Below are 144,179 nucleotides of genomic sequence, written 5' to 3'. Positions count from 1 at the left end.
AAAACCCACCTGGTCCGGGTATCGAACCTGGGACCTCTGCTTTTCCACTGGAGCGCTCTACCAACTGAGCCAACCAGGGGTCAGACGTCAGTAGAGCAAACAGGTTTCGGTCTCTCTTTAGTCACCTAGCTGTGTTTGGAGATTTGTGTTTGTCTATTGTCCCTCTTGTTCCCCTTCTCCAGGGATTATTTTCCTCATGCTTTATTTCTTCTCGCTCTCGTTTCAAAAGCTGGTTAACTCGGTGAGAGGATTGATTAGATTGTCTGCGTGTGAAGCTCCCATCACCCAAAGTCGTACAAATTAAACACTCGCATTCTAATTTTTTTTTTTTTTTTTTTTTTATATAGAGAGGTTTATAGTAAAATTAGTTTCTGCCTACAGTTGAAATGTGGCGCTTGCCTTCGATTTTCGACTTGCTTGGTGTGATCGGCTGGGTGGCATGACATCCGACTTCTTAGATTATTGCAAAGGGATGCCTTTCTTGTTGTCTTCTCGCTAGAAACGAAGGCTGCAAACTGGTTCGGTTGTTGTAACCCATGGGCAATGTCTGTTGTTGCTGAGCCTAGCAAGTACCTTTCTGGAAGAAGGCAGTAACAGCATGTAACCAAAATACTAAGAATATAAATACTACCACACATGCTCTTGTTTATTATTATTATTAGTTTGAGCATGTGAACGACTTGCATTGACGTCGCAGCTGCCATTGTGGCGGCCTTGCCGCTGATATGCATGCCCTCTATGGTATTTATTTCGCACAGCAAATTTCTTTTCTGTTATAACAATTAAGTAGGGGTGACCACCGACAATGATGTCATGCGCGGAGTGTCGAACTGGAACCATCCTGTTATTTTTAGCCAAACGAGCTGAACCAAAATCATTGCCATCATCTCGGAACTGAACCGGAAAAAAGATATAATGGTAACCAGATCTGAAAATATAAAATTGCCAGCTCTATTTCCATGTGTTTTTCAAATTGTCATATAGAGAATTGCAATGTATGAGAAATATTGGGTTTTTTGGCACTTTTGTATTGGCACTATGATTAATCATGTGTCATTTGACATTATGGTGTCAAGACATGCTGTCATGTAATGTCACATCATGTGGCCCCGTGACGTCACTTGACATAGTAAAGTAACTCGCTTTGTCCAATTAATTTAAATTCAAACTGTCTCTAGATATGTCAGCGTTGTTCGCACCGTGACTCCACGTGACATCACGACTTTGTGCTGCGAGTCACACGATACCGTGGCATACTCGATCGTCATAAGCCTAAGTCAAGTGCTCGAGTTCATGCACCATTGTTAAACATTCGGGTAATTGCTCGAGTTCAATTCAAGATGAGAATAGCCCAACTCAAACAGTGTCTGACGCTCAGCCTGTGCTCTATGCTTTTCAAACCCCAGTGCATGACTATGATGATCACTGACGGTATATAATTAGCGTCAGATCACGTGGACCCTTCTTTTAGTTGCGAGTTGAGGAGGGAAAAACTGTTTATGTCCTTTATGTTTTCTGCATCTGCCATTGCGCAGAAAAGAAAACAAATTTCTGTTTTTGCAAGTTATCAACATCAGGGACTAGTTCTTTATGATATTTACTGAAAGTAAAGTAAGGGCCCAAAACAGGTACACGTAAAACCGAGTATAACATCAACCTCCTGAAGCAGTATTTCTCAATGTTTCGGGTTCGTGGAAGCTGATGCCCAAGTGTAATTAAGGTTAGGATTATAAGAATCTCCATCTGTCCTTTGCACTATATATATGTAATTAGGAATATCATATTATGTATCTATGTATTTCTTTTTACAGAAAAATATTGTGTATTGAATTCTTTTGAAAAACATAATTTTTATCTTTTTCTCTTTCTGCACATGTCGTGTATTTGCCTTCAGATCTATCATGCGAGTGCAAAATCCTTTTTGGCACACCCCGTGACCACTGTTTCACACTGCCAAACAGCGCACAAAAAAGCATGTTTCTGCAGACTCAACAGCTGGTGTATTTTCGAGTATTGTCCTCCCGTGTCGGTCTCAAGCGGTTATGTGAACCTCATACAGTTGAATTTATTGCTAATAATAAAAATATGTTGAATTATTTGTTGTGTTCCAAGACACAACAAACTAGAGTTTGCCACAATTGACAATAAGACGGCCAGCCACCAAGGCATTTTGAAGACCATTGCATATCTAAATAGTGATGGCCAACTAGAGTTTGCCACAATTGGCAATATTTTTACTTCATCATCCCAGTGTGAATACCCCATTATGGGGTATTCACACGAGGGAGAAGTCCCGGGGATTTCTCTCTGGCACCTGCACATCACGAGATGAAAACGCGAGGCTTTTGCACATCGCAAAGCTTGACATTTTCGTCGTGGGATGCGCGTGCCGGGGAGAAATCCCCGGGATTTCTTCCTCGTGTGAGTGCCCCTCCAGTGGCGTCTTTAACGTGCACCACGCAGTAGTAATTACACGAACACGTGCCGGTACCACGACCTACGCCGGTACGAAACTCATCCAGGTCGAAATGGGCAGCGGGTGGGGGTAACTTCATTTTTTATTTCAAGGTCCGTCGAATGTAACTTTAATTTTCACATTGGGTTCCGTCGGGCGTAACTCGAAACCTTGGGGTAAAGGTACGTCGGATGTAACTTTAATTTTTATTTGGAGTTCCGTCGAAAGTAACTTTAATTTACATATGAAGTTCCGTTGGACATAACTCGAAACCTTGGGGTAAAGGTACGTCGGATGTAACTTTAATCTTTATTTGGAGTTTCGTCAAAAGTAACTTTAATTTACATATTAAGTTCCGTCGGACGTAACTCGAATCCTTGAGGTAAAATTACGTCGGACGTAACTTTAATTTTTATTTCAGGTTCCGTCGGACGTAATGCTAGACACTGCGTATAAAAAAAGAAAAATTTCCTTTGGTTCGCGATAGATTTTTATCTTATGGACACCGGGAATAGGTGCGTAGAACACCCGTCGACCACCTTTCTCTCAGCCAGTTTGCTGATTCGGGTATCCTTTGTTTGTGTGATTAGGATCTATGATCTGCTAAATGATCAGCATGGGTTCTGACGTGGATACTCAACAGTGACACAACGTTTTCACATGATTCATGAATTCGCTTCTATAGTGAACAAGGATATCCAGGAGGATGCTATTTTTTTTAGATTTCTTTAAGGATTTTTAGGAGTCAAAAGTCTCACACCGGAAATTACTACACTGAGCTAAACAGGTACTAAAACATGATTGTCTGTTACAATGGATGGACGCTTACAGTATGTTATTGTTCATATTGTGAAATCTGTAGAATTATCCATTCTTTCAGGACTACCCAAAGCTTGGTACTCGGTCCTTGGCTTTTCTTGTGTTTATTAATTATCTGAAGGATGACAAGCCCACAGACAGTGTGGGTTTTTTTTTTTTTTTTGCAGACGATTGTGTTTTGTTTATTAAAGTGTCCTTTTGTGCCTATCAGAAATGTTTTGGTGGTAACCTTTATGTAGTATTTTCCTGTTGTCAACTGCAGCAAATGAATTTAAATGTGAAGAAATGTGCACAAATGATATTAACACTGGAAAGGTGTGCACTTTTGTTTGTTTATGCTACCAACTTTGTGCCTTTAGAAATCGTCACTTAATGCAAGTGTCTAGGTGTGATCATTATGCCTAATTTAAGTTGGTCTGTGCATATTTTAAACTTAGCTATTGCGTCTTGAAAACTATGGTATTTACGCAGGACAGTGAGTCGTCATGCTTCTGTAACGAAGCTCGTGGCATACACGTCTTTGATGTATTCTTTACTTGAATATGCAAACGTTCTATGGGATATCCACATTCCCAATAATTTATTGACCCATTAAAAGGCATTCATAAAATGCCACTACAATTTATAACGTTAACAACACGGACACATCCGTGTCATCCTAAACCATATCTGTGTTCCAGTTATCGACTCGCAGAAATGTAAATCGTTTGAATTTTTCGTACTACATAGTACACAATAAGATTGGCTCGAAGTTCGAGGACTATCTGAGGTGCACAGTAAAGGCCGTGACACAAGGCAAAAAAAACAAAACAGGATGAACTAATCCTTGAGTTTCAACGCCGAAATTACATTTCTAAATATTGGTTTTTTCCAAGGTCCGTCCACGACTGGAATGGTTTGCCTTCTATACTTCGTTTGACCTTAACTGGAGACGCAGCCAATGCTACCAGCTGGTCGTACCAATCAGACAATGTCAAAAGTGCACTGTCATGGTGTCCATAAAGTTTCGGTATGTTTTCTGTCATCACACAACGATCCTACACAGAAACGGCCTAGTGACTTGCGCTTTTGACGCTGTTTGATCGTTCCATTAGTATGGGCTGCGTCTGGACTTAAGCTGAAACGAAGCATTGCGAGCATTGCTACCTTTGAATCTTTTGCTCAAGATTGAAGAAAGAATAGACGTGTAAGACAAAGACGACACAACCACATCTTTCAAGGATGTGGAAAATGGGGTTGCGTCATCCTCGCCTTACGTGTTTATCCTTTCTTCAAACTTGACCCGCACCAACACGCTCTTTGTAAATTAATCTTTTGCTATTGCTCTAGATTGAATGGTTCAATTGTGAGTGAATAAGAATTGTGACAATTACTACATCTTGCAAGATAGAATGTCAGTTTATGTGTTTTTGTATCATTTTCTGCCCTCCTATTGTGTACTTCTCCGTGCCTTGGCCGGCAGTATTCTTCAAATAGATAAATATTCACAAGGTGTTTCTCACACATTTGAGAAAATGCGCTTCTTTTTCATATTTGTATTCTTACATTTGAACACACAAAAAAAAATGTCCACAAGTATAACATCAGGATGAATAATGTAAATTCTCGCGCATATATATAACCTTCCACCCGTTCTCCACATTTGTTTTTCTTATTTCTTTTGTTATGTTTTGTTTCTTTCAGGGGCCCCGTGTCACCTAGTTCCGGCCCTGGATCTTGGTGTGCAGTCCCACACTGGTAAGTCCATTCAAATGGTATTTCTTTCTTGGTGAGTTCTGTGAGGCATTTAGTTTTTCTGGAGTAGTCCTTTATGAATGCTTGAAAATGACCGGCCAACTGGAGGAAAACTCGCAGAGAATGAGTGTCATACGGTCTCATCAACTTGGATACGCGATCGACAAATACCTGCTTCATTGTCTTTGCAGAGCCATCAAAAACTTGACCCAGTTAGACGGCCCTGGGCTGAAAAAACTCGCCTTTCTTAGCATTAATCTTTAAATGCACAGCGCTCAAAACTTCAAGGACCTTTGCGAGGTGTTCTATGTGTTCTACGGCAGTCCTCGGAGTAGATGACAACGTCATTAATGTAGAGATTGCAAAACTGGCTTATAAAGGGCTTCCAAGACCCGATTCATTACTTATTGAAACCAGGCTGGAGAGTTTTCACCCGAACAACAGCCAGCTGTACTCGTATATGTCAAATGGAATCTTAAAGCTGTGTACTTTGTGTATTCTTCCTGTTATGGGACTTGCCAGAAGCTTTTGCACAAGTCGATGCATGAAACCATCTCGCAGCTGCCAGTCTCATCGGTGATGGCTTCGATTCGCGGCATAACAAATGGAAATAGATGGGTTTGTTGGTTAATCATCCTGTAATCCATGCACAGACGACACGACCCATCCTTTTTCAGAACAATGCAGTGGTAGAACTTCTGCACCATTGGCGCCAAACTGTGTGAGAACAAAAACCCTGCTACATGCTGCTTCAAAGGTTGTATTTGTGCACTATTTGCACCATGTCTGTGCCAAAAGGGAGTGTTCTAAGAAAGGAAACAAAGTTTATGGCTCGTGGCATTCTTCAAGATGCCACTAAAAATGATGAAAGTACAGTCGTTGTTTCTTCAGATCCCTAAGTACTATGTGCAAAGAATAGGGCTGCGCGAACATTTGGATTCTGAAATACTAGTTTCAAATTATACGCTTTGGCTCGTGACATTCTTCGCGATGCCACTGAAAATGATGAAAGTACAGTTGTTGTTTTTCGGATGCCTAAGTACCATGTGCGAAGAATAGGGCTGCGTGAACATTTGGATTTTCAAATACTAGTTTCAAATTATACGCTCTGGCTCGTGGCATTCTTCGCGATGCCACTGAAAATGGTGAAAGTACAGTTTTTTTTTTCTTCAGATGCCTAAGTACTATGTGCAAAGAATAGGGCTGCACAGACATTCGGATTATCAAATACTAGTTTCAAATTATACACTATTTGACATTCGCTTCAAAATTAACTGCGATATTCATACTTTTCAAAGCGTTGATTGCGGTGGGTTAGCCCCCTTCAGTGTACTTCTCCTTAAACACCGATGCATTGCAGAGAAGCACTACCCGCAGAGCTGACACCGCGATCTAGCGACTCGCTTCACCGCAGCGCTAAGAACAGTAGCAGTTTGAATACGAGCAAGGGCAGCGTGAGACACTTCAATGCAAAAGTGTCCGTTTGATGTCAAACTCGCGACAATTACCTCACCATGATGCAAACCGCACAAAGTAGCCAAAACCTCTTTTTTACGTCAAACACAAACTGAAGATACTGTCAGCACTCCGAATAGGTTAATTGAGACGTCTAAAAAATTACCGGCGTATGATTGTTTAATAAATATCTGTAGTGGCCAGGTCGCGTATTAGCAAACTATATCCCGTACAGTGCCTGGCCACGCCCCCTTCGGCGCGACACAAGAGCGGCAATTCAAAATGTCACGTGACATGACGTCACTTCCGCGCCGTTTGAACTCATTTAAGCGCGTTTTCGTCTCGTCAAGATGGCGTCCGCCGCTACGCTGGTGGGTGAGACGCGCGTTACGCTGCGCCGCTGTAAACACTTCGTTTCACGCGCGTGCCTAGATGACTCGAATGCTTTCAACTTAGCGATGTGAACTCGTTTTTCGGTAAGATGAACGCCCAGGACTGCACGCCGAGATGATGCCACCGCATACGCGCCGCTGCCGAAGTCGCCCCTACGAGTACGACCACTACGATCGTCGAAGTTCGCCCGCTGCACCGTGGCACCAAATCCTAGCAACTAATGCTTTCACCTCGGCAATGTGAACTCGTTTTTCGGTAAGATGAACGCCCAGGACTGCATGCCGACATAATGCTACAGCGTACGCTGTAGCATTATGTCGTGAGATGCGCAACTCCAACCTACTGCGGTACATTTACTGAAGGTGTCAGTCATTCTGAGGGGCCCGAGTACTTTGATGGTGATAGAACGACACCTCCATCGCTTTCCGAATTCGCACTGGAAAGCGCGTAGACATCAGGCGCACAGCGCGCCCGTGTCACGATTAGGCGCAAATTCGCGTAACGAGAACATATTCACGTATAAAAAGCATTGCGTCCGCGTCGAGCCGTCCTCCTGTTAGCATTTGGTGCTACGGTGCAGCGGGCGAACTTCGACGATCGTAGTGGTCGTAGTCGTAGGGGCGACTTCGGCAGCGGCGCGTATGCGGTGGCATCATCTCGGCGTGCAGTCCTGGGCGTTCATCTTACCGAAAAAACGAGTTCACATTGCTAAGTTGAAAGCACTCGAGTCATCTAGGCACGCGCGTGAAACGAAGTGTTTACAGCGGCGCAGCGTAACGCGCGTCTCACCCACCAGCGTAAACCGGCGGACGCCATCTTGACGAGACGAAAACGCGCTCAAATGAGTTCAAACGGCGCGGAAGTGACGTCATGTCACGTGACATTTTGAAAACCAATGAAATGACCACTTTTGCGTCACGCCGAAGGGGGCGTGGCCAGGCACTGTACGGGATATGGTTTGCTAATACGCGGCCAGGTCCCCTGTAGGCATGATACCTTAAATAGTCTCCCAACACTCCAACAACCAATTTTTTTCCACAGGCTAACTTTTAAAGAGATTGTATAAAATTTTTGACATGAAAGCTCAAAATTGTCTGCTCCAAAGTGGGGTCTCTGCCCCAAAACTTGTTGTTCCCTGCTACAAAAGCTGCTCCAAATCACCATTTGTCAGTTCCACCACTGACAATGGTAACTGGTGACTGCGAAACTTCAAGGAGATGGGTGTATTGTTTTCGCGTCTAGGCATCTTCCGCAGCTCCGACTTTAGCCATGCCTTCTTCTCTCTCAACATGTTGCAGGGTTTCCCCTTGACAACCGTTGTGTCCCTTAGTTTAAAGGGTACCTCGATTGCTGTAGTCGCTCCTTGAAAATCTCCGAGACATTGGAGTTCCGTGTACACCTGTGTAACCTTTTCTGCTGATTTGGGTTTGTGGAGAGCTCTTTCTGGAGTCGGCTGTGCGTCTTTAAAGACTTACGCTTTGTCTATGCTGACCTCTCCAGTCCAGTCAGGGACTGGTCGAGACAACAGGAGTTGATAGGCAACATTTTGTATTACCACTGCCTTGACTTTGGCATGGTTTCCTTGATAGGAGATAATTTGTCCATTTGCTGTACACTTGCTTTTCACTGTTGTAGCCCTGCACCTCAATGGGTTCATCAGAAAATGTCTCGGCGTCCTTGACGTGCTCTTTGATAATTACAGCGACAATTGCTCCTCTGTCGACTGAAGCTTCAAGCTTGTTTTCATTTACGTCGACCGAGATGTAAAGAAGGTTAGCGTTGTTCAAGAAAACAGTTTCTTTTGACATCATTGGCTAGAAACTGGAGCCCTCTTTTATCAGTATTTTGCATCGCAATCTTCTTCCCTGGCCTCTCCGACGTCGTCCTTTTGGGACATGTTGACGGTGTTGGGGGTTGGCTTTTTTGTCTCCAGTTATTGAGGGGAGTACTTCGTCCAAATGGTCTCAGTTGACCAAGTGCCAGAGCTTCCAGCGCTTTTGTGTGATGACACGCTGGGCTTTGGTGGAACCAAGCAGTCAAATAACTTTCTGCCACTTCTGCGTGTTGGTGAATCCAGACACAGTTGTTGCATATATCTTAGCCGTTCCACAACGTTCATGGGAGTTTTAACCTGGACTTACTTTTATAGGTCCCTCGTCAGCCCATGAATAATTAAAGGAACCAGTGAAGAGTCTGCTAGCTACACAAGCATCCTCTTCTGAAAAAAGTATGGTAGCGCAGGTCCCTCCTTGTACTTGTAGGCTATCGCGTGATCCCACGCTTGTACCTTGTTCTCACCAAAAGAGGAAAGAAAATTGTCTCGCCATTCCTGCTCTGACTCATGCTCGTGCGAAAGCATGCAAAGCTCATAGCACTTTTTCGCCATGCCGTCGAAAAAGAGACGCAAGTTCCTTTGTCTCCATCTGTCTTCCAGTTTTGCCCACATGCATACTTGTAGAAATTAATCCAGCATTCCGGGCTGCTAGAAGCTCCCTCAAAGGTGCCTGGCTTCACCAGCTTAAAACGTGGCTCATTCGCCACCTGCATTGTTGAAGCAGTCTGAATTGCTAGATCATGTGTTGTTATTGCAAACCAAGCAGCCTCGCAAGTAGAGGGTCTGTGTCTTCAGACTGCACATTTGTTGGCGTTAACCGAGTGGGTTTCAAAACTAACTTCTGATGATCTGACAGTTTTATGTTTATCTTGACCTCGCCTTTTTCTGAAACGTCCTCCAGGCTTTAGCCTGACTTTTCAAGTAGATATTGAAGGAAGGCACTGGTGCTTACCATCGGCAGTAACGTGACGAGCTCTTCATCTTGCGGCTGAACTTTCATGGAGCGTATGCCTCCCCTGTTATCACTTTAGCTTCGAAGGCCATGCACATCTTCAGGTAACTTCCACTTACTGCGATCCTGTCAACTGTGCCATATTGTAGTGTTCCAAGACATAAAACTCAGAACCCACATTAAAAAAAGAACGGTCACCATCTTTTCGTTTTATTTTATATCCATTTCCTTCTCTTCTTTTCCTACTCTAGTCCTCGTCTTCTTCGGTCTTCTTACATTATTGATTGGAGATTTGACAACATAAATAAAAGGCTCATCACTTTAAAATATACATCATAAGTAAATGCATCCCCAAACTATCTGAAACATATTCTGCAAATCTTTTTCGGCGTTTTCGGCGTTTTTAACTTTAATAGGCATGTCTATGAGTGATTTGGGAGAGCCTTCAACAAATTTTTGAATTTGAAGCTGATTTAAATAACTAAATGGTTTTGACACATACCACCTCTCAAACATATAGAAGTATGCTATTGCCTCTTTTATGGGATGAATAGCAATTTTATGTGTGTGGGCTGGACAAAATAAAAGTGCACAGGGGCGCATGCCGTCAGAAAGTGACCAATTAAGCAGCTGTCGTGTCGAGTAGAGCTGGAAATACTACTTTGTTCTATTTAGCAAAAAATCACCAATTAGCAAGGGTGATGCCTATTTGAAGATAGAATTGACCGACACATTGTCAAGAACAAACCTCAACAGGAGCCAGGCTATGCTGTTCATCTTGTATAAGAAAATGTTTGCTTGGGCACGCGCTATTTTGCTTCAGATTAGATCTGAGGGCGAAGGTGCGTATAGATTTGACTAAACAATTTCAATCACTCCTTTCTGCACGATTCTTTGAGTGCATTACATTGCTGAGTGTAAACAATTTTGGCTAGGAAAACGAGCGTCGTGATTGCCAGTCAGTGTTTCTATAAAAAGGCTTTTCTTTTAAAGCTTTTGTGACATTTAAAAAGATATTATTGCTTTTAGCTCAGTTGCATCGTCACCATACCTACATAGTGTTAAACTTATTCGTAAACTGTATTTCACGACGTGTGGCGATGCAGTGCCAATTCTGTAATTTTATGTGCTGTAATTAATTGCTTAGTTTAAGAGCACAACTATGATTCAACTTTGAATATTATGACGCAAAGTTGTACCAATTGCATGTATTTTAGGCAACCAACCACACTTCAGGACAAGCTTTCGACTCTGACAAATTATATGCGACTGAGGTTAAGAAATTGATGTTGAGTCATATAAAAACAATGTTTTAAATGTTAATGTGGAGATTAGAAACAATGAAAATAAAACTATATAGTTACTCTTTTCACGGCAAAACTAGTGCCTGTTGCCAAAACAATGCAGAAAATATATTCTCGGTTTAGCGGTTTGAAATGGTTTAAACTGTTACCTTTGCTCCTCGGAGCTGAACCGAAACTGAACCGAAAGTCGTCAACCCTAACCCGAAGCACCAGGGAGCATGCTACGAGTGTAGTTGCACGTGCTGCATGTGCTGGAGTTTGCAGCAATAGCTGTTTTAATGCAAAAACCTAAAACAAATGTGCCATCTTGGACGCTCATTTGTGAACGCCTTTTTTTGGTTATTTACTTCAAATTGTTTATACCGGGAAGGCGAGCGCGTGCGGCACATTAACCTACATTCCCAGCACTCTCGCTGATGCTCAGGTAATTTAGCAATAGTTCTATTACTATACCTGGTGTCATCTATTTTGTGCGACATTGTCGAGGCTAGCGTAGCTTCCACAGCATTCTTATTATTTCGAAGCTGGTTGCGCATGCGAGAGGATGCCACGAGCCCTGGCTGCAGCGCATGCCTGCTGCACTGTGGAAGCTACGCTAGGCTCCACAATGTAGCATGAAATAGTTGACGCCAAGTGTAGCTGCAACGATTAGGTCTCGTAAATATTGGGCACTCGACCATCAAAGTATATGTCACTCTAATGTAAACTACTTGCCTGTACCATGGAAAGTTTTTAGCGGCACTTGAAACATTTGCAAGGAGGACAAACCAACAGCTAGCAAACCTAATTTGATAGCGGACACTGCGTTAAATTGGAAGTGGCCGACAACATTACTCCGAAGGATATTTCTTAATGCGTTAGCATTAGTGCCCTGGTACATGCGCCAACCTTGAACTCGTTGGAGGGCATGTATTCAAAGTTCACAACATCGCCACAAGATGGCGCCACAGCCCCACGTAACACCTAGCAACCGAGGATTGCTGGTGACGTCCCCCTTCTCCGATTCCGGCGCCGTGTAGCGAGGGACGTCAGGTGCATCACTGAGGCATGTGTCGATCCCCCCCTGTCGTTCTCGCCGCTTAGCGGCGACAGTCCGCGCATGTCTCCTTAGAAAATGTCTACCCACCTTGGGCCACCCGCACATTCTGCCTTGCTGCACCCCGCCGGCGGCCCAACTACACCCTAGCTCCGCACCCAGCACCGAACCTCGCTTGCTAGGCGTTGTGTCAAGCGGCGGGTGTGTGGGTGCGTGCTTTCGATGCCCTTGGCAGCTCCTGCTGTTGGTTTTGGAGACCCTTGTACGCACGTGGGCTGAGGTTTTGTTCTTCGGCCTGCCACGCCATTCTTGACGCGCAGTTGTCGTACGATGTCACCGGGCCGTAGGCGCACGGTGTCGTCGGCCCTCTATGCACAACAACAAAACGAATAATGAAAAAACAGTTAGGGCGTAGGCGAGCTGGTGTAAGTTCCACCCAGTCTCAGGTGGTCTAAAAAAATGGTAAACAAAACGAATCTGTCATTATTTGCGCATCGAGCGCAGGCCCTTCGTGCACACGCTAAGTGGCCTGATCCGCTTGCACCTGGGAGAAGAGGGATTTCGGGAATGTTCACCCTGCAGAAAAGAACTGAGAGGCTGCATTCGCCTTGCTTTCTTATATATAACCGCTATGCGAAATGCTTACTCATTTATTTGAGAATTGGCGTGGCAGCAGGGCAATTTCGGCCCATCTTTGTTTACTTTCCAGCGAATTCCAGATCTGCTTTTTTTTTTTTGTGTGTGTTTGCAGTTTACCTTTAGCTTGGCGAGAAATGCTTTTCGTCCACCGGTTCTGAATTCGCTTACAAAAGGGGAGGGGGTTCAGTGGGCGGATGCGTTAATGCACCGCAGCTCGCATGACGTGGATGAAACCTCGTGCTGCGGAGCCCAGGGATCCAAGGTTTCATTCCCGCCGCTGCCGGTTTCGGTCTTTATGATCTTTGTACTGGCGTGTGGCCGTATGTCGCTATTGCATTATGCACTTTACATATCCACGGTTAGCGGTCATACTGCATTGGCAGAATTTCCGATTTACGGTGGAGACGACAGACGCCCATTGGGGTTCACTAACCTCTTGCTGTCTAAATGTGCATCACGATTACGGTTGCAGGAGCCTCGTGGAAAGCGACTTGGCTTCAATGAGACGGCGTTTGGGGAGTCTTTGGAGCCTGACCACATCTAGCTGCTCGTATGGAACCGAATCAGTCAACAAGTAACGGTAAGCTCATGGTTTCCGCCTCATTAGTGAACATAGATCAGTGGTAGTTCCTAGACTACAACCGACCATAGTCTAGAACAACTCTTGTACAGCGATTTGCGGACCCCTAGGTGTCCGTGCTGATTTGGGGATCCTCCATAAGGAAGGCATCTTCAGTAGAGTTCAAATCTCAGAAAAAGGTGTGCACGGTGATAAGGGTTGGGCTTGGGGTGGAGGAAAGTAGCAAACTAGGAATTTTAAGAGCGGCCTGTGCCAGTCATGAGCGAAGCTTGGGCAAGCTAAATGTTAAATTCTTATACGTGATATTCCGGGCACTTCAAAACACCAATTGGATTACAAAAAAAAAAAAAAATTAAGAACATTAGAACCGGAAAGAATTTTCAGCCGTCTTGACAGGCGGATGAAAATTCTTTCCGGTTCTGGTGTTCTTAATTTTTTTTTGTAATTCAATTGGTGTTTTGTGTTCTGTGTACCCAGTGGGCTGTCCCTATTCGCACTCCGAGTGCGGATAGTGGTTGATTCTAATCCACACTCCGAATGCAGATAATTTTGAATTCTTATCTGCACTCCGAGTGCGGATTGTGTTGGATTCTTATCCGCTTCCAAGTGCGTGCGGCGGAGAACTTGGCGTGTGGCATGGCGCGACTTGGTTGCAGGAAACTTTAAATATAGTGACTTGCAATGTTGTGGTGTGACATTGGCTTGTTGGCAGCGCCGATTCCATAGAAATATTAGTAGTTGTGCGATGTTTAATTGGGGGAAGACCTATGTTTCGGAAAATGCATAATCGTAAACATATAATTAAAACAGCGCAAACGAGTACAACGGCAAGTAGAAGAAGGTACACAGACACAGCGCTGACTCACGACTTACTATCTTTTTCGTCTTCTTAAAACGCATCGACATAAGAAGACGTGGGTCAGCGCTGTGTCCCTTCTTCTACCTGTCCTTGCGTTCGTTTGCACTGTTTTAATTATATGTTCTTTATGCACCACCGACTAGCTCACCTCCAAACATTACTGCAAATGCATAATCGCATCTTTTTTTTTCTTTTTTTTTTTTCGAAATTGATTAGCGCTAATGGCGCATTTGGGTAAAGAATGAACTGTACTCACACCTCGGAGACTTGAAAAAAGGCATGAAAGCAGGAAATAAAGAATCCTATTTTTCCTTCAGTATCTTTTTTTTCTTTTGTTAAACAAATTATTATTTAAAAAAAAAAAATGGAAGCTTTGCCACAGTTAGCACATAAACATTGCATGGTGCTTAGCTGGTGGGGGCAGTAATGTAGGAACGGTGGGCGGCGAGCAAACAATTTTCAAGACACAATTGCCCCCCCCCCCCCCCCCATGCACACACACACACAGATGTTCCAAACTTCCGCTGCCGCCGCGCCCAAAACCCGCAACTTTTAACAGCCATCACATCTATAATTGTCTACTTATAAACGAACAAATCATTCTATTAAAAAAAAAAAAAGCTACAGAAACAAATGGTTGGGGACTTTTTAGGCATTCCCCCATCTAGTAGCGTTGAAAGTGTTCAGAAGACGTGTATTGTCTTGTGCTGAGATGACGGGGGCAGTGGCATAGGAAGGGGGGGGGGGGGTTCTTTTTTAAATATTATTGTTTATTGGAAATGACTAATTTTCCTGCTGCCCGCCCCGCCCCGCCCCGTCCCCCCCCCCCCCCCGTTTTTCTATGCCACTGCCCCCATCACCTAAGCACAAGACAATAAGGGAAAAAAATTGTGCACTGCTCTATAGTCCGTTGCAACCTAAGAACGAAGGGCGAGGGTAAGTTGGGCCGGGGAGCAGGAAGCGGACGGAACGCTGGAGAAGAGAGGGGGAAACCTCCTTCTCTCTTAGCCTTCTGTGTGCTTCCTTCTCCTCGGCCCGTCTTACCCTCACCCTTCGTTCTTAGGTTGCAACGGACTATAGTTTCTTTTTTTCTTTCGTCAATAAAAATGTTTAACCCTACAAAAAAAAAGTATCGCTAAAACTTTTTTTTTTGGGGGGGGGGGGGGGGGGGGGGGAGGCTGATGTGTTTGGGATGTGCCTGAGTCTTGGAGTGGGTAAAATATTAATAAAAGGGTTCACCCCCCTCCCCCTCCCTCCCCCCGCCACAAACATACACACACATGGATCGCCTGCGTTCGATCCCCAAGGCGTGAGTACTTATTTGTCTTTCAATAAAAGCAAAAACATTTGCTTAAAATTATTCTAATTCTGAAGCCAGCACCACCAATATTTCCATAGACTTGTCGAGGCTGCATAAAAGCCAGTGTCATTCACAACACAAAGTTGAGAACTTCTAAACCACTGTGTTCATAGTTTCCCGCGCCAAAATCGCGCCACACACGGGGTGCAGGTAAATAAGATCCAACACATTCGACGGCTTCGTGCTGACGTCTTCATACCCCAGTCGCCCCAGTACCCCCGCCCGCACCTCCGCACGCAATCCGCACTCACGCACTCGGAGTGCGGATTAGAATCCACCACTATCCGCACTCGGAGTGCGAATAGGGACAGCCTACCTAGTGCCTACGATGATGCCATAGTGTTGTGCGGTTGACTGCACAACTTTGATTTGAGAGATCTCCGTGAAATAAAAAAGGCTGTGGACCGTGGCCTGTGGGGCATAGACTGGGGCTCTATTGTGGCCAGTCACTTCAAATATGCGTCTATTTCACGCAAGCACTAGGAATCCTCGCTGTAATTTCATATCAAGGTTGCACACATCTCACTGTTCCACGGGGTGAAAAGACTCGCATATAAAGATTGAATGTCTGCCACATTCAAACATTGAGACGACGAAAAACATAAATAAATTTGTTTTAGTCTGAGGCATATGCTGCCATAAGTGTCATACACCAAAACTATTTTTAGATACCAGGTTTTCATAATGCAGACCAACTTGGTGCTGCGTGAAATACTTAATAGTACAATAATAATAATAATAAACATTTTTGTTTTGTTAAAGCAAAAAGCTTTAAACTCACGCTCACAGAAAATGAAGATTGAATTTTGGGAACATGCAGGGACGGCGCCAGGATCTTCATAATGGGGGGGGCAGTGGGGAGGGGAACCAAATTGGGGGGGTTGCTCTGAGGTGCTGTCGCCCACGGGCTTATCGAAGATAGCTTACGCGGTGTGCTCATTGAAAAGGGAAATGGGGAGGCACGAGAAGGAAGAGGGGGGGGGGCGGTATATCAGTCGGGACCTCTGCCCCCTGTGCTCAGACTCACAACCAAGGTTTGCTTCCCTTTCTGAGACTGTCCGGAATTCCCCATGGCCTCGACTTTAACTAAGCTCCCCTTCGTTCACGTCTCCGGTCTCCGCTAAAGATAAGCACCACAGAGCAGAATACGGAGAGAAAAGCCAGCAGGCGTCACAAAGGGAAGCTGCTTTTTCTAAAGTGCTTGATAGCTTACTCGCCCGCAATACGACTTCCAGTGGCTGGAAGTTAATAGAAAAAAAAAAAAAGGCATGAATGGGTCTAAAGTCTGGACACTCGTTACACTGGGTTTTCAAGCCGACGTCGTGGGCAATTATTTGTGTACAAAGCTGCTTCATCTTGGGGTGGCAGAAGAAATTTGAGGGGAGGCACCTGCCACCCCTCGCCTCCCCTTGGCGCCGTCCCTGGGAACATGCCAGGAGAGGACTGAGGATTCGGATCTTTTGACGTAGAACTGAACATGGGAATCCGCAAGCAGGCACTTTGCCCAAGATAGCCTGAAAGCCACGAAAGCTTTCTCTTCTTTGAGCGCATGCAATTAAATGTTTCTAGAGGCAAAAAATGAGACATAGCATGAAATTATTGGTACCATCCTCCCAATTCTATTACCGCATTTGCATGAATATAACGCGAGGGCAAGTTTTGATTATAATGGGTATTAGCTTGTGCCACCTAGACTAAGAACATAAAAAATGTGATTCTGCCCCTTTTAGGCCAATGCATTTCTGTAAATATCAACGGGCCGTGGGGGTGATTGCTGGGATGAGCCTTAAGGGATAGGGCAAAGAAACCTAAAAAAACATGCACCCCCCCTGCTCATCCCCTATCGAGGGAGTCGCCAATTTTCTGTTGGCGTTGCCCCAACACCAGACCCACTAGGGCACAGGGTTGAGACCTTGGGCCAGAGCCACGAAGGAGGGAGTCCCAATTTTCCTCCTGTCCCCCAGCTGTGCTATTTACCGTATTTACTCGCATTATGAACGCACCATTTTTACCGAAAAATTGACACATATCTGGGGGGGTGTTCATTACACGGGGTAAAATTTTTCCATTTACACACTTCGTGCAAATGTCATATTAGGGGGGCTTCCTCGAACCGATCCGAACCGCGCGTCCGCCCGTCGTAACTGCTGTGGTCGTGGTTGTGGTGGCCGGGGACCCCCGAGAACCATTCTGGGTGTCTTGTTCCCGCAGAAGACGCCGCAAGGCGTGTTTGAGATCCCGTGGCACTTACGTGCCCCAACTTTTGCTTTGCTTTTTTTTAGCTGCGTTAGATGACAGGCGAAAAGGTTGTACTCCGTCTTCTAACGGCTTCGCCCTCCCCTCCCTTTTGGTCAATGTACCTACCCCTATTTTTTGGGACATGTCCGACCCCTGCCTGTTTCTTGCCGTCTTTCGCGTCTATTACCTGAAGAACGTTGTGTATACCTCCTTGTCCGCATAATTTTTCGAGAAGCGCAACCTTATTACTTGAGATTACGTGATTTGGCGCCAATATGACACGCCAAGGTACTGTGGCACATCTTCAGTGATGGAGGCGCACCCACGGCTGGTTGGGGGCGCGCCACAATAACCATGCTCTATAAAACGCAAACCTTTTTAGGGCGCTTTCGGGGTGCCTTTTGCCGAAGGAAAAGCGTCCTATGAAGCTCTTAGGTGATATATATTGCTAGTATCCGGCAGGCACGCTCAGGCATATCCGCGACTATGCGTATAAGCACTCGTATGAAGTCCAATTCCCGACTGCCAAAGCCCGCTCGCATGGATCAAGTTTCGTTCACGGAGACAAGAACTCGTACGAAGTCCAACCGCCGAAGCCCGCTCGCACGGATCAAGTTTCATTCACGGAGAGGCTACCAGACGCTCTCAGCCTACAGTGCATCGTGCACTGCGCTGTGCAGCTTGTTACGGATTAAATAGACGCATTCACCTGGAGCATGTGAAGTTAGGCCTAACCACTTTCACGATTTCACTGTCTGAAAGCAGACCACAGACGACGGCTTGTTTGTTGACATCAATGCATCCGATAGGCAAAGAATGTCCGGGCTCGGCAATTCCTCAAACCAAGCTTCGTCTAGTGTGCACGACACTCGGTTTCACGGTTGATCACTTCCGTAACTACCGCAACTACGCACTCGCGGCCGTTACGAGAGTATGAGAGCGGCTTGGCATGGCTTGGCCTGACTGTTTGGCGGCAAAAGAAAACTGGCTTGGTGGCTTGCTAAATTGGATGCAATTCGAGACTTGCGGATCCGAAAATTGGAGGTGCGTTGATTACGGGAGGGAAAAAGAAAGTCAAAATATTGATGCCCATTGTGGGGGGTGCGTTTATTATGTGAGTTAATGCGGTAGTTGTTCTTTGTTCAGTTTTCTTAGATACTTTCTATTGGCACCCAAACCTCCCATTGCATCTATTTAATGTAAACCACACCTTAATCTTCCCCAGTGAAACTCGGGGCACCTGGTATGTCTGTCACCCTTTTGGAAAGGGCAGCACTGAGCTTCTTCATTTTAGAATCACAAGCTCAAATGTCTCCTTCTTTACTTATTACACACATTTTATCTGTATCTTCAAATCTAGCCCTGTATGTGTTTTTGCAGCCCTGTATCTGTTTCTTCTTAAGGCTCCTGTCCTAGCCTGAGTCAGCAGAGCGGCTCTGAAATTATTGCCTTGCCAAGGCATGCCCACGCTTACCAGACTGATTTTTGACCAAAACGTGGCTGCCTGTAAATGTGCATAGACGTAAGAGGCCAGACAAGCTAGAAAAGCGGCCACAGATGACAAACTTGAAGAGCATTATAACATAAGAGAAGGGAACGTAACGCATTTGTCTGGAAAGCCCCGCTAAATTGTACCATTGTTTGGTGCCAAGGTCATGCCTTTCGAAGGAAGCAAAACCCACAGCAGACAGTGGTGAAACTTTTGGTGAACTCTGTAACCCAAGGGCTTAACTAAGCTCTTTTCTTTTTGGTAGTGGACCCTTTTGTGTCCGTAATAATGAGACAAACCTGCATGTATTTACCCAGTTTGTTCCCAAAACTAGCTGCCCACAGCCTGCACTGCGGCTTTTAATATTCACGAGGCAGGCTTGCAAGGGGGCAGATTGGTTCCCCAAAATTGTGTCTCTATACATGGACTGGACTGATGTCGCATCGCATACTTTTGGCCGCCACGTAAGAGAAGGAGAGTGAAGCTGCTGTTGTAAGAATTTTGGGTGACGGGTTAATCTTCTATAATCTTCTGAGAGGAGAATAGCGACGTCTGTGCAAATCGGGGAGGCACAAAAAAGGATCCTGATAAGAGAAGAGCTTCGTCTTCCCCTCTTTGCTGGTGGTCATCGGAGCGCTCTTTCAATGACGTCACGCGCAACCTGTGTATAGTGGAGCATCCATATAAGTGGGAAATGACATCGCCCTATGTTGGAATTCTTTTACTGATAATTTCAAAGAAGACTTTCGATCTGACCTGCCATAATCAAACTCATTGCCAATTAGAAAACGTCCTAAGTCTCCAGGAATATTGTTTTTGTTCCACTTTCTGAATAATAAAGTATCCAGCCCCCCAAAAGTATTCAGATCCAGATTCTAAATCCAAAGGTACTGTGATGAAAACATTTTCTTCTCTCAAAAAAAAAGAAAATCCTTAGACAACAGGAAATCTCTCGAAAATGATAAGATATGTAACATTTGATTTAGATCAAATAAAACAATGTAGAAAACATTTTTTTTTTTGGATTTTCACTTTTCAAGGCTAGGGACTCCCCTTAATGGTGCCAGTTGCATTTAAAGTGCTCCCGTGAACCGAATTCCAAAGTGCATCACAATATTAATTGGTACAGCTGTGGCAAAACTGCATTAATGACTACTCTTTTTCAAACTAAGTGCCTGTCTTGGTTGGGCTTTCCTTGTGTGTCAATACATATTGTCTTTTCTTCTAGGTGACGGAGCCACATTGTCGGAGAACAGCTGCCCACGAAAAGTCATAGATTACAGTTGGTTCGGATGCTGTTCCTGCACCTTTGTCACCAGAGATCAGCGTGAAATTGTGAGCCATCTGACTGCCCATGGTGATGAACAATCCAAGTGCCACCATCCTTCCATGTCTGGCTCCAAGTCCCAAGTGCTCAGCAACACTCAAACGTACATGACTGATAAGGTTTTCAGGTGCAAGCTGTGTCCTCTAGCCTTTGCTCAGAGTTGCCATCTCACCAACCATAAAAGAACACACACTGGTGAAAAACCTTATAAATGCAAGCTGTGTCCTCTAGCCTTTGCTCAGAGCTGTCATTTGACCAACCATAATAGAACACACACGGGTGAAAAACCTTATAAATGCAAGCTGTGCCCTCAAGCATTTGCTCAGGCTTCCGTTCTGGCCATTCATAATCGAAGACACACTGGTGAAAAACCATTTAAGTGCAAGCTGTGCCCCAAAGCCTTTGCTCAAAATTCCCGCCTGCAAGTCCATAAGCGAACACACACTGGAGAAAAGCCATTTAAGTGCAAGCACTGCCCCCAAGCCTTTGCTCAAAATTCCCATCTGCGAAGCCATTATCGAACGCACAGTGATGAAAAGCCATTTAAGTGCAAGCAGTGCCCCCAAGCCTTTGCTCTAAATTCCTATCTGACAAAGCATAATCGAACACACACTGGTGAAAAACCATTTAAATGCAAGCACTGTCCCAAAGCCTTTGCCCAAAGTTCCAATCTGCAAAGTCATAATCGAACACACACAGGTGAAAAGCCATTTAAGTGCAAGCAGTGCCCCCAAGCCTTTTCTCATAATAGCAGTCTGATCCGCCATTATCAATCACACGGTGTTTAAAAACCTTACAAGTGCTAAAAATGCCCCAAAAAGCTTTGCTCAGAATAGGAGTTCATCTGCCAGAACCAGACGCACACATGCGGAATGCTTTGCCGTTGACCCGTAAGTCGAGTCTGCCCCGTGTGCAGTCATTTAAGTTGTGCAGAACATTATGCCATTTCAATTGCAGTATACATGTACCTGAGTGCAAGAAAGGTCCCAAAGCCTTCACTACGAATAATGGTTCAGCTAGCCACCCTGAAGTGCTTATGCGCAATAAGTTTTAGAAATTCCAGCAGCGTCCCAGGCCATTTTCTAAATGGTCTCTAACACATGAGGTTGACAAACCCTGAGGGCATAAATGGTGTAAGGACAAACACTGAGGGCATTTGTGTAAAGGCTGGTGGCAAGTAATCCTTTCAAATGCCAGCAATATCCTAGAAGCTTCAATTGAAATTCTAGTTTGTTTGGCCACATGGACTGTGCACACAGAGCCAGACTATTTGACCTTGCCCTTGTGCCTCGTCCATATGCCACCAATTGTCATCACACAAATGAATTGGGGTGTGGGAATTGATTCTTCTCTAGGTGTGATGTAGAGGCTGGGTCAATGAATACAAGAGTGTTTTCCAGAGCACTGTCTGTGTTCTGCACCTGAATGGACATTGGGTCATGCTACAGCCTTTGTTCCAAGCTCCCTTGAACCTTAAAAGTACTTTTTGGGCTAGTTGGTGATGAATGTTTTGAACCATGGTTAAAAGTGCTAAAAAAGACGAACACAAGAGAGAAAACAGACACTGGCGCTACTCACAACTGTATTTGAAAGAAGATAGAAGTACATGTGTATATGTTGATACACCTATCGTTACCTAGGCTAAGGATGTCCTTCAACCCATTTGCATAGATTTAAAAAAGAAACATATCCTGGCATTATACAATGCAGTCGACGTGTCGTTGACGCGTTGGGGACCCCTCTTCCTCATGAAGTACTGTACTTGCACGAATATAATGCGACCACGAATATAACGTGAGGGCAGGTTTTGATGCCCTCAAAAAGAAAGAAAATATATTATTACTATTATAACGCGAGCCGAGGCCGCATACACTTACCGCACTCGGGGGCATAGCAGAAGTGAAAAGGCAATGAAAATCGAAGGAATATCAGTTTATGTTTTGACTGCACTCGTCCTCACTGCTCAGGTCCTTCAGTTTACGATCCACTTGACCACTAAGTAACAGCAATACGCAGGAGCACAGCACCGCTTGTCTGGTAGTTCCTTTTATTTAGCGTGAGCTCCTCGGAAGCCCACAAGCAAAGCAAGGTACCAAGCAGAAGCACCAACACATAAACACCAGACCACTCTGGAGCGGAAACTAAAAAATGTACAGGCAGGGAAACAACTTCTGAACCGGTCACACTCATTCTTGTTCTTGTCCCTCCGCATAAACAAACACCTCGTGTTGCAAAATTGCGTAAACATGGTCAGTGGTCTTGGCTTGGCTTTGACGCCCTGCATTTCTGCGGTGTGCTTTTCGGCGTGCGTCGTACAAACACAAACGCAATAAAAATGCTCTTTGTTTTCTATTTCCCTCATTCACGGGGTCCAGTGGCTAATAAATTCCCTCCCACACCCCCACTTCTTTTCCCACCCGATCTCCTGCACTTTGCCGGAGGGATGGCTTTCTCCAGACTCGCGCGCCTCGTGGATGAACTTTATTCTAAATATAACGCGAGGTGCGTTTTGGATCACGTAACTTCGAGAAAAAAAAAAAAAAAAAACTCGTTATATTTGTGCAAATACAATATGCCTCTTGCAGTTTGTGTGTTTTTTTATTCTTACTTTTACCTAGAATCTTGGCGTCACTGAAGCGGGGCTCACATTTGCAAGCCCTAAAGTGCATGGGCAAATGTGCCCCATCATTTGTCTTTAAATTTTCTGTGTGCTCCCTCAAACGGTCATTGGTGCAGCTTCCTGTTTAGCCAACGCAAAATTTTCCACTCGCTAATTAACTCAAGCAACTTTGCCCTCGAATTACTAGTGTAAGCAAAATAGAGCGAGGATGTTGAATGAAGCACGCCAGGCCGTTTATTGAATGAGTCGCGGGGGTCGTGTATGAAATCCCCCTAACGTATGGAAAATCTTATTTTGGGCAAACAGGAAGCTGCACCAATGACCGTTTGATGGAGCATACACAAAATTTAAAGACAAATGATGGAGCACATTTGTTTGCCCACGCACTGTAGGGCCTGCAAATGTGAGCTACACTTCGGTGACACCAAGATTTTAGGTAAAAGTAAGAATCAAAGAGCATGCGAACTGCAAGAGGCATACTTTATCCGGAAGAGGGGGTCCCAATGCATCAGCGACATGTTGATTGCATTGTACGATGCCGAGATACTTTTTTTTATATATATATTATGTAAACGGGTTGAAGGGCATGTACCCCAGCGCATGCATAGCCTAGGTGACGATAGGCGGTTCAATATATATGTATATACTGTAGAATACTGCATATCCGCCCATTCCGCATTAAGCGCCCATTACCAAATTTGTGAGATCTGAGAAAATACGCACAGTACATTTATATGTAAAATTGATGACCGGATAAGCGCCCATCCCCCATTTTTTTTGCAAATATCTCCAAAGGTTGAGTGGGTGCTTGCCCGGTATTTTATGGTATGTGTGTACTTTGATCTTTTTTTTTTTTGTCAAATACAGTTGTGGACTAGTGCCCCTGTTTGTTTTCTCTCTTGTGTTTGCCCTTTTTAGCGCTTTTCACCATGGTAAAAAAAAAATTCCTTGAACTTGCTCGAGGTGTGCTCTTTTAGCCGAGGTCTAATATGTTTGTAAAAATGTCTATTGTTTTCTCTCGATATTACTTCTATCTATGTAAAAGATACAATTGTGCCAAAAGTTGTGTGACCACAATTCAATCTGCCTTAATAAATAAAGAAAGGTTGGCAGTTTCAACTTCTACACTGTTGCTTCTTTCGGCTGCTGCGGATTTTGAAGTGAAGCAACGGCTGGTTCACACACTTGCGACCCCTTACGACAGGAGGCTAAAAACCTGTTTTTAAGCCTCTTGTGAGGGCTTATGACTTTCCGCATTGCTGTGCAGCCGGTCGTAAGCAGTCACTAGAGGCGTGAAAACCCGTCTTTTCTCCGTCGGTCGTAGCCAAACGCAAGTGTGTGAGGAAGATGCTAGGGTAAATGGGTAATCTTCGTTTTCATTTTGTATCTGAAAAACTATTGCATGTTTTGTGAAATTTTATGTACGCAACGGTGGCACCCTTGGGATTAACTTTGTGTTAATTTTTTACCAAGGCATTCTTTTATATTTTTAGTAATGGAGTGTCAAATCTCAGGCAGAGTTCCAGTTTTTAATGTACGTTTTCTCAGCAACGCAATTTTTTGTCTCCACTCAAAACAAAATGGCCAGGGGGCATGGATTTGGCGCCATATTTAAGTGGCTTTGAGCGCTCAATTGCGCTCGCCGCTTCCTGGTTTGTTTCTCGGACTGCATGTTTTGTTCACACTAGAACTGCAAATATTGATTTTTTAGTTCATTTACCTCACCACCCCCCCTCCCCCCCCTCCCCTTAAAGGGGCACTGACAACCCGAAGATCCTCCTTTTTGTCTAAAAATCATGCAAACTGCTGTCATAAATTCACAAAAAAAAAACAATGCAAAAAAATTTTTTTCCTTGTGCACATTTTTTTTTCCTTTGTCTTTTGACATCCTCACTTTTCATTTGTGACATAATCGATTATGAGATTTAGAAGCTTTGTAATCTACATTTCGATAATAGTTGATAACGGAATTCGTAAAACATGTTTTTTTAACGCAATTGCGTATAGATTAGAATGGAATTGAAAATCGGATTTTGGAAGTGATGTCACCTCCCGACTTTTCATCCTTCCTCGGAAAACGTGGCACCGCACGGCACCTGTAGCAGCGAGGTTGATTGAAGAGTCGGGGAATCGGACAAAGATATCTGTGTTTGGTAGATTTACCTCTAGCCTTGGATGTTTTGCTTAGTGTGATGTGACCTGCAGCGGAAACTTTGTAGGAACAACACCGCGCCTCAACCGAGGCACTGTTTGAACCCCCAAAGGCTCTCGAGACGCTTGGGCTGACATCATAATCCTCGTCGACAAAGTACCTAGGAAAAATAAAAAACTTCGAACCGAAACCTTCCAGTAGTCCTTCAGGAATTGCAGCTAGCCAGGCCGCCTTCTCCGACGCATTCTTCGGGAACCTGTGCAGCATATTTTCGGTTGTAACTCTGCTGAGGCAGCCTTTCACATAGAGCCGGCGCGACATGTCCCCTCACGTCGCTCACAAAAGTCCACTGCGCGTCCTCTGCGACCTCACGCCGTTTGAAAGAATTTGAGATCGCTGAAAGGGTCCTAAAAGAACTTTAGTCTCGAAAGTGAAGAGTCGTCTGCTCGGAGCGATGGGCGTCACATAGGTAAAAGTGTAATTGATTGTGGGACTTGGGAAAACACGACACTTTCGGTGGTTTGGAGGAGAGAGAGAAACTCGAGTAACAGGACGACTCAATCCTCGACGTCGTTGCACTGGCACCGGTCGCACGGGGACTTCAAATTCGGCTTTTGGAAATTGTTTTTTACTTCATGAATACCGAGTTGCCGAACTTCAAATTTTGAGGATAATGGCCAGACTGATTGCTGTATGTGTGTGTGTGTGTGCACCGCAGCACTTCCTGCTGCCAATTGGGACATCGCTAGTTGAATCCCTGCACTGCTCAGCAGGTTTTGCTTTAAATGGGCACCCATTTTGAATTCTGTGCAATTTCCCTTTGGGATTGCATTGAGGAAAGGTGTGGAAAATGTGGAACTAACATGCTCGTACGTGAAAGTGTTTTCGCCTTCCTTCTTTGCACTGGCATCGTCACAATCATGCATTTATACAACACCTGCTTTGAGTTGTCACTTTGTTCTGTGTTAGGTGTTCCCAATGTTCTCTTGCTCCGTGTTCATGTTCCTGACAGTTGTTTCCATGTTGCCTGGCCGTCTGCATCTGGCTTCCCAGACCATAGGTGTCATTACATGCTGGGAAATTCCTTTTGCTTGTTTTTGTGTAAGACAGGAAAGCAGTTCGGTTCTCTTCTTCTCTCATGGCTAACATTCTTATATTTTTCAATAGAACGAGAGGGGTCAGTGAAGCCAAGTCTCAATCAATACCAGCTCGGGCATGAATTTGGTTTGGTTAGGTTAGGCTTCGGAATCATTGCTATATGCGTGCTTATTTTGGCATTGTGTAATTAACTTGCAAATGCATCTTTATTGCATTTTTCTTTCTTCTTACTTTTATGTCGTTTGCCTTGAATGAAATCTGCAAATGATAAGTATGTAATCAGACTTCTGTTTCACTGTTCCTCAGAAATAAATGCTGGCAGTCAAGCTCCCCAGTGTTGTCTTTTTTTTCTTGTGTCACGGGCAGAGTAGCTCTTTGGAACACTCCCACTCTGCCATCCTGAACGAGGCTGGGATCTTAAAGTAGCAGTTTTGTCGCCAAGAAATTGACTGCCAAGTGAAAATATCCGTACAGAGGCACATAAGTAGAGTGGCAGTTTGTGGTGGCAGTTCCGACAGTAGCCCAGTTCCTGCCCTCCGGCAGGTTTATTTATGTAGGAGGCAACATGTTTTGAGCACAGTTGTTTAATGCTTGTGAAGGCATTGCACTGCACTCTGGACTGGTACGAAAAAGAGACATGGGAGACGTGAGGAACTTTGAAACCGACTTTATTGGGCCGATATTCCTCGGAACGAGCACCTTCGTAATTGCATGTTGTTAAAAGACAGTTGCTTGTTTTGAACCATCGCAACATAGCACTTACGTGACCGCGATATTTGTTCTGTACCAGGCACTTGTTCCTCAGGGCTGTAGTTGTGGCTCTTGGCTCTTTTCACCAGAATTTACAGATTGAATGTCGTCGTACAAGTTGCAGTGTTTCTTGTTCATTTTCTTATAGCTTAAGAAACACTGCAGCTAGTATGTGGTTATGGAGCATGTGGGAAATGACTATTGCGTGCACAAAGTCTGACGGCAGAGCCTCAGTTGTTTGCAGTTTGTGCAGAGTTGAGAGGTGTTGGGACCACCCTGGATGTTCTGAAGGAGAGAAAGACATGCCGTAAAACACCGGGGAAGTCCCCACTATTAACATTTCCAGAACTTCGGAATTCTCATCATACGTCAAGCACCCACCCCCTCCACAGCGCCGCAAATATTCAGCACACTATGGCAGCTACGAGAACACCAGCGGGGATGACGGGGATATCCGCTTCCTTGCAGAGGAAAGGGAACTTGTTTGGGTAGGGGAAACCATTAACTGTATGTTATCTCGGTCACTTGGGTAGTGAGAGGTCCCTCGAATGCTGGAGGTCAGCAACCCAGTCGTAGCCATGTCGGGACCGATGGGGGTGAAGGTAATGTGGTGTGACAATGAACAGTTCTTGGAACCAAAACCAGTGGTCCCAGGGCTTTTGTGAAACACATCTTGATAAAATGTGCACGTTGCCGCGGTTCCCTCACCTCTCGTGCAGCTACTGCCATCTTGGTTTTTACAGCTTCAACCGAACAAGTGCCCATGTCTGGACTAACTAATCTTTTAGTGAGAGTGGGGTAGGCCCTTCCCCAGTATTTTACGGTATAGTAGGATTAATGCCAGAACGAGAGCGTCGGCAAATGTCTTTCGAACGCCCACCACCCAGCACATGCTCCATGTCTTCCGGCGTGCCTCGGCAATGTGTGCGCACTCGAGAAGCACGAGACGCCCAAGCGTTCTCGAACGTTCGTTTTAGCTTAAAGGGACACTGACGGTGTCCTCGTTGAGGTTTTCATTGGAACATGATCAGTAAGAGCCCAACTACCCAGAACCAAAATTTGCAGATCAAAATTAATTCCTTCGCTCAAAAACAGCGCTTTTCAGGTGGAAAGAAAACAAATTTCGTGCCATGTATTGTGTTCTGGGTAGTTGGGCTCTCATATGTCAGTGTACCTTTAACGCCTTCCGATTTAACGACTGTTTTTACTGACAAATGTGATGTCGCCATGGGCACTAAGGTGGGTCCCTCTTTTGCTAAACCCTTTGTGGGCTTCGTTGACGAGTCCATCTTTGACAAACTCCCCCATCTAAACTTTTACAGACGCTATAACGATGACATCCTCGGATTCGGCCCACCTCTTTCCTTCCAAAACTTGAAGACGCCCACACCTCCATGAAATTCACCTTCTCAGTTTCCACCTCTGCTACCTTTCTTGACCTCACCATTTCTATTGGCAAAAACCGCTTTAAAATGTCTGTTCATTACAGGCCTACCGACCCACAGAGCTCTTCACTACTCTTCTTGCCACCCAAAACAAGGAATCGACTTCATCCTGTTTTCACTATTTCTCCGCATCCGATGATGCCTTTGCAGCGACGATAATTTCCATGATCGGGCCCTCTCTGTGCCCTCGCCCCATTCTTGTAGAGGCATTAGACTGAGTCTCACATCTCCCATTCCGACGCCCGTTTCTCTCCCCCCCACCAGACCCAAAATACTCATCAACCCTCTTGCCTCGCAGTTCTCTCTCTCTTGGACCTCGCAGTTGGATGTGAGATCCCTTTTAGCCTCTGTCGGGAAACGTTAAATCGTTGTGGAATTAACTTTTAACAGTGAAATGCGCAAAAATCAGATGGTGCCAGTGTCATGAGTCGTAACTCAAGGGGAGTCCAGGCACTGCTCAGCGAAGTTTACATACAATGAATGAATTATCGCCTAAACCATTGTGGATGTGTGCAAAGTGGTCCAACCAGCAAGGGATTTTTTCACTCTCTTGAAATGTATTTATGTTTTCATGAGCGACTCCTTGTTTGTAGACGTACGTCGAAAAAAAGGTTTGTGTATTGTTGAACTGCAGTATCTCATTGACACGATGGACTTGTCAAGTCGCAGTATGCGCAGCAGTAATGAAAAGCTTTCCTGCTATTCTCTGATCTCTCGCTGAAATCATTGCGACAGGCGGGCAACTGAAGCTCTCCTTGAGCAGCTAAACGTTCCTCTTTCACTTATGTCATCAGAGTCCTTAGCCGCCTAAAGATTCTTTTGAAAAGCAAAGACTGTGATTTCGCTCGAGCATGCATCATGGTGCGTGCTGCCATTGATGAGTTTTTTTGAAATAAGAAGTTTGAGAAGACTTATTTGACTTTGCGTGGACAGAGGGCTGGAAGATCGCTGAAGAAAACAGCGTGCCATCAAAACAAGCACAAACAACGACATGTCTACCTTCCCACTTACAGCAGTATGTACTGACTGAAGGAAGCCTGATTGAAGATGGCACTTGCTATACAAAGGAGGCATTTAGAATAAATGTGTTTCTTCCCAATTTAGATCACATTGTCGCCGAGCTAACTAGGAGGTTAACTGGAAACCATGATGTCTTCGGCGGAGTGAGTGCCCCTCACCCTTGAAGCAAGAAGTTTCTGGGTATATCCTTACTCGAGGCTTTTGCAGATCACTATCTGTGCGCCACTGGGTGTGTTGAAATAGTATGCAAGCTGATTGCAAAGGTTCCTGTAATAATAATGATAATAATAATCCTTTATTTGTAACATGCCCTAGAGCAACCTATTGGTCACAGTGTAATGGCACATAACAAGTAAAAAAAAACACAGGAAACAGTATACAATATCAAACGACACATACTCTCGAAATTAAAACATTTCACAAATCAGAAACCAAAAATATGCATATCAAGTAGTCGTATGAATGCAGCAAAATTTAAAAATAAGTCTACATGAGTCGAGAATTCATTTAAACAAATATGCGTTCAAGCCGAAGGGGACGGTCTCGTTTGAATAGATGCATAAAACACACTTGAGCTTCTAACGACACAGGCCGGTACTTGAAAGTTTAAAGACGACACAAGATTGTTATCTATTTGGCCATGAACCACTTTGTGTAAAAATATATAGTGTCACGAGCAATTCTTCTTTTCAACAGGTACTGTAGTGAAAGTTCTGTAAGAATGTATTCATAATCAGAATAACATTTCCTATCAAAATATCTATTGTAAACAAAGCACATAAATCGCTTCTGATCTTTTTCTATCCGTGCAGCGTCGGTTATTGTTAACAAATTCCAGACGGAACTACAAAACTCGAGTTTAACTTGTACTAGGGATCAAAACAATCGAACTACGCACATTATATTTGAAAAATTCATCCCCATTGCTCTAAAGCCAGAAGCAGCAATTTATGTAACATGATATGAAAAGGTAAGATAACTATCGAAATAAACACCAAGGGTCACAAACTTGTTCCACACATTCAATAGCAGAATTGCCGATAAAATACTGATGTGAAATTCTTTCACATTTCCTACACAAAGCACTTTTGTTTTATCTGGACTAACCAGCAAAAACTTACGTGAGCACCAGTTTGAGATATGTGATACATCTTCTTGCAAAAGAGCACAATCATCTTCCTACTGGGCTCTCGGATAAAGCTTAATATCGTCCGCAAATAAAAGCAGTTTCGCATTTTGGATGCACAATTCTAAATCACTGATGAATATAAAAAAAAGTAGCGGCCCCAGGTTTGATCCCTGAGGGACTCCCGAAGTTGGAGTAAACACATCTGATAAGCCATTCAAGATTTGTAGTCTACCCTTCCTATCAAACAGATAACTATGAACCAAGTTTAAAAGAGACGACGAAACGCCGTATAAAGAGAGCTTATAGAAGAGTAAGTCGTGATTTACCTCATCAGATGCCTTTGATGAGTCAAAATACACAATATCAACTTGCCCACATATAGGAACAAATGGGACAGTATAATCAAGGAGAGAACAAAGGTTGGTTTTACTGAAAATGTAGCTAATATATTCCGAATGTAGCTAATATATTCCAAAATTACTTTCGGAAATGCTATTCCAAGCATTCACGAAAGGGAATGCTTGAGCATTGAAGCCTAAAGGAAATGCCAGGTGAAGACTCTGCAGCGATTTGTCACAGTTCTCGAAGAGTTCAAGATCGACTTCCACCGAGATCTACTAGCCATCTGTTATCACTGTCATAATACCAGCATCGTCAACTACCTGCGAACACAATTTTTCCTGTCTGCGAAGACTGAAAACATACCTTCGAAACACGATGACAAATAGCCGTCCAAGTAATTTAGCCGTGCTTGCTGTTGAGCGATCTCTTGCTACAATGATAGGCCTTCAGCGTGTCGTCGACATGTTAGACGCTGCGCACGATAATCAATGTATACGTCTAGTGATATGCATGTACTAGCAAATTCACCAATCATCTCTGCTATCTAGAACAGTGGTGCGGACGGAGATGCGGGGGATCTTGCCTTTGAGACACTTGGTTCATATCGCGTGTGTGTTTTTTATGTTTTATGGTTTGCATATTGTTAATTCTGGTCATGATTAACTTGAATCCTTGTACCTACATGACTGTCTGCTTCGCATTTTGTATGTGCGTGTGCTACATAATCCTGAATCTACCGGAATGTTCAGTGTTCACTTATTCAGTATGTTGGTTTTAAATAAATGGTAATGGCTTCAAACTTTTTCTTGAAAGCCATCTCTTCAACCAAAAATTATCTTTATTGAAAATGACATAGAGAGCCAAAACTTTTGATGAGTGACATTTTCAGCATAAAGAACTTGTCCAGCCAAAAGTTCTGAGGAGTGACGTTTTCAGCATAAAGAATTTCTCCACAAAGCGGCAAAGCTTAAGTCGTCAATTCTTCGGCTTTCTTTTAATCGCGTTCTTTTCTACGACCACATATTCTCAAAAATAATATATTCAAGTATCAATGAGTTTCATAGTGAATAACAAAGGTCATGATTATTCCCAAATAAAAGTTAAAAATTCCACAAAAAACTAGCTTCTTTCTAGCTGTCAAAAGTTTATTGCCAATGCCCTTACTGTGATTTCTATGAAAAAGTTGTTTTTAGTTTGCAGATGGCTATATTGTCGGCGCTTGGAGTACACAAGTTTGTAAAACGCAGTGCGATCCTCCTAATGTTTTTGCTGATGAACCTGCGAGTGTCCGAGATAGCATTATATATTCATTTTTCTTAAAGGGACCATGAAGGCAATTTAATTTTTTTTTTAAAAAGAAGGTCTTTCCGCAAGCATTGGGGTCCTGGCATGCCACACAACTTTTTCTAGAACATTGCGACTTATTTCTGTACCTGCAAATAAATTTGCGAAACCGAAACAAACATTCAGATTTCTTCCCTTTTTCGCCTCTGGAAAGAGAAGTGACGTCAGGGAGCACTGTCGGCATCGGTAGGATTTAGTGCACACTCAGTGTGGTTCCCGTGGTTCGCTCTAGTGTACGGCGGTCTGTGAAGAAAACCTGGAAGAAATGGACGACAACGCCACGCTCACAAACGAGTTTGAGCTACCGTTCAGCGACCTCACGCCGACTGAACGGGAGATGCTGCTAAGGACGCAGAACTCTGGATTGACGACCGATCGGTCGGCAGTCTATGCAAACTAACGTCGCCCGATCGACCGCACGTCTTTAGCCGACCTTTCACACAACCTACTACTCCACATAATGCGGCATGATTGGTGAGACACCAGTTCGCAAAGCGAACACGAGACAACGCACGAAACCAAAGCCAAAAGTCCGCCGCCCCCGGTGCTCGTACCTCGTTTTCTTTTTTTTGTCCATGGTTGCTTGATGCTTGTTACGCGCCCGAGGTAGCAGTGCGGGATGCGTTCAACCAGTGACAAATGGAGGGATCGCTTCAGATTATGCTTTAATACACGGTATGAAACTTATTAATTCACAACTACAACTTCAAAATATTATCCAACGTTCAAATACACTTTTTTCATCACATCTCACCACCAAAATCGAAACCAAGAGCGCGTCTATCGTTTGAACCAATCGCCAGGCGAGGTGCCCGTTGTCGTCACGCTTCGGCGCACTTTAGTCCACCTTTCTGCCGCCGCCTCGGTGGGGTCTCGGGCATCATTCCCGGCGCTATTATTACCGCGCCTGTTTGCTCGATTGGTGCGGCACCCAAACTTCTGTTCGGGATAGAACTTGGTCAACAGTATCTGAGACGTGCCTGACATCCATTTCAATCGTCGAATAAAACTTCAAAACTGCCTCCATGGTCCCTTTAAACGACACATTCGTTTAAAGCTTTCAATGTTTTACAAATGAATTTGAGTTAATGCAACAAACAAAACTTCATAAAAATGATGAGGGTCCTATCATACTTTATGAGATTAATCACCAAACAAACAAAAAAAGAACATTGTAAGTACACAAGAGAAGGAATGTGGATTAATTGATATCCAATAAAAATGTGTACCTAAATTATGATTGGATGTTCATATTAAGCGTTAAGCCATCCTCAATTGCGTACACCTTAGGCAAGGTTTCATCAGCAAAAAGCGTTCCGCCTATTGCCACAACCTACTATGAAGGTAAGCATAAACAAAGAAAACAAGACCCCCCTCCAAATTCAGTAATCATGATGTGCCCCCCCAGGAAAAAAATTCTGGCGCCGCCCCTGCTGCCAAGTCCTACTCCCCAATACATTTGTGTGATGACAAACAGTGGTGTTTGGACGAGAGGCTCAAAAGCAAGGCCACATAGTACGGCTCTGTGTGCAGTGTATGCGGCCAACGAAACTGGGATTACGATCAAAGCTTCTCGGATATTTCTGGCCTTTGCAAGGCCTCCTTGCTCCCAATCATGCAACCGCCCACAGGGTTTGTCAACTTCATGTGTCAGCATGAAGTTGAGTTTAATGGTTAATCCGAGCAAGGGCTTTGAGATCTATCTTGCCCTCAGGTATATGAATAGCTTGATTTAAATGGCATAAAATTCTGCACAAGTAAAATTATTAGACACAGCTAGGGCAGGCTCCACTTGTGGGTTAACCCCAAAGCATTCAGCATGTTTGCATCCAGTTCTGGCGGATAAACTCCTATTCTGAGCATTTGGAACATTGACTGCACTTGTATGGTTTTTAAACACTGTGTGTTCGATAATGGCGGATCAGACCCTTATTTTGAGAAAACGCTAGGGGGCACTGCTTGCACTTAAATGGCTTTTCACCTGTGTGCGTTCGACTATGGCTTCGCAGGTGGTGACCTTGGACAAAGGCTTTGGGACAGTGCTTGCACTTAAATGGCTTTTCACCAGTGTGTGTTCGATTATGCTTTCTCAGACTGGAATCATGGGCAAAGGCTTTGGCACATTGCTTGCACTTAAATGGCTTTTCACCAGTGTGCGTTCGATTATGCTTTCTCAGATAGGATTTTTGAGCAAAGACTTGGGGGCATTGCTTGCACTTAAATGGCTTTTCACCAGTGTGCATTTGATTATGGATTCTAAGATTATATTTCCGAAAAAAGGATTGGGGGCACAGCATGCACTTAAATGGCTTTTCACCACTGTGTGTCCTAATATGGCGAGTCAGGGTGTAATTATAAAAAAAGGCTTGGGGGCACAGCATGCATTTGTATGGCTTTTCACCTGCATGTATTTGTCTATGGTGGATCAGACTATTACTGTGAGCAAAGGCTTTGGGGCACAGTTTGCACTCAAATAACTTATCACTTTTCCACTTTTGAGTGTTGCTGAGCACCTGGGACCTAGAGCCAGATATGGGAGCAAGCTGGCGCTTGAATTGTTCATCTCCATGGGCAACCAGGTGGCTTAAAATTGCATGCTGATCTCTGGTGACATAGGTGCAGGAGCAGCATCCAAACCAGATGTCCTCAGTGGTTCTCAGAGTGAAGCTGGTCTCTCCCAACAATGTGGCTCTATCACCTAGAAGAATAGACCATATGTATTGACATACACGGAGACCCAACCATGGTAGCCACTTAGTTTGGAAAAGAGTAGTCATTAAGGCAGTTTTGCCGCAACTGATTGGTTTAATATGTTGCTGCACTTTGGAATACGATTCCCGGAAGCACTCAAATGCAACTGACACATAGGCAGAAAATTTTCAATTTCCCGGGGGGCCAGGACCTGATAAACTTGCCTTAATATTTCTTCTACACACATACACACACACACACACACACACACATATATATATTGACATTTCAAATATGCAGATGATAGAACCATACTGGTCAAATGAAAATAGAAAATAAGAAAGTGCAAAATGGAAAATAAAATTTTGAAAAAATGTTTAAAAACATTTGTAAAAAATGTATTTGCTCTTATTAGCGGAAAACAAACAGCGCAAGGACAAGGACAGAGTAGAAGGTGGTAGACACACACAGCGCTGACTTACAACTGAGCTTTATTGGCACTGACAACCTGTATAAATACACAATTTGCCCGGCCCAAAAGCCAAGGAAAGAAACACAAGAGGAGGACTACACGAATTCCTAGAGTCATCTGCAGGCGCCGTTGCTCTCCGATCTGAGTAGAAAAATACACTCCTTTTCCGTCAAGGCAAGTGACGGGGCACTAACACACTCAGAGCCTGATTGTCCAATGGCGCGGGATTCTATAATCTCACGTGTCAGTTTATCTTTTTGTTTTCTGATGACCGTGCATCGTTCAAAAAACGGAGTACATCCGCAATCGCGGCAATGCACCCCAAGGTGCCCCGACACAACCTGAGACACATTATAACGATGCTTTCTTAAACGCTCATTAAGACAACGTCCTGTCTGCCCTATGCATCTCCGGCCACAGGACAGGGGAATAGAGTAGACAACACCCGCAACGCATGTAACAAACTGGCTTTGGTGTTTCTTGGCGCACACCTGTCTCTCTATTACATGAGAGTTCACTTTTTTGCACATCATAGATAGCTTGTCTGGAGTCGAAAAGACCACGTGAACACCAGCTCGACGTCCCACTTTTTTCAGATTATGGGATATTTTGTGTAGGTACGGTAGTACTGTGATGTTTCTGTTTTTCCTGTTAACTTGTTCAGCATTCTCAATCCGTCTTCTCTTTAGTAGAGTTTCTGCGACTGCCGTTAAGAGGCGCAACGGGTAGCCTGCGGCCGTGAGCCTCGCTACTTGATTCTTAAAGCTATCCTTGACTAAGTGAAAGCATGATTTATTAAGGGCGTTCTTAAAGCAAATGTTGACGATTCCCCTTTTTACCAGTTTAGAGTGGGCAGACGAAAACGACAGGAGGGGTTTATTACTCCTTGGTTCATAAAGCCACCAGGTGTATGTGGGGAGACACTGCAGCCTAAGGTCTAAAAATCTTATGGAACCGTTTACTGGTAATTCATGCGTGATAACCAGTGGTTCCAAGCATTTACTAAAAGTGGCCAAAACCTCAGAAATTTCGCCAGCAAAGTGGTCTGAGTCACAGTCAACAAGCACTAAGTAGTCATCTACGAACCTAAAAACCTTTTTTACCCTAGAGCCTTCAAGTCTATTAGATAAAATTCTGTCATAAAATGCAAGATAAATGTTGCTCAACACGGGAGCTAAACAGGAACCGATGCATATGCCGTTTTTCTGAATGAAAGTCTCTCCATTCCAAGTTGTAAACGTCGACTTTAGATAAAAGGTTAAAAGCTCTAAGAAGTCTCTTACCCCCAGACCACATTCATTTTGAAACGCTACACACCCGTGGTTGTCAATACACTCTTCGACGCACATTAAAAGCTCCGTGTGTGGAATCGAGTAGTATAAGTCCTTAATGTCTACGGAACATGCTGAGAGGCATTGGTCAGGGCATTGTTTAAGGAAGTCTATTATCTGCTCCGAGTTTTTTACCTGAAAGGGGTCGTCAATAACTAAAATGTTCAATTTCGTTTGTAAAAACATGGCCACCAACTTCTGCCACGTTCCAAATTCCGATACTATAACGCGTAGCGGACAGTTGGCTTTGTGCGTTTTAGCTGAAAAAAACAGATCCAGATTCAGGCCTCTGCCCTTATCGACCGCTAGGGCTAGTTTATCTAAACTCAGCCGTTTGCAAAGTTTACGTGCTTGAGCAACATTTATCTTGCATTTTATGTTGAGCAACATTTATCTTGCATTTTATGACAGAATTTTATCTAATAGACTTGAAGGCTCTAGGGTAAAAAAGGTTTTTAGGTTTGTAGATGACTACTTAGTGCTTGTTGACTGTGACTCAGACCACTTTGCTGGCGAAATTTCTGAGGTTTTGGCCACTTTTAGTAAATGCTTGGAACCACTGGTTATCACGCATGAATTACCAGTAAACGGTTCCATAAGATTTTTAGACCTTAGGCTGCAGTGTCTCCCCACATACACCTGCTGGCTTTATGAACCAAGGAGTAATAAACCCCTCCTGTCGTTTTCGTCTGCCCACTCTAAACTGGTGAAAAGGGGAATCATCAACATTTGCTTTAAGAACGCCCTTAATAAATCATGCTTTCACTTAGTCAAGGATAGCTTTAAGAATCAAGTAGCGAGGCTCACGGCCGCAGGCTACCCGCTGCGCCTCTTAACGGCAGTCGCAGAAACTCTACTAAAGAGAAGACGGGTTGAGAATGCTGAACAAGTTAACAGGAAAAACAGAAACATCACAGTACTACCGTACTTACACAAAATATCCCATAATCTGAAAAAAGTGGGACGCCGAGCTGGTGTTCACGTGGTCTTTTCGCCTCCAGACAAGCTATCTATGATGTGCAAAAAAGTGAACTCTCATGTAATAGAGAGACAGGTGTGCGCCAAGAAACACCAAAGCCAGTTTGTTACATGCGTTGCGGGTGTTGTCTACTCTATTCCCCTGTCCTGTGGCCGGAGATACATAGGGCAGACAGGACGTTGTCTTAATGAGCGTTTAAGAGAGCATCGTTATAATGTGTCTCAGGTTGTGTCGGGGCACCTTGGGGTGCATTGCCGCGATTGCGGATGTACTCCGTTTTTTTAACGATGCACGGTCATCAGAAAACAAAAAGATAAACTGACACGTGAGATTATAGAAGCCCGCGCCATTGGACAATCAGGCTCTGAGTGTGTTAGTGCCCCGTCACTTGCCTTGACGGAAAAGGAGTGTATTTTTCTACTCAAATCGGAGAGCAACGGCGCCTGCAGATGACTCTAGGAACTCGTGTAGTCCTCCTCTTGTGTTTCTTTCCTTGGCTTTTGGGCCGGGCAAATTGTGTATTTATACAGGTTGTCAGTGCCAATAAAGCTCAGTTGTAAGTCAGTGCTGTGTGTGTCTACCACCTTCTACTCTGTCCTTGTCCTTGCGCTGTTTGTTTTCCGCTAATATGAATGACCAACTAGCCCAATCGTCAACACTATTTGCCCTTCTGCACTTTCTTATTTCTCATTTTCATTTGACCAATATGGTTCTATCTTCTGAATATTTGAAATATTACTCGTCAGAGCCCCAAAAATGACGAAGAAGCATCCTTGTGATATATATATATACTATAAATGACTTAATTTTCGCGAGGACCTAATTTTGCCTAATTTTCGCGAATATCGCGAATCTCCTTCAATTCGCAAAAATAGGTCCCGCAAACAATTCCAGTAAAATGTAAACACATTGGAATCTATATTGAGATCCCACTGCATCGCAAAAATTAGAACCCACAAACTATTCCAAAACTTCAGCTTTGTCCTAAATCACGAAACATTGAGCCGACGAAAAATAAGTTGTTTACAGTATATATATATAGTTATCTTATTTGATTCGTTTGTACATACATATGGTTCATGAAGCATTGTTGACTCCGGCTACCGCAGGGGTATGTTAAGGAAGTTGTATACACTATGTAGGATATGAAGACTTCAACGAACATCAAGGAAGCTCAAAGTGCCTGCTCAAGAGTTTGTTCACGTGTGCATATCGGAGCTTGAGATAACAAAAGAAAGCGATTTTAGGCACTGCACCTATGGGAGCTGTAGCCACCTGCCCTAGTAGCCGAGTTAGGCCTTTTGATGGTGACGCACAGTTCAACCAAGCCCCATCATTGAACATGTGCTTTCTAAGATAGTCATCGCATTTGATTTGTGGCAATTGTAATTAGCGCATCTGCTCAACTGAACTGATGCATCTTTCAAAAACAAAACTAAACTAGGAAACACTACGTGAGCACGCAAAATACCACATTTCGTGTATTAGGACGATCTTAAATCACCATGTAATTAATGCCAACAATTGTTTTCCAAGAAAAATAAAACGAGGAATGAAAGTGTTAATTTATATTGTGCGTTACTGCTTACTGTAAAATCGCTTATTTTTGTGGCGGCCCCAATTTTTAGCTGATCATGCAAAGGAACATATTTGCAATCACTAAATTTCGATAATTCTGGAGGCCGCAATGCAGGTCCTCTAGAGACCGATATTTTCACGTGGACCTGAATTTTGAGAAGTTTTCAATTCGCAAAATTCATGAAAATAAGGGGTTTCAGTATGAGTCCAGTTTGGCCTAGAGGGCAGCGCAGCGGTTGCTTTGCGTGTGACTGCCATGCATTGGGCTCATAGACTAGTCATGAAAGGAGTTTTCAATCTGCTGGCGGGGCCGGTGAGAAGGAGAGAGGACTGAGAAATCCACCAAACCGACTGAACCCCACCCCTTAGTGACGAGGGCGCACAGATGAGATTAATGAGGTACACCCGGAGGTTCCGCAGGCGATGGTACTTGTTTTTCCGAAGAGCTCAAGAGACGGGGGGAAAGGGACCGAGCTCCCTCGTGGTAAACACCTATGAACTGACACTATTAAAGGACACATGCAAAAAAAAAAAAAAATCTTTTAAACAGCTTAGATGGAAAAAAGATGTCATAAAATGATTTTACAACGACGAAAAAAAAACTGTTAGAGCTATATTTACGGCGCTATAAGAATTTTTAGTTGGCACCCACGGGTGCTGCGGAAAAGTGGCCCTTATTTGTCACGTGGTGCTTGCACTTTTTCGGAAGCTTCCTTTGACCTCCAAAAGTAACTTATTCATCTTTGTTTGAAGTATAAAAAAAAAAAAAAGCTAGGATTAATAAGTAAATTTTAGAGCCCAAAGGAAACTGCTGAAAAAGCGCAAGCAGACGTGATAGACCTGTGGGCCGGTCAGATGACGGCGGCGGCGCCCCGAAGCAGACGAACTTGTGCGGCGGCGGCGAAGGCGGCATGGACGAACACGTTGAAGTGGTGTTGCACAACGCTCTGCGTGCGGCGGCGGCGTAAATTTGCGGTGGCGGCAACGCAGCGCGGCGGCGCACGGACTTACCACGTGACCAGCGGCGGCTCCCGCGGGCGCCAACTACAAATTCGTTTTGCGTCGTCAATATAGCTCTAAATTTTTTCTTTCTTCGTTGTAAATTTGTTTTATAATGTTCTTTTTCCATCTAGCCTGTTTAAAAAAAAAGTTTTTTTTTTTTTTTCTTTGCACGTGTCCTTTAACGGAGCTGTGCAACAATTTCAGGGCTTTGCTTAAATAATTGTGGAAGTTGATGCCCGACACTTCTGAAGAGAACCACAGAAAACAGATTTTGCCTGGATACCCTAGTTTTTATTTAGAAAAATGAAAAAGATCCGCCAGGTTTTCGCCACCTCTCAACTCGTACATCGTCTTCCGGCTCACGTGCGCAGTGACGTCGATGGGGTAGGCGCAGGGTTCCGTTAAAGTTCTCTCTCTAGAGCCATCAGTGAGCAGCGAGAACTCATCTGCTCGCGACCGCGTGACCACGTGCTGGCGGGCGCAGCGCGAACAATATGGTGAAAGGAGGAAAGTCACATCAGGGTCCGGCCATACCCATCCGGCCCTGTCTCCCTCCACCTCCGGCCTCTGGCGGTTGTTTGCGGTAGCAGATAGAGCTGACGGTTTTGTGGACCTAGGATAGATAGCGCCACTAAAAATCCGTATAATAAATGTTTTGTTGATGATACCAGGTTTTTGACGTATTTATACACAAACTCAACTCTGTGATGTCACGGCGCGGTGGTGGCGCGTCGGTCGCACTTGCGGTCCGGGGCTGTGGGCAGAAGTCCCCATGTCAGACGTGTATTCCTGCATTGTTTTGAAAGGAGCTAGACAAAAACCTGCCTTCTCGTCAAAACGCTGCGACTGGGGCCGTACCAAAAGTGTCTAGAAAGGTTTGAAGGTCATTTTTTACGTGCTCGGTTCGTCCGAGAATCTGGATCTGTGCTGTGAAAAGGGAAAAGCAAATGCTGTCGGACAACGATTGCTTGGGCGGGAAGCACTTTGGGTTCAGTTCACAGATACTTGTGGTCATCAGATTTATTTGTTTTGTTCCAACATGAACGCCAGAAAACCGTCAAGTTGTGCGGACCACCTGCGGACTATGTTCAGTGCGTCTTCAAGTTCAAACGGCCGCCTGATCGTTCGAACTGTCGTCTGCTCTTTCAAATGTTTCTGCTTGTCGTCTGCTCTCTTAGACGACGCCGGCCCGTAGACCAAATGTTGGCCCGGTACTTGCGATAAGAAGTAAGTGCAGGCCTCAAAAGACTTAAATTTGAAGGTTGGTAAGCAGGCTCGATGTAAACAGTAGATACAAGAAGATGTTGATCATTGTTACCCGTGGCCATCACCGACATGTTATGCCTAATTCACTTGGTCTTATTCTGCTTGCGATTTTCAGTATCGACGTCGACCATCTCAGCTACGGCTCACGCTTTTGCAGCACGAGCGGCGTCGCAACTGAAAATTGCGAGCGAAATCTCATCATGCGAATCAGGCTTTAGCGTACATGCTGTGGCGTCCACGCGGAATGAATCGCCACATGTCACATTATTCACGCAAAGTTTTGTGGTGTAACGAGCCTCGGTAATTTCGCTGACGCCGCTCAAGATAGTCAGACATCGCCAGGAAAACGTAGAATCATCAATTCGAATGCGAAAAGGGGCAGGGGGACTCACACCGACGTCGACAACATTGTATTTCAATGGTTTGTTTATGGGCGACGGTGAGCTTCTTGCCCACACCCCCATCGTGCATGCGCGGCGCCGGTGGCGTCTGCTAGGGGCACTCCGGTTTGTTTGTAAACATGAGTTGGTGTATATTTATGTTCGAACGACAAGATTTAGAGAAGTTACTTTTATCGAGCAGGTATTCGCACAACTTGCTATCTTTCTACAAGAACCCCACTGACGTAATGCCATGTGTTTCTCATGGCCGCTGCTCGCGGCTGCAGGTCGGGGAATATTCCAATTTTTGCCTCGCTATTACGCGGCGGAATCACAACATTTCAATGAAAGGAGGTGTGTTTTCTGTCATTTGTGACAAGGTGGACAATGTCAAAAGTAGAAGATGCCAATTATCTCAACGTTAAAATCGTTGCACAGCTCCTTTAAGGGAAGTCCCTAGTCTTGAAAAGTGAAAATCATAGAAAAATCTAAATTTATACATTCTCTTATCTTAATCTCTAAATCACAGTTTACATAACTTTCCACTTTGAAAAGCTTTCCTGGATTTGTCAGAATTTTCTTCTTTTTTGTCACATGAAAATGTTTTTACTAGACTACCTTTGGATTTAGAATCTGGATCTGAATACTTTCTGAGGGTTGGATACCTCATTATTCAGAGAGTACAACAAAAACAATATTTCTTGAAATTCTTAGATATGACATTCTCTAATTGGCAATGACTGTTCGACTATGGCGGGTCAGGTTGAAAGCTTTCAAGTAATTAGTAAAAGAATTTCCAGATATCACGCAGTCATGACTCGCTAATATGGATGCACCGCTATATAGACACAATTTTGGGGGACCAATATCTCCCTATGCAATCTGCCTCAAGAATATTAAAAGCAGCAGTCCAGACTATGGACAGCTAGTTTTGGTAACGAACTGGGTAAATTCATGCAGGTTTGTCTCATTATTATGGACACAAGAGGGTCCACTAATAAAAAAACAAGATTAGTAGGGGCCTCAGGTTACAGCGTTCAAGGAGAGTTTCATTACTGTCTGCAGTTGGTTGCACTTCCTTCGAAAGGCACAGGACCTACACACCGAACAATGGTTCAATTTATCGGGGCTTTCCAGTCAAATGCATAACCTGTCCTTCTCTACTTATGTAATGTCACATTCAATTGGGGCGCACCACACCGCACCGCACTGCACCGACGGACGCGTCGCGTTCAGATGGCCGTGTCGGTGCGGTTGCACTACGTTCATTTGGGATTTGGTGCGGCGCACGACACCGGCGCATTGCTGCACCAGCTGCACCGTCGAAAGGAGACCGTGCAGCTTCGCGCACTGCGGGCCGGTGCGGCCTTAAGCTACCGCTCTCCGCCTCCTTCGGCCCCTTCTTTCCCTCGTTTCGTCTTCCTCGTCTCGGTAAACATGGCGGCTCGGGAGACTCTCGCTAGGTGGCGCGCGCCGCCGCCCCACTCGTGGCGGATTTTGTTCAATGGTCCACCCGTTTATGTTTTGCCCTTGAAGTGACCGCGCCAAGCGCGTTGCATGGCGGAATGCTTCGTGTTCACTTGGTAGTGCATCATACGCTGCACCCGCGCGGTGGCGCGGCCTTGGGGGCAGCATTTTCTCGGTGCTGCGTGCGCCCCAATTGAATGTGACATTAAGATGCTCTTCAGGTTTGTCATGTGTGGCCGCTTTTCTAGCTTGTCTGGTCTCTCCCGTCTATGCATTTACAGGCAGCCACGTTTGGGTTAAAAATCAGGCTCCAAAAACTTAGGACACATGAAAAAAAAAAATTTTAAGCAGCTTGGACGGGAAAAGGATGTCATAAAACGAATTTACAACGTAAAATAATTTTTAGAAGTATATTCACAGCGCGTTTGGTTTTGCATCCGTGGCCACCGGATAGACTGATAGTAAAAATCACGACGCTGCCGTGAACGGTACCTATCGCCCTCTTGTGGCGGTGCAAGATACCGCCAGCAACGGTTTTACAAAAAAAACAAAGATATAAAAACTAATTTTTTATATAACTTTTTTTTTCGTAAAATTTGAAGCAAGATTTGTAAAATCGTAAAATTAGTCCCAATTCATACATTTTATGAAAAATTCGGAAGAGTTTGCAGGTATGAAAGAAGCACTGCTCTGGAGTATGACTGCCTTTAGTGTAGACACTGTCACTTTCCTGTTTATAAAAAAAGGTACCACCAAACAAAAAAACTCACCACAACTTGTGGACTGATTTGGTTCCATTCAAACCGCTGCCCAAGGTCAGGTTCATAAGGAGTCTTGTAAGACCAAGAGGGAAGCAAGGGACCACTCGAGATCCTAGGAACCAAATGCAATGAGCAATGACAGTAATTAAGAACAAAGTGAGCACACCCTCCAAGAGCATCAAGCTAGTTAGACACCTATGAGAATACCACACAAAAGAAACACCGAGGATTTGGCCATTTCAAATTAACAATGACAAATGGATGAGGAAATAAAATGCCTCTGTGCCTAGTAATGGGTGGTAGTCTGTGCCACCTGAGTTAAGCATGAAATCCGTGCAAGCGATTTGGCAAAAGACGAGACAAGCGGCGGCAACCCGCTTCACTGTTGCCTGGTCAGTCGCGTGACGAGGCAGACCGCATGAAAACGATGGGAGCAAGCGACTAAGGCGATGAGCGACGTTTTCTAGAAATCCAAAAACCAAGCGACGCAACGAGCTACAGTCAGAAATTTCCGTCGCTGCCGCTTGTCTCGTTGCTCGCTAAATCGCTTACATGCAGTTCAGCCTCTAGAGTTTGAAGGTATCTCAAAACGATTTGCTCATTTTTGCATTGCCAGTAGAGTAAAAATACTAAAACTAACAGTTAAAGGAGTAAGGACTTGCACGATACAAAATCTGAGGTAATCTATGGCTGGACCCCATTAGGTGTCCCTCCCTATATTAATGCTAAATTTGTTTTGTAAATTCGTTCAACTGCGGAACCCTCAGGTGCACTGATTTAGGAAAGCTGCCATGTTCCTCTTTCCACAAAAAGTTTAGAGTGTTGCTAAATGCGGGACATGCACCAGGGAAAACTATTTTTTAGAGTGCAGTTCTTAGGCGCCCGATTCCGGGTTGAGCAGCGTCGTTGTCGGCACGCTGGCGTAGCCATAACTGCGCATTGCATTATGGAACGTTTCATAACCGATCACTCGGACAACTAAAATGTCCTCAAATTCACACCATTAAATTTAAGACTTGCCGTCTATAAAGCACTAAATCCACCCAAAGCTAGAGTATGCTGCCGCTATATGGGACCCATTCCAAAATTACCTGCCATTAATCAGAAGCAATTCAAAATCATGCAGTCAGGCTCATTTTTTCTAGCAATTCATATGAAGTAAGTGGGCTTTGATGTCGCTGGTCGGTAATAAAGAGGAGCCTCTTGAGGGGGCGGTTAACAGAATTGATGCGCCCCTTCGAGAGTTTGACCAATGGGTGTGGTGACGAAGGTGCCGGAGAGAAGTGAAGGCAAGGGAGGAGAGCCCCGAAGAAGCGAGAGAGAAAGAGAGCAAAGCGGAGGCGACCGCCATTTTGATGCAACGCTGTCGGTGCCGAGCACTGTTGAAGCTACGCGTCGTCTGCTATGGGCTTATTTCTTTTTCGCCTGAATAAAAGTTTGCGTTCAAACGTGGAGAAACTTAACTCGTTAGTTTTTTAAGCCACCAGAGAATTACACCATATCATTTTCTTGCCAGAGCCTGCCAAATAAAAGTAAAGAACTGAAATTGGGGTGTCGATCCCATGCATTCCGCCGGGCGAATGAATGAAAATGGCGGCCCTCTCTGCTCAGCTGGGAGCAGCCGAGAGTTCATGCGCATGCGCTCAGACCTCTCGCTCTCCGTCGCAGGCTGGTTGGCTCACTCGTGAGGGGGGCGTTACGGCAGCAAGATCACAGATTGGCTAAACTCACCCCATGTACGGCTCTGGCATTTACGGGTGGGCCAAGTGGGTTCACACCGAGCGAACAGATAAAGTCGAGTGCCTTTTCACTTGCGGACTTTAGAAGGAGATTGACTTGAAAACCGTTTAGACTGGCAACGGTACAATGTTTTCTTCGGGGGTCAAACCAAAAGTGGAGCATCATTGTGTATTGTGCGTTCGCTGGTTCATTTTGTCGCATGATTCTCGGTTCCACGCGGAAAAGAAACAGCAGAAACTTTGTCCGGCTGACGCGACGCAGGTTAAGGTACTCCTCTGGGTCCGTGTCAAGGAGCTTCCGACGAAACTCGTCTAGTTGCATTAGCCTTTCACCGAGCCATAGAGTTATTACAATAAACGCTAGAGGTTCAGGTGGCGCTAGTGTGCTGTTGCATTTTGAAGCAGACAGCAAGCAGTCAGAAATTGACTTTCGGTAATGCATTTCTATGGGAAAAAGCGAGTGCATTTTCTCTCTGCGCTCGATTATAAAAGCAAATATCACGAATAATTTTACGAAAAATAAATAAGACGAAATAATTGGTCAGTTACAGCATTTTTATTTGAAATTCGTGGCATGAAAAACGGTGTTAAAACCGCTTCATACATGCATTTATGTGCACTGTCGGACACTGTTAGCGCGAACACGGCGCCGACGCTTTCCAGCATGGGGGATATACGTGCCAAACGAACGAAGGACATGTGGAAAACCAAGAGAGACAGCAAGAACTACGCAGTAAGACTAGATAAGTAACTCCTTGCGCATGCAGACAATCGAAATAAATTGAAAGCCACGTAATATAGTCCGATTTGCAATAAATAAGTACTGCTTTATTCTTTCTGCTCATGAATATGTGCAAAGATGCTTGTTCTGGATTCAAATCATCACCCGCACGCTCCAAATCTTTGCAAATAGGGGGAGCCAGAGAGCAGGTGCCCGATAAAAACTGCCCGCCATAGGAAATAATAAAAAGATGCACGTTTCGTAGCTCAGATGCTTTATTTTTTGAGTTCAAATGTTTCTTTAACCGATCGTAAAGATGCACGACAGAGTCATTATCATCCAATGACAGGACGGGCATATTAGCAATATATAAGCACCACCGAAATGCTAGCAAACCTTGAACACACTCTACATTACTTTCGATCATTAGTTTGCTTAGAATCGTTGCTCGTTTTTACACCTTCCTTGCAACAGAGGTTTGGGCCTGAAATAGAGCGAGGTTTAACATCGTTCAGTGGTAAAGAAAAATGCTGTAACTAAAACAATTACACTTTTAAAATGTTAATAAAGGTACATACTATCCGGTACAACCGAAATGACAAAAGTTATTCATGTTATTTTCTGGCGAAGAGACGAAATTCACGCGTGTTTTCCCATAAAAAATACACAAGGAGGCTGGAAATGTAGACTGCATGCTGTCTGCTTCAATTTGCAACCGGAAGTCCCGTAGACACTAGCGCCAGCTGAGCTTCTAGCGTTTATTGTAATAACTCTATGCACCGCGAGGAGGTTATAAGGACTAGGAGAGGGCACATTGCAATATTGGTGAAGCCTAGTCATAAAAAGCTTAAACGATGTTGTGGCCAACATGACCGCAGATCTATTTGGCGATTGGTGCACGTGACATGTCACGTGTGAGATGTTGATGGTTGATTGTAAGATTCATTGCAGGCTTGCGCGCACTCCGTCTGGTAGATTTCATCAGATCGAAGGCTAGACGAAGTCTAGCTACGGTCTCGTGATGTGGTCGCGTTGGCCTGATAAGTGAGGAGGGTAAGGAGAAAAATGCGAAAGCGGCGAGGCGTCAAGAAAGCAAGGCTTGTGGAGGCTGCGCGGCTGTCGTCATGCCCTCCCCTACCCTTCTATCCTCCTTGATCCACCGAGCAAGACCATTCTTGTGGCTGTAATGCAAATACAAAGTGTCACAAAAAAAAAAAAGTACAGGTTTTTTTTACTGCAAAAATAAACTAGGCATCGCCGAACGCTCATTCTCTGCCCAAAGGTAGCGCTAGAGGTCACAACCAGATGCCAAAGTTTCAGCCCGATCCGATACCTTATTCAAAAGTTATAACTGGTTTTCTGAAAATTTCAATGGGAAACCCAGGCGAAAATTTCTAACTGGGACCAGTTGGCACCTCAACTGGTTTCAACTGGGACTAACTGGTCCCAACTGGGAATCAACTGGGACTAACTGGTCCCAACTGGGAATCAACTGGGACTAACTGGTCCCAACTGGGAATCAACTGGGACCAATAGGAGTCCAACTGGGGCCAGCTGAGGGGTCAACTGGTTTGAACCATTCCCACTTGGGAGTCAACTGGTTTGACTCCCAGTTGGGAATGGAGTGCACTGGAACCAGTTAGGAAAGTAACTGGTTGGAGAGATTCCCTGTCGGACTTCAAATGCCTTTCCCGTTCCCAGTTCACACTGGGCAACAATTTGGACAAGTTGGGGGTGTCTTGACCTTTGCTAATGAAGAAAACTAAAAACACTAACATTTTTAGATTTATACAAATAGGGAATTTTTAATTACTGGGGTACATTTATATATTTATAAAAATAATTAAAAATTTTAATTAACTAAATAATATTTTAATTGGAAAATATAATTAGGGACAAAATGTGTTCACCTAAATAAACATTTAGTGCATTATTAAAATATATTAAAACATTTATTTAAATACCTACATTATTTTTTTTTCTTTTAATAAATAAATTTATCTTTTGACTAATCAGAGCTAGCCGGCCGCCGTGGCACGCGGGTGCGGATTAGTGGTACGCGCTGTTGACAGATGACGCTGCCTATGCTGACGCCGGAGTCGGACGGACGCGGTAGAGAAGGGTCGCCATCGCCCAAGTTGGCGTCGTTATGAAAACGTCAAAACTACAGCTGCGCTTCTTTGGACCTAACTGTACACACACCAAGGTGGCGGCGGTGAACTTCGAGGGTGGAAAGATGCAGTTCAGCGATCGGAGGGCACCCAGGAAAGACCGGACGCACATGGACCGGACGGAAGAGAACACGCCGCGGAGAGCACAATGGCGAAAATGGCGGGAGGTCTACCTCGAAAATGTTCGACTGTTGTGACAGAGATTGCAAGGTGGGAGCGCTACCGCATCTTATCAGGACTTCACCTGCGCAACGCAGGATCACGGGTGAGCACCTTTCTTCACGCGATGGGAAGAGAAGCTGAGGACGTCTTCACTAACAGATGCCAGCGGCCGATCTTCCTTCATCTCATGAATACCACCTCTGAAAAAGTGATTCAACCGTCGCAAGCAAGTGGCTAAACCCGGAGCGTGTACGTCACCGAACCTATTTAGTTTCATTCTCCAAGTTTTTGACAATAAAGTCTTGTCAACCTTCCATTTTGTGCCGTGTTTCATTGTTGCTGGAGTTGGTACCAACTCCAACTGGGACCAGTTATAACTGGGACCAATTCCAGCTGGGACCAACTCCAACTGGGAATTGTACCATAAACCAGTTGCAACTGGGACCAACTGGTCCCAGTTGGACGACTCCAACTGGGACCAGTTGCAACTGGGAATTGTTCCATAAATCAGTTGCAACTGGGACCAACTGGTCCCAGTTGAAAATTTTCGCCTGGGAAATGGAGCCCATTTTTGCTCGTTTTCGGTTTCTGGTGCCCATAGAGCGCCATGTATTCGAAAACTCCGTCGGCAGCCATTTTCCCATTGAAATTTTCAGAAAATCACTTCTAACTTTTGAATAAGGTATCGGATCGGGTTGAAACCTTGGCATCTGGTACGTTGTAGGGTGCCTACATGTCTGTCGTGTGCATGAAGGCACTCTAGTACGCTGTGATCTCTAGCGCTACCTTTGGGCGGAGAATGAGCGTTCTGCGATGCCCTGTCCCTGTCGTTCTGTGTTTTGTCCCTTGTCCGTATCCCCAGTCTCGGGTTACAACTATGCTCAATTTACACCAGCTAGCCTGCACCCTCACCATTGCTTCATGCCTAGTTTATTTTTGCAGTAAAAAACTACAGTAAATTTTTTTTTCTTTGTGACACCCTGTATTTGTGTGTTTTGTAGGAGCGCGGAGTGCGGGAAAGTATCTCCAAACGTCCCTCCGCCGAGCCCAGAACTTCCTCTATTCTTCGCCGAAGCCTTCTCGAGCAGGTCATGCCTTGGTGTAGTTAAGATAGCGGCGCTTCGCGCGAAGCCTATCACGGTGTTTTGTCTCGATCTGTACGTAACAACGGCGTACGATTCTTTATCGGGGTGGCAAACGTCGATTTCTCTCGTGGACAACGGTGCCACGGTGCGATGTTGGAGTTTCGCGGCACTGTGGGATGGCGGACAGGTTCGGTCCGTCCTCGCTGGCGTCTGCTCGTCATCTCCGTCGTGTGGACGCGCTTGGGAGACGGACGAACCGCGGACATGTCGTCACGTGATCAATCTGTCCGCGGATCAGTCAATTGGCCATTACCTGCGAGTCTCCTTTTAATTTTAATTGGTCCGTTTATTGCTGAAACGATCAAGCGAGCGCGCTGTTTACACGGCTTCAGAAGAGGCTACCCGTGCGCAAAAGCGCGAAAAGTCGACGTTGAAGCCGTCCTAAATAAAGCCACGGCCGTGAGCACGGCCTTGTGAAGTTTATTTCAAAGCTATCGCCTCGCACCAAATCATTCAGTCTTGGGAACAGTACCTGTTTCTTGAGTAGGGCAGTCGTTCAACGTGAAATCAACTTCTCTTCCATGCGATGCGGTCGTTGCAGTTGTTGATCAAAAAGATGCTAAACGAACAGTGGATCAATGAACGCGATAGAAGCCGAAGCCTTTGAATCGGGCGGCAGCTCGCGTCATCTAGTCAGTAAGAGTGAATGGCTAAATGGCTAAATCTCTATGGGCTAAATAGATAAAAAAAACTGTGTACGCTAGAACCCCATTGGTACGCTGCGAGTTCCAATAAACCCACCAACCAAAGCTAAAATAAAACTGATATATACTAGAGGCTTTCGAATGCATGCGATTACATTTTTAGCGGGCAGAGCAGCGATGGCACGAAATGAGTTCTGGCAACGTTTGTTCTGCGTACCAGATGGCCACTTAGTTTTGGTTTCAGTTTTGGATTTGTCATGATCATCGTGTCGTGACGGAACACGCTCCTGTTTACATTGCGGCGACTTTCTATAAGTGCACAACACTGTAGGCGTTTGGGCAGAGGTAGGCGAATGTAGAACGATGGACTGCTACGTCCCTGCTGGTGTCCCTGTCGAGCAAGCACGTTCGCATACGCGTGAAGCAAAGTTATGCAGATTTAGAAGTTCACGTGCTTGGCTGCAGGAGAGCAGGCAGCGGCTGTCTGATCGAAACCGAAGCTATGCCAGTCTGCTCCGTGGCCAACTGGTTCACAGCGTGGGCGAAATGAATTCAACGCACTTTAAACTGACCGCATAAATCGTACGTCATGACTGAAACCTGAGACTGTGGGTTGAAAAATGGAACACTCGTGAAGGAAGAAAAAATCATTTTCTTAACTTACCACGCTGGGATTTACTACAGAAGCGCCTGAAGTTGCCGGAAGCTTTTACTAAAATTGTGGAAAGGTGGGCTCACCTGAGTAAATCAAGCATGTGCACTAACAAAAATATTGTTACTGTGGCGCTTATTTGGGCCAAATGAAGTGAATAGGTAAGCCAATTTTATTTTCTTTCCCCCAGACATGTACAAATTACTCAAAAAAGGTAGTTAAGTTAAGTTACTGAGTATCGACGTCAAAAGTAATTGGAGTAGAGTAGAAATTACGCATTAGTAATAGTAATTGAGTAAACTACTAACTACTATAAAAAGTAGCGAGTTACCTTCAACTTACTTTCGAAGTTACTTTTTTTATATTTTTGTGGTAGCAAAATGAACAGCAGTTTTGATCAATGAAAAACCCTGCGAGCCTATAATAAATGCAGTCTATTTATAGCTTGCGTTTTCGCCAAAATAGTTTATTCGCTCGCAGAAGCAATTGACTTTCAAAGTTCTTGATAGCAGAGTTTTCCCCTTTTCCTTTTAAAGACGTCCCCAGCCAAGCTAAATAGACGTTCCACCGTGGCACTGAATGGAACGGCAGCGTTGAATTTGAGAAACAGGCTGTGCAGGGTCGAGTAAGCGAGTGTCGGCATCTTAGGTGTCCATGACGAAACATGTGAGGTTTGCCTCGGGTAAAAGGGTCTTTTATAACAAACTTTCCCCCTTCTTTCCTTTTTTCTTCGTCAAGTTGAGATTGCTATGACTGGCCCCTCTTTATTCCGACGTCGTTCTGAGAGTACGCCGAGCGAGTGCACCAGACCGTCAAGGGTTCAAGTCTCGCGCCACGACGATGAGATCATCCGGACGACTGCGCGTCCCGTTGTAGTGCTAGTGCTACGCTACTGAAAAAAGAAATGTTTTGGTCTAACAGAAGATGAACCGAAGTATACTTCGCCGCTGACGCCGGGTCCAACAAAAGGATCTCCCAAGGGTAACTCGCAATCCTCGCCGGCGACTACAATATTCTGACGCGCCTGACACGCCTGAGAAGTAAATCGTTTTTAACAAAGAGGAGGTCTCTTTGGCGTGGATGGTCGGAAGGACACGAAGGATTACGTGAACAAGCATCGTCGCTCGTATACAGTTGCAGCTGGAAGCGGGAACGTGCTTCCATGAACGGATTATCCGTGCCAGTGTTTGTGCGCGAGGGAGTCCGGCTTTGCAAAGGCGTATGCACTGACGACAAGGCGACCATGGGAACAGGCGCCCAGCTGCGAGGTCATTCCAGTGGCGCCTCCCGTGGAACCTACCGCTTGAGTCAGAACTTTCTAAAGACAGACAACAACTCTCGGAGTGTCCCCGTCTTTCACGGTTGCAGCTGGAAACGCGGCGCCTGCTTGCATTACCAGATTAGGTCAATACCCGACCAAGGCTTGTTAAGCATCTCTTCCTGCATTCGTGGGTGCCGGCGTTATGTTTTGGCTGCTCGTCGCCACCTTGACCCAAGGACACCTTCCCGAACAAGGGGGCCCCATGTTAGGGAATGCCTCTTCATCTGCCGGCGTCTTATTAATTTCTGCGCTCAAACTTTCGTGATGGGCAAAATTAGCACTATATAATTTCGAAAGTAGTTAGTAATTTGAGTAGAAGTTACCTGAAAAAAGTAGTTACATTAAACTACTAATTACCCAAATCAAATTGTAATTGAAAGTTACCAAGTTACTAAAAAAAGTAGTTAAACTACAGTAGTTTGAGTAGAGTAGTTGAACTACGTCCAAGTCTGCTTTCCCCTCACAATTTTTTTAATCGTAGTACACGCCAGAATAGCCTACAATTTATGATGATTTTGAGATAAGGCTTAGGCGCTGATCTCTATGACAATGGACCATTTCGGAGAAGCGTTCTGCGCACGCGCGAGCGCCCGATGCCAAGCGGCGGAAGTGGGAACGAAAAATCGAGGAAATTCGGAAGGAGGCTGTATATCAGCGAGTAGAACACATAACTGCAGCATATATATAATTCTGTTACACAAAAAAAGAACGTCGACGGAAAGGAAAACCCGACGTTTGGGTGGACGCTACGGATGCCCCTCTTTAAAGTTGGGCAGGCGCCGCTGCTCAGAGAGCGAAGAAACTGGTAGTCTAGCTCCCTATATCGATTGGTAGCGCAGGTAGGTCACTTCCTCGATTTTTAGTTTGTGCAGCCACCGCCTGGTGCCGTCGGTACGTGGAAAAGGTCCATTGCTGGATAGCATATCCCCGCTCGGTCGCTGCAGCGCGAGTGGCAGCGTGTTGAAGACACGTTTTCTACTTGTTCGTCGTCATTCGCCGAAGAAGTTCTTTAAAACCATATGTCAGCCGTAAGACTTGCCGTTGTTGGTACGCCTCAACGGGTGACAGGTCGCTTAGCTGTAGATGAGACATTTAGCCAGTGCAGTACAACCGTTAACCTGGGGTTTTTAACGTGCATCACGCAGTAGTAATTACACAAACACTCGCCAGTACATAACTCATCCAGATCGAAACGGGCGGGGGCGGTGGGGATCGAACCCTGGAGGTTCCCAGCGCAAGCATTTGCTCCATGCTCCGAGCCGAGACGAGTGCACTCCACCACAGCTCGGGACAGCGATTTGCTGCCATTTCGTTTTTGCTGTCTCACGACACATGCATTGTCGTTGCCATTCCACATCACATGTGTGAATGACGTCTTATCGAACAGTGCCATTGGAAACTTGATGCATGCCAGCATGGCTTCGGCAGTAAGCGGCTAGACTTCGCACGACGGTTCTTATACGTGTAGTCACGGTATATACCTGAGCGCGCCGCCAGATACTACCAATATGTATTAGTAACTGTCGTTTAACAATATGCTGTTACGAAGATGCCTGTGCTGAGGTGTAACAGCTCAATAAAATCTGGTTCAAAGTTCCTCTAGACTCCCAAGTCGCTTTCTCATGCCATTCGAGGATGCAGCACAATGTCCTAACACAACCGTACTGAAAACATGATGTCACCTCATACGTAAACCTGCTGGAGAGCAAAAATTGGGCAATTGTCAATTGACACGGTAGACTTTCACTTGTTAGTCAATTTCTTGGCGATAAAACTGCTATACATGAGATCCCAGCCTCGTGCAGGATGGCAAAGTGGGAATTTTCTAAAGAGCTGCTCTGCCCGTGGCACATGTGATCCGCAACGGCAGAAAAAAAGATAACACTGCAGAAGCTTGACCATCCATCTTTATTTGAGAAACAATGAAACAGTTGTCTGATGACATATTTAGCATCCGCAGATATTGTTAAAGACAAACGACAGAAAAGTAAAAGAAACAATCACCGCAATGAAAATATGCTTCCAAACTAATTACAAATGCAGAAATAAACACATAGCACATTGATTCAAAGGACCTTGTAACCAAATGAAAATCATGGCCAAATTAACATTCATTGAGACTTGACTTCACCGAACCCCGATTCTATTATATATGAATTTTAGCAATGAGAGAAGCAGAAAAACAAACTACTCTCCTGTCTTACACAAAAACAAGCAAAAGGAATTTTCTGCATGCAATGACACCTACGGTCTAAAAATTCTCATGCAGGCTGCCAGGCAATATGGAAACAACTGTCAAGAACATGAACACGGAGCAAGGGAACATCGGGAACACCTAAACACAAAAGAGAGTGACATTTCAAAGCAGGAGTCATAAAAATACATGACTGCAAAGATGCAATGAAGGTGAAAACACTTCGAGTAGGAGCATGTTACTCAGTTCCAAATTTTCCACATCTTTTACCAATGCAGTCCCAAAGGGACATTACAGTATTCAAAATGGGTACAATGTAAATTGATAGTAAAACCTGCTGGGCAGTGTGAGAGATTCGACTAGCGATGTCCTAACCGGCAGCAGGGAGCGTTGCGATGCACACACACTTGGCAATCAGTCCCCCCCCCGAGGAAACTGCTAGATGAGGTCTTAGAACGGTACAGGACGTAAAAAAAAAATGTAGAAAAAAGTTAACACATACTACTTACTGGGGGACACTACCCAGAAAAAGAAATTTCTGGAAAAAAAGTAATTTTGAAAAATTCCATGTTTACATCCACCAACACCTAGAGATTATTCCCAGAATATTTTATTTGTTTGCACTGCATAGTTATCTTTTTATAAATTATTTTTGGTCCATCGATGCAAAAGAAAAGGCAGAGATTCAAGCACTTTGAGAGTGTTTTCCTTCGTTCCATTTTTTGGCATAAATTTCACATTAGGAAGACTATTGTTTAGTATTTAGACAAAAGGAAAGGCTTACTCGTTTTTCATAACTGAAATTTAATGGGCAATGCAACTGTGGCATTTTTTTAACTTTATGAATGTCTTTAATAAAAAATTTTAAGATTCTGTCAACACCATAAAAGGCAAGATTGATTTCTAAGTGTGGCGTAAACATAAAAGAAATTACTTTTTGGAAATTTCGTTTTCACAGTTGCACTCTCCAGGCATTCTGGCGTGTATCTAGCAAAGGAAATGTTGGCTATTACATTAGTTTTCTAACGATAGTTTTCCTAAACAATGTCAGTGTGTTCTTGATAAAAGCTCCTATAATTTCTTAGGAGCACAGGAGAATAAGCGTGCACTCTTTACATTGGACCCATTTCTCAGCTTTTCAAGAATGTACTAGGTTATAGATTTGATTTCGTATAGCTGTTTTCTTAGCATTTTGAATTTGGGTTGTTTTGTTACTGAATTTTACGTGAATTATAGCTTTTTCAGGATTGGGTCAATCCTGGGTAAAATTTGGTTCCAAAACTTATTTGAAAGGGGCTGTTCCCATTCCGCTTACAAATCGCTACAATCTGCTGAGTTGACGGTATTAAAAATATTAACCCCATTAATTATCTGTAGCAATAAGTGACCAGTGTTTCGTCGAACATTCAAAAACAGTCTCTAAACCTGTTAGAACGTCCTAAGCACGTGAAAAGAAGATATCACATTCCAATTTGTCTGCTTCCCACAACAAATCGTCGGGGGACCTCCCCGACTGCAAGTCCCTTTTTTTCTTTTCTCAACAAATTTTCAGGGACCTATCTCCAGTTTCCTTCTCACTTCCTCTTCTCTCTCTCTAATCATCATTTTTTCCTCCTCCCTTTCTTCTTTCCTCCTCCTCCTTCAGCAGAGGATGACGCCTCTTGTATTAGTGCCCTTCGACTGAAATGGCATCAAGTTCTGCATGAGTTAAATGATTACACATGGGGCAGGCTCAACTTCCAGGTCAACTGCAAGGCATTTCGCACCCGTGCATCTGGTTCTGGCAGATAAAATTCTATTCTGAGCAAAGCTTTTGGGGCATTGTTTACACTTGTATGCTTTTTAAACACTGTGTTTGAGATAATGGCGGAAAAGACTGGTATTATGAGAAAAGGCTTGGGGGCACTGCTTGCATTTAAATGGCTTTTCACCTGTGTGCGTTCGATTATGGCTCCTCAGAGAGGAGCTTCGAGCAAAGGTTTGGGGGCACTCCTGGCATTTAAATGGCTTTTCACCAGTGTGCACATGATTGTGGCTTCGTAGATCGGAATTTCGAGCAAAGGCTAGGGGGCAATGCTTGCACTTAAATGGCTTTTCACCAGTGTGCGACCGATTATGGCTTCGTAGATCGGAATTTCGAGCAAAGGCTCGGGGGCACTCCTTGCACTTAAATGGCTTTTCATCAGTGTGTGTTTGATTATGGCTTCGTAGATCAGAATTTCGAGCAAAGGCTAGTGGGCACTGCTTGCACTTAAATGGCTTTTTACCAGTGTGAATTTGAATATGGCTTTGCAGATGGGCATTTACAGCAAAGACTTTGGGGCAATGTATGCACCTAAATGGCTTTTCACCAGAGTGCATTCGAGTATGATTTATCAGATTGGAACTTTGAGCAAAGGCTTGAGGACACAGCTTGCACTTAAATGGTTTTTCACCAGTGTGCATTCGATTATGCTTTCTCAAAGACGAATTTTGAGCAAAGGCTTGGGGGCACTTCTTGCACATAAATGGCTTTTCACCAGTGTGCGTTCGAGTATGGCTTTCCAGATGGGAATTTCGAGTAAAGGCTTGGGGGCACTGCTTGCACTTAAATGGCTTTTCACCAGTGTGCAAATAATTATGGCTTCGTAGACTGGAATTTCGAGCAAAGGCTCGGGGGCACTCCTTGCACTTAAATGGTTTTTCACCAGTGTGCAATCGATTATGGCTTTGTAGATCGGATTTTCGAGCAAAGGCTAGGGGGCACTCCTTGCACTTAAATGGCTTTTCACCAGTGTGCAAATGATTATGATTTCGTAGATCAGAATTTCGAGCAAAGGCTTGGGAGCACTGCTTGCACTTAAATGGTTTGTCATCCCTGTGTGTTCGATAATGGCTTCGCAGATGGGAATTTTGAGCAAAGGTTTGAAGGCACTGCTTGCACTTAAATGGCTTTTCACGAGTGTGCAATCGATTATGGTTTTTCAGAAGGGATTTGTAAGCAAAGGCTTGGGGGCACTGCTTGCATTTAAATGGCTTTTCACTGTAGTGCTTTTGAGTGTTGCCGAGCACTTGAGCATTAGAGCCAGACTTGGGAGGATGCTGGCACTTCGATTGTTCATCACCATGGGCAGTCAGATGGCTCACAATTCCACGCTGATCTCTGGTGACATAGGTGCAGGAACAGCATCCGAACCAGATGTCCTCGGTGACTTTCAGTGGGTAGCTGGTCTCCCTCAACAATGCAGCTCCATCACCTAGACGAAAAGAGGATATGTATTCACACACAAGGAAAGCCAAACTAAGATAGCCAATTAGTTTGGAAAAGAGTAGTCATTAATGCAGTTTTGCTGCAGCTCTAGCTGAATATTTTGCTGTGCTTTGAAATTCGATTCACCGAAGCACTCAAATGCAACTGGCTTTAAGGAAAGTCCCATTTCTTGAAAAATGGAAATCCTAAAAAATGCATACATTTTTAACTGATTTATAAATTAAACTTCACATACCTTCTCCCTTTGGAAATTTTGTTTTCTAAAAATTGTATTTTTTTGAGAAGTGTTTTTACCACGGTACCTTTGGATTTAGAATCTGGATCTGAATGCATAATTATTAAGAAAGAACGAAAACAATATCTAGAAATTGTTAGATATGCCGTCTTCTAATTGGCAATTACTGATTATGGCAGTTCAGATAGAAAGTCTTCCATGAAGTTATCAGTAAAAGAATTACAACATGTGGTGCAGTCATGTCCCGCTAATATGGATGCCTGCTATATAAACTTTTTCCGCTTGCTCTCACCCCCGACCGCCAAGTAGGCATATCCGATATGGGCGACGAAACAATATTAAAGCGTCTCAACCTGCAACTAGTAAAAACATAGATTGGAGACAAAACGAAAATAGGCGACAGTTACGCTTATCTCCTACATTCATTCTATTGGCGTGGCGATGGCAAAGCAATGTTTTCACCCATACTGGAAGTGACGATATTTCAAGAAGGCGGCACCCTTGGAAAAAAGGTCTATGGACAAAATATAGGGGGACCAATCTCCCTTATGCAACTTTGCCTCATAAATATTAATAGCCTGAGTGCAGGCCAAGGTCAGCTAGTTCTGGGAACAAACTAGGTAAATACATGCAGGTTTGTCTTATTATTAGACACAAGAGTGTCCACAAATAAAAAAGTGAAAGCCGTTTACAAATCCCTGTAACGCCGAATTGGAGCGCAGCTCTTGAGGAGGAGGAGTGAAGGGTACTGCGTGGAGGGTAGACCCCTCCTCCTTCTCCTCCTCCCCTCATTCTTTAATATGCTCCGGGGGGGGGGGTCACGTGACCTCGGGGGGGGGGGGTGTCACGTGACTTTGGGGAGGGGGGTCACGTGACCTCGGGGAGGCGTAACCTGGGGGTCACGTGACCTTGGGTGTCACGTGGGGGTCACCTCAAGGTCACGTGACCCCCAAGGTGACCCCCATGTGACCTCAGGAGGTCACGTGACCTTGGGGGTCACGTGACCTAGAAGGGTCACGTGACCTCGGGGGGTCACGTGACCTTGGAAAAAGACCACGTGACCTCGGGGGTCACGTGACCTGAGAGGGGTCACGTGACCCGGTCACGTGGGGGTCACCTTGGGGTCACATGACCTTGGGAGGGGTCACGTGACCTCAGGGGGTCACGTGACATTGGGGGTCACATGACCTGGAGGGGTCACGTGACCTTGGGGAGACCACGTGACCGCGGGGGTCACGTGACCTTCAGGGGGTCACGTGACCTTGGGATGACCTTGGTTACGCCGACGGCGACGCCGCTCAAGCTGGGAACGGGCCCCTAAGAGCTGCGCTCTAAAAGAGCTTAGTTAAGACCTTGGGATACAGAGCTCACCGAGTCCCACTACTTTCGGCTGCTGGTTTCGCTTCCTTGAAAGGCATGGTGACCTTGGCACCCAAGATTGGCTCAATCTATTGGGGCTTTCCAGCCAAATGTGTAACCTTTGCTTCTTTCCTTATGTTATGATGTTCTTGAGGTTTGTCATCTGTGGCCACTTTCTAGCTTGTCTGGCCTCTTTCGTCTATGCATATTTGCGGACAGCCACGTTTTGGTTAAAAATCAGTCCAGCAATCATGGGCATACCTTGGCAAGGCAATAATTCCAGAGGGAGCACTTAACTGGCTTAGGCAGGGACAGGAGTCTTAAGTGTAAACACATACAGGGCTAAGTTTGAAGGTATGGATGAAATGTACACTATGTGCAGAGCGGATATAAACAATTGAACATGTGATTCTAACATGTAACGAGTTTAGTGCTGCCCTTCCCAAAGGGGGGATAGACGTACTGGGGGCAGTTTCGCTGGCCCCTGTATATGCAACAAAGAGGTTGGAGTGCCGGTAGAAACTATGTGGGTAAAAGTGACTGAAGAACAACTACCATAAGATACCAGGGGAGCACTCGTCATTATTTATAAAAACGGGAATGATCTGGAAATGGGCACTTGTTCAATCAAATGGAGCACTTAGTGTATAATTTGCAGTATTCCCAAGTTTGGAACATGTTAATAGTGGGTGCTTGAACACTTCACTGCCCTCTTAAAGGAATGCTTCACTGCCCTCTTAAAGGGACGATGAAAACGATTTTAATTAATTTTTTTTAATTGTATTTTTGGGTTTCTTGGGAACCTAACACACTGCCCATTTTTTAGACATTTGTGATGCATTTTCTGTGCCTACGAAAAAACTGAAGAAACCGAAGCTGAACTATCTCCATATTCATTTCTGCGCCTTCGAAAACGGAGATGACGTAGGGAGTGACAATGTAAATAGTCGGTATCGGTAACATTTGGGAGATCGAGACTCTGGTTACCGTGGTAGGTTATAGCAGCGCGTGGTCGTTCCCAAAGTAAACACGACACCAACATCTGAAACCAAAACCAAACGTCTCTGTCGTGTTCTGCACTGTGTTCTTTTTTATTTATTTTGTTTGCCCATAGTTGCTCGTTGCCCGTTTCACGTCCAGCATAGCAAAGAGAAAAAAAAATTATGCTGTTTTATTTAAGGTTTAGCAATCATTTCGGTCCGATTTATACGTTTGATAGTTATTTAAGTGGAAATTGGAACAGCGTTCAAATCACAAACCAAAACGTGACCGAGGATACGTCTGTCTCGACCAATCGCTGACGCGCCTCTTGTGACGTCGCGCTTCAAGGCCCCACAACGTCACACAAACTCCGCTTCTCCCGCAACTCTCAGGGCATCGCCGTAATCGATCCCGGTAGGATTACCGCGACTGCTTATTTGATTTGCGCGGAACACAAGTGCCGGTTTCGGATGAAATTTGGGCAAAGTTGCCTGGGACGTGCCTGCAGCCCAGTTCAATCGCCAAAAAGATATCTGAAATTGCCTTCATTATGCCTTAACTGACTGTCCTCTTCATTCTTTTCCAGCATTAGCCCACTACCTGGTAAACAGCCCGCTTCCTCTCTTCTATCTCCACACCCCTGATCTAATGGCAACGAGGTGCTTTGGTGGCACCACCTTGCGGGCGCCCTCCGGTGCGCAGCTGGTAGAATGTGAGCAGACGACGCGTTATGTTAAAGCATGGAGCAATTATGTTAGTTTGACTCTATGCCGATTAAAAATGGTTTATTTATTAAAGAAACGTGTATGACATTTATGCAAGTGATCGTTCTAATGAATAACAGCACCTCAAAGTTGCTTTTTATATAAAAAAAAAAAACTTTAAAAAGTTTAGAGAACAGCTGGGAGCTTCCCAATATAGCAGTGTCGAAACCAAAGCATTACAAGTAACGACGTCACTGGTAACGTGTTAGTTTTTTTACTAACATACTGGTTAGAATCCCAAATAAATAAGGAGTAATGTCATTATTGTTTTATAATACCTCCTATCAAATTACGTTACTCGTTACTCTTGAATAAAAATGGGTACACGATTGTTTGAAAACAAAATTTTTATCCTGTACACTGCGTAAAAGTGCCAAAGAAATCGCAACAAAGCTTTGCATAATGGGCGTCATTTCAAACTCCTTCGGAAGACGCTTTTAATGTTTCAATGACTGGGCCCAAAAAGGCGCGAGATTATCACTGTGTGAAACCCCTAAGCGTCCGCGGTGCAGTCTTTTTAGGGAAGCTGCTAAGATCACTGTCGCCATACCCTGAGCAGCCGTCTCGCTGGAAAGAGATCTGTTCAGAACGTAACAATCTGCCGCCGCTCGAAGGATTTTGCCTCAGCGTCCCAAGCTACTCCAGCTGGTCACATCCTTGTCTTCAAAACAAATAAATTCTCGTTCTGTCAGCAACAGTCAGATAAACTACAAGTTTAAAAGCGGTGACATTCCCACGCTTTGAACCAAAACAAGTCTGCCAGCGATGGCCGGGTGCTGACGTGTCATTAATTGGAATTGCGACGTCAATTTGTGAAGGAACAAAATAATATTTATTTCACTGGCTAACTTTGATTACATAAAAAAGTATATTTTCCGTCCGTTACGTGGCTTGCATCCGGTCAGTCTCTTCAGAGCAGTTTCTTCCTCTCAGGCAGGTGCTATGGGAAAGGTTGTTTTCTGAATCGTGCTCGTGAAGCATCATGTGTTCGAGGATATACGTTACATATCCTGCCGACAGATAACCTTTATTAACCTGATCAATACAATGTGAATTTCTCTGTTAGTATGTTTGGCGTTATTGAAATTTTATTATTGTGTGTTGTTTTGAATTGCTTATTTATATTGTTCGTTGATGGCTTAAGCTGTTTGTGTGAGTTTCCAATGTATAAAGGGGATCTGTACTGCACTCTTCTGCTGTAATGCTCTGCCATGGCAGAGTAAAAATAATCCCTCTGAACAAGCATATTTTTGCAGAAGTTTATAGACGCAGTTTATTATAAACAGCTGTCATATACTAACAGTGAAACACAAAGTGACAACAAAATGACATAAAAGTAATGTCCGTTAGTCATGGCAAGCAATGACACCGGTATTTTATTACATTTGCAAAATGGTAACGGAGCTCCGTAACACGTTAGCTTTTTTCAAGCTAATAGGTAACGCTATTTCGTTACTTATTTTTGGTAATGGGCACAACACTGCATGATAGATTGCGTGGCGTGGGTCAGGGCTCTTCCCAGCCTCTCTGATTGTTGTTTTTTCCGGATTTGATAAGGCTGCCGTAGGAAAAGATTTTGCATTCCCCAGAGTCAATGACAGGCTATCCTCTTAGGAGTGCACGCGTGCACAGCTAGCTACATTGATCTTGCCCAGGGATGGGCAGTATTTCAAATACAAGTATTTGAAATATGTATTTCAAATACTTATTTTGCAGTTGTATTTAATTACACATTGGGTAATGTATTTGACATGTATTTAAATGCTAAAACGTGGGTATTTCAAATACAATTGTAATTAAATACAATTTTGTGGGCGAAAATACATCCCTCAAATTTATTGTCACTGTCCAGAGCAGGAAGAAAACTGTTCTGCACCGAATGCAGTGTCTCTCAATCAAGCACAAGCGTTTAGTGACTGTGTGATCACGGTGCTAGTCAAGGGCAAGAACAGTGATGAAATCGACGTTCCCAGGCAGACTGGCTAAATAAGTGCCTGTGACAACTTGCGATGCTTTCCAGCCTGATTTCCATCCATATTTTTGACTGGAACATTCTAAATGCACGGGTCGTTCAGATTTTCGTAACTGCTGTGAGTTGCAACAATAAAAAATTCTCTAGCTAGCGCTGCGCGCCTTGGTCGTCTTGGTTCTTTGTTGGGCTATGCCAAAATGTAATCATCAAAAAAAGCTGCTTAAAGCTCTGTACTTTTTTTCACCTATTACGCCCAAGCTGATTGCATTTTTTTTGTGATTATTACGTTACTAGAGCCTCGCACACTAACTCCCGAGTGGGCGATGCAAAATTAAAATGAGATACCCAGAAACCCGTTGCAGATGCCCTGAAGTCGCTGACGCAAATTGTGAGGAATGTTTTTGGAAAAGTATTTGGAGGAGACCAAATACATTTGGTTGTATTTGTATCTTGTACTTAAATGCTTTTTTGGAAATGTAACTAAATTTGTAATTAAATACATTTATGACGAAGTATTTTGTATTTGTATTTCGATACATATTTGCATGTATTTTGCCCATCCCTGATCTTGCCCATACCGACGCTTCTATCCATGTGTGATTCGACAGTTGCTGATGAGCAAACGCTCGTCAGCAACAGACGCTCCACTTCTGCATGAAATATGTGGCGAAGAAGTTTGACAGATTGCGACTTCTGATAGGAAGAAAAGCAGAAATTTTCATAAATTCCTTAAATTCTCCGATATTTCCCGGCAAATTCAGGTTGTTGATTACGGGCTTTATGGCACAGAGCTAGTATGGCCATGCTGCGCCAACCAAATTCAGGTGACTGATTAATTTGTTCTATCCAACTTTGACTAAGAATTGTTAATAACAAATTTAAAATCGCTCGCTGAGACGTGCATCACGCATTATGTGCCCATTTGGGTTCGCAAAATGAAACATACAATGGTAGTAATTTATAGCAGGTCTACACCTCAAGTTTCATGAGGCTGAAGTGTCACTGACTTACTGGATTTAAGACTTCAATCGCGAGGGGGTCTCACACGTTTCGCGTCGACCTGGTAAACAGGCAGAGATTTCATTGAAACGACTCCGGAAGTCAGCCACCGCTTCTTCCTGCCAGTTATTTTGAGGAAATACTTGTTTCCTGGTTCATCAAATTCAAAAAGGAATCAACTTGGAACTAACAAGAGACCAGCATTCACAGAACACACTGGAACCAACAGGATACATGGAGTCGCTTTCACCGAAGTGTTTACTACACACGTGAAAGGTTCTCGAATTTCACTTTCCTATTTTCAGTTTGGTGAGACCTTCCTTTCTCCGTTTTATTTAGCCTGAATCTTAATAAAAAAATACAGCCTATTCGCTGTGGTAGACGCTGTAGCGGGGTAAAGCACTGGTTATAACCAGTTTTGTACTGAAGTAGAGAACAGCACACCACCATCCGAGCACTTCGACACCTCAGTGCCAAAGTGTTTGTAGCACGACTAAGCGTGCCACGGCTTCAAGCTTTGGTAAAATATCCTACTACAAATATAATTATACCAAGTAAACACCATGCATGAAACAGGGTTTGTCCACCAATACCCAAACAGCGCAGGAAGCAGGCTGATGAGCCAAGAATCCAAAATCTTTGCGGCCTGTCCCAGTCTGTCCTACCCGTGACGCCACAAATGATGATGATGATGATAGCTAGAGAAGCGCCCCATGTACTTCACTCATGCTGCCGATAGGAGCCCAACATTTAGCATGCCCGAAGTCAATTCACGACTGCCCCATGAACCTCTCCTTAAATTCAATTTCGCTGGTCTCCTCCCTCTGTTCGAAGAAAAAGCAAATCACCTTGCACATTTTCATTTGCGATCTTAGCTCCCCTGGTGGAGGATCTCCGAATCGGCACGGACCTCTAGGAGCCTGTGCACAACTATACAAGAAGTGCTGCAGAGTATGACCGCCAGTAGCGCTGCTCCAGAGTATGACCGACAGCTATGATGAGCTGCTTCAAGCAGCTGTGCAACGATTTTAACGTTGAAAGAATTTGTGTCTTGTACTTTTGACATTGTTTATCTTGTCACAAAGGACAAAAAACACATCTTTCTTCGAAATGTTGCGATTCCACCGCGTAATCGCAAGGCAAAATTAGATATAGTTCTTAACCTGTAGCCGCGAGCGGCAGCCATGAGAAGCACGCGGCAGATTGGAATAAGAAAGAAAGTTGTGCAAACACCTGCTGGATAAATGGTAATTTTTCTATAAATCTTGTCGTTCCAACCTAAATATAAATGCGTCAAAAACCTGGTATCATCGCCAAAGTTTTGATTATCTGGAGTTTTAGTGGTGCCATCTATCCAAGGTCAACAAAACCATCAGCAGCCGCGCTACCGCGAACAGCCGTTAGAAGAGACTTTCCGCCTTTCACCAAGTTGATCGCGTGGTGCCGCGCAAGCACGTGGTCATGTGGTCGCAAGCGGGTGAGTTCTCGCTGCTCACTGATGGCTTTAGAGAGAGTTTCACCGGTACCCCCGCTCCCTCCCCCATCCACGTCACACCGCACACGACTCGGAAGATGGTGAAGGAGTTGAGGGGTGCCGAAAACGTCAATTTTTGTCAATTTTTAAAATAATAACTAGGACACATAGGCAAAAGCGTTTTTTTGTTATTCACTTCAGAGAGGTCGAGACACCAACTCCCAAATTATTTAAGCGAAGCACTGAAATTGTTGAACAGCTGCTTTAAGAAAATGAGACCACGACAGCGAGATTAAAGATCTAAGAAAAAGGGTGAGTGAAAGGGAAACCAGAGGACTGACAAAGCGGATCAACTAATAAAAGTAAGCTCTTTCAATATGCAGATGATGCAGTAATTGTATATGCACATAGATATGGCTAAGTAGCGGCAATAACGATACAAGATGATATCCATAACATTATACAATGGTACCGTAAAAACCAAATAATAGTAAATGTTCTTAAAATGCAAGTACTATAACTTAGAGATCCAAGAAAAATATTGTAAACGAAATTTCAATAAAAATGCATGATCAGAACTGCAACAACGGCTCGTGCGTCTTGTTAAAATAGACACAGACAAACATACTACATGGGATATTCACAAAGATCAAGTTTGTAAAAAACTAAGGGTATTAATGGCGCATACGTAGCATATCCAAGACCTAGCACCACGGTTCATACTTAAAATGATAAACAATGCACGGGGGATATCCATACTTCAATATGGCATAACAGTTTATGAGCACTATGCCAAATATTTACAACTCAAGCTAGAATCGATTCAAAAAACGATAGTTAAGGATAGTGGTTGCCGAAGCAAAGAAACTGATCTCTCGGACTATATGCCAAAAGAACTAAGAATGTTACGTTTCAGATATCAAATGAAGTATGCTAGTATAATAAAACATATTTGAACAGCAAACATAGCCTGGAAAATGTAAAAGGAAGGGCATTACAACAGAATAAAAAAATTTGTTGAATCATTTATAAAGACAAAATATGCAGAAGCCACAAGGAACTATTACGTACCTAAGCTTTATAATAAATTGCCTGGATAAGCTACATAAAATAAAATCCCCCAGAATAAAAATAAAAACTAGCAAAAAGATCAATAAAAAAACAGAGAAAAAATAACCCATAAAATGTAATCGAATTAGATAATGGAGTATCCCCCAAAACGCATAATGCAAAAGGTTCTCGTTTCTCTTCTTTTTATTAGAATTACCACGTAATTCTCGAATTCCAGTATCCTAAGCACTATGTAAAGACTAATTCAATATTATTGGACATGGTATACAGATATATATTTCAAGTTAGAGGAATTTATATTAGCTGTAAACAGAGGTGGAACTGTAGCAATTTATATTTATATTGGTCTGCTCTTTTGTTTTTACCATCTGCGCAACAGCAGAGGCACCTGTGGCATCCCACGCACAAGCCATTATTGGCTTCTGTGGGCTTTATATGGTATTATTTTTAAAGAAAGTAAATAAAGATGGTTTTTGTATTGTATAGAATTGTATTGGAAAAAAGAAAAAACTTACCTCGACTTGAGGACTGAATCGCTTCCATTCGTATTGCTGCCCAAGGCCAGGTTCGAAGGGAGTCTTGTGAGACCAAGAGTGATGCAAGGGACCACTTGAGATCCTAAGAACCAAATGCAATGAGCAATGACAGTAATTCAGAACAAAGAACACCCTCCAAGCACATCAAACAAGTCAGACACCTATGAGGATAACACAAAAGAGACACTAAGGATTAGGCCATTAGGCCATTTCGAGGTAACAATGATGAATGTATGAGGAAATGAAATGCCTGTGAGCCCAGTAATGGAGGGTAGCTTTTGCCACCTAACTTAGAGTTCGAAGACATCTCCAAACAACCTGCTCCTTGCCTTGCTAGTACGGTAAAAATACAAACAGTTAAAGGAGTTAGGACTTGCACGATACAATATCTACACTGAGGTAACTATGTTTGGAACCCATTAAGTGTTCCTATAATAATGCTAAATGTGTTTTGTATATTTGTTGAACCGCAGGACCCTTGGACGCACCTATTCAGGAAAGCCGCCATGTTCTTCTTCCCCCAAATGTTTAGAGTGTTGCTAAACGCGGGACCATGCAGCAGGAAAAACTATTTTGTAGCGTTAGCTACACTGGCCGAGGTTGAGCAGTTTCGCGTTGCCCCCATAATGAGCCGTGCTCATTATGCGGAGCGCGCGGCGGCGGTGGCAGAGCTCCACATAATGAGCACGGCGCACGGTTCCACGCGCTCCGCATACAGAGCACGGCTCGCTTAATGAGCATGGCTCATTATGAGAACCACACGAAGCCACCGCCGTGCGCTCCGCCGCCGACAAGCCCGCCTTGACGTGTCACCGGTCTGTGCATTCCAGAGGAGTGACATCATAGCCGCGGCAGACGCACTGGCGCCGCCGCGTGCCCAGCTGTGTGCCTCCGTTGCGCAGTAGCCAAGTTTAACGCTGCACCAGAGCCACTTGATAGCGCCTCTCATTTTGTGCGGATAAGCTCACGCTACGTGTATCCTGGCATAGCCGAGCTAAGCCACCACGATTTTTTTTTTGTGATTTAATGTAACTGAATAAAACTTTCACAGTTTATAATGCTTGATCTTCTTTATATTAATATTGTGTTGGTTTGGTACAGTTTGTTCTTTATGCTCTAAATGCTCTGAACATGCAAAAAAAAAAAGTGTTATTGTAAACACACATGGCACATGGAGACTAGTAAAAGAAACTACTTTGCTTCATTTAAACTACTGAGGGTAATGAACAACAAAAATTCTATTTTTAAATATTTGAAAACTGCAACAACACCATTTTCGAAAGGCTAACAAATGTGTCTTGATGTTTTTATAAATATAAAAACATATGCATTCTAATCAAATCTAGATAGTTGCAATCCATATACTGTAAACGAGTTTTTTTTCGTGGGCTAAATATTTTATGAATTAGCTCAAAGTTGAAATTTTGGAATAATTTGCGAGTTCTAATTCTCGTGACGGGGCAGGATCTCAATATAGATTCTAATGTGTTCACATTTTACCTGAATTGTTCGCGGGACCTATTTTTCGCAAAATGGAGGAGATTCACGAAATTTAGGCCCTCGCGAAAATTAAGTAGTTTCCAGTAGTCTATAAGGTTGTTTAGGATTCTTGTGTGCTTTTTGTGAACGTACCCTCAAATTACATACACAAAAATGTGTCCGAATGTTACCGTAGATGCATAGTGACACCCTTCCACGGTGGATAAAAATAATTTTTTTTAATCATTTTTGTGAACAATTGAAGCTACAGAAGACTGCGATAGAGCGGGGACATTGTGATAACGACGACGACCATTTGAAGAACTGCGCACACAAAAGTGGCTCAAATTTATGCAATCCTGGGTAACTGTTTTTCAAAATGTTTATTTCACTAATTTCGGGATCATAACCGCTCCTTATCATTTTTATAATAAAACATGAAGATTCAAAGATAATGAAACGCCATAAAACCAAAATCAATTTTTTTGCAAAAGATTGCCGTTTTTCGATTCTCACAGCCTGAAAAGAAAAAAATGCTTTTTTAAACAGCCTGGGGGGAACACGCGTGTCAAGAAACAAATTTTATGTGAAAGTAAATATATGTTTAGAGCAATATTGACAGCGAGATTTATTTGAAATTCTGCGCCCAGAGTCCATGACGTCACGGAATGGTCATTCACTAAACGAGATGGTCATTCGTGCTTTCCACCTCAACGTGAAGGCGAAGCCGATCCACCTCTCGTGGGTTTCATTTTTTTGGTTTCATTTTTTTTTCTATTTTTAGTAGCAAGTGTGTTCTTTCAGTGAGCCCCGACTTTGATTAAATTTGATGGCTGTGTCTAAACTAGTAATGGGCCAAACTTTTGCCAAATTGAAGATTCGGCAAAGCCGAAGTTTGTTAAATTTTTCTAAAGATTTGGCAAAAATACATTTTTACCAGAAAGAATGCTGACATTTAGTTTTTACTGGCAAAAGAAGGTTTTGCTTTTTTTTTACTTAAATGCAACATGTAATGCATATTGACACAGTTATTACTAAATAATTACTAAATTATTCTACAAGATAACTGTATCGGTGTCGTTTTTGTGTTTACTGGTAATTTCACAGTGACTTCTTGCATAAGTGGCGCAGCATATGAGGTTGGGTAGTAGCAGACACAGTCAAAAATCACGCTATGACAGTTTCAGTTTTCAGGCCTCATCAGTGATAGTCTGCAAGTGTGTGTACATTCTTAAAATAAAGGCAATAACACTGTGTTCTTACTTTCTCTGGGAATCACCATTTCATGTGCAAAAACGAATGCAACGGTGGCTGAGCCTTTACCAGAAGAGATAACAGTATTATTGTAAATATGAATGTTTTTCGATTAGAGTCACTTGACATCAGCTTTGCATGAAAGTGTGCGTCCCATATTCACAACCTCTTGTTTTTAACCTTTAAAATGCCGGTTTCTGATGTTAGGACACACACAGATGTTTAGGTAGATGGGTTAGCGACTTCTGGGTCACACAAAAGGGATTTTCGGGAAGAGGGGAGTTAATCCTTCCCTCTTCTCTCGTCGTGGCCGGAGGCGAGACAAGTGTCGTCACTATCTGCCAAGGTTTCTAGACCGGTGTTATAAACGAGGCGTTAGCGACAACCACCAGGTGCTCTTTGCTAATCGTTTATTCGTTTTAAAATTCCTTTTCGTGTCTTTGTTAACAGGATATTAGTGTGTCTTATGTAATACTGCTTCTTTGAAGACATATCAACCAAAAAATAGGCGCCGAAATTTCGTTGTAATGTCCCTTTAAATGTTTAGTTGAAGTTCAGCACTCGCTCTGTCCATTTCTCCCTTTGTTTATATTTTGCGCTTCTATCTGTTTGTAATCATTACCCCAACTCGTCTGCATCCCTACATTAATTTATTACTCCTTTACCTGCGAGTCTTCTTTTAATTTTATTTGGTCCGTGTATTGCCTAGGACGGTCAGGCGAGCGTGCCGTTTTTACGACTTCAGACGACGCTACTCCTGCGAGAAAATGCGACGTTGACGCAGTCTCAAATAAAGCCACGGCCGCGAGCAGGGCCTTCTGAAGTTTATTTCAAAGCTATCGCATCGCACCTAACCATTCAGTATTGGGAACAGTACCTGTTTCTTGAGTAGAGAAAGAAGCTTTTCAACGTGAATTCAACTTCACGGTAACCGTTTCACAGGTTTCACGCGATGCGATCGATGCGGTTGTTGCTGAAAAGAATGTTAAACGAGCGGTGGATCAAAGGACACGGCTGAAGCTGAAGCATTTTAATTGGGCGGCGTCACGCGCCCTCTACGTTAACTAACGAGCGTCTGCTGTGAAATAATGTAAACCCTCGTTGTGTAAACCGCTGCGTGACTTTTTTCTTTTTACATTTTGGTTATGTATTGCCCGTTTTTATAAAAACTATTATATTTAAAAAGAGAAACTACGGCAGTTCTCGAGCCCGGGGCACCGGCGATCACGGTGTCAAGTGTAGAATCAGCGCAATCGGGCGTATCATAAGATGCAAAGTGAAACCAAAACAGCGGACAACAGAGGCGCGTTGTGTGGACACCGCCGAGGAAATTAAAGATCGGCGTTGCGGGACAGTGCGAAATCGAGTCCAGGCGTCGACGGGACGCTTTGCGAAAACCCTCTACCTCGAAGAATACCCTGCCTCGATCATGACGGGAACGACCAAGGCCAGGGACGACGGTGGCTTGGCCAAATGCTGCGACCGGGGAAGGTTGGTATTTTTGGAGGAAACGCCTTTTAAATGGCTCAAAGAAGCATGTACCCTTATTAACTTTATAAAAGTGCAGTTGCTTTAGATAGCGCATTTCTCTTGATCAGTGAACGATGTTTAACTTCGCTCTATTTCAGGCCCAAACCTCTGTTCCGCAGCAGAGGTGTAAAAACAATTCGACGATTCTAAGCAAAATAACAACCCAAAGGAATATAGTGTGTGTTCAAGGCCCGCCAGAATTCTGGCGAAGCTTATACATTGCTAATATGCCATCTTTACGAGCTATTAAAAACATTCAAAACGTAATGAATAAAGTATGTAAACTATCAAAGTTTTTTTTTTTTTTTTTTCGCTTTCTATGCTTAGTTTTTATTACGCACTTGTTCTCAAAGATTTCGAGCGTGCGGGTGATGTTTTCAACATAAAACGAGCATCTTAGCACAGAGCAGAAGGAAAGCAGTACTTATAAAAAATCTGACTATATATTATGTGGCCTACAGTTTATTCCGATCTTTACCCACAGGGAGCTACTGATCCAGTGCTGGTGCGTAGTTCTCGTCGTCTCTCTTGGCTTTCCAGATGTCATTCCTGAGTTTGGGACGTATGTCCCCCATGCAGGAAAAGCGTTGACGAAGTGTTCGTACCAACAGTGTCCGACAGTGCACATAAATATATATACGAAGCCGTTTTAGCAACATTTTTAATGCGATGAATTCAAAAGAAAAACACTGCAACTGACCAATTATCAATTATTTCATCTGCCTGACTGAGGAATGTTCCAAGCTACCTAGTACGTAGGTATTATTCGGGATATTTTCTCTTGTAGCCGAGCGCAGTGAGAAAATGCACTTTTTCCCACAGAAATGCATTAGCGGAAGTCAATTGTTTACTGGTTGCCGCCTGCTTTAATTTGCGACAGCACACTAGCGCCTGTTGAACCTCTAGTGTACATTATATTAACCCTATGATCGGAGCTCGGTGTTCTGACGTTCCCGCCCGTTCTCGTCTCCTCCTCTCGCTCCGTTTCTCGGCGCATAGGTTCGAGAACTCTTTGGAGTTTCATGCACCTCGAGCGCGCATCCGTTGCGAAATCACGCCGGAAGACATGGAGCGCATGCTGGAGGCGGGGCGTTCCAAAGACACGCGCCGACGTTCTCGTTTTGTCAGTGATCCTACAATTCTTTCCTGCCATCAGCAAATCCAGGGTGGGCCAACCCCTTTCAACTCGGCACAGACTGCAAACAACCGAAACTCTGCCATCAGACTTTGAACCTGCATCTGTTGTCGTTTTCCAGATGCCCTGTAACCATAAACTAGCTGCCGTGTTCCTGAAGCTAAGAAAGCGAACAAGAAACGCTGCAACTTTTACAACGACATCCAAGCTATAAATTCTGGTGAAGACAGCCAGGAGCCATAACCACAGCCCCAAGGAACACGTGTCTGGTGCAACAAGATATTGTGGTTAAATAAGTAAAAGATAGTGATGGCTGAAAAGAAGCAACTGTCGTGAAACAATGTGCAATTACAAGCACGCCTGTGGTGAGGAGTATCAGCCAAATAAAATCAGTTCATAGTTCTAGACTCTCATGTCTCTTTTCCATACCATTTGAGAATGCAGCGCAATGTCTTCACATGCATTAAACAACCTTACTGAAAACATGATGTCACCTCACATAGGTGCCGACTACGAGGGGCATAGGGGTCCTCCTCCTCCCCCTCCCTCCCGAGCTCTTTGGAAAAGCAGGTACCATCGCCTCCAAAACCTCTGGATGCACCTTATTAGTCTCATCTGTGCTCCCTGGTGCCTGCACATATCGATAGTTGGCGCCCAGTGGATAAATAAAAATTTATCCACTCACCAGCTTTGGTCATTAAGAGCAGGTGAGTGGATAAATTTTTCGCGCAGTCCTGTTCAAAGACCCTACGAAGTATTAGCAAATACGATAAAGTCTAGTGCAAGAAATTCCTTCGAAAGCCATTGAAAGTAATTGCAAATGACGACAGTAGCACTTTAAGTGTATCTGCAGCCTACGGAAGTAAACAACGTAATATGCTTTGTAAGCCACATTTTCTTTTCCCAAACATTGAAACAATTCATTACGGTTAGTGCGCTTATACCACGGAATTCACTGATCATAACTGCAATGACAGCTAAATTATAGGGTCACAAAAGCAGACATTTGTTTAGGTATTGTGCCATCAGCATTCTTATCCTACGATATCCAGGGGATTACACAAGTTTGGGACGTCTCCTTAGAGCGTAAAAAAAATTAAGCGTTTTAAACAACATTTTAGAAGCTTTCTCTCGATATTCTCGCCACAATGCGATAATCTCGTCACGATATCTTGGCTGAATGCGAATATCATCGGTTGTCAGGGGCTGTCCAGCGGCTCATGCCAGTAGCTTAACAAAAGCGGAAGTAACGAGAAAAATGCGCCTGCAAACAATTCGCAAGTATCACAGAAGCAGCATTTTTGGGGGGTCAATTCTAGACAAAACTAAATATAAGTAGCAATAAGAAATTAAATTGCAGGATAGAAAATACGCAGGAAAAGACACACTCGGTGCAGGCAGTCGTTGGAGCGGTCTTGTAAAACAGAATAAACAGAAAAAGGAGCTCTGGCACCTCTAACTGTACTTGCCCATTACACTGTATTTATTTGTTTGTTTTCTTCGGTCGAGGCTCTGCTCCCGGTCGTGTTTGAACTTGACGGTGCACCCATCTGTGATTTGTTTGTGTTTCGAAGGCGGCCAATTTGATTGGCTCTACGAATCTTTTTTGATTGGTAAAAAGTCAATCTGGACTTTTCGGGCTCCATGAATGCCGTGGGAATGCATGCAAGCGTTCTTGCTTCCTTTCCGTACGAAGCCTACTTACAGACTTCCTCGGCGAGTCCGTGTAGCAGGCCATCGGGAGTCTGCTCTATGCCGTCGGAAAGTGCTAGCCATGCAACTGGGCCGCCACCGGCTGGTACGACACCGTTGTTTCTTATGTTACCAATCTTCCTTTTAGAGCGGAGCTCTTAGGCGCCCATTTCCGGTTTGAGCGGCGTCGCCGTCGGCATCGCCATCGCCGTCAGCGAAACCGCGCAGTGCATCATGGGAAATGTCCCATAATGCACCGTGCGGGGAGGTGGATGAGGAGGATGGGGAGGGGAGAAGGGGGAGGAGGAGGGGAGGAAGAGGAGAAAGGGGGGAGGAGTAGCAGGGAGGATGAGGAGGTGAGGAGGGGGTATACCCTCCCCTCCTCCTTAAGAGCTGCGCTCTAATTCAACATTACAGGGTGTTGTAAACGTCTCTCATTTTTTTTTGTCAAATTAGTGTGTTTGTATATGGGTGGTTTCATCTCAAATCATGCAAGAAAAAATGTTGGGTCTTCAAAAAATTCTGGAAAAAATATATGTTGTGGGCTAATTCTTCATTAGAACGAAATGGGAAGCGGTTTTGAAGAAAAAAAATTTGTTCTCGAGTTATTATATTTCATTTGGCCGAAAGCGGATTCTGAGATTTTGCCGATTGTCAAAGGTCGCATATTCGAGATTCCCTCTACGCTCATATATGGGCCGCACAGTTATCAAACTTTTTTTACTTGTTTTACACTTTAGGTACAATTTCTTAATTACAACTGAAAAAAATATTTTTTTAATATTTCGTAAAATAAAAATGGTCAAACCTAGTCCCTTTGACAAATATTTGCCGAACTTCAGTGATTATAACTTTCGTTTTGTTCAACGTTTTGGGATAAACAGCACATCAAACGAAAGCTTAAGATATTACCTATTTCGGAAAAATATAATCGGTATTGTCAATCAGGTGTAATACAGTGAAACAAACCTCTGAAGAAAAAAGGAATCGCTAAAAGTACAATATTCAAAGTCAATTTTCTCAAAAAACCCATTTTTATTTTTTTTTTAATTTTTTGTGCGGAAACCTTTTAACATAGTCTTGAAACGTTGATAAAAATTAGAGTGGGTATTTTGTTTTTTGATGCAACGCCATGCGTTTAAAAACATAATATTTTCCACTCTGCTATGCTTGACAATCTGGAACGTTACTGATTGTTTTACACGGCTATATAATATTTGATGACATCTGACCTATTGTATTTACGTCTTCGTAGCAGAAAGGACACGTAAGCAGTGTGTTGTGTCTATGTGTGTCACGCAGAACATAACTTGGTAAACTAAACACAACATACGCGTCCCGCGTGTTTCGGCAACCTTATTGTGCACGTCTCCACATATCTAGACAAAAAAAAAAAAAAGCATTTCCAAGCTATCTTTATATTTCACCTCGTTATAAGCATCACTATTTAAGTAGTAGTAATCTAATTGGGTTGTTTTTAAGTAGTGGGGTTTCATGTTGATTATAAGAATTCGAGTGATGATTATGTTTGCGATTACACGACACCAAAAGAGTCTGCATTATCAGAAAGAGAAACGGCTTAAAGCCTTCACACACATGCATCCTATCCTCAACGGATTCACGTGCGTCTATGGGCTCCTTGCACTGACGTCACATCGCATACTTTTGAACACCAAGTAAAAGGAGGAGAGGGAAGCTGCTTTTGTGAGAATTTTGAGTGACAGGTTATTCTTCTATAATCTTCTGGGGGGACAATAGCGACGCCTGTGCTTATCCGCGATGCAAAAAGGAGAATCCTGATAAGAGGGGAGCTCCTTCTTTCCCTTTTCTCTGGAGGGCATCGGCCTAAGCCGACAGTGCGGCGGAAGCTATGTGTTCGCCGGACCAATTAATGGCATGCCTCTTATCGCTTGACCTCGCGCTCGGCGCGTGAGTACATGGAGGAGGGTATCATCAGGCGGTGCAAGGCCGACAGTTGGCTGCCCCAACAAGCATGCAGCTTCCACCGCACTGTCAGCTTACGGGTGAACGGAGTATAGCCAACGTATTCGTAGCGTCTAGCGGGGTTCACAACGCCTCAGTCTGGCGACGCTTCGAGGTCGACGCCTTTGAGCGCGCCTCGGCGACCTTCCCCTCTCAATGTCTCCGAGGGGAGCGGCCGCTAGACCTTGACATTTGCGTGAAATCCGATGTATATGGGTAGGCCTTTACATTCACTTTGTTCTGCGCGACGGTGTTATCCCGCTGTCCCTTTGGCAAGGTCATTTGCTGGCCGATGCCTGGGCCACCGACAGCCCCCCGTGGACACTGCACAAGCAAAGTTCCTTTCTCATGTCGCAACAGCTGCGAGCCGCTGAGAGGTGACTGACAGCTAAAGCAAACACACGGAGAGGGATAGTGGCGGTGTTGTAGATTGACCAAATAAGAGTTGACCGGTCCGTCGAGCCGGTGAAGTTAAAACACTTATAATCCTCTAATGGCGGGCCTACCCGCTGGGGTTGCAGCGGCTTCTCATTTTGCCTCCTTATCCCTTTTCTCCCTCTTATCTCCCAACCGGTGGTGACCTTGTGGCCATTCTGGACCGAAGAACATTACTTGGTTTTCTCTCTCCTCAAAGCATTATATCTCTCCATATGCTGAGCTGGTTATGCTGGCGGTGGCCTTCTGGCAGCTCAGTGCCAAAAACATACCGCCTTTTTCCTTTTCTCAAAGCTCAGTCACGCAGTCAGCTGAGCTGGTCATTTCTGGCACCGAAGAAGGGACGATTGCAGGCACCTTTAGCAAATGTAGACTGTTTTGCCCTGATTATGCCAGAAGACACAAAAGTAAAATTGAATACCAGCGCAATTTTCGCAAAGTGTCTGATCTGGACTTCGAACTGCTAAAGCAGCTACTTCCAGCTGAACAAGCGGCATCTGTCAACGGGGACGACAGCATCTGCAAGAACTGCTTTGCAATGTTCAAGCGCGACCTGCAAGACTTCGTCAAGGAGCAGAGGAGACTTTCACTGAGCGACGCCGCAGTTGAGGAGGAGCAAGCCATGATCGAAGACGTGAAGGAAGTCATCAGCGCAGCGAACGTAAGTGTGACACCGTTGAAACTGCCTTCCGCGCTGAAGAAAGATCTTCGAGATGAATACGTAGAAAGAAAGCTAACGCAAGCAACAAAAGACTTCTCGAAGAAGATCGGCCGCCGTCTTAGTGAGGTTTATCACACAACAGAAAGCCCCGACCTGCAGAATTCTTGTTCGTCCTGCTCTCAGTGGGCATCCAACATACGGTGCGCTTACGTGAACAGCTCGTCCATACAAGAAAAGTGCCGAATTCTGACTCTGCTACCCTCCGGTTTGACGAAGAAAAAAGTTATGTCTCTAATTCCCGAAGTCACAACTTATCTTCTGGACAGATCAAGAAAGTTGAAAGCTGAAAATGGTGTGTGGGCGATCGCCGACGCCTATCAAGGCCATCCCTTAAACAAAAATGATGTGGCCCTCGCACTGAGCTACTATACGTCCGATGACAAAGACTGTACAAGGGCAAGCCCCAATGCAAAAGATGTTGTGACGCTGTACTCGGACGGACAAAAAACCCTCGTTGCAAAACGTTTTTTAACAATGTCTGTCCGTGAGATGTACAAAAAAATGAAGACATCTCATCCAGAAATTAAGCTTGGCTTGACAAAGTTTTACGCCCTGCGACCAAAATGGGTCATGAAACGTCCCGTGCACGAAGAGTGCGTTTGCATTTATTGTGCGAACTTCGCCCTTTGTTTGGCGGCATTATCAAACGCAGGCGGAAAAGATTTGAGTCTAGAACACGTCAAGAAACTTTGCCTGTGCGAAAACCCATCGGAGGAGTGTCTTCTGTTAAACTGTAAATCGTGTCCGAAAAAAAATGGTTTAACTCTAGAATCGTTATCAATCAATGAAGAAGACGAAGTGGAGCTGGCAATATGGGAATCCGGTGAATTGATTAAGAAACATTTGGATGGTAACGCGTTTCTTAACGAAATAAGAAAATGGGCAACGAAGTAGATTCCCCACTGGATCATCCGACAAGCCCAGAGACTTGCGATATGCGTCGAAAAAAGTCAAATCAAGCCGCGAACTGCCGTGTTGCATTTTGATTTCGCAGAAAACTGGAGTGTTGTTCTTCCTCGAGCCGTACAAGGTTTTCATTGGAAAAATCAAATGGTTTCTATTTTCACCTGCGTTGCCACAACACAGCAGAAGACTTACAGCTTTGGAGTCATCAGTGACGACATCGTTCATGATACAGCACACGCATTGTTCGCCCTGAGTGCAATTGAAGAGTGGCTTGAAGAAAATATTCCCGTGTTTCTAGAACTAATCTACGTATCCGACGGAGCAGCAAGCCATTTTAAGAATAGGTTCCAGCTGCACGAGATGGCGAAAAGAAATGAAGTGACCAAGTGGATTTTTTCCGCTACAGGACATGGCAAAAGTGCATGTGATGGCGTGGGTGCAGTGCTCAAACACCAGGCGTGCCTACACAACCTCAGATCATCGGAACTGGAAACAATCGGATGTGCGGAGGACTTTTTTCGGGTGGTTGCCGCGAAAGTACCTGGAATCGTCCTTCTAAAATGTGATGCAACTTGCCTGAAAGACTACCGTAACTTAAAAAAAAAAGACTGGAACGCCGTAAGCCCCGTGAAAGGCATTCAAACACGCCATCTGTGGGTCAAGGTCCAGAACGAAGACGGGTCTGTTAACTTGGCGATGGAAAAATACGCAAAACCGTGAAAGTGAAGTGTTAGCCAAGTTACCAGACTGATCCCAATGAACGTTTTTAAGGTTTTGTATTGTTCGTGTTAGTGTCCCTACTTTCATCTCACCTGCACAAGTTCTTATTTAAAAAAAAAATATTAAGATTAGAAAAAAAAAAGCTTGTCGATTGTCAATCGCCTTAGCGCGTGGGGAGAAGCGGCCATGTTAGTTAACTTTTACTTCTCCTCGTTCTGTAGATCGACGTGATCGACCTGTCAGTGGTTCGACAGGATTTTTTTTTGTTTGTCATGCTAGCAGTCTTTACAAAACCTTGTAAATATTGTACCTATATAATTGTGAATGCAGCTGTGGCAAGTTTCAGAAATATGTTTTGCTAAGAAATTGCGTTTCACATTGTTTTAAGTATTTAATGTTGAATTTTGAGAATAAATGTTCATATCCTTTATTAAACGTACCTTTCATGTATCAATTCTGCTTAAATATATGCGAAATTTCAGTCAACAAATACAATAAGTCAGATCTCAACAAATAGTAGATAACCACGCAAAACAATCGGTAACGATCGAGATTGTCATTGCATAGCAAGCCCTATAATATCATGTTTTTAAACGCTTGGCGTTACATCAAAAAACAAAATACCCACTCTAACTTTTATCAACGTTTCAAGACTATGTTAAGAGGTTTTCGTACAAAAAATGAAAAAAAAATTAAAGATGGGTTTTTTGAGAAAATTGTCTTTGAATATTGTACTTTTAGCGATTCCTCTTTTCTTCAGAGGTTTGTTTCACTGTATTACACCTGATTGACAATACCGATTATATTTTTCCAAAATAGGTAATATCTTAAGCTTTTGTTTGATGTGCTGCTTATGCCAAAACGTTGAACAAAACGAAAGTTATAATCACTCAAGTTCGGCAAATATTTGTCAAAGGGACTAGGTTTGACCATTTTTATTTTACGAAATATTAAAAATATTTTTTTTCAGTTGTAATTAAAAAATTGTACCCAAAGTATAAAACAAGTAAAAAAGGTTTCATAACTGTGCGGCGCATATATGAGCGTAGAGAGAATCTCAAACATGCGACCTCTGACAATCGGCAAAATCTCAGAATCCGCTTTCGGCCAAATGAAGTATAATAACTCGAGAAAAAAATTTTTTTCTTCAAAACCGCTTCCCATTTCGTTCTAATGAAGAATTAGCCCACAACATATATTTTTTCCAGAATTTTTTGAAGACCCAACATTTTTTCTTGCATGATTTGAGATGAAACCACCCATATCTATATATATATATATATGTGTGTGTGTGGGGGGGGGGGGGGGGGAGACTAAGGCGGGTTTGTGTCTTAACTGCTACAGCGAGATCCCAGCATCAAGCATGATGGCAAAGTGGGAACTTTCTAAAGAGCTGCTCTGCCTGTGGCACATTTGCTTCAGCTAAGGTATTCAATGGCAGACAAAAAAGATAATAACACTGCAGAAACTTGACTGCAGACCTTTATTTCTGAGAGACGGAGAAGCAAGTCTGAATACATATTTATCATCCGCAGATTTTGTTCAAGCCAAACGACATAAAAGTAAAAAGAAAAATTATTACAATAAAGATAGGCTTTGAAATTAGTTACACAATACAAAAATAAATGCACCTTAAGCAACAATTCAAAGGACCCTGTAACCAAAGCAAATTCATGGCTGAGTTAGTATTCATAGAGTCTTGGGTTCACCAATCCTCCTCATTCTAATAAAAAATATAAGAATATTAGCCATCAGTGAAGCAGAGAAACAAAATACTAACCTGTTTTACACAAAAACAAGCAAAAAGAATTTTCCAGCATACAAGGACACCCAATTCCGATGCAGACAGCCAGGCAACAAAGAAACAACTGCCAGGAACATGCACACGGAGCAAGAAAACACCTAAAACAACATAAAGTGACATCTCAAAGCACGTGTCGTATAGACCTTTTCATTTCAGTAGTTGCCTGACCGGCGGGTAGAGGGCGCTGGTGCACTCGCCACCATTAGGTTGCTTCAATTTTGGCGGTTTCGCTTTCAACGTGCACGCCATTGTAATGCTGTTTCATGCCACTTTCGATTATTTTGCGATATAAATTTCTTTCTTGTAGCACACAGCGAATGAAACAGTAGTATTGAGCCACTTGGCAAACCTCAAAATGGTTTCGAGCCTAAATTGCGATCTTTTTTTACGAACACTATTTGCGTCTGATTCCGTCCATCGTTAATTTCAACCAGGTTCGGCGGTGAAACAACTGCGCTGATGCACAGGGAGGAGTACCATTGTCCACGGTCGTACCCGCGGACACTAAGTTGCAGAAGAAAAAAAATAAAGAGCAGGACAAGCTCCGCCTGCAGCGTGCGCTCGTTTGCTTGCCGCCGTGCTTTGGCTGTGCGTGCACCGAGCGGTACGGAAGGTAGATAGCTCGCGCTCAAGTCAGAGCTGCTGCTGCTAACCTTATATTCCAACAGACTATATTGCATGAGTGCTTAGTGAAAGAGAAGGTCGACAACATTATTAACAATCTGCTGAATCACCAAGAACAGATGAACTGACAAGTTTACTGTTCGATATTTGGTTTCCGTACACCAACCTTTTCTAACTGCGAGACTGGAAACGTCTTTTATAATGACTAGAAAAGTTTCATATAATCACGTAGATAATATAAAGAAGTGATATTGTCTCGACCGGTTTTATTTAAAGAAATTAAGCGCTCGAGAAATATTTTGATAGACCAGCCTGGCTGAGTAGAAAATTTCTTTATCTAAAGTACTCATTACCAGCATTTCAAAATATTGGCCTTATGAAATAAACTTTTTGTTATATGGACATTTGCTTACGACGTTCTCAAGGTATGAGAATGGTGAGATAAGTGAATGCCAGACTTCGATTCAAGTCTAATATTCATCTTCCGTAAAATTTGCCGAATGAAATTGAAGAGCGAAAAAGAAAAGATCTCCGATAATTTTGGCTGAAGTCGAACGCCAGGCGCCACGCAATCGACCTATGTAGAAAGCTGTTCACTGATTTGATACGATGCGCTTTGTGCATTTTGACGTCGCCAGCTAATGAAAGTAACTCCCTATTCGCCGTCGACAACCGGCTGCACTCGGGTGATTTTCATGCTGAAGGTTTTTTTTCGGTTTCGCATTTTGTGAATCATAGGCACTATCAAGCTGTCTGTGAAAGTTTCTTGCGCGGGGAGTCCAAATATTTGTGTTGAAATAAATTAATTGAATCTGCATGGTTATATTAAACAGAATGACTTAAGCAATTTAAAGACTATGAACATGGGACCAAGCACGATATACAATTCCGTGGAATTCATAAACAAACCGATAAAGCGAATGCTTATATCGCACACGCGATTAAGAACGTAAAACAGATATAGGTGGTGATATTGCGAGCAAACAACTTGCCTAATGTTAAGGTACCGTTATTTCTAGCATAAAAAATAATTCAAACTAAACGTTTGTTCCCGCGTCTTGTCCACAAGTTCTCTAGTGTAATCAAAAGAAACTGTTTTCGATTTGTTGTAACTACAAAACACCATGCTTTCGGGAAAAACACGTGGCTAATTACGCTGAGTGTTTTTGTTTCCTTCCTTGTCACCAATGCGAACTCATATATATAATAACATTGGGCTTCCTATTGCAAATGTTCCACCCTTATTAGTAACCAAACCTCAGTTCTCGTAAGTTATTGGTATTTGAACCCTCGAGGCTCTCTCCAAGTCATATAGGTCGTCAATGTGCGCAAGTGCTAACGCTGATTCCTGTTCCTATAAAGCCTTTTCACACGTATCCCGCACCGCCGACGGTAAAAAAAATATTCAAAACGTGTTACAAAATCAACTACAGAAGATGCGCGCATAATGATGTAATGGAATTGCATTGTAGGTATATAAGTATCTGACGACACTTTATGGAGTAAGGCTAGAGACGCGGTGAAACGCGACGAAAAACACGAATTCAGCGCATCCGCCAAGGCGCAAACGGGAGAGCGGAGCAACAAGTTGAAGCAACCTAATGGCGGCCGCATCACGTGATTCCAAGATGGCAGCGCCCATGCGGCGGAGGGTGAAAAGGTCTATAAATACATGATTGCGAAGATACCAGTACAAAGAAGGAAGGTGAAAACAGAGTATAAGCATTCTAGTACGTTTCACATTTTCCACACTTTTCATCAATGCAGTCCCAAAGGGACATTACACAGCATTCAATATGGGTACAGTGCCAATTTATAGCAAAACCTGCTGGGCTGTGCGAGAAATATTCAAATAGCGATGTCCGAACCGGTAGAAGGAAGTGTTGTGGTGAACACACACATACTCAGCGATAAGTACCCCACTGAGCAAACTGCTAGAGTGAGGTCTTAGAACGGTACAGGACAAAAAAATAAAAATGTTCCAAAAAGTTAACTCACATTACTTAATCGGGGACACATACCAGAAAAAACAAATTTCTGGAAAAATGTAGATTTTGAGAAATGCCATGCTTACATCCACCAACACCTAGAGAGTATTCCAGATTGTTTTATTTGTTTGCACTGCATAGTTACTAAAGAAAAGGTAGAGATTTGGGCACATTGAGCCCGTTTTTCTTCGTTCCATTTTTTGGCATATATTTCACATTAGGAAAACTATCGTTAGGTAATTAGACAAAAGGAAAGGCTTACTCGTTTTTCATAACTGGAATTTAGTGGGCACTGCAACTGTGGGATTGTTCTTTTTTTACCTTATGAATGCCTTTTATAAAAAAATGTTAAGATTTTGTCGACGACGTAAGAGGCAAAAGATATATTTAATGTTTAAGCGCGACGTAAGCATAAAATAATTTTTTATGCTTACGTACTTGCGTACAAGGACTAAAGTTTCTATGAAGGATCTCGCACAGGCTAGGTGGTGCCGGAAAAAGGGTGGCCAAGAATATTGTCACTACAGTCTTGGTATCTAACGTAACATACGCGACATACTTCTTCCCGCTCACCAAAGTGCACCACTTAAAACTACAGAGTCTGTGGAATGATGCTAGGAGGGCAATCCTTGGACTACCTCAGCACACTGCTGCACAACTGCATCTACCTCCCTGAATTCAAAGTTCTCCTACAACAACAAAAGGAAGCCCATCTTCCACGACTCCAGCATACCAAAGAAGAGCGAGCCATTGCGACATACTTGGATGTCCCGATCCAATTTGTGAATCCCATTCCGGAGCCAAGGCCTCCCTGGAAACTCATCAGTCTCACACCCGGCACCAAACCTTTCCCACAAAATATGAATACAAAAAGGGACAAAGAAACAAAAAAGCAGCAAGGCAAGCAACATCGGCAGGAAATACAAGAGCTTCTGAAAGGCGAAAACAACATAGTGGTGTATACCGACGGATCTACCAACCCCCCTACTGGTACTTGGGTGGGGGCCACGTCAATATACCACTGCTCTCAAAGGGCACCGCAGGCCAACTTGGTCATGCCCAGCCCGGCAAGAAGGTCGGGGGCTCTACTAAGAAAGCTGAACTCCACGCCATTCCCCTTGGGCTGCACAGCCCTTAGGCGATGAACGTCAGCGACAAACGACTCATCCTCTACACAGACTCTCAATCAGCCATCAGAGAAATCCAAAGACATCGCTCCACCTGCAGCCCCACGATAGACAAGATCTACCAAACAGCCAACAGGTTAACGAAAGAAAGCAACATTCAGTTCGACATCCGATGGGTCCCTGCTCACAGCGGGAACCCTGGAAATGAAGCTGCACACGAGACAGCTGGATGCGAGATGAGAAGAATTTCATCGAGCCCGTCCGCATCCGCGCAATCCTCCCAGCATGCTACTAGACCATCCGACCGATCCTCCGAAGAGTACGACCCTAGAGAATGGCTTCGCCATAAACGAAACAAGCGGCAAAAAGAACTCAAGGAGCTGTGGACTCCTACCTACGGCCCTATTACAGAAAAAGTGCTCCGCAGAAAAGACATGGTGCTACTTCACCGTATTCGTACTGCTAGTGCAATGACTCCTAGGACTATATATCGCATTGAACTTAGTACTCTTAGAAGAATAGAACCTTATGCCGTCCCCCCTGACCCTAGCTGTGAACGATGTAAGGATTCCAACTCTATCCCCCAACTCAATCATATCATACTATGGGAATGCTCGGCTCTTGCCGGGCAACACTAGGATGTCTTGGGTGGCCTTCCGCTCGACGAAAGACCCATGAATATGGGACAGTGGACAGACGCAACTGGGGTCTCTGAAAGGAGGACTCAAATCCTGAAGTCCCTACTTGACTATCTGCCTCCTCACCTTGAACACCTCATCATCTCTCACCCGCATCGTCATTCAGGCAGATTTTAAGGTCTGGCGGCCAGGTTCCCGAACTACCACTGGCACGTGGAAAATCGATGCTTAAAGGGACAATGAAGGCAATTTCGGAGATCTTTTTGGCGATTGAACTGGGTTCCAGGCACGTCTCAGGCCACGTTGCCCAAATTTCAGCCGAAACCGGCGCTTGTGTGCCGCGCAAATCAATTAAACAGTCGCGGTAATAATCGTACCGGGATCGACTGGGACGACGCCCCAAGAGTTGCGGGAGAAGCCAGGAGAAGCGGAGCTCACGTGACTGATGCGGGGCCAAGGAGCGCGACGTCACAAGAGACGAGTCAGCGATTGGTCAAAACGAGACGTGCCCTCGGTCACGTTTTGGTTCGCGATTTTTAGAAATACTGTTCTAATTTCCGCTTGAATAACCATCAAAAGTATAAATCGGATCGGAAATGATTACTAAACCGTAAATAAAGAAGCATCATTGTTTTTCTCTTTGCTACGCTGGACGCGAAACCGGCAACGAGCAACTATGGGCCAACAAAATAAAATTAAAAAAGAACACGGTACTCGAAAGATTTTACTAAATGGTAGCTGTAGATGGCTGTTCTAACGGTCGACTGAAGACCAGTATTGGTTCAGGCGACGCTAGTTTTCATGTGTGGGTTGCTGTTCGTATTCTTGGACGACAAAAAGAGGAAGTCCGCGGAGGAACCGGATCCCGGAACCGCGGGATCGCTGCCGCTTTCCCTTCGGCATCTCCCCCTTGTCCGTCCTTCGCCATGCGAGCCGCTCGTTGCCGGCTGGGCGGTCTCCGTCGGGTGATGACAGAGGCCGCCACACACGTACCCCCGTTCCGTTGGTGTTCGGTCACTGAACGAAAGCTCGAACTCGCTCGCGAGAGCGGCATTCGTTCATGTTGACAGAGTCGGCGCAACAACTGCGCCACCGCGCTGCTATAACCCACCGCGGTAACCAGAGTTTCGATCTCCTAAATACTACCGATACCGACTATTCACACTTGACGTCACTCCCTACGTCACCTCCGTTTTTGGAGGCCCAGAAACGAGACTGGAGATGGTTCAGTTTCGGTTTCTTTACTTCTTTCGTAGCCATAGAAATATGCGTCATAAATGTCTACAAAAAAATTGGGCGGCATGCTATGCTCCCAAGAAGCATTAAAACACCGTTTAAAAAAAAAAAAATAAAATCGTCTTCATTGTCTCTTTAAGCGAAATACCACATGATCATTCTGTAAATTAATATGTTTACTACTACTAAATAAATTACTTTTTGGAAATTTTGTTCCCACAGTTGCACTTTCCGGGCATTCTGCTGTGTATCTAGTGAAGGAAAATGTCAGGTGTTACATTAGTTTCCTAACGATAGTTTTCCTAAACTATGTCAGTGTGTTTCTAATAAAAACAACAATAATTTCTTTCACATTTCATGTACACAGATGAAACTTTGCGGTGCATTTTGTCTCGCCACTACCAGCATATACTATAATTTTTATTCATACTAAGCCAAAGGTTCAAAAGTTGACCCTTTTGGGTAGCGTTCGCTCTTAGGGCCCATTCACACACTTGCGTTCTGTCTACGGCACTTGGTTCAGGCATTACGCAAATGCCCTTAGGGTTTGTTAACCTCGTGTGCTAGCATGTCCCCGATCAGGCAAGACCGTCAAAACAATGACTTCGGACACTGCTGGAATTCGTCAGGCTTATTGCGCATAAAGGCTTCAGCGTGGCACTTAAGTAAATATTAATCCGAGCAAAGCCTTTGGAACCTATGCTGCACTCGGTTATATGCACACTTTGATTCGGCACAGATCCAAGAGGCGTCATACTCCGCTCCAGGAGGAAGAAAAAAGGAGGGAGAGGAGAATGAGGAAAGAGGGAAGGAAGGAGAGGAGGATTAGAAAGAAAGCGAAATAGGAGGGTATGGGAGGGAATTGGGAGAAGGCCCCTGAAATTTGTTGCGAAACAAAAAAGAGGGACTTGCGGTCAAGGAGGTCCCCCCGGCGATTTGTGGTGGGGGACCTCCTTGACCTTTGTTGTGGCGTTCTAGTAGATTTAGAAACTCTGCTTCCGGATGTTCGGCTGAACGCTGGTTGCTTACTGTTACAGTTAATTAATGGGGTTAATATTTTTAATACGCTCGACTAGCTCTACCTGCTCCCAAAGGCGAGGGGCTGCAGCGGGAGGAATGAGAGGATGCCAGCTGGCAAAATAAGGACTGCTGCAATGCTGCAGACACACCTTAACTGGCTGAGGTGGATGTCGATGGATGGCCCATCTGCTGCAATGATGCTTTCCTTCGAGTCCTCGATATCGTTGCTAAGCACCACCCGATGCCTTAGAGCACTCGGGGGTGCGATTCAAGATTAAACTAAGAAAAAGATTTTGTATTGAGTTGTAAATTGGTTGAACTCAGAACTTATTCTTACTCTTAGGAGCACAGGAGCAATAAGCATGCACTCTTTACATTGGGGCTATTGCTCAGATTTTCAAGAATGTACTAGGTTAATGGATTTGATTTCGTATAGCTGCGTTGTTAGCATTTTGAATTTGGGTTGTTTTGTTATTTTATTTAACGTGAATTTTATATTTTTTTCGGGATTGGGTGAACTCTGGGTAAAATTGTTTCCCAAACTTATTTAAAAAGGGCTGCTCCTATTCCGCACACAAACTGCCACGGTGCGCTGAGTCGAGGGTATTAAAAATATTAACCCCATTATCTGTAACAATAAGCGACCAGAGTTTGGTCGAACATCCAAAAACAGTTTCTAAATCTGCTAGAATGCCCTAAGCACGTGAAACGAAGATATCGCATTCCAATTCGTCTGTTTTCCCACAACAAATTGCCGCGGGAACTCCCCAACCGCAAGTCCCCCTCTTTTTCTACTCTCAACAAATTTTCGAGGGCTTTCTCCCAATTCGCTTCTCACTCACTCCTCTCTCTCCCTAATCCTTCCTTCCTTCCTCCTCTCTCTCCCTAATCCTTCCTTCCTTCCTCCTCTTTTTATTCTTTCCTCCTCCTCCTCAAGAAGAGTATGATGCCTCTTGGATCTCTACCCTTTGACTGAAATGGCATCAAGTTCTGGATGAGTTAAATGATTACACATGGGGAGGCTCAACTTGTGGGCCAACTGCAAGGCATTCCGCACGTGTGCCATCTGGTTCCGGCAGATAAACTTCTATTCTGAGCAAAGCTTTTGGGGCATTGTTTGCACTTGTATGCTTTTTAAACACTGTGTGTTCGATAATGGTAGGCAAGACTGGTACTATGAGAAAAGGCTCGGGGGCACTGCTTGCATTTATATGGCTTTTCACCTGTGCGAGTTCGATTATGCCTTCTCAAATAGGAATTTCAAGTAAAAGCTTGTGGGCACTCTTTGCACTTAAATGGCCTTTCACCAGTGTGCAATCGATTATGGCTTCGTAGACTGGAATTTCGAGCAAAGGCTCGGGGGCACTCCTTGCACTTAAATGGCTTTTCGCCAGTGTGCACTCGATTATGGCTTTGTAGCTGGGAATTTCGAGCAAAGGCTTGGGGGCACTGCTTGCACAGAAATGGCTTTTCACCAGTGTGCATTCGATTATGGCTTCGTAGAGTGGAACTTTGAGCAAAGGCTTGGGGGCACAGCTTGCATTGAAATGGCTTTTCACCAGTGTGTGTTCGATTATGGATTTGTAGAGTGGAATAGTGAGCAAAGGCTTTGGGGCACTCCTTGCACTTAAATGGCTTTTCACCAGTGTGTGTTCGATTATGGCTTTGTAGAGTGGAATTTCGAGCAAAGGCTTGGGGGCACTGCTTGCACTTAAATGGCTTTTCACCAGTGTGCCTTTGGTTATGCTTTCTCAAATAATCATTTTGAGCAAAGGCTTGGGGGCACTGCTTGCACTTATATGGCTTTTCACCAGTGTGTGTTCGATTATGGCTTTGTAGAGTGGAATTTCGAGCAAAGGCTTGGGGGCACTGCTTGCACTTAAATGGCTTTTCACCAGTGTGCCTTTGGATATGCTTTCTCAAATAATCATTTTGAGCAAAGGCTTGGGGGCACTGCTTGCACTTAAATGGCTTTTCACCAGTATGTGTTTGATTATGGCGTTGTAGATGGGAATTTCGAGCGAAGGCTTGGGGGCACTGCTTGCACTTAAATGGCTTTTCACCAGTGTGCATTTGGTTATGCTTTCTCAAATAGGAATTTTGAGCGAAGGCTTGGGGGCACTGCTTGCACTTAAATGGCTTTTCTTCAGTGTGCAAATTATTCTGGCTTCGTAGATAAGAATTTCGAACAAAGCCTCGGGGGCACTCCTTGCACTTAAATGGCTTTTTAGCAGAGTGTATTCGATTATGGTTTGTTAAAAGGGGATTGTTAGCAAAAGCTTGGGGGCAGTGCTTGCACTTAAAAGGCATTTCACCAGTGTGTGTTCGATTATGATTTCTCAGATTTGATTTTTGAGCAAAAGCTTTGGGATACTGCTTGCACTTACACGACTTTTGACCAGTATGTGTTCGATTATGACGGGTCAGAATGGAATTATAGGCAAACTCTTGGGGGCAAAGCTTGCACTTAAATCGCTTTTCACTGTAGTGCTTTTGAGTGTTGCTGAGCACTTGGACCTTAGAGCCAGACTTGGGAGGATGCTGGCACTTGGATTGCGCATCACCATGGGCAGCCAGGTGGCTCACAATTCCATGCTGATCTCTGGTGACATACGTGCAGGAACAGCATCTGAACCAGATGTCCTTGGTGACTTTCAGTGGGCAGCTGGTCTTGCCCAACAATGTGGCACCATCACCTAGAAAAAAAAACCCATATGTATTCACACAGGAGGAAAGCCAAACAAAGATAGGCAATTAGTTTGGAAAAAAGTTTTGCCACAGCTGTAGTTTAATATTGTGTTGCGCTTTGAAATTCGATTCACAAAAAAACTCAAATGCAACTGGCAATATTAAAAAAGTTTCTTTTATTGAAATATGGAAATCCTAAAAAATTCCGATATTTTTATTAATAAATTACACTTCACATATCTTCTCACTTTGGAAAGTTTTTCTATTTTCTAAAAATTGTTCTTTTTCACAAGAAAATGTTTTTACCCAGTACCTTTGGATTTAGAATCTGGATCTACTTTTGGAGGCTGGATACATAATTATTCAGAAACTAGAACAAAAACCATATCTGGAGATTGTTAGATATGTTGTTTTCTAATTGGCAGTGACTGATTATGGCAGTTCAGATGGAAAGCCTTCGATGAAGTTATCAGTAAAAGAATTACAACATGCGGTGCAGTCATGTCCCGCTAATATGGATGCCCGCTATATAAACAATTATTGGGGGACCAATCCCCCTCTGTACAACTCTGCCTCGTGAATATTAAAAGCCAGAGCGCAGGCTAAAATCAGCCAGTTCTGGGAACAAACTGGGTAAATACAGGCAAGTTTGTCTCATTTTTACGGACACAAAGGGGTCCACAAATAAAGAAAAAAGAGCTTAGTTAAGGCCTTGGGTTACAGACTTCACCGAGTTCCGGTACTTTCGGCTGCTCGTTTCGCTCCTTTCAAAAGGCATGACCATGGCGCCGAAGATAGGCTCAATTTATTGGGACTTTCCAGCAAAATGTGTAATCTTTCCGTTCCTTATGTTATGATGTTCTTCAGGTTTGTCATCTGTGGCCACTTTCTAGCTTGTCTGGCCTCTTTCGTCTATGCACATTGGCAGGCAGCCATGTTTTGGTGGAAAATCAGTACGGCAATCATGGGCAGACTTTGGCAAGGCGATAATTCCAGAGGGAGCACTTAGCTGGCTCAGGCAGTGACAGGAGTCTTAAGAGTAAACACATACAGGGCTAAATTTGAAGATATGAATAAAATGTACACTATGCGCAGAGCAGAGATAAACAATTGAACATGTGATTCTAACATGTAAGGAGTTTAGTGCTGCCCTTCCCAAAGGGGTGATAGACGTACCGGGGCCAGTTTTGCTGGCCCTGGTAGATGCAACAAAGACAGAGTGCTGGTGGAAATTATCTAGGAAAAAGTGACTGAACAACTACCATAAGATACTGGGGGAGCGCTCATCACTTTTCCTAAAAACGGGAATGATCTAGAAATGGGGACTTGTTCAGTCAAATTGAGCACAGTGTATAATTTGCAGTATTCCCAAGTTTGGAACATGTTAATAGTGGGTGCTTGAACACTTCACTGCCCTGTTAAAGAAACAATGAACATGATTTTATTTATTTTCTTAAATGGTGTCTTTAGGCTTCTTGGGAACCTAGCACACTGCCCATTTTTTTACAGACATTTGTGATGCATATTTTTGTGCCTACAAAAAAACTCAAGAAACCGAAGCTGAACTATCTTCATTCTCATTTCTGGGCCTCTGCAAACGGAGATGACGTAGGGAGTGACGTCAATGTGAGTAGTCGGTATCGGTAGCATTTAGGAGATCGACACGCTGGTTACCGTGGTGGGTTATAGCAGCGCGTGGTCGTTCCCAAAGTAAACACGACATCGACATCTGAAACCAAAACCAAACGTCTCCCTCGTGTTCTGCACTGTGTTCTTCTTTATTTATTTTGTCTGCCAATAGTCACTCGTTGCCCGTTTCGCGTCCAGCATAGCAAAGAGAAAAAAAATTATGCTGTTTTATTTATGGTTTAGTAACCATTTCGGTACGATTTATACGTTTGATGGTTATTTAAGTGGAAATTGGAACAGCGTTCAAATCACAAACCAAAACATGACCGAGGATACGTCTGTCTCGACCAATCGCTGACGCGCCTCTTGTGACGTCAAGCTTCAAGGCTCCACAACGTCACACAAACTCCGCTTCTCCCGCAACTCTCAGGGCGTCGCCGCAATCGATCCCGGTAGGATTACCGCGACTGCTTAATTGATTTGCGCGGAACAGAATGCCGATTTCGGCTGAAATTTCGGCAAAGTTGCCTGGGACGTGCCTGCAGCCCAGTTCAATCGCCAAAAAGATATCCGAAATTGCCTTCATTATGCCTTAACTGACTGTCCTCTTCATTTTTTCCAGCATTAGCCTACTACCTGGTAAACAGCCCGCTTCCTCTCTTCTATCTCCACACCCCTGATCTAATGGCGACGAGGTGCTTTGGTGGCACCACCTTGCGGGCGCCCTTTGGTGGCGCAGCCGGTAGGATGCGAGCAGACGGCGCGTTATGTTAAAGCTGGAGCAATTATGTTAGTTTGACTCTATGCCAATTAAAAACGGTTTATTTATAAAAAAAAACGTGTATGACGTTTATCAAGTGATCTTTCTAATGAATAACAGCACCTCAAAGTTGCTTTTTATATAAAAAAAAACTTTAAAAAGTTTAGAAAACAGCTGGGAGCTTCACAATATAGACCTTTTCATCATCCTCCGCGTGGGCGCGGCCATCTTGGAATCACGTGACGCGGCAGCCATTCGGTTGCTTCAACTTGCTGCTCCGCTCTCCCCTCCGCGCCTTGGTGGATGCGTTGTATTCGATAGTAGACTGTAGTCCGGTACGTCTACTCGACGACCAAGAAACCACGGGGATCAAAGGACCTTATGACAACTGAGGTTTGTTTACTGGTAGTGACATACCATTCTCGGTAAGAAGCGCATATATTTATATCGCGCATTTAGGATTGGAAGGCATCAAGAATGCCCAGCGCAAGGAAACTGTCCGTATTTCCTGAAAGTATCGTTGTTTGTATTCATAATATATCGGAAACAGCTTCTTTTGATTACGTGAGGAAACTCGCGGAGGAGATAGGCAACGGACATTTAACTTGTGTATGTTATATGAGGCTAGAAGTAATGGTACGTCAACATCAGGCGATTTGTTTGTTCATATCACACCTACTTGTAAATGAGGTTCTCAATCTTTTTTCTGCGACGTAAACATTCGGTTGGTCGGTTTACTTATGAAGTTTAAGAAATTGTATGCCGTGCTCGCTCCCACTTTTACAGTCATTTAAGTGATTTATTGATTATATTTAGATAACCAGTGCCATACCCTTTATTCATTTTAATACAAAGGTTGGGACATCCTGCGTACGAAACTGCCACAGTCACATAACAGTAGCGAGTTTTAGAATAGCGTGCACAAAGAAATAACGTCGTTTATATTTGCAAATGCAAAACGCAGTTTGCGTTCGGCGCATGCGCAATAATGGCGCCGCTTTTTTTGCGTACGTTGTTGTTTTACCAGTATCTAAAACTGAATGGAAGGCGCCGAATAAACAAGGACGATGAAGGAAAAGCTCACAATATTTGACGCCGAAAAAAAAAAAAAAAAAAGGAAGTTTGCATAACAGTTATTTGAGTCCAGGATTGCCGATGGCGAATACAGGTTTACCTTTGGCGGCTGGCGAAGCCGAAATTTACAAAGTGAATCTGTTCAAACAAATAAATATTTGTTCACACAAGTCCGTGAAGTGGTGCCTAGCGTTAGAATTCAGGTAAACCTTCCGAGCTATTTCTCCTCCTGCGCCCTTTAATTCTATTTGGCCAATTTTACGGAAGACAAATGCCAGATTTAGTTTGACAGGCCTGTCACTGGTATCATATCTTCAGTAAGCAAATGTTCATAAGAATAATTTATTTCCTAGGGCCAAATCGCAAAATGCTGCTTATGAGTACTTTAGCAAGGTTGATAATTTAAGAAATTTCCTACTCGCCTTGTGACAACATGCTCGAGTACTAAATTAAAGAGAAAGAGGCCGAGACGATACTATTTGTTCATATCAATAATCTGCGTCATTACACGATATGTTTTTAATCTGCGAAGTTCGCTAAAGGTTAGGTGCCCACGAAAACCAAACAGTGGCTAGTAAACTCGGGAGTTCATCTGTTCCGGTCGATTCAGCACATTGCTAATCAAGCTGCCGATATGCTTCTTTACATTCACGTGTTACACTTTTCATTAGTTCGTTCTTCTGGAAGTGGGTGCCATCAGGTACTGCCGTAGACGATGGTAATCTTCCCTGTACATCAGTCAGGCGTTCCGCAACCGACCATAATCAAATACATCAAAGAAGTTGGTAAAAAAAAAAAAAAAAAGGCAATTTAGGTTAAGATACACCTCGTAGTCCTCAGAGTGGTTCAATACCACTGTTTCATTGGCTGTGTGCTACAAGGAAAACAATCGTATCACAGAGTTCACCAAATACATTGAAAACAGCAACATAGCCACGTTCACGTTGAAACCGAAACCAACCAAATTGAAGCAACCTAATGGCGTCGAGTGCCTCAGCGCCCTCTATCCGGCAGTGAGGCAACTACTAAAATGAAAAGGTCTATAGCAGTGTCGAAACCAAAGCATTACAAGTAACGACGTCACTGGTAACGTGTTAGTTTTTTTTTACTAACATCCTGGTTAGAATCCCAAATAAATAAAGAGTAATGTCATTATTTTATAATACCTCCTATCAAATTACGTTACTCGTTACTCTTGAATAAAAATGGGTACATGATCGTTTGAAAACAAAATTTTTATTCTGTACACTGCGTAAAAGTGCCAAAGAAATCCCAACAAAGCTTTGCATAACCGGCGTCATTTCAAACTCCTTCGGAAGACACTTTTAATGTTTCAATGACTGGGCCCAAAAAGGCGCGAGATTAACACTGTGTGAAACCCCTAAGCGTCCTCGGTGCAGTCTTTTTAGGGAAGCTGCTAAGAACCTAAGCAGCCGTCTCGCTGGAAAGAGACATCTGTTCAGAACGTAACAATCTGCCGCCGCTCGAAGGATTTTGCCTCAGCGTCCCAAGCTACTCCAGCTGGTCACATCCTTGTCTTCAAAACAAATAAATTCTCGTTCTGTCAGCAACAGTCAGATAAACTACAAGTTTAAAAGCGGTGACATTCCCACGCTTTGAACCAAAACAAGTCTGCCAGCGATGGCCGGGTGCTGACGTGTCATTAATTGGAATTGCGACGTCAATTTGTGAAGGAACAAAATAATGTTTATTTCACTGGCTAAATTTGATTACATGAAAAAGTATATTTTGCGTCCGTTACGTGGCTTGCATCCGGTCAGTCTCTTCAGAGCAGTTTCTTCCTCTCAGGCAGGTGCTATGGGAAAGGTTGTTTTCTGAATCGTGCTCGTGAAGCATCATGTGTTCGAGGATATACGTTACATATCCTGCCGACAGATAACCTTTATTAACCTGATCAATACAATGTGAATTTCTCTGTTAGTATTTTTGGCGTTATTGAAATTTTATTATTGTGTGTTGTTTTGAATTGCTTATTTATATTGTTCGTTGATGGCTTGGGCTGTTTGTGCGAGTTTCCAATGTATAAAGGGGATCTGTACTGCACTCTTCTGCTGTAATGCTCTGCCATGACAGAGGAAAAATAATCCCTCCGAACAAGCATATTTTTGCAGAAGTTTATAGAGGCAGTTTATTATAAACAGCTATCATATACTAACAGTGAAACACAAAGTAACAACAAATTGACGTAAAAGTAATGTCCGTTAGTCATGGCAAGCCATGACACTGGTATTTTATTACATTTGCAAAATGGTAACGGAGCTCCATAACACGTTAGCTTTTTTCAAGCTAATAGGTAACGCTATTTCGTTACTTATTTTTGGTAATGGGCACAACACTGCATGATAGATTGCGTGGCGTGCGTCAGGGCTCTTCCCAGCCTCTCTGATTGTTGTTTTTTCCGGATTTGATAAGGCTGCCGTAGGAAAAGATTTTGCATTCCCCAGGGTCAATGACAGGCTGTCTTCATAGAAGTGCACGCGTGCACACCTAGCTACATTGATCTTGCCCAGGGATGGGCAGTATTTCAAATACAAGTATTTGAAATATGTATTTCAAATACTTTTGTGTATTTTGCAGTTGTATTTAATTACAAATTGGGTAATGTATTTGACATGTATTTAAATACTAAAACGTGGGTATTTCAAATACAATTGTAATTAAATACAATTTTGTGGGCTAAAATACATCCCTCAAATTTATTGTCACTGTCCAGAGCAGGAAGAAAACTGTTCTGCACCGAATGCAGTGTCTCTCAATCAAGCACAAGCGTTTAGTGACTGTGTGATCACGGTGCTAGCCCAGGGCAACAATGGTGACGAAATCGACGTTCCCAGGCAGACTGGCTAAATAAGTGCCTGTGACAACTTGTGATGCTTTCCAGCCTGATTTCCATCCATATTTTTGCCTAAAACATTCTAAATGCGCGGGTCGTTCAGATTTTCGTAACTGGTGTGAGTTGCAACAATAAAAAATTCTCTAGCTAGTGCTGCACGCCTTGGTCGTCTCGGTTCTTTGTTGGGCTATACCAAAATGTAATCAACAAAAAAAGCTGCTTAAAGCTCTGTACTTTTTTTCACCTATTACGCCCAAGCTGATTGCATTTTTTTTGTGATTATTACGTTACTAGAGCCTCGCACACTAACTCCCGAGGGGGCGATGCAAAATTAAAATGAGATACCCAGAAACCCGTTGCAGGTGCCCTGAAGTCGCTGACGCAAATTGTGAGGAATGTATTTGGAAAAGTATTTGGAGGAGACCAAATACATTTGGTTGTATTTGTATCTTGCACTTAAATGCTTTTTTGGAAATGTAATTAGATTTGTAATTAAATACATTTATGACAAAGTATTTTGTATTTGTATTTCGATACATATTTGCACGTATTTTGCCCATCCCTGATCCTGCCCATACCGACGCTCCTATCCATGTGTGATTCGACAGTTGCTGACGAGCAAAAGCTCGTCAGCGACAGACGCTCCACTTCTGCATGAAATATGTGGCGAAGAAGTTTGACAGATTGCGACTTCTGATAGGAAGAAAAGCAGAAATTTTCATAAATTCCTTAAATTCTCCGATATTTCCCGGCAAATTCAAGTTGTTGATTACGGGCTTTATGGCGCAGAGCTAGTATGGCCATGCTGCGCCAACCAAATTCAGGTGACTGATTAATTTGTTCTATCCAACTCTGACTAGGAATTGTTAATAACAAATTTAAAATCGCTCGCTGAGACGTGCATCACGCATTATGTGCCCATTTGGGTTCGCAAATGGAACATACAACGGTAGTAATTGATAGCAGGTCTATACTTCAAGTTTCATGAGGCTGAAGTGTCACTGACATACTGGATTTAAGACTTCAATCGCGAGGGGGTCTCCCACGTTTCACGTCGACCTGGTGAATAGGCAGAGATTTCATTGAAACGACTCCGGAAGTCAGCCACCGCTTCTTCCTGCCAGTTATTTTGAGGAAATATTTGTTTACTGGTTCATCAAATTCCAAAAAGGAATCAACTTGAAACTAACAAGAGACCAGCACTCACAGAACACACTGGAACCAACAGGATACACGGAGTCGCTTTCACCGAAGTGTTTACTACACACGTGAAAGGTTCTCGAATTTCACTTTCCTATTTTCAGTTTGGTGAGACCTTCCTTTCTCAGTTTTATTTAGCCTGAATCTTAATAAAAAAATACAGCCTATTCGCTGTGGTAGACGCTGTAGCGGGGTAAAGCACTGGTTATAACCAGTTTTGTACTGAAGCAGAGAACAGCACACCACCATCCGAGCACTTCGACACCTCAGTGCCAAAAGTGTTCGTTAGCACGTCTACGTGTGCCACGGCTTCAAGCTTTGGTAAAATATCCTACTACAAAGATCACTATACCAAATAAACACAATGCATGAAACAGGGAAACAGGGTTTGTCCACCGTTACCCAAACAGCGCAGGAAGCAAGCTGGTGAGCCAAGAATCCAAGAACTATGCGTCCTGTCCCGGCCTGTTCTACAAATGATGATGATGATGATAGCTAGAAAAGCGCCTCATGTACTTCACGCATGCCACAAATAGGAGCCCAACATTTAGCTTGCCCGAAGTCAATTCACAACTGCCCCATGAACCTCTCCTCAAATTCAATTCCGCTCCTCTCCTCCCTCTCCTCGAAGAAAAAGCAGATCACCTTGCACATTTTCATCTGCGATCTTAGCTCCCCTGGTGGAGGATCTCCGAATCGGCACGGACCTCTAGGAGCCTGTGCACAACTATACAAGAAGTGCTGCAGAGAATGACCGCCAGTAGCGCTGCTCCAGAGTAGGACCGACAGCTATGATGAGCTGCTTCAAGCAGCTGTGCAACGATTTTAACGTTGAAAGAATTTGTGTCTTGTACTTTTGACAATGTTTATCTAGTCACAAAGGACAAAAAACACATCTTTCTTCGAAATGTTGCGATTCCACCGCGTAATTGCAAGGCAAAACTAGATATAGTTCTCGACCTGTAGCCGCGAGCGGCAGCCATGAGAAGCATGCGGCAGATTGGAATAAGAAAGAAAGTTGTGCAAACACCTCCTGGATAAATGGTAATTTTTCTATAAATCTTGTCGTTCCAACCAAAATATAAATGCGTCGAAAACCTGGCATCATTGCTAAAGCTTTGATTATCTGGAGTTTTAGTGGTGCCATCTATCCAAGGTCAACAAAACCATCAGCAGCCGCGCTACCGCGAACAGCCGCCAGAAGAGACTTTCCGCTTTTCGCCAAGTTGATTGCGCGGTGCCGCGCAAGCATGTGGTCATGTGGTCGCAAGCGGTTGAGTTCTCGCTGCTCACTGATGGCTTTAGAGAGAGGGCTTCATCTGAACCCCGTGCCTTCCCCCATCCACGTCACACCGCGCACGACTCGGAAGATGGTGAAGGAGTTGAGGGGTGCCAAAAACGTCAATTTTTGTCAATTTTTAAAATAATAACTAGGACACATAGGCAAAAGCGGTTTTTTGTTATTTACTTCAGAGAGGTCGAGACACCAACTCCCAAATTATTTAAGCGAAGCACTGAAATTGTTGAACCGCTGCCTTAAGAAAATGAGACCACGACAGCAAGATTAAAGATCTAAGAAAGAGGGTGAGTGAAAGGGAAACCAGAGGACTGACAAAGCGAATCAACTAATAAAAGTAAGCTCTTTCAATATGCAGATGATGCAGTAATTGTATATGCACATAGATATGGCTAAGTAGCGGCAATAACGATACAAGATGATATCCATAACATACAATGGTACCGTAAAAACCAAATAATAGTAAATGTTCTTAAAATGCAAGTACTATAACTTAGAGGTCCAAGAAAAATATTGTAAACGAAATTTCAATAAAAATGCATGATCAGAACTGCAACAACGGCTCATGCGTCTTGTTAAAATAGACATAGACAAACATACTACATGGGATATTCACAAAGACCAAGTTTGTAAAAAACTAAGGGTATTAATGGCGCATACGTAGCATATCCAAGACCTAGCAGCACGGTTCACACGTAAAATGATATACAATGCACAGGAGATATCCATACTTCAATATGGCATAACAGTTTATGAGCACTATGCCAAATATTTACAACTCAAGCTAGAATCGATTCAAAAAACGATAGTTAAGGATAGTGGTTACCGAAGCAAAGAAACTGATCTCTCGGACTATATGCCAAAAGAACTAGAAATGTAACGTTTCAGATATCAAATGAAGTATGATAGTATAATAAAACATTTTTGAACAGCAAACATAGCCTGGAAAATGTAAAAGAAAGGGCATTACAACAGAATAAAAACTTTATTGAATCATTTATAAAGACAATATGTAGAAACCACAAGGAAATATTACGTACCTAAGCTTTATAATAAATTGCCTGGATGAGCTACATAAAATAAAAACCCCCAGAATAAAAAAGACTAGCAAAAAGATGAATAATTAACCAGAGAAAAAAGGACCCATACAATGTAATAGAATTAGATAATGGAGAATCCCCAAAAACGCATAATACAAAAGGTACTCGTTTCTCTTCATTTTATTAGAATTGCCATGTAATTCTCGAATTCCAGTATCCTAAGCACTATGTAAAGACTAATTCAATATTATTGGACATGGTATACAGATATATTTTTCAAGTTAGAGGAATTTATATCAGCTGTAAATGGAGGTGGAACTGTAGTAATTTATATTTTTATTGGTGTGCTCTTTTGTTTTTACCATCTGCGCAACAGCAGAGGCTCCTGTGGCATCCCATGCACAAGCTTTATTGGCTTATGTGGGCTTTATATGGTATTATTTTTAGAGAAAGTAAATAAAGATGGTTTTTGTATTGTATAGAATTGTATTGTGCAGTCTAGATGCAGCCACTGTCCTGTTTATAAAAAAGGAGGGGAAAAAAAACTTACCTCGACTTGAGGACTGAATCGCTTCCATTCGTATTGCTGCCCAAGGTCAGGTTCGTAGGGAGTCTTGTACGACCAAGAGGGACGCAAGAGACCACATGAGATCCTAGGAACCAAATGCAATGAGCAATGACAGTAATCAAGAACAAAGTGAGCACACCCTCCAAGCGCATCAAGCTAGTCAGACACCTATGAGTATAACACGAAAGAGACACCAAGGATTTGGCCATTTCGAGGTAACAATGATGAATGGATGAGGAAATGAAATGCCTGCGTGCCCAGTAATGGGGGGTAGGTTTTCCCACCTGGCTTGGAGTTTGAAGACATCTTAAAACAACCTGTTCCTCTTTGCCTCGCTAGTACGGTAAAAATACAAACAGTTAAAAAAGTTCGGACTTGCACGATACAATATCTAGACTGAGGCAACTATATGGCTGGAACCCATTAGGTGTTCCTATATTAATGCTAAATTTGTTTGGTATATTTGTTGAACCGCAGGACCCTTGGATCCACCTATTCAGGAAAGCCGCCATGTTCTTCTTCCCCCAAATGTTTCAAGTGTTGCTAAACGCGGGACCATGCAACAGGAAAAATTATTTTGTAGCGTTAGCTACACTGGCCGAGGTTGAGTAGTTTCGCGTGGCCCTCATAATGAGCCGTGCTCATTATGCGGAGCGCGCGGCGGCGGTGGCGGAGCTCCGCATAATGAGCACGGCGCACGGTGCCACGCGCTCCGCATACTGAGCACGGCTCGCTTAATGAGCATGGCTCATTATGAGAGCCACACAAAGCCACCGCCGTGCGCTCCGCTGCCGACGCACCCGCCTCGACGTGTCGCCGGTCTGCGCATTCCAGAGGAGTGACATCATAGCCGCGGCAGACGCACTGGCGCCGCCGCGTGCCCAGCTGTGTGCCTCCGTTGCGCAATAGCCAAGTCTAACGCTGCACCGGAGCCACTTGATAGCGCCTCTCATTTTGTGCAGATAAGCTCACGCTACGTGTATCCTGGCATAGCCGAGCTAAGCCACTGCAATTTTTTTTTTGTGATTTAATGTAACTGAATAAAACTTCCACAGTTTATAATGCTTGATCTTCTTTATATTATATTGTGTTGGTTTGGTACAGCTTGTTCTTTATGCTCTAAATGCTCTGAACATGCAAAAAAAAAAAGTGTTCTTGTTAACACACATGGCACATGGCAACAGACTTAAAAGAGACTAGTAAAACAAACTACTTTGCTTCATTTAAACTACTGAGTGTAATGAACAACAAAAATTAGATTTTTAAAATATTTGAAAACTGCAACAACACCATTTGCAACAACACTTGATGTTTTTATAAATATAAAAACATATGCATTCTAATCAAACCTAGATAGTTGCAATCCATATACTGTAAACGACTTATTTTTCGCAGGCTAAATATTTTGTGATTTAGCTCAAAGTTGAAATTTTGGAATAATTTGCGAGTTCTAATTCTCGTGACGGGGCAGGATCTCAATATAGATTCTAATGTGTTTACATTTTACCTGAATTGTTCGCGGGGCCTATTTTTCGCAAAATGGAGGAGATTCACGAAATTTAGGCCCTCGTGAAAATTAAGTAGTTTCCAGTAGTCTATAAGACATATGCATGTCAAATTTGGTTGTTTAGGATTCTTGTGTGCTTTTTGTGAACGTACCCTCAAATTACATACACAAAAATGTTTTTGAATGTTACCATAGATGCATAGTGACACCCTTCCACGGTGGGAAAAATAATTTTTGTTAATCATTTTTGTAAAAAATTGAAGCTACAGAAGATGCGATAGAGCGGGGACATTGTGATAACGACAATGACCATTTGAAGAACTGCGCACACAAAAGTGGCTCAAATTTATGCAATCCTGGGTAACTGTTTTTCAAAATGTTTATTTCACTAATTTCGGGATCATAACCGCTCCTTATCATTTTTATAATAAAACATGAAGATTCAAAGATAATGAAACGCCATAAAACCAAAAATCTATTTTTTTGCTAAAGATTGCCGTTCTTCGATCCTCACAGCCTGAAAAGAAAAAAATGCTTTTTTAAACAGCCTGGGTGGGACAGACAAATTTTATGTGAAAGTAAATATATGTTTAGAGCAATATTGACAGCGAGATTTATTTAAAATTCTGCGCCCAAAGTCCATGACGTCACGGAATGGTCATTCACTCAACGAGATGGTCATTCGTGCTTTCCACCTCAACGTGAAGGCAAAGCCGATCCACCTCTCGTGGGTTTCATTTTTTTTCTATTTTTTGTAGTGAGTGTGTCCTTTCAGTGACCCCCGACTTTGAATAAATTTGATGGCTGTGTCTAAACTAATAATGGGCCAAACTTTTTTCCAAATTGAAAATTCGGTGCCGAAGTTTGCCAAATTTTTCTACAAAAGATTTGGCAAAAATACATTGTTACCAGAAAGAATGTTGACATTTAGTTTTTAGTGGCAAAAGAAGGTTTTGCTTTTTTTTTTACTTAAATGCAACATGTAATGCATATTGACACAGTTATTACTAAATAATTACTAAATTATTCTACAAGATAACTGTATCGGTGTCGTTTTTGTGTTTACTGGTAATTTCACAGGGACTTCTTGCATAAGTGGCGCAGCATATGAGGTTGGGTAGTAGCAGACACAGTCAAAAATCACGCTACGACAGTTTCAGTTTTCAGGCCTCATCAGTGATAGTCTGCAAGTGTGTGTACATTGTTAAAATAAAGGCAATAACACTGTGTTCTTACTTTCTCTGGGAATCACCATTTCATGTGCAGAAATTCGAATGCAACGGTGGCTGAACCTTCACCAGAAGAGATAACAGTATTATTATAAATATGATTGTTTTTCGATTAGAGTCACCCGACATCAGCTTTGCATGAAAGTGTGCGTCCCATATTCACAACCTCTTGTTTTTAACCTTTAAAATGCCAGTTTCTGATGTTAGGACACACACAGATGTTTAGGTAGATGGGTTAGCGACTTCTGGGTCACACAAAAGGGATTTTCGGGAAGAGGGGAATTAATCCTTCCCCTCTTCTCTCGTCGTGGCCGGAGGCGAGACAAGTGTCGCCACTATCTGCCAAGGTTTCTAGACTGGTGTTACAAAAGAGGCGTTAGCGACAACCACCAGGTGCTCTTTGCTTAATGCGTTTTAAAATTCCTTTTCGTGTCTTTGTTAACAGGATATTGGTGTGTCTTATGTTATACTGCTCCTTTGAAGACATATCAACCAAAAAATAAGCGCCGAAATTTCGTTGTAGTGTCCCTTTAAATGTTTAGTTGAAGTTCGGCACTCGTTCTGTCCATTTCTCCCTTTGTTTATATTTTGCGCTTCTATCTGTTTGTAATCATTACCCCAACTCGTCTGCATCCCTACATTAATCCATTACTCCTTTACCTGCGAGTCTTCTTTTTATTTTATTTGGTCCGTCTATTGCCTAGGACGGTCAGGCGAGCGTGCCATTTTTACGACTTTAGACGACGCTACTCCTGCGAGAAAATGCGACGTTGACGTAGTCTCAAATAAAGCCACGGCCGTGAGCAGGGCCTTCTGAAGTTTATTTCAAAGCTATCGCATCGCACCTAACCATTCAGTATTGGGAACAGTACCTGTTTCTTGAGTAGAGAAAGAAGCTTTTCAACGTGAATTCAACTTCACGGTAACCGTTTCACAGGTTTCACGCAAGGCGATCGATGCGGTTGTTGCTGAAAAGAATGTTAAACGAGCGGTGGATCAAAAAACACGACTGAAGCTGAAGCATTTTAATTGGGCGGCGTCACGCGCCCTCTACGTTAACTAACGAGCGTCTGCTGTGAAATAATGTAAACCCTCGTTGTGTAAACCGCTGCGTGACTTTTTTCTTTTTACATTTTGGTTATATAATGCCCGTTTTTATAAAAAATTTTATATTTAAAAAGAGAAACTACGGCAGTTCTCGAGCCCGGGGCACCGGCGATCACGGTGTCAAGTGTAGAATCAGCGCAATCAGGCGTATCGTAAGATGCAAAGTGAAACCAAAACAGCGGACAACAGAGGCGCGTTGTGTGGACACCGCCGAGGAAATCAAAATCGGCGTTGCGGGACAGTGCGAAATCGAGTCCAGGCGTCGACGGGACGCTTTGCGAAAACCCTCTACCTCGAAGAATACCCTGCCTGGATCATGACGGGAACGACCAAGGCCAGGGACGACGGTGGCTTGGCCAAATGCTGCGACTGGGGGAGGTTGGTATTTTTGGAGGAAACGCCTTTTAAATGGCTCAAAGAAGCATGTACCCTTATTAACTTTATAAAAGTGCAGTTGCTTTAAATAGCGCATTTCTCTTGATCAGTGAACGATGTTTAACTTCGCTCTATTTCAGGCCCAAACCTCTGTTCCGCAGCAGAGGTGTAAAAACAAGCGACGATTCTAAGCAAAATAACAACCGAAAGGAATATAGTGTGTGTTCAAGGCACGCCAAAATTCCGGCGAAGTTTATACATTGTTAATATGCCATCTTTACGAGCTATGAGAGAGAGAAAGAGAGAAGGGTTTATTAAAAGACACATGCAAAGGAAAAAAACATTTTTTTTTAAACGGCTTAGATGGAAAAAGGACACCATAAAACGATTTTACAACGAAGAAAAAAAATTTTTACAGCTATATTTACGGCGCAAAACGAATTTGTAGCTGGCGCCCGCGGGCACCGCGTAAAAGTGGTCTGTATTTATCACGTGACTGGTCTTTATTTATCACGTGGTGCTTGCGCTCTTTCGAAAGCTTCCTATGGCCTCTAAAAGTAACTTATTCATCTTTTTTTGAAGTATAACAAAAAACCAAGACGAATAAATAACTTTTAGAGCCCAAAGGAAACTCCTGAAAAAGCGCAAGCAGACGTGATAGACTTGTGCGCCGGTCAGACGACGGCGGCGGCGCCCCGAAGCAGACGAACTTGTGCGGCGGCGGCGACGGCGGCGTGGAGAAACGCGTTGAAGCGGCGTTCGCACAACGCTCAGCGTGCGGCGGCGACGCAACGCGGCGGCGCGCGGGCCTACCACGTGACCAGCGGCGGCTCCCGCGAGCGCCAACTACAAATTCGTATAGCGCCGTAAATATAGCTCTAAAAATTTTGTTTCTTCGTTGTAAAATCGTTTTATGACACCCTTTTTCCATCTAAGCTGTCTAAAAAAAAATGTTTTTTTCCTTTGCATGTGTCCTTTAAGGAAGGACAGAGATGTTAACCTGAACGTAAGTTCTGGTTGGCTACTCTGTACTGGGGAGAATGGGGAGGGGGAAGAACAGGTATGACGATGAGGAAGAAAGATGAGGTTAAGGGTGTACAAATGTTCAAGATCTCACAGGCATTTTTAAGCACCCTACAAAGTGTCTGATAATTCCGTGTTCGTGAGGAACATTACCAAGGCTTTCGTGGCCTTCATGAATTGGTCAGTTGTGTCCCAGGCACCAAGCAGTTTTGATGAGCAGAAAGGCCGCGAGTCCAACGCCATTAATTTCTGTTCCAGCACTTGTCGATCCTCTTCGAATTTATCACATTCACACAGGATGTGTTGAATTGTCCCTTCAACTTCGCAGCTTGGACAGTTCGAGGAATCTCTCCTTTGAATCCGATAAAGGAACTGCGGTGTATATGCCACACCAAGCCTTAGTCGGTGCAGGACCGCCTCTAGCTGTCTTGAAAGTCCAGATGGAACGCGGAATGCAAGTTGGGGATCAAGGGAGTATAGCCTGGGATGGTGGTAATGTGGATTCATCCAGTAGTTTTGTGAAATTGCTTTTGCTACGTCTTGAACCAGAATTTTCGTGTCACACCTGGAGTAGGGTATGCAAATTTTCTTGCCATTAGTGGTTGATTTTGCTGCACTATCTGCTGCCTCATTGCCGGCGACACCACAATGACCTGGTATCCACTGAAGAGTAGGGGTGTCGCGAACTTTTGTCGAACCAGATTTTTTGGTCGAACTTCGGGGGTTCGACTGGGTCGAAACGGTTCGACGAACCTTCGAACTTTTCACCAGATTCGACCGGTTCGACTTTGTGGACAGTGTGGCCAGACCTTGATACAACCAGTTCTAGGGTTGGAGAATTTTTTTTTTTTATGCAAAGGGTTATTTTATTTTGGGAACAACTTCAATTAAAAGAAACTAATCCTGTTCACTGAAGAAGTTAATAACTTAAATTTTAGTACTGTATTGACTGAAATAGCGGATCAGCGCTGCACTTAAAGGGCTACTCCACCGATTTTTTCATTGTCTCCGATTTGCTTGAAATTTTGCTAAACTAACCAACAAACATCGCGAAAATAGTATCCCAAATATTAGGTCAAAATATTGTTTTTTCGCGAAGTTATTGAATTTACAGTTTTGGTCCTCACCGTGTTTTTCAAGCTCGAAGTCTCTACTGGCAACAATGAAAAAGTGACGTCAGTGGAAGGCAGGGGTTCACTCTTTGGGCTGTAGATTTCGTTTTAAACTGATTCGAAGCAGTTTCATGGTGTCAAATGAATGCTTGGGAAGCTCGCTGCAGTACCCGCGCTCCAGCACGGAACAAATGATTGGCATATTCTGTTTTTTGGCTGCTTGCTCGACTGGCAAGCCTGCCTGCCACTGACGTCACGGCCCTGAAAAGCGCGCGTATCTTTGAATGTTGGTTTTTGCATCATTTTCATTTGCCGATTTCGCAATAACTATTATGAATTTCGCGATTCTAAATAGCATACCGGAGAGAGTAAAGGCCGGGGAGTCAGAAAATATAGTTAGTTGAGGTAGCTCAAAAAATCGGTGGAGTACCCCTTTAATTCATCTCTTAGCCATTACCATCCAATCCGAAGCCAACTGGCCAGCCTGTCGCGCATGCGCACACGAGTCGAACCTCAATACAAGGTTAGACGAACTTTCCACTAAAAGTTCGAAAAAGTCGAACCTGGTCGAACTCGAACCGCGGCCGGTTCGCGACACCCCTACTGAAGAGTTATGTGATGACCCTGCTGGAGGGCCCGGTGGCAGGTGCAGAAGATTTGGTATGCCAGAAAGTCGTACGCATTATTTTTCATAGAAGACTGGATTATTTGTAGCGCTGGTCTTGAGTCACTGAAGATGGTCCAGTTCTGGGGTGCTTGACATAGGATGTACCTTACTGCTTCTCGTATGGCCGCTAACTCAGATGCCGTTGATGTCGTTTTGTGTCCTATTTCAAAACTGGAGGAATTACTGTGGGCGGGTATTACAATCCCAGCTCCAGCTCGTTCTTCAGAAGAGGATCCGTCGGTGTATACATGTGTCGTCGAGCCGTATGTTTCATTAATGACCCTTAATGCCAGTTGTTTCAGTACAGGCAGTGGAGTTGATGACTTCTTATGAATGCCTTTGATGTACGGCACTACTTCTGGAGTCAAGAATGTCCATGGCGGTATGCTCTTAATAGATGGTCGATTGAAATTATTTAGAATAGTATTGTGCTCTCTTATCGTTCTGGAGAAGCTGGACTTTGGTGTGTTTGTAGGTAACGTTGCTAAGTGATGGCGAGAATGTTGTGTAAGGTGCCTCAAGTGCAACCACAGCGTCTCTTGTATCATGTATGCTTCAATTGGAAACCTGCGAGCCTCCGCAATTGTCCCGGGCGTTCAAAACGTAATGAATAAAGTATGTAAACTATCAAAGTTTCTTTTTTTTTTTTTTCCCCCTTTCTATGCCTAGGAGTTTTTATTACACACTTGTTCTCAAAGATTTCGAGCATGCGGGTGATGTTTTCAACATAAAACAAGCATCTTAGCACAGAGCAGAAAGAAAGCAGTACTTATCAAAAATCTGACTATATATTATGTGGCCTACAGTTTATTCCGATCTTTACCCACAGGGAGCTACTGATCCAGTGCTGGTGCGTAGTTCTCGTCGTCTCTCTTGGCTTTCCAGATGTCATTCCTGGGTTTCGGACGTATGTCCCCCATGCAGGAAAGCGTTGACGAAGTGTTCGTACCAACAGTGTCCGACATTGCACATAAATATATATACGAAGCCGTTTTAGCACCATTTTTAATGCGATGAATTCAAAAGAAAAACACTGTAACTGACCAATTATCAATTATTTCATCTGCCTGACTGAGGAATGTTCCAAGCTACCTAGTACGTAGGAATTATGCGGGATATTTGCTTTTATAGCCGAGCGCAGGGAGAAAATACACACATTTTCCCGTAGAAATGCATTATTGGAAGTCAATTTTTGACTGGTTGCCATATCTGCTTTAATTTTTGACAGCACCCTAGCGCCAGTTGGACCTCTAGTGCACATTACAATAACTTGATGATCAGAGCTCGCCCATTCTCGTCTTCTCCTCTCCTTCCGTTTCTCGGCACAGAGGTCGAAATGCTTTGGAGTTTTGTGCACCTCGAGTGTGCACACATTGCGAAATCACGCCGGAAGACATGGAGTGCATGCTGGAGGCTGGGCGCGCGAAAGACACGCGCCAACGTTCTCATTTTGTCAGTGATCCTACAATTTTTTCCTGCCATCAGCAAATCCAGGGTTGGCCAACCCCTTTTAACTCGGCACAGACCGCAAACAACCGAAACTCTGCCATCAGACTTTGTACATGCATCTGTTGTCGTTTCCCAGATGCCCTGTAACCAGATACTAGCTGCTGTGTTCCTGAAGCTAAGAAAGTGATAAAGAAACACTGCAAATTCTATGACGACATTCAACTGATAAATTCTGGTGAAGACAGCCAGGAGCCACAACTACTGCCCCAAGGAACAAGTGTCTGGTGCTACAAAATATTGTGGAAAAATAAGTGAAAGATAGTGACGGCTGAAAAGAAGCAACTGTTGCTAAACTATGTGCAATTACAAACATGCCTGTGCTGAGGAGTGTCAGCCCTATAAAATCAGTACATAGTTCTAAACTCCCATGTCTCTTTTCCATACCATTTGAGAATGCAGCACAATGTCTTCACATGCATTAAACAACCTTGGAAACATGATGTCACCTCACATAGGTGCCGACTGCGAGGAGCATGGGGGTCCTTCCCCCCTCCCCCCCAAAATTTCCCTGGGCTCCCCTTTCCCTCCCTTCCTTCTTGCCCCTCTCCCGAGCTCTTCGGAAAAGCAAGTACCATCGCCTCCCGAACCTCTGGGTGCACCTCATTAATCTCATCTATGCTCCCTGGTGCCTGCACATATCGATAGTTGGCACCCAGTGGATGAATAAAAATTTATCCACTGACCAGAGCTGGTGAGTGGTAAAATTTTTTTAACAATTAGGACCAGTCCTGTTCGAAGACCCTACGTAGTATTAGCAAATACGGTAAACTCTAGTGCTGGAAATTCCTTCAAAAGCCATTGAAAGCAGTAGCGAATGACGACAGTGGCACCTCAAGCGTACCTGCAGCCTACGGAAGTAGACGACATGTTTTGTATGCCGCATTTTGTTTTCCCAAACGTTGACACAATTCTTTACAATCAGTGCGACTGAACAACGGAATTCGATGATCATAACTGCAATGACAGCTAAATTATAGGGTCAGAAAAGCAGGCATTTCTTTAGGTATCGTGCTATCAACCTTCTTATCCTACGATATCCAGGGGATTACACAAGTTTGGGACGTCTCCTTAGAGCGTAAAAAAGAATTAAGCGCTTTAAACAACAGTTTAGAAGCTTTCTCTTGATGTTCTCGGCACAATGCGATAATCTCGTCACGATATCTTGGCTGAATGCGAATATCGTCGGTTGTCAGGGGCTGTCCAGCGGCTCATGCCAGTAGCTTAACAAAAGCCGAAGTAATGAGAAAAATGCGCCTGCAAACAATTCTCAAGTATTACAGAAGTGGCAATTTTGGGGGGTCAATTCTAGACAAAACTAGATATAAATAGCAATAAGAAATTAAATTGCAGGATAGAAAATACGCAGGAAAAGACACACTCGGTGCAGGCAGTCGTTGGAGCGGTCTTGTAAAACAGAATAAACAGAAAAAGGAGCTCTGGCACCACTAACTGGACTTGCCCATTACACTGTATTTATTTGTTTGTTTTCTTCGGTCGAGGCTCCGCTCCCGGTCGTGTTTGAACTTGACGGTGCACCCATCTGTGATTTGTTTGTGTTTCGAAGGCGGCCAATTTGATTGGCTCTACGAATCTTTTTTGATTGGTGAAAAGCCAATCTGGACTTTTCGGGGCTCCATGAATGCCGTGGGAATGCACGCAAGCGTTCTTGCTTCCTTTCTGTACGAAGCCTACTTACAGACTTCCTCGGCGAGTCCGTGTAGCAGGCCATCGGGAGTCTGCTCTATGCCGTCGGAAAGTGCTAGCCATGCGACTGGGCCACCACCGGCTGGTACGACACCGTTGTTTCTTATGTTACCAATCTTCCTTTTAGAGCGCAGCTCTTAGGCGCCCATTTCCGGCTTGAGCGGCGTCGCCGTCGGCATCGCCATCGCCGTCAGCGAAACCGCGCAGTGCATTATGGGAAATGCCCCATAATGCACCGTGCGGGGAGGGGGAGGAGGACGATGGGGAGGGGAGGAGGGGGAGGAGGGGTATACCCTCCCCTCAGTACTCTTCCCTCCTCCTCCTCAAGAGCTGCGCTCTAATTCAACATTACAGGGTGTTGTAAACGTCTTTCATTTTTTTTTTGTCAAATTAGTGTGTCTGTGTGTATATCTATATATATGTGTGTGTGTGGGGGGGGGGGGGGGAGATTAAGGTGGGTTTGTGTCTTAACTGCTACAGCGAGATCCCAGCATCAAGTATGATGGCAAAGTGGGAACTTTCTAAAGAGCTGCTCTGCCTGTGGCACATTTGCTTCAGCTAAGGTATTCAATGGCAGACAAAAAAGATAATAACACTGCAGAAACTTGACTGCAGACCTTTATTTCTGAGAGACGGAGAAGCAAGTCTGAATACATATTTATCATCCGCAGATTTTGTTCAAGCCAAACGACATAAAAGTAAAAAGAAAAATTATTACAATAAAGATAGGCTTTGAAATTAGTTACGCAATACAAAAATAAATGCACCTTAAGCAACAATTCAAAGGACCCTGTAACCAAAGCAAATTCATGGCTGAGTTAGTATTCATAGAGTCTTGGGTTCACCAATCCTCCTCATTCTAATAAAAAATATAAGAATATTAGCCATCAGTGAAGCAGAGAAACAAAATACTAACCTGTGTTACACAAAAACAAGCAAAAAGAATTTTCCAGCATACAAGGACACCCAATTCCGATGCAGACAGCCAGGCAACAAAGAAACAACTGCCAGGAACATGAAGACGGAACAAGAGAGTACTGGGAACACCTAAAACAACATAAAGTGACATCTCAAAGCACGTGTCGTATAAATACATGATTGCGAAGATACCAGTACAAAGAAGGAAGGTGAAAACAGAGTATAAGCATTCTAGTACGTTTCACATTTTCCACACTTTTCATCAATGCAGTCCCAAAGGGACATTACACAGCATTCAATATGGGTACAGTGCCAATTTATAGCAAAACCTGCTGGGCTGTGCGAGAAATGTTCAAATAGCGATGTCCGAACCGGTAGAAGGAAGTGTTGTGGTGAACACACACACACTCAGCGATAAGTACCCCACTGAGCAAACTGCTAGAGTGAGGTCTTAGAACGGTACAGGACAAAAAAAATAAAAATGTTCGAAAAAGTTAACTCACATTACTTAATCGGGGACACATACCAGAAAAAACAAATTTCTGGAAAAATGTAGATTTTGAGAAATGCCATGCTTACATCCACCAACACCTAGAGAGTATTCCCAGATTGTTTTATTTGTTTGCACTGCATAGTTACTAAAGAAAAGGTAGAGATTTGGGCACATTGAGCCCGTTTTTCTTAGTTCCATTTTTTGGCATATATTTCACATTAGGAAAACTATCGTTAGGTAATTAGACAAAAGGAAAGGCTTACTCGTTTTTCATAACTGGAATTTAATGGGCACTGCAACTGTGGGATTGTTCTTTTTTTACCTTATGAATGCCTTTTATAAAAAAATGTTAAGATTTTGTCGACGATGTAAGAGGCAAAAGATATATTTAATGTTTAAGCGCGACGTAAGCATAAAATAATTTTTTATGCTTACATACTTGCGTACAAGGACTAAATTTTCTATGCAGGATCTCGCACAGGCTAGGTGGTGCCGGAAAAAGGGTGGCCAAGAATATTGTCACTACAGTCTTGGTATCTAACGTAACATACGCGACATACTTCTTCCCGCTCACCAAAGTGCACCACTTAAAACTACAGAGTCTGTGGAATGATGCTAGGAGGGCAATCCTTGGACTACCTCAGCACACTGCTGCACAACTGCATCTACCTCCCTGAATTCAAAGTTCTCCTACAACAACAAAAGGAAGCCCATCTTCCACGACTCCAGCACACCAAAGAAGAGCGAGCCATTGCGACATACTTGGATGTCCCGATCCAATTTGTGAATCCCATTCCGGAGCCAAGGCCTCCCTGGAAACTCATCAGTCTCACACCCGGCGCCAAACCTTTCCCACAAAATATGAACAGGGGTGGAACTCATGAAATGTATTTGGGAGCAGTCACGGGAGCAGCTGAAACCGCTGTTTTGGAGCAGGTTGGGAGCAGTTAAAACTACTTTCTGGAGCAGGCTAAGAGCAGCCCAGATCAGTTTGCATTGCACTTGAGCTTGTGTCTTAGACGAGCACGGGAGTAATTTCAAATGTGCTTAGCAGCACAGATGAACATGAGTGGTTAGGGACGTAGGTAGATGGGATAACAGAGTAACATATGCGAAAACTTGAAACTTTGGGAGCCTTAATGAGAACCGAAAAGCAAGTATACCATATGTTTCTGAAGATGGCGTCCTTGATATTTTCTGAGTGGCTTTCAGTTGCTCGAAATGCAAACCAGCACTGCTTATCGCACAACCCACAAGTGCTCTACAAAATAATTATATGTGCAAACCGCGTGACGTGCGTAAGAAACGGACGTGCAGTTGCGTGGAGCAACAGGGCAACAAATTTCAAGTTTATCCTATTGTGCAACTCAATATCGAAAGTTATCGTATTCGAAGCGATAAGCAGGAGCAAGGTTAAAGTGCGCCGAGCAGATCTACCGCTCGCGTGAGAGCTGCTGGCCGGCAAGGATTCGGATCGGACAGTGTTTCAGTTCAATCAAATCATGACTTATGTTGCAAGAATGCGGTTTTAACTTCCAACGATGAAGCACTAGAAGGAATCTTTCGCTGATGTGTTTTCAACTCGCTGATGTCCAGAACCCGGGCCGCAGACCCTCAGGCTATCCGACGCTTAACGACTCGATCTTACCTCGGCCGACTTGCTTAACCGCTTATGGTTGAAGAATAACAATCCTGTCGCAGGCGAGTTTTTTCGCGTGCTTCCGACTCGGGATACACAGGGAGAATAAAGAGAAGAAAGGATGGCAAGTCCGACCAAGCTAAACGCGCTCATTGTTGCCAATTGAGTCGATACATAATCCGAAACCAAGACAAAATACAATTCCTTTTTTTTTTTTTTGGCGCACGTTGTGCGATTTGGTGCATAATGGCGCAAGGTATTGGCTGTGGCGCAGTTTCCGCAAAATGGCGCAGAATGGCGCAGACAAATGCGTCTGGTGCAAAATGGCGCAAATGGCGCAGCCGTTCCACCCCTGTATGAATACAAAAAGGGACAAAGAAAGACGAAAGCAGCAAAGCAAGCAACATCGGCAGGAAATACAAGAGCTTCTGAAAGACGAAAACAACATAGTGGTGTATACCGACGGATCTACCAACCCCCCTACTGGTACTTGGGTGGGGGCCACGTCAATATACCACTGCTCTCAAAGGGCACCGCAGGCCAACTTGGTCATGCCCAGCCCGGCAAGAAGGTCGGGGCTCTACTAAGAAAGCGGAACTCCACGCCATTCCCCTTGGGCTGCACAGCCCCGAGGCGACGAACGTCAGCGACAAACGACTCATCCTCTACACAGACTCTCAATCAGCCATCAGAGAAATCCAAAGACATCGCTCCACCTGCAGCCCCACGATAGACAAGATCTACCAAACAGCCAACAGGTTAACGAAAGAAAGCAACATTCAGTTCGACATCCTATGGGTCACTGCTCACAGTGGGAACCCTGGAAATGAAGCTGCACATGAGACAGCTGGATGCGAGATGAGAAGAATTTCATCGAGCCCGTCCACATCCGCGCAATCCTCCCAGCATGCTACTAGACCATCCGACCGATCCTCCGAAGAGTACGACCCTAGAGAATGGCTTCGCCATAAACGAAACAAGCGGCAAAAAGAACTCAAGGAGCTGTGGACTCCTACCTACGACCCTATTACAGAAAAAGTGTTCCGCAGAAAAGACATGGTGCTACTTCACCGTATTCATACTGCTAGTGCAATGACTCCTAGGACTATATATCGCATTGAACTTAGTACTCTTAGAAGAATAGAACCTTATGCCGTCCCCCCTGACCCTAGCTGTGAACGATGTAAGGATTCCAACTCTATCCCCCAACTCAATCATATGACACTATGGGAATGCTCGGCTCTTGCCGGGCAACACGAGGATGTCTTGGGTGGCCTTCCGCTCGACAAAAGACCCATGAATATGGGACAGTGGACAGACGCAACTGGGGTCTCTGAAAGGGGGACTCAAATCCTGAAGTCCCTACTTGACTATCTGCCTCCTCACCTTGAACACCTCATCATCTCTCACCCGCATCGTCATCCAGGCAGATTTTAAGGTCTGGCGGCCAGGTTCCCGAACCACCGCTGCCACGTGGAAAATCTATGCTTAAAGGGACAATGAAGGCAATTTCGGAGATCTTTTTGGTGATTGAACTGGGTTCCAGGCACGTCTCAGGCCACGTTGCCCAAATTTCAGCCGAAACCGGCGCTTGTGTGCCGCGCAAATCAATTAAACAGTCGCGGTAATAATCGTACCGGGATCGACTGGGGCGACGCTCCAAGAGTTGCGGGAGAAGCCAGGAGAAGCGGAGCTCACGTGACCGATGCGGGGCCAAGGAGCGAGACGTCACAAGAGACGCGTCGGCGATTGGTCAAAACGAGAGACGTGTCCTCGGTCACGTTTTGGTTCGTGATTTTTAGAAATACTGTTCTAATTTCCGCTTGAATAACCATCAAAAGTATAAATCGGATCGGAAATGATTACTAAACCGTAAATAAAGAAGCATCATTGTTTTTCTCTTTGCTACGCTGGACGCGAAACCGGCAACGAGCAACTATGGGCCAACAAAATAAAATTAAAAAAGAACATGGTACTCGAAAGATTTTACTAAATGGTAGCTGTAGATGGCTGTTCTAACGGTCGACTGAAGACCAGTATTGGTTCGGGCGACGCTAGTTTTCATGTGTGGGTTGCTGTTCGTATTCTTTGACGACGAAAAGAGGAAGTCCGCGGAGGAACCGGATCCCGGAACCGCGGGATTGCTGCCGCTTTCCCTTCGGCATCTCCCTCGCGTCCGTCCTTCGCCATGCAGGCCGCTCGTTGCAGGCTGGTTGGTCTCTGTCGGGTGATGGCAGAGGCCGCCACACACATACTCCCGTTCCATTGGTGTTCGGTCACTGAACGGAAGCTCGAACTCGCTCGCGAGAGCGGCATTCGTTCATGTTGACAGAGTCGGTGCAACAACTGCGCCACCGCGCTGCTATAACCCACCGCGGTAACCAGAGTCTCGATCTCCTAAATACTACCGATACCGACTATTAACACTTGACGTCACTCCCTACGTCACCTCCGTTTTTGGAAGCCCAGAAACGAGACTGGAGATGGTTCAGTTTCGGTTTCTTTACTTCTTTCGTAGGCATAGAAATACGCGTCATAAATGTCTACAAAAAAGTGGGCGGCATGCTATGTTCCCAAGAAGCATAAAAACACCGTTTAAAAAAAATAAATAAAATCGTCTTCATTGTCCCTTTAAGCGAAATACCACATGATCATTCTGTAAATTAATATGTTTACTACTACTAAATAAATTACTTTTTGGAAATTTTGTTCTCACAGTTGCACTTTCCGGGCATTCTGCTGTGTATCCAGTGAAGGAAAATGTCAGGTGTTACATTAGTTTCCTAACGATAGTTTTCCTAAACAATGTCAGTGTGTTTCTAATAAAAACAACAATAATTTCTTTCACATTGCATGTACACAGATGAAACTTTGCAGTGCATTTTGTCTCGCCACTACCAGCATATACTATAATTTTTATTCATACTAAGCCAAAGGTTCAAAAGTTGACCCTTTTGGGGAGCGTTCGCTCTTAGGGCCCGTTCACACACTTGCGTTTGTCTACGACACTTGGTTCAGGCATTACGCAAATGCCCTTAGGGTTTGTTAACCTCGTGTGCTAGCATGTGCCCGATCAGGGAAGATCGTCAAACCAATGACTTCGGACACTGCTGGAATTCGTCAGGCTTATTGCGCATAAAGGCTTCAGTGTGGCACTTAAGTAAATATTAATCCGAGCAAAGCCTTTGGAACCTATGCTGCACTCGGTTATATGCCAACTTTGATTCGGCACAGATCCAAGAGGCGTCATACTCTGCTCCAGGAGGAAGCAAAAAGGAGGGAGAGGAGAATGAGGAAAGAGGGAAGGAAGGAGAGGAGGATTAGAAAGAAAGCGAGAGAGGAGGGTATGGGAGGGAATTGGGAGAAGGCCCCTGAAATTTGTTGCGAAACAAAAAAGAGGGACTTGCGGTCGAGGAGGTCCCCCGGCGATTTGTGGTGGGGGACCTCCTTGACCTTTGTTGTGGCGTTCTAATAGATTTAGAAACTCTGCTTCCGGATGTTCGGCTGAACGCTGGTTGCTTACTGTTACAGTTAATTAATCGGGTTAATATTTTTAATACGCTCGACTAGCTCTACCTGCTCCCAAAGGCGAGGGGCTGCAGCGGGAGGAATGAGAGGATGCCAGCTGGCAAAATAAGGACTGCTGCAATGCTGCAGACACACCTTAACTGGCTGAGGTGGATGTCGATGGATGGCCCATCTGCTGCAATGATGCTTTCCTTTGAGTCCTCGATATCGTTGCTAAGCACCACCCGATGCCTTAGAGCACTCGGGGGTGCGATTCAAGATTAAACTAAGAAAAAGATTTTGTATTGATTTGTAAATTGGTTGAACTCAGAACTTATTCTTACTCTTAGGAGCACAGGAGCAATAAGCGTGCACTCTTTACATTGGGGCTATTGCTCAGGTTTTCAAGAACGTACTAGGTTAATGGATTTGATTACGTATAGCTGCGTTGTTAGCATTTTGAATTTGGGTTGTTTTGTTATTTTATTTAACGTGAATTTTATATTTTTTTCGGGATTGGGTGAACTCTGGGTAAAATTGTTTCCCAAACTTATTTAAAAAGGGCTGCTCCTATTCCGCACACAAACTGCCACGGTGCGCTGAGTCGAGGGTATTAAAAATAATAACCCCATTATCTGTAACAATAAGCGACCAGAGTTTGGTCGAACATCCAAAAACAGTTTCTAAATCTGCTAGAATGCCCTAAGCACGTGAAACGAAGATATCGCATTCCAATTCGTCTGTTTTCCCACAACAAATTGCCGCGGGAACTCCCCAACCGCAAGTCCCCCTCTTTTTCTACTCTCAACAAATTTTCGAGGGCTTTCTCCCAATTCGCTTCTCACTCACTCCTCTCTCTCCCTAATCCTTCCTTTTTTCCTCCTCTCCTTATTCTTTCCTCCTCCTCCTCCTCAAGAAGAGTATGATGCCTCTTGGATCTCTACCCTTTGACTGAAATGGCATCAAGTTCTGGATGAGTTTAATGATTACACATGGGGAGGCTCAACTTGTGGGCCAACTGCAAGGCATTCCGCACGTGTGCCATCTGGTTCCGGCAGATAAACTTCTATTCTGAGCAAAGCTTTTGGGGCATTGTTTGCACTTGTATGCTTTTTAAACACTGTGTGTTCGATAATGGTAGGCAAGACTGGTACTATGAGAAAAGGCTCGGGGGCACTGCTTGCATTTATATGGCTTTTCACCTGTGTGAGTTCGATTATGCCTTCTCAAATAGGAATTTCAAGTAAAAGCTTGTGGGCACTCTTTGCACTTATATAGCCTTTCACCAGTGTGCAATCGATTATGGCTTCGTAGACTGGAATTTCGAGCAAAGGCTCGGGGGCCCTCCTTGCACTTAAATGGCTTTTCGCCAGTGTGCACTCGATTATGGCTTTGTAGCTCGGAATTTCGAGCAAAGGCTTGGGGGCACTGCTTGCACATAAATGGCTTTTCACCAGTGTGCATTCGATTATGGCTTCGTAGAGTGGAACTTTGAGCAAAGGCTTGGGGGCACAGCTTGCATTGAAATGGCTTTTCACCAGTGTGTTCGATTATGGATTTGTAGAGTGGAATAGTGAGCAAAGGCTTGGGGGCACTCCTTGCACTTAAATGGCTTTTCACCAGTGTGTCTTCGATTATGGCTTTGTAGAGTGGAATTTCGAGCAAAGGCTTGGGGGCACTGCTTGCACTTAAATGGCTTTTCACCAGTGTGCCTTTGGTTATGCCTTCTCAAAGAATCATTTTGAGCAAAGGCTTGGGGGCACTGCTTGCACTTAAATGGCTTTTCACCAGTGTGTGTTCGATTATGGCTTTGTAGAGTGGAATTTCGAGCAAAGGCTTGGGGGCACAGCTTGCATTGAAATGGCTTTTCACCAGTGTGTGTTTGATTATGGATTTGTAGAGTGGAATAGTGAGCAAAGGCTTGGGGGCACTCCTTGCACTTAAATGGCTTTTCACCAGTGTGTGTTCGATTATGGCTTTGTAGAGTGGAATTTCGAGCAAAGGCTTGGGGGCACTGCTTGCACTTAAATGGCTTTTCACCAGTGTGCCTTTGGTTATGCTTTCTCAAAGAATCATTTTGAGCAAAGGCTTGGGGGCACTGCTTGCACTTAAATGGCTTTTCACCAGTGTGTGTTCGATTATGGCTTTGTAGAGTGGAATTTCGAGCAAAGGCTTGGGGGCACTGCTTGCACTTAAATGGCTTTTCACCAGTGTGCCTTTGGATATGCTTTCTCAAATAATCATTTTGAGCAAAGGCTTGGGGGCACTGCTTGCACTTAAATGGCTTTTCACCAGTATGTGTTTGATTATGGCGTTGTAGAGTGGAATTTCGAGCAAAGGCTTGGGGGCAAAGCTTGCACTTAAATAGCTTTTCACTGTAGTGCTTTTGAGTGCTGCTGAGCACTTGGACCTTAGAGCCATACTTGGGAGGATGCTGGCACTTGGATTGCGCATCACCATGGGCAGCCAGGTGGCTCACAATTCCATGCTGATCTCTGGTGACATACGTGCAGGAACAGCATCTGAACCAGATGTCCTTGGTGACTTTCAGTGGGCAGCTGGTCTTGCCCAACAATGTGGCACCATCACCTAGAAAAAAAGACCATCTGTATTCACACAGAAGGAAAGCCAAACAAAGATAGGCAATTAGTTTGGAAAAAAGTTTTGCCACAGCTGTAGTTTAATATTGTGTTGCGCTTTGAAATTCGATTCACAAAAAAACTCAAATGCAACTGGCAATATTAAAAAAGTTTCTTTTATTGAAATATGGAAATCCTAAAAAATTCCGATATTTTTATTAATAAATTACACTTCACATATCTTCTCACTTTGGAAAGTTTTTCTATTTTCTAAAAATTGTTCTTTTTCACAAGAAAATGTTTTTACCCAGTACCTTTGGATTTAGAATCTGGATCTACTTTTGGAGGCTGGATACATAATTATTCAGAAACTAGAACAAAAAATACAATGAATTCAAATCTTAGAGACACGTGAATATGATATTTAAACATGCAACTGGACTTCGTCAAGAAAACAGCTCTGGCATTGAAATCGTGAACAAAAGGTAAGGGCGCAAACAAGCTGGTGGTGGTTAAACATTTCGACAAAAAAGCCGTTTACAACTCCCTGTAACGCCGAATTAGAGCGCAGCTCTTGAGGAGGAGGAGGGAAGGGTACTGGGGGGGTCAAGTGACGATGACGATGCCGATGACGTCATCAGTAACGATGACGATGCGGATACCGATGACGTTATCAGTGACATCAGTGATGACGTCATCAGTGATGATGACGATGACGATGCAGATGCCTGTGACGTCATCAGTGATGATGACGATGACGATGCAGATGCCTCTGACGTCATCAGTGATGATGACAATGCGGATGCCGGTGACGTCATCGGGGGGTCACGTGACCTTGGGGGTCACGTGACCCTGGGGGAGGGGTCACGTGACCTTGGGAAGTCACGTGGCCTTGGGGTGACCTTGGGGTGACCTTGGTTACGCCGACGTTGCGGCATTTTTTGTAAGATGCAACAGGTTGTATGCAACTTGTTGCATTTTCTCTGAGCTGCATGCAACAGGTTGCATGCAACCTGGTTCATGCATCCTGTTGCATCTTCTCAGCTGCATGCAACAGGTTGCACAGGATGCAACAGGTTGCATGCAACGCACAATTACGGCGACGGCGACGCCGCTCAGGCTGGAAACGGGCCCCTAAGAGCTGCGCTCTAAAACAAAATCTGGAGATAGTTAGATATGTCGTTTTCTAATTTGCAATGACTGATTATGGGAGTTCAGATGGAAAGCCTCCGATGAAGTTATTAGTAAAAGAATTACAACATGCGGTGCAGTCATGTCCCGCTAATATGGATGCCCGCTATATAGACAATTATTGGGGGACCAATCCCCCTCTATACAACTCTGCCTCGTGAATATTAACAGCCGGAGTGCAGGCTACAATCAGCTAGTTCTGGGAACAAACTGGGTGAATACATGCAAGTTTGTCTCATTTTTACAGACACAAAGGGGTCCACAAATAAAGAAAAAAGAGCTTAGTTAAGACCTTCGGTTACAGACTTCAACGAGTTCCGGTACTTTCGGCTGCTCGTTTCGCTCCTTTCAAAAGGCATGACCTTGGCGCCGAAGATAGGCTCAATTTATTGGGGCTTTAAAGCAAAATGTGGAACCTTTCCTTTCCTTATGTTATGATGTTCTTCAGGTTTGTCATCTGTGGCCACTTTCTAGCTTGTCTGGCCTCTTTCGTCTATGCACATTGGCAGGCAGCCATGTTTTGGTGGAAAATCAGTACGGCAATCATGGGCAAACCTTAGCAAGGCGATAATTCCAGAGGAAGCACTTAGCTGGCTCAGGCAGTGACAGAAGTCTTAAAGGACACATGCAAAGGAAAAAAATTTTTTTTTAGACAGCTTAGATGGAAAAAGGATGTCATAAAACGATTTTACAACGAAGAAACAAAATTTTTAGAGCTATATTTACGGCGCTATACGAATTTGTAGTTGGCGCTCGCGGGAGCCGCCGCTGGTCACGTGCTAGGCCCGCGCGCCGCCGCGCTGCGTCGCCGCCGCACGCTGAGCGTTGTGCGAACGCCACTTCAACGCGTTTCTCCACGCCGCCGTCGCCGCCGCCGCACAAGTTCGTCTGCTTCGGGGCGCCGCCGCCGTCGTCTGACCGGCGCACAGGTCTATCACGTCTGCTTGCGCTTTTTCAGGAGTTTCCTTTGGGCTCTAAAAGTTACTTATGAGTCTTGGTTTTTTGTTATACTTGAAACAAAGATGAATAAGTTACTTTTACAGGCAATAGGAAGCTTCCGAAAGAGCGCAAGCACCACGTGATAAATAAAGACCAGTCACGTGATAAATACAGACCACTTTTCCGCGGTGCCCGCGGGCGCCAACTACAAATTCGTTTTGCGCCGTAAATATAGCTCTAAAAATTTTTTTTCTTCGTTGTAAAATCGTTTTATGGCGTCCTTTTTCCATCTAAGCCGTTTAAAAAAAATGTTTTTTTCCTTTGCATGTGTCCTTTAAGAGTAAATACATACAGGGCTAAATTTGAATATATGAATAAAATGTACACTATGCGCAGAGCGGAGATAAACAATTGAACATGTGATTCTAACATGTAAGGAGTTTAGTGCTGCCCTTCCCAAAGAGGTGATAGAAGTACCGGGGCCAGTTTTGCTGGCTCCGGTAGATGCAACAAAGAGAGAGTGCTGGTGGAAATTATCTAGGAAAAAGTGACTGAAGAACAACTACCATAAGATACCGGGGGAGCGCTCATCACTTTTCCTAAAAACGGAAATTATCTAGAAATGGGGACTTGTTCAGTCAAACTGAGCACTTAGTGTATAATTTGCAGTATTCCCAAGTTTGGAACATGTTAATAGTGGGTGCTTGAACACTTCACTGCCCTCTTAAAGGAACAATGAACACAATTTTAGTTAATTTTTTTGAATGGTGTCTTTAGGCTTCTTGGGAACCTAGCAAACTGCCCATTTTTTTACAGACATTTGTGATGCATATTTTTGTGCCTACGAAAAAACTGAAGAAACCGAAGCTGAACTATCTTCATTCTCATCTCTGGGCCTCCGAAAACGGAGATGACGTAGGGAGTGACGTCAATGTGAATAGTCGGTATCGGTAGCATTTAGGAGATCGAGACTCTGGTTACCGTGGTGGGTTATAGCAGTGCGTGGTCGTTCCCAAAGTAAACACGACACCGACATCTGAAACCAAACGTCTCCCTCGTGTTCTGCATTGTGTTCCTCTTTATTTATTTTGTTTGCCCATAGTTATTCGTTGCCCGTTTCGCGTCCAGCATAGCAAAGAGAAAAAAAATTATGCTGTTTTATTTAAGGTTTAGTAATCATTTCGGTCCGATTTATACGTTTGATGGTTATTTAAGTGGAAATTGGAACAGCGTTCAAATCACAAACCAAAACGTGACCGAGGATACGTCTGTCTCGACCAATCGCTGACGCGCCTCTTGTGACGTCGAGCTTCAAGGCCCCACAACGTCACACGAACTCCGCTTCTCCCGCAACTCTCAGGGCGTCGTTGCAATCGATCCCGGTAGGATTACCGCGACTGCTTAATTGATTTGCGAGGAACACAATGCCGATTTCGGCTGAAATTTCGGCAAAGTTGCCTGGGACGTGCCTGCAGCCCAGTTCAATCGCCAAAAAGATATCCGAAATTGCCTTCATTATCCCTTAACTGACTTTGTCCTCTTCATTCTTTTCCAGCATTAGCCCACTACCTGGTAAACAGCCGGCTTCCTCTCTTCTATCTCCACACCCCTGATCTAATGGCGACGAGGTGCTTTGGTGGCACCACCTTGCTGGCGCCCTCCGGTGCGCAGCTGGTAGAATGTGAGCAGACGACGCGTTATGTTAAAGCAAGGAGCAACTATGTTAGTTTGACTCTATGCCGATTAAAAACGGTTTATTTATTAAAGAAACGTGTATGACGTTTATGTAAATGATTTTTCTAATGAATAACAGCACCTCTAAGTTGCTTTTTATATATATAAAAAGAAAATGTTTAGAAAACAGCCGGGAGCTTCACAATATAGCAGTGTTGAAACTAAAGCATTACAAGTAACGACGTCACTTTTAATGTGTCAGTTTTTCTACTAACATACTCGTTAGAATCCCAAATGAATAACGAGTAATGTCATTATTATTTTACAGTATCTCCTATCAAATTACGTTACCCATTACTCGTTAATTTTGAATAACAGTGATGTGATTGGCCTAAGCCGTTTTGGAGCAGCTTTTGGAGCAGCCAAAACGGTGTTTTGGAGCAGCAAAAGTTGCTTTTGGAGCAGCCATGACTGTGTTTCGGAGCAGCAAAAGTGGCTTTTGGAGCAGATATTCTTAGAAAAATAAACATATTTTTAAGTGCTGAACGAACGAAGGCCACTTCGCTCGCCGCAATAAACAAATTATGGTCAAGTTCAACCACCTGGGAGTCTTTCAACATGCAACTGAAATGCCAATGACATGACACATTTTGCAATGCTTCAGTTAAATTATACATATATATGTACCCGTTATAGAAAAATAAGAACCAAACTGCATATATTAAGATTTATTAGAAAATGACCAGCTTATTAGTAAATATCACAGCAGTAGGTTGACTACATAGTTATATAATATAATAAATGAAAGCTGTCTCCGACTGATGAAACGCGTAACTACCGCAGTGCAATGCGAAATTGTATACAACAGTGGTTCCCAGCCATGGATGTGTCGGGGACCCCTTGCGGACCGCTGGCAGTGATGGAAGACCCCTTCCAGAGGGGGGGGGGGGGAAGGGGGGACGTTAGTAAGTTAACACATCTGGAGCATGAGACAGGTGCCTTTTATTGCTACGTAGCAGAAAAACATAAAACAAAGGTGCCACACCACTTCATTCTGGTCAGTTCATCAATACGTGGCACACTCGCGCTTCAAACTACAAAAAACGTGCCAACTCAAAAAAAAAAATTTGTTGAGGGTCTTGCAGACCCCAGAAGTGGCTTCGCGGACCCCTATTTGGGAACCACTGGTATACAAGACAAAAATGCATTAAGACTAGCGGGTGCTTTTTTTTTTGCTTTTCAAAACTTTTTTGCAAGGCTGCTGCAAGCCTCGCTTTGTCTTTGGCTAGTAATGGATTCCCACTTTCAATGACTCCAAAGAGACATTGGGACATCCCACAAGTGAACAGTGCTGTGGGCGTCGCCGAGCAATTCCGAAAAACTGCTTGCAACCGTTTTACTGGTTACCGACGGGCCAGATTTTCGTCAAAAGTAAGCAAATGTAAAACAATGGGTTGCAAGCGTTCCGGCTGGTGCCTCTGTCGTGCAGTCATGTCCGCATGCACATGAGGGCAACTTCGGCAGGCTTGCATTTGCACGTGCTTCGTCGCGTGAGCGGAGATGGCTGCTGGATCGAAACAAACACCATGCACTCCGCTCCGTCGCCAACTGGTTCCCAAAATTGAATGCAAAATACGACAAAAAACAGTCCAGCGGCACGTGCTTGCCAGGCCGGCAGGCAAGGTACAAGCTAAACACACAAAAAAAGAACCTGAGTGAGTCGGATCAACACAAGACATCGCGAGTCAGGGTCAAAAGGTACTTGGAGCGCTTTGTACAACGACTGAAGCACTGAAGCGTCAACACACGCCCGCGTCTATCGTTGAAATTTGTTTTAAAAGGACGCGAGACGAGACACATGAACGACGAGAGCGTGTAACGAGAGGTGGCGGGAAAAACTATGCAAAACCAGATGGGCGATTGATACAGGGTACTTTTTTTGGGCGGCCGCTTGCGCTACCTAGCTAATGCATGCCCAATTACGGTTCTCAGTTTAGTTTCGGTTTTGAAAGACGACCAAAATTGGTCCTTTGGCGAAGGCTTGGCGCGGATTACCCACATTTCGGCAAAATGTAGCAGCATGTAGTAGGGTTAGCCCCTTGGCGCAGTTTGGCGCAATTGGCACAGCAATCACATCACTGGAATAAAAATGGCTGCATGATTGTTTGAAAACAAAATTTTTATTCTGTACACTGCGTAAAAGTGCCAAAGAAACCCCAACAAAGCTATGCATAAACGGTGTCATTTCAAACTCCTTCGGAAGACACTTTTAAACCGGCGTCATTTCAAACTCCTTCGGAAGACACTTTTAATGTTTCAATGACTGGGCCCAAAAAGGTGCGAGATTATCACTGTGTGAAACCCCTAAGCGTCCTCGGTGCAGTCTTTTTACAGAAGCTGCTAAGATCACAGTCGTTATACCCTGAGCAGCCGTTTCGCTGGAAAGGGACATCTGTTCAGAACGTAACAACCTGCCGCCGCTCGAAGGATTTTGCCTTAGCGTCCCAAGCTACTCCAGCTGGTCACCATCCTTGTCTTCAAAACAAATAAATTCTTGTTATGTCAAAAACAGAAACGATAAACTACAAGTTTGGAAGTGGTGACATTCCCACGCTTTGAACCAAAACAAGTCTGCCAGTGATGGCCGGGTGCTGACGTGTAATTAATTGGAAATGCGACGTTAATTTGTGAGGGAATAAAATAATGTTTAGTTCACTGGCTAACTTTGATTACATGAAGCAGTCTATTTTGCATCCGTTATGTTGCTCGCGTCTGGTCGTTCTCTTCAGAGCAGTTTCTTCCTCCCAGGCAGGTGCTATGGGAAAGGTTGTTTTCTGAATCTTGCTCATGAAGCATCATGTGTTCGAGGATATACGTTACATATCCTGCCGACAGATAACCTTTATTAACCTGATCAATACAATGTGAATTCCTCTGTTAGTATGTTTGGCGTTATTGAAATTTTATTATTGTGTGTTGTTTTGAATTGCTTATTTATATTGTTCGTTGATGGCTTGGGCTGTTTGTGCGCATTTCCAATGTATAAAGGGGATCTGTACTGCACTCTTCTGCTGTAATGCTCTGCCATGGCAGAGTAAAAATAAATAAATAATCCCTCTGAACAAGTGTATTTTTAAAGAAATTTATAGAGGCAGTTTATTATAAACAGCTGTCATATAGTAACAGTGAAACACAAAGTAACGACAAATTGAGACAAATTGACGTAAAAGTAATGTCCGTTAGTCATGGCAAGCAATGACACCGGTATTTCATTACATTTGCAAAATGGTAACGGAGCTCCGTAACATGTTAGCTTATTTCAAGGTAATAGGTAACGCTATTTTGTTACTCTTTTTTGGTAATGGGCACAATACTGCATGATAGAGTGTGTGGCGTGCGTCAGGGCTCTTCACGGCCTCTCTGATTGTTGTTTTTCCTGGATTTAATAAGGCTGCTGTAGAAAAAGGTTTTGCATTCCCCAGAGTAAATGACAGGCTGTCTTAGGAGTGCACGCGTGCACACCTAGCTACATTGATCTTGCCCATACCGACGCTTCTCTCCAAGTGTGACTCGACAGTTGCTGATGAGGAAATGCTCGTCAGCGACAGACGCTCCACTCGTGCTTGGAATATGTGGCGAAGACGTTTGTCAAATTGCAAATTCTTGTAGGAAGAAAAGCAGAAACTTTCATAAATTCCTTAAAGTCTCTGAAACTTCCCGGCAAATTCAGACGACTGATTAATTTGTACTATCCAACTCTTACTAATAATTGTTAATAACACATTTAAAATCGCTCGCTGAGAAGTGCATCACGCATTGTGCGCCATTTGGGTTCGCAAAATTAAACATACAACGGTAGTAATTCATAGCAGGTCTATACTTCAAGTTTCATGAGGCTGAAGTGTCACTGACTTACTGGATTTAAGACTTCAATCGCGAGGGGGTCTCGCACGTTTCGCGTCGACTGGATGAATAAGCAGAGATTTCATTGAAACGACTCCGGAAGTCAGCCACCGCTTCTTCCTGCCAGTTATTTTGAGGAAATATTTGTTTACTGGTTCATCAAATTCCAAAAAGGAATCAACTTGAAACTAACAAGAGACCAGTACTCACAGAACACACTGGAACCAACAGGATACATGGAGTCGCTTTCACCGAAGTGTTTACTACACACGTGAAAGGTTCTCGAATTTCACTTTCCTATTTTCAGTTTGGTGAGACCTTCCTTTCTCAGTTTTATTTAGCCTGAATCTTAATAAAAAAATACAGCCTATTCGCTGTGGTAGACGCTGTAGCGGGGTAAAGCACTGGTTATTCAATTTTCATCATCCAACCTTCTGTACTGAAGTAGAGAACAGCACACCACCATCCGAGCACTTCGACACCTCAGTGCCAAAAGTGTTTGTAGCACAACTAGGCGTGCCACGGCTTCAAGCTTTGGTAAAATGTCCTACTACAAAGATCACTATACCAAATAAACACAATGCATGAAACAGGGTTTGTCCCGCGTTACCCAAACAGCGCAGGAAGCAAGCTGATGAGCCAAGAATCCAAGATCTATGCGTCCTGTCCCGGCCTGTTCTACAAATGATGATGATGATGATAGCTAGAAAAGCGCCTCATGTACTTCACGCATGCCACAAATAGAAGCCCAACATTTAGCTTGCCCGAAGTCAATTCACAACTGCCCCATGAACCTCTCCTCAAATTCAATTTCGCTGGTCTCCTCCCTCTGTTCGAAGAAAAAGCAAATCACCTTGCACATTTTCATCTGCGATCTTAGCTCCCCTGGTGGAGGATCTCCGAATCGGCACGGACCTCTAGGAGCCTGTGCACAACTATACAAGAAGTGCTGCTCCAGAGTATGACCGCCAGTAGTGGCAACGACAGAGGCGGTACCGGGGACACAACTACAAAAGAGGCACACACGGAAGCGGCAGTCGGCAACGGGGTTATCTGCCATACATTAACCCAGTGGTTCTCAGCCATTGATGTTTCGTGGACCCCTTGTGGGTCGGCAGAGATGATGGAGGACCCCGTTTGTGGTGAACGGAAGGGAAAATATAGGTTTATTATGTTTGTAAATTAATGAATGAATATAACTAAGTGCTAGTGTGAAGTAGACTTCTCTTACTGACACACACTCGAGAAAACTCGTACGAAAATTGGAACGTTTCTTCTCAATCTAGGAAAAGGCAACTTTGATTGCCAGGCTTGACTGATGAGGCAGGGCTTCGTGGACCCCTAGAATGCCTTCCCTTTTGAGAACCACTGCATTAACCACCTGACTCTGCAGATAGCAAATATTTCTTTACCTAATTGAAGCACTCAACTCCCATTGCCGACTGCCGACCATTGATTGCTGGTTGCTGATTGTCCATTACTGATTTCAGATCAAAGCGTCACTGAAATTTCGAAAGACAATGAAACCGACGACTTGTGCTGCAGTGTAAAACATCCATACATCCATAGAACAAGAAGAAAGTGTTATTAAAATGTAACAAATTTCACTTCCAACACCACTTAGGACCTTGCTCAGAAGTGACCGAAGTTGCCCTCCGAGGGGAGAAACAAGAATTTAAAGAACTATGAAAGTGCCAAACGTATAAGGGGGCAAGATTAAGAACTCGGAGCACACCTGAAGACGGACAGCCCAATGACGAAAAGCTGGATGTGCAGCAACAGCTGGCTCAGATAATGAGTATGTTGAGCATGCTCACACCACTCAAACAGTAAGTCGATGAGCTAGTCACAATGAAACAAACTGTGATGGACATAGAGAAGTCTGTGCAATCAATGTCCGACAGCTATGATGAGCTGCTTAAAGCAACTGTGTAACGATTTAGCGTTAAAAGAATTTGTGTCTTGGACGTTGGGTAGACTGTACCCAACGTACAAGACAGGAGGTGTACTTGTACGTAGTGGGTAGACCTCAATGCTAGATGCCTTGAGGTCTGCCCAATATTTATTCAATCGGCCAATAAGAGCCCGGCGTTCTGACATCATTGCAAACGCAGTGCGAGAAGCAGACGAACTTGCGCTCTACATAGCTCGGAACATACGGTACATAATTAATAAGATTCAGAAAGATACACCACAATGCTTGTCTTTAGTAAAAACAACTGCTACAACAAAAAAAGAAGAAAAAAAAGATTGAAGACATCATTGAAACAAACTTCGGTCTTGAACACGAGTTAGAGGCACTAGCAAATAGTTTTAATACAAAATATGCGCAGTCAATCAAAACTATCCTGTACGTCAACGGAAAGACGGTCCAGTCAAATAAGAAATAGCGATTCATTATTTTTCCCCGATGTGGATGGCAATGATCTAATTGAAAATGTAAAACATTTAGACTAATAAAGCGGCAGAGTCCGATCAAAGTAGCGTTAAAGACATTAAATACCACATCATTATAATGAACCCTGCATTATTACACTTGTGCAATTGCATATTCATTAGGGGCATCATCCTTAAAAAGCTTAAAACATCCATCGTTTGGCCAATTTACAAGAAAGGTGAGAAAAATAAATTAATAAATTATAGACCAGCATGCATCCTGCACATGCACATAGATATTGCTAAGTAGTGGCAATGACGATACAAGATGATATCCATAACATCATACAAAAATAATCGTAAATGTTCCTAAAATGCAAGTACTATAATTTAAAGATCCAAGGAACAAATTATAAATGAAATTTCAATAAGAATGCATGATCAGAACCGCAACAACTGCTCGTGCGTCCCGTTAAAATACACTGATAATGTCAAATACCTGGGTATGCATATAGTATTATAGACAAACATATTGTTGCGCGCCAAGTAGGCAGCGCGGCCGTGGCCTAACGGTTTATCGTGCTTGCCTCCCACGCGAAGGGCCAGGGTTCGATTCCTGGGAGCGGCGCATCTTTTTGTTTATCCCTGCAGACTAGTATTCTGGTAAATTCGAGAACCGTCTTGCTGATTCGAGATTAGAATGTTCTACGCGCCCACCCTCAGGCCACCGACGAAAAAAAGCTGTGTATTCTGATGCGCGGCGTGAAGGACGACATCTTCGGTGGACTCGTACGCAACCCACCGACGTCCGTTCAAGGGTTCGTCACGGAAGCCACGAATATCGAGTGTGCTCTGCAAGCCCGGGCCAGCCACTACCAGAGACTACCCGGCGTCAGCGCGATTTCGCAGTCCCCTTGCGACCTTGCCCACGAGACCACGGGCCTTCGTGAACTTATTCGCGACATCGTTCGGGAGGAGCTTAAGAAGCTGCTGCCGACTGCTCAGCGCCCGGCCTCAATCTCCATTACCGAGGTTGTTCGGGACGAGGTTCAGCGAGCGCTCCTGCCGGACACCCCTGTCACCGTGGCCGCAGCCGATGAGCCGACGCTGACCTACGCCGCAGTGGCCCGACGACCGCCGCCAACTGCTCAACATTACCCGGTGGCGCCACGACGAGATCCATCAACGCAGGCGTACCCTCGACGCAACGATGAAGTACGTCAGTCAGTACGACCGCAGAGAACAGCCGGCGCCGAGGAAAACCGACGTGTGGAGGACAGCGGATCGACGACCCGTCTGCTACCACTGCGGGGAGGCCGACCATATCTACCGCCGTTGACCCTACCGGCAAATGGGCCTGCGTGGGTTCCACCCAAACGACCCACGCCCGAGGTACGGCGAACGCCCTCGCGACATCGAGGAGTATCTTCGACGCTCGCCCTCCCCAGTGTCGTCTCGCCGCCGTGAAGCCCGCTCCCCTTCGCCACGACGTTCAGCGTCTCCAGCGCCACGACCCCACCGAGAAAGCCTGTCTCCCCTGCGTCGTCGGGAAAACTAAGTGGGGCAACGCCTGGAGGTGACGTTGCCGAAAACGACGAAAGCAAAGAGCCTCCAAGAACGCCGGAGCACTCCCACACTCCCGACGCCCCTGCAACGGTGTCCAACAACCTAAACGTTGCTATCGATGGCCTCGACGCATCGGCACATGTGGACACCGGGGCAGACTACTCAGTCTAGAGTGGGAGGCTCTCTCGCCGCCTGCGAAAAGTGACAACGCCGTGGGATGGACCTCAAATACGAACCGCCGGAGGGCATCTCATCACACCAATCGGAAGATGCACCGCTCGCATCGAGATCCGCGGTGAGACGTGCCCTGTGAAATTCATCATTCTACAAGACTGTGCCAGAAACGTCATTCTCGGCATGAACTTTCTGTGTGAGTACGGTGCCGTCATTGACCTTGGTGAAAACAGATTGACCCTGCGGACGCCTGCCCCGCCTTCAGAGAAACCCCAAACAGCGTCAACCGCCGTCCGAGTCGCTGCCGACCACGTGAACCTGCCACCGCGATCAAGTGTTGTCGTACCCGTCGTGATCGATGCAGCTACCTGCGGCGAAGTTGTTCTGGAAGGAAGCCTTCAATTACTTTTAGGAAGAGGAATAAGTGTCACAAGAGGGGTGACTAAACTTCAGGATGGCCGCACCGTGGTCCTTGTGACAAACTTTCGAAAAGAAACGCAACACCTCACAAAAGGTACTGCTGTGGGCCACGTCGAGGAACTTCGGAACTCCGTCGAAATCGCCGCGACTGCTGAAGAATCATCGCCAGCTCAGCAAGACACTACACCGCCAGCGCAGCTTGACATTGACCCCAAGCTTCCAGGCCCGAAACGACGGCAGCTGAGTGACCTCCTCGCCGATTTCAGCGACTGCTTCGCGACGTCGTCGAAGGTGCGCCAAACCACTGTTGTGAAGCATCGCATCATCACCGAGGACGATGTGCTCCCTGTGCACCGATCGCCGTACCGAGTCTCCGTAAAAGAACGGGAGGTCATTCAACAGCAAGTGGAAGAAATGCTGAACGACGACATAATCCAGCCTTCAAGCAGTCCGTGGGCCTCTCCAGTCGTGCTGGCTAGGAAGAAGGACCGAACGCTTAGGTACTGCGTTGACTACCGGCAGCTGAGCGCGGTGACAAAGAAAGACGTCTACCCACTTCCCCGCATCGACGACACTCTAGACTGGCTGCGCCACTCTCGATATTTCTCATTGATGGACCTAAAGAGTGGCTACTGGCAGATCGAAGTCGACGAACGGGACCGAGAGAAGACAGCTTTCGTCACGCCAGATGGCCTGTATGAGTTCAAGGTGATGCCTTTCGGCCTATGCACGGCGCCGGCAACATTCCAGCGTGTCATGGACACAGTACTGGCAGGGCTGAAGTGGCAGAGCTGTCTCGTCTACCTTGACGACATCGTAGTATTTTCAAGTGACTTCGACGAGCACTCGAGACGACTCCGAGCTGTTCTTCAAGTTATTCAGACTGCCGGACTCACACTCAAGCCGTAAAAGTGCCGGTTCGCCTATGACGAACTGAAGTTCCTAGGCCACGTGGTTAGTAACGAAGGCGTCCGCCCAGACCCCGAGAAGACTCGCGCCGTCGCGGCATTTCCAGCGCCGACAGATAAGAAGGCCGTGCTAAGATTCCTTGGACTTTGCGCCTATTATCGACGCTTCGTTCAAGATTTCGCAAGGATTTCCGCACCACTGACAAATCTCACGAAGGATGCCGAGAAGTTTGAATGGGCCAAGGAGCAGGCATTAGACGAGCTGAAACGACGACTCCAGACTCCTCCTGTGCTTGGACATTTCGATCAGGATGCGGAAACAGAAATTCACACGGACGCAAGTAACGCGGGACTGGGTGCAGTACTGGTCCAAGCGCAAAAAGGCACCGAGCGAGTCATCGCCTATGCAAGTCGGACGCTGTCCCAATCGGAAAAAAATTACTCCACGACTGACAAAGAATGCCTTGCGGTCGTCTGGGCAATCACGAAGTTTCGTTCGTACTTGTACGGGAGCCCGTTCCATGTGGTCACGGATCACCACTCGCTCTGCTGGCTTGCGAACCTGAAGGACCCGTCAGGACGCCTCGCTGGATGGAGTCTCCGAGTACAAGAGTTCAACATGACTGTGGTCTACAAGTCAGGCCGCAAGCACAGCGACGCCGTCTGCATGTCCAGAGCCCCCGTCGAAACCCCTTCCGGCTGCAGCGATGACAATGATGATGAGTGCTTCCTAGGAGCAGTGAACACCGACGATATGGCACAACGTCAACAGGACGATCCTGAGCTGCGCGCATTAATCGAGCACCTGGAAGGGGGCGGGAGTACCGTGCCACGTGTCTTCTCACGAGTACTGCCGACCTTCGCCATTCGACATGGTGTACTCTACAAAGAGAACTTCGGTGACAACAACACATTGTGGTTGGTGGTAATCCCGAGTGACCTTCGAGAGGAGATCTTCCAAGCCTGCCACGACGACCCGACGTCCAGGCACCTTGGTTAGAGCCGGACACTGGCCCGTATTCGTGAAAAGTATTACTGGCTGAAGCTCCCCAAGACCGTCCACCTATACACACGATCATGCCACGAGTGTTAGCGACGCAAGAAACCTCCGACAAGGCCGGCCATACTCCTGCAGCCCTATTTCTCCTCCAACTGCACCCTTCCAGCAGATCGGAATGAATCTACTTAGTCCTTTTCCGCCTTCGACGTCGGGAAACCGCTGGATCATCGTCACCACAGATTATCTCACGCGGTACGCCGAAACAAAAGCTCTTCCTTCGGGGACTGTTGTGGAAGTTGCCAAGTTTTTCATTGAGTCTATCATCCTCCGACACGGCGCTCCAGAAGTTCTGATTACAGATCGCGGATCATCGTTCATGGCACAACTCACCCAAGAAACCCTCCGACTCAGTCACACCAGCCATCGTCGTACAACTGCGTACCACCCGCAGACCAACGGGCTGACGTAGCGACTCAACAAGACAATCGCCGATATGATCTCTATGTACGTCGACGTAGAGCACAAGATGTGGGACGAGGTGCTGCCCTACGTCACGTTCGCCTACAATACGGCGGTTCAAGAGACCACTGGATACACACCCTTCCAGCTGGTACATGGTCGGAAGGTAACAACTAGCTGCTGCCAGCTGCTGCCAGCTGACAATGAGAGCGACGACGCCCAGGTAATTGGTCAACGGGCCGAAGAAGTCCGCCAGCTCGCCCGACTCCTGATTCAAAACCAGCAACGCGTCGATGCGGACCGCTACAACCTTCGTAACAGGGACGTCCACTTCCAGCCCGAAGACAGGGTGTGGGTGTAGACGCCCATCCGTCGCCACGACCTCAGTGAGAAACTGCTGAAACAGTACTCTGGACCATACAAGGTACTTCGTCTCCTCGGCAAGCTGAACTACAAGGATAGTTAGGAATAGTGGTTACCGAAGCAAAGAAACTGATCGCTCGGACTATATGCACAAAGAACTAGGAATTTTACGTTTCGGATATCAAATGAAGTATGCTAGTATAATAAAACATTTTTCAACAACAAACATCGGCCGAAAAATTTAAAAGAAAGGACATTACAACAGAAAAAAAAATTTGTTGAATTATTTATAAAGACAAAATATGGAGAGGCCAGAAGGAAATATTACGTCCCTAAGCTTTATAATAAATTGCTGGATGAGCTACATAAAATCAAATCGCCCAGAATAAAAAAACTAGCAAAGATTAATAATTGACCAGAGAAAAAAGGAGCCATAAAATGTAATAGAATTAGATAATGGAGTATCCCCCAAAACGCATAATGCAAAAGGTTCTCGTTTCTCTTCATTTTATTAGAATTACCACATAATTCTCGAATTCCAGTATCCTAAGCACTATGTAAAGACTAATTCAATATTATTGGACATGGTATAGAGATATATTTCAAGCTGGAGGAATTTATATTAGCTGTAAACGGAGGTGGAACTGTAGCAATTTATATTTATATTGGTGTGCTCTTTTGTTTTTACCATCTGCGCAACAGCAGAGGCACCTGTGGCATCCCACACACAAGCCATTATTGGCTTCTGTGGGCTTTATATGGTATTATTTTTAAAGAAAGTAAATAAAGATGGTTTTTGTATTGTATATGACTGTATTGTTCAGTCTAGATGCAGTCACTGTCCTGTTTATAAAAAAGAAGGGAAAAAAAAACTACTTACTTTGACTTGAGGATTGAATCGCTTCCATTCGAATCGCTGCCCAAGGTCAGGTTCGTAAGGAGTCTTGTAAGACCAAGAGGGACGCAAGAGACCACTTGAAATCCTAGGAACCAAATGCAATGAGCAATGACAGTAATCAAGAACAAAGTGAGCACACCCTCCAAGCGCATCAAGCTAGTCAGACACCTATGAGGATAACACGAAAGAGACACCAAGGATTTGGCCATTTCGAGGTAACAATGATGAATGGATGAGGAAATGAAATGCCTGTGAGCCCAGTAATGGAGGGTAGCTTTTGCCACCTAACTTAGAGTTTGAAGACATCTCCAAACAACCTGTTCCTTTTTGCCTCCCTATTACGGTAAAAATACGAACAGTTAAAGGAGTTCGGACTTGCACGATACAATATCTAGACTGAGGCAACTACATGGCTGGAACCCATTAGGTGTTCCTATATTAATGCTGAATTTGTTTTGTATATTCGTTGAACCGCCGGACCCTCGGATCCACCTATTCGGGAAAGCTGCCATGTTCCTCCTCCCCCAAAAAGTTTTGAGTGTTGCTAAACGCGGGACATGTACCAGGAAAAACTATTTTATTATTTAATGTAACTGAATAAAGCTTCCACAGTTTATAATGCTTGATCTTCTTTATATTAATATTGTGATAGTTTGGTACAGCTTGTTCTTTATGTTCTAAATGCTCCGAACACGCAAAAAAAAAAGTGTTCTTGTAAACACACATGGCACATGGCAACAGGCTTAAAAGAGACGAGTAAAAGAAACTATTTTGCTCCATTTAAACACTGAGTGTAATGAACAACAAAAATTATATTTTAAATATTTGAAAACCGCAACAACACTTTTGAAGGGCTAACAAACGTGTCTTGATGTTTTTATAAATATAAAAACATGCATTCTAATCAAAAATAGATAGTTTGAATACATATACAGTGTAGACCGCATATAACGTATGTCGCGGGAGTCGCAAAAATCCGCACTATAAGCGGTACCGCGTTATAACCAAAACATCAATTTTTCAGACCAAAATACATGCCATGAGACTACTTACGTTTGTAAAAGAATTTACTTTATGTTAGGTGAAAAATAAAGCTTAGTTTGAGGAAAGTCTTTATTTCACCAGACTAGAACAGTTCTGTCTCAAGCGTGTCACACATTTTGAAAGAAATGAGCGACTTTTGCCTGGCGCAGCCTTTTAACAGCGTCGCGAGTTGCGGACGGACGTTGCGAGCGTTCAGGATTGCTAACCCTAATCACTTTTGTCCGGCGATGAAAACGCGTGAAAATTTGCATCCTTTATACGGTACGCGCCAGTAATACCTTCAACTTGAGCACAGGCATGAAATGCTCCAAATAAGAAATCCGGGCGATGTTCGAAAGCACAGAAAGCACCACTGTAGTCGAAGTAAACAAACACGACGACACGGGCGTTTCTGCCGTCTTGAGAGTGCCGCCACGACATCGCCGCACGAGTAGGTGGATCTTCCCTTCTAGTACGTGCTGGGTTATCATAACGACACACAACGAAAATTCACAGTCAAGGGTAGCGCTTTTACGCGGAACGATGAGCCTCCATCACGCAATCTACGTCGACGATCAAAACCAACGCCATGTTTACGGATAGACGCAGCCGGCCGGCGACCGGAGAGGAGGAGAAGCGTTGTAATAGAGGTTGGGGGGGAAAGGAGAGAGCCAATAGTGTGTACGCACTGCCGGCATGCAACGCGCGCGAACACTTCTCCTCGACCTGCGATTGGTCTGTCGTTGCGGTTGTTTCTAACCATCGCAGCGGAGGGACGCGCGCACGAGAACGCCACGTGTATGCGTCCCTCCGTCGCTATGGCAACTGCAGCCTCTCTCTTCGCATCTCCCGGTTTCTTCGAGCAACCTCCTTGCCCCGCGAGTGCCGCTCGCGGCTCGCGCCGTTATCTAGCGCCGCAAAGGGAAGCGTGCTCGCTGCGCCGGTCAGTCGGCACGGCCGCCGGGCTCTTCCAGAAACCGCACTATAACCGGTATTTCCCTTCGCGCGCCTGCATTTTAAGCGGTATGTAAATACATGGAGTTCTATGGGAGGCGAACCGGTGGTTTAAAAAAGCCGCGTTATACCCGGTCCTGCACTATAGGCGGTTACGTTGTAAGTGGTCTATACTGTACCGTAAACGACTTATTTTTTTGCGGGATCAATATTTTGTGATTGAGGTCAAAGCTGAAATTTTGGAATAATTTGTGGGTTCTAATTTTTGCGACGCGGCGGGATCTCAATATAGATTCTATTGCGTTTACACTTTACCGGAAATGTTAGCGGAACATATTTTTCGCAAAATGGAGGGGATTCGCGAAATTCGCAAAATTTAGGTCCTTGCAAAAATTAAGTCGTTTCCAGTAGTCTAAAGCATGCCAAATTTGGTTGTATAGAACACTGTTACAAACAAATATTCTTGAGGGCTTTTTGTGAAGGTACCCCAATATTACATACAGAAAAATGTGTTTGAATGTTACCGTAGATGCGTAGGGACACCCTTCCAAGGTGGGAGAAATATTTTTGTTTATTGTTTTTGTGAAAAATAGAAGCTACAGCAGAATGCGATGGAGCGGGGACATTGCAATGGCAACGACCACCATTTGAAGAAATGCGCACACAAAAGTCGCTCAAATTTATGCACTTCTGGGTTGTCTGTTTTTCAAAATGTTTATTTCCCTAATTTCGGGATTATAACCGGTCCTTATCATTTTTATAATAAAACATGAAGATTTAAAGGTAATTGAATGCTATAAAACTAGAAATCCATTTTTTGAAAAAAATTGCCGTTCTTCGATTCTCACATCCTGAAAAGAAAAAAAAAAGTTAAACAGCCTGGTTGGGACACGCGTGTCAAGAAACAAATTTTATGTGAAAATAAATATTTTTTTAGAGCAATATTGACGGCGAGATTTATTTGAAATACTGCGCGCAAATTCCATGATGTCACGGAATGGTCATTCACTCAACGAGATGGTCATTGGCGCTTTCCACCTCAACGTGAAGGCGAAGCCGATTCACCTCTCGTTCTCGTGCCCGCAATGCTGAGAGAGAAAACAATTGGAAAGGAGGTGACTACCGACTGAATCGCGTCTCGCGCCGTCAGCAATTGCTCCAAAAAGATTTTTTCCCGCGTGTCAATAATTTTTTGACACGCATGTTCCAATCAGACTATAAAAAACAAACATTTTTTTTCTGTTCAGGGGACCTTTAACATCATACTTTTTGTCCCTGGAAAGGGACATAAAGAAAAGCAATGTTGGGTACCTAGAAGCCTTTTTCACAGCCAGAACCTGTAAGGAGGGTTCACCTTTTAGGATCATTGTCACCAAAAAAAAAGCATGGCAGCAGTTGGCAAGCTAATACCTTCTGAAGCAATTAACTACCCTGTAACTGACCCACTTTTAATGCGAAACTCAAGAGGCGGTGGTAGAGTACTTGGAACTACGGTACCCACATGAATGCGACTGCGTTCTCTATCGACGTAGTTAATTAGTTTTACTCTGTTCCCTGGGAGGGTCTCTTCGCGTCGGTGCGGGAGTGTATCGACGAAAATGGTGTGGTCAAGTTTCAGAACACTGGCGGTGTCGGTGTTGATGGTTTCTTGGAACTGCTCAGGTCCTACTTTGAGTCAACTTTCCTTCTGTTTAAAGGCGTGTATAATTTATAAAAAGAAGGAATTTGCATAGGTGCATGGCATGTGCCTATGCAAATTTCTTTTTTTTTTGCATAGGCACATGGCAGGCACCTATGCAAATTCCTTGCTGCAAAGCACTTCGAGCTATGCATGCCCCGCATGCATAGCTCAAGTGCTTTGCAACATTTTTTTCGCTAAGATTGACCAAACCATTAGCAAAACTCGGGTGCGACTGTGATCTAACGTAAGACGAAACAAACTACCAGGGCCGTGTTAAGGAGCTCCCCAGTGATACACGGGCCGTTCAAAAAGGGTGGCCCGAGTTGGAGTGCATATAGCCATTTCCGTCCGAAGTGCACTCCGGAGTGCGTATAACTTTACTCTTTCATTAAAGAAGCTGTGCAAGGATTTTAACGTTGAAAGAATTGGCATCTTCTGCTTTAGATATTGTTCATTGTCACAAATGACAGAAAACACACCTCCTTTCATGAAAATGTTGCGATTCCGACGCATAATAATGAGGAAAAACTTAGAATATTTCCCGACCTGCAGCCACGAGCGGCGGCCATTAAAAACAAGCGGCATGAAGTCAGTGGGGAATCTTGTAGAAAGATAGGAAGTTGTGCGAATACCTGCTCGATAAAAGGTAACTTTTCTATAAATCTTGTCGTTCCAACATATATATAAATGCGTCAAAACCCTGGTATCATCGACAAAACTTTTATTCTACGGAGTTTTAGTGGCGCCATCCATCCTAGGTCCACAAAACCGCGAATAGCCGCCAGAAGCCGGAGGGGGAGGGGGACAGCGCCGGACGGGCAAGGACGAGTATGGCCGGACCCGGATGAGACTTTCCTCCTTTCACCGTATATTTCGTGGTCGCGAGCGGATGAGTTCTCGCTGATGGCTCTAAAGAGAGAACTTTTCCGGAACCCCGCGCCTACTCAAGTGACGTCACTGCGCACGTGACCCGGAAGACGATGTACGAGTTGAGAGGCGGCAAGAACCTGGATCTTTTTCATTTTTTTTAAATAAAAACTAGGGTATCCAGGCAAAATCTGTTTTCTGTGGTTCACTTCAGAAGTGTCGGGCACCAACTCGTTTTGACAATTCTCTTTATACGAGACCTTCGGACGGCACCTGAAGGCGTGAGTGGAGTGCCGTCGGACCGAGGGACACAGCGCTGTGTCTGTGTCCCTTCTTCTACTTGTCCTTGTGTTCGTTTGGGCTGTTTTATTTCTATGTTTACAAGGTACTCTACACACTACGTTTCATTAAACGTTCAGTTGAAGTTCGGCACCCGTCCTGTCCATTCCTCCCTTTGTCTCTATTTTTCGCGCGCTGTTAACAGTTTGTAATTATGAACCAACTCGCCGGCATCGCTACATTGATCCACTACTCGTTCACCTGCGAGACTCCGCGGCAAAAGCGCGAAAAGTCGACGTTGAAGAAGTCTTACATGAAGCGACGGCCGTAAGCAGGGACTGGCGAAGTTTATTTCAACGCTATCGCCTCGCACCTAACGATTCAGTCTCGGGTACAGTACCTGTTTGTTGAGCAGAGAAGTCTTTCACGCGCCACAGTTGATTTTCTTGTTGCTCATAGGAAAGTTAAACGAGTCATGGATTAATGAACACGGCTGCTATGCACGGCTGAAGCTGAAGCCTTTGAATCGGGCGGCGTCTAGCGCCCTCTAGTCAGTAAGAATGAATGGACAAATGGGTGATAAAGGCCCCCCTCTCCTAACGAAAAGGGGGCATACACATACAATGCCCGCGAAACGCTTCCTTTGCTCCCTTCTGCAATTCTTTGACTGAGGCTCGAGAGCGTGACGAGAGCGACTCGTACGAAAAGCGACCACCGACGTTCCCACTGCGGGCGCTTCTCGAAAGCCGCCGTCGATACAGCGCACCCCGGCAGAAGATCGCGTTTCGCTGCTTTTCTATTTCCGTTACGTCACAGCTGTACACCGGTCGTCGTTGCCATATGAAAAAGACTGGTTATGTTGACCTTCGGAACCGAACAAAGCACAATCGCTACATTGGCGTGCCCTCGCTCGAGCTACGACCGGGTTTTCGCACAACAGAAATAAACTACACATTGTGGGGAGCTCTAGCTCCGTCAAACCGCAGCCCCAACCGCTCGAGCAAGATGCCAAAATGGCCACACTTACCATTACGGGAGTACTAATGGCGAGTTCGTTTCACGGCACTCGTGCCCACGCGTGCCCACTCGCAGCGTGGAACGGGTTCGTTTCGGCCGGCACTCCGCGAGTGGTTGCACTCTCCGAGTTCGTTTCAGCGCTGATACCCCACGCGTGCATGCACTCGCTGCACCGAGAAAATCGGGAGTGCGCCAAAATGCAATCCCGTCGTGCCTCGCTCCGGCGGGGCCGGCGAGGAGCGGGAGCAGACGACGAGGGTTCGTCTGCTACGATGTGTCGCGGAACCGAACGGGAAAAAAGCTGATTTTCTGATAGAAATCGCGTCCCGCGGGCAACGAAATGAAACGCGAGCTTGAATTGTGAGCGTCTGCTATTTCACGAAGGAAGCAACTGACAACCCGTAATTTATTTGCAGGTTTTAAATCGCTCTGTTGCCGTACAAACGCTGAAATATACCAGAGTGTAAGGAAATGCTCAGAACAAACGCAACAGCGGCCCCCAAGATGTCTATCACCATCCGTGTGCGGGTCAAAAACTTAACATTTGTCGATAAAACTCCTCCGGCAGAAACCTCTGACTGCCCAATAAGCATCAGAGAAAGCTAAAGATGGTGACTTTACCCGAGGATTGGGCAACATCATCATGTTTAACATTTACCTACGCAGCTAACTTGCCCCGTCGTATTTTGTTCGAAAAAGCTCACATTCTCGACGCCCTCACCTAGGCTAATATCTAATCCACCTATAACGATCCAAATCGAAAGTCCCAGTTTTGCTGGATATTCCAACAGGCTAGTTTTAAGCCGTACCCTTCAGTGGTTCACGCATAATACCATGCTCAAACGGATCAAGCTTCTGCTCGGAGAGCATCATCAGTTTTCTTCAGTGTAAACGGTTATAAGGATTGAAAGATCGCAACCAGCTGCTTTGTAGACAGCTGGTTGCGTAAATTTACGCCGTCTGTAACTATCTCTACGGCAGCCGAGCTGCTTGAAGACATCGCAACTATAAACTACAGGTTGCAGTTGCCAACGTTTGTAGATAAACGTTGGTAGCGACTGCATTCTCACATTCCCACGCATCACTCGGAACAGAAAGGCGCTAGTTTCGGTTTGAAGTCGGTACCTTTTCTACAACATAGATGGCGGCAGCATCAGTCTTCTGCACTCGGTGCATTTGGCGTGTTCGTTTGAGTCCAGTTTTCTGTGCAACACTCTGTGAGTGCGACGCATTCTGGGAGAGAACTCGAACGGTGCCAGTGCGCGTGAAACGAACTCGCTATAAGTTAGAGGTAAAAAAACTGCTCGTGCCGAGGAGAGGACGCCGTCCGTGAGAGGCAGCAGACGAAACGCCTGTTTGCAAGCGCATCTAAAAGATGGCACCTTCATCGGCCGAGGGTCAGAGCCGTATATTGGCTCTGCCGAGGGTCAAGCGGCACGGCGGTTATTTCAATTTCTGCTAATAAAAAACTTTCCAATCAATTAGTTAGTTTCGGTTTCGCCTTGTGGTTTGCGGCACAGCACCGGACTGTTGTTTTTAAACTCAGGTTAGGCTCGCTAACGTGTTTATTTGTATAATGCTTTTGTTTATCGTGCATAAATGTGTTTTGTTGCTTTACCAGCTTGCTTTGCATTTTTCTTGTTGTTACTTGAGCCTTTCACTGAATTACAGCCAGCACAGTAGACCGGCTCAGCTGGCCAGCACGCATCTCCGAACCTAACGTTTCCCTTATACCCTTATAGCATCCTCGATCATCCGCACCGGTGCGCACCGGGGCACTGAGGTGCGCCCCTTCATCTTCGATCAAGTGCACCGGTGCGCACCGTACGTCCTCGATCAACGAAGCGCACCCTCCCGGTGCGGCTTTTCGTTGCCCCAACGCGCACCAAGAAAATCGGCGGTGCGCCGGGGGGCAGTCCCATCAGGCATTGCGGCCAGGAGCGGGAATCGAGAAGATGGCGGGAGTAGCAGACGCGCAGACTATCGAGATGGCGATCTTGCAAAAACGAACACGCCTCGCAGCTG

General features: G+C 44.3%; 4 protein-coding genes, 1 long non-coding RNA gene and 1 pseudogene across 8 annotated transcripts in view; 2 read left to right on the top strand and 4 right to left on the bottom strand.

The window, feature by feature from the left end:
• LOC115309119 (zinc finger protein 239-like) overlaps window positions 1–23,015 on the top strand; it is a 23,691-nt gene extending 676 nt beyond the window's left edge. For 2 of the 3 annotated variants that reach the window (XM_040217706.2, XM_042294430.1), the window contains exons 2-4: window positions 4,958–5,011; window positions 13,094–13,201; window positions 20,376–23,015. In XM_040217706.2, the coding sequence (XP_040073640.1) occupies window positions 13,174–13,201; window positions 20,376–21,262 (915 nt within the window). In that variant the 5' untranslated portion in view covers window positions 4,958–5,011; window positions 13,094–13,173 and the 3' untranslated portion in view covers window positions 21,263–23,015. Of the gene's footprint in view, window positions 1–4,957; window positions 5,012–13,001; window positions 13,202–20,375 lie in introns of those variants that run through there. The other variant, XM_042294431.1, reaches the window with a different exon arrangement.
• Window positions 23,016–32,022: 9,007 nt separating this feature from the next.
• On the bottom strand, window positions 32,023–50,850 carry LOC115309118 (gastrula zinc finger protein XlCGF49.1-like). The gene is made up of 3 exons (XM_029967290.4): window positions 50,712–50,850; window positions 44,311–44,413; window positions 32,023–35,072 (listed from the first exon to the last, which is right to left on the bottom strand). The coding sequence occupies exons 2-3, from the start codon at window positions 44,336–44,338 to the stop codon at window positions 34,267–34,269; spliced, it is 834 nt and encodes a 277-aa protein (XP_029823150.2). The 5' UTR covers window positions 44,339–44,413; window positions 50,712–50,850; the 3' UTR covers window positions 32,023–34,266.
• A 3,895-nt stretch (window positions 50,851–54,745) lies between these two features.
• On the bottom strand, window positions 54,746–101,174 carry LOC115328786 (zinc finger protein OZF-like). 2 transcript variants are annotated; one of them, XR_005716952.3, is made up of 3 exons: window positions 101,076–101,135; window positions 58,177–58,286; window positions 54,746–56,730 (listed from the first exon to the last, which is right to left on the bottom strand). XR_005716952.3 is itself a non-coding variant. In XM_040217705.3 (2 exons), the coding sequence occupies exons 1-2, from the start codon at window positions 101,101–101,103 to the stop codon at window positions 89,244–89,246; spliced, it is 1,464 nt and encodes a 487-aa protein (XP_040073639.1). In that variant the 5' UTR covers window positions 101,104–101,174; the 3' UTR covers window positions 87,019–89,243. The 2 variants fall into 2 exon arrangements, 1 of the variants encoding a protein (XP_040073639.1); XM_040217705.3 differs by lacking the exons at window positions 54,746–56,730; window positions 58,177–58,286 and adding an exon at window positions 87,019–90,679 and having other exon boundaries at window positions 101,076–101,174.
• Window positions 56,215–58,290, top strand: LOC120846069. Its single transcript, XM_040217709.2, has 2 exons — window positions 56,215–57,662; window positions 57,915–58,290. The coding sequence occupies exons 1-2, from the start codon at window positions 57,334–57,336 to the stop codon at window positions 58,288–58,290; spliced, it is 705 nt and encodes a 234-aa protein (XP_040073643.1). The 5' UTR covers window positions 56,215–57,333.
• LOC120846071 lies at window positions 81,016–113,768 on the bottom strand. The gene is made up of 2 exons (XR_005716955.3): window positions 112,374–113,768; window positions 81,016–81,448 (listed from the first exon to the last, which is right to left on the bottom strand). It is a non-coding gene; the product is annotated as an uncharacterized LOC120846071 (long non-coding RNA).
• A 5,822-nt stretch (window positions 113,769–119,590) lies between these two features.
• Window positions 119,591–137,042, bottom strand: LOC115328782 (annotated as a pseudogene).
• Between the last annotated feature and the right edge of the window lie 7,137 nt (window positions 137,043–144,179).

Source organism: Ixodes scapularis, unplaced genomic scaffold (genome assembly GCF_016920785.2).
Source record: "Ixodes scapularis isolate PalLabHiFi unplaced genomic scaffold, ASM1692078v2 PGA_scaffold6__148_contigs__length_123643588, whole genome shotgun sequence".
Taxonomy (NCBI): domain Eukaryota; kingdom Metazoa; phylum Arthropoda; class Arachnida; order Ixodida; family Ixodidae; genus Ixodes; species Ixodes scapularis.
Note: the sequence above shows the minus strand (reverse complement) of the source record. Positions and strands in the feature narration are given on the sequence as shown.

Bases quoted from the DNA above. Each gene is read 5' to 3' on its own strand.
- LOC115309118 (XM_029967290.4), bottom strand. From the start codon at position 44,338: ATGGAACCAAATCAGTCCACAAGTTGTG. The intron at 35,073-44,310 runs GTGAGTTTTTTT...CTATTCTTCTAG, and splicing joins AAATCAGTCCACAAGTTGTG to GTGATAGAGCCACATTGTTG.
- LOC120846069 (XM_040217709.2), top strand. From the start codon at position 57,334: ATGGCTTTGCAGATGGGCATTTACAGCAAAGACTTTGGGGCAATGTAT. The intron at 57,663-57,914 runs AATAATTATGGC...CATCCCTGTGTG, and splicing joins TGGCTTTTCACCAGTGTGCA to TTCGATAATGGCTTCGCAGA.
- LOC115328786 (XM_040217705.3), bottom strand. From the start codon at position 101,103: ATGGAAGCGATTCAGTCCTCAAGTCGAG. The intron at 90,680-101,075 runs GTAAGTTTTTTT...TTTTTTTTCTAG, and splicing joins GATTCAGTCCTCAAGTCGAG to GTGATGGTGCCACATTGTTG.